We start from the raw sequence: 120,825 nt of genomic DNA, 5'->3' as shown, positions 1-120,825 counted from the left end.
TGCTCTTAACTGCTGAGCCATCTCTCCAGCCCCACCTCCCATTCAGCTTTTTATTAGACCAATCAGGTGCCTTAGGCAGGCAAGGTAAAACAAATGCAACACATCTTTATATTGTTAAACAAATGCATCACAAACAAATGTAACACACTTTTACATAGTTAAAGAAATATTTACTATTCCCAGAGACTTCAGCATAGAGACCACATAACCTCTACAGTGGGGAAGTACAAAACAGGTCAGCAGCCACTGAGAGAGAGAGAGAGAGAGAGAGAGAGAGAGAGAGAGAGAGAGAGAGAGAGAGAGAGAGAGAGAGGCAGAGACTACAGAGAGAGAGAGAGAGAGAGAGAGAGAGAGAGAGAGAGAGGCAGAGACTACAGAGAGAAATGGAGATCAAGAGAGGCAGAGAACGAGAACAAGAGAAGACAGACAGGGAAAGGCAGCAATCGATGGAGACAAGACAGGCAAACAGTGACAGAGATTCCAGAGCAAGCCAAGGGCTCTATGGACAACCCAGAAAGGGGCCTGCTCTCGTCCCTGACTATTGAAAGGGGGCAGGGGAGGGTTTTCACTTTGCGGTGCTGGGGCCTAAACCAGTGCTTCATGCATGCTGGGCAAGCACTCACCCGTGCTAACTGTTTTTATTTCAGCCTCGAGTCAAGTAGAAACCGTGTTTATCAGATCTACATATCATGAAAAAACCCAGAGATCTTGACAGAGTGGGAGGGAAACGAGCTAGGCCTGGGAATCCATCTGTAATCCCAGTCCACAAAGGGTTCAGTAGGAGGTCAAGAGGTCAAAACCATGGCTGGAGAGATGGCTCAGCAGTTAAGAGCATTGGCTACTCTTCCAGAGGACCCAGGTTCAGTTCCCAGAACCCAGTTGCAGAGGATCCAGCACCCTTTTCTGACCTCCAAGAGGACCAGACATGCACATGGTACATATACATAGATAGATAGACAGATAGATAGATAGATAGATAGATAGATAGATAGATAGATAGATATAGGCAAGGCACTTGTAAAATAAATACACCAACCACAGTAAAATCCCACACTTTTAACCAGGCATGGTGGTGCACTCAGACAGAGGCAGGTGTATCTCTCTGAATTTGAGGCCAACCTGGTCTATAAAACAAGTTCTACAACAGCCAGGGCTACACACAGAGAAACCCTGTCTCGAAAAACCATAAAAAGAAAATAATAATAATAATTCAAGGACAACCTGGGCTGCACAGTGACAGCCCAGAGCCATCCCAGGCCACTAGGGGGACAAGTCAATAAATAGCAATAGATGGTACTTAAACAAGTTCATATTACATTCTAATTTATCTTGTGGGTGTGTGTGCAGGTGTGCACACATGTGCTACACATGTGCATGTGGAGGTCAGAGGACAATTTGCAGGGTGGACCCTCCTCCCACCGTGTGGGTTCCAGAGCTTAAACTCAGGTCATCCAGCTTGGCAGCAGGCTCCTGTACTCAACTGAGCCGTCTTGCGGACTCCCCGGATGGTATTTAATTGAGACAAATGTAAAATTTTGCTTTAGTTTTTAAAAGTCAACAGCAAAAGAGAGGAAAAGCAAAGGGGAAGAGAGAGATGAGCAGCTCCAGGGAAGAGCTGGAGGCTGTAGGAGTCCACAAGCTTGATCCCATCTTACACAGGAAGAAAGAGAATACATTATATAAGATACCCACATAGAGATGCTGACATTCTGTTCACGCTGAGCATTGTTGTGGACACTGTAAGGAAGGGTCTGAATGGGTTGGTTTCATCCCAGATGAAGATGAGCCAGAGGGAACTTGGAATAATGCTTAATGACTCTGAATCCAGTGTGTCTCAGGGCTGTGGCTAAGCTCCAGACCTAATATAATGGCCCCAAGTACCATAGAGACGGTCTTGGTTACATTGTTTGTTTGTTCAGGGGTTTTGTTTGTTGTTTGGGTTTGGGTTGGTTAAACTGACACAAGCTAAGGGCCATTTTAGGATTGAGGAATTGCCTCCATTGGATTGGGTTGGCCTGTAGGCAAGTCTGTGGGGGCAATTTCTCTTCCTTGTTTTGTTTTTGAGACAGGATCTTGCTGTATAGCCTTGGTTGAGCTGGAACTCCTTATATAGACCAGGATTCAACTGCCTCTATCTCCCGCGTGCTAGGATTTAAAGTGTGTACCACCATGCCCAGTCCACATTTTCTTGGTTAATGGTTGATGTGGGAGGGGCCAGCCCACAGAGGGCAGTGCCACCCCCAGACAAAGGGACCATAGTAGTGGCGCTGGAGCCCAGAGTGACCGCTGGGTCTAAGACAGGCCAGCTATTGCTTTCCACACCTTCCCAGAGGGTGATGCCTCCTCCAAAGAGAGTAGGCAATCTCTGGGGCAGGCCTGTCTGGAGGACTCAAGGGCACAGGCTTGTTTCCCTGCCCCCCTGGGCCTCACCGAACAGGGAAGGCACCCCAGGAGAGAAGGCTGTGGAGCAGGGGCCACCCCAGGAGGACTGCAACCATCCCCTCTGCAGGAAAAAGGCGGGCGGGCGGGACAAGGAACCCAGCATCCACCCTGCTGTCTCTTCTTTCCCTGGGTCCAAGCCTTGGCTAGCAAATACAGAAGAACTTTCTCTTGTTTGTTTTATTTTTGAGACAAACTCACCATCCTCCTGCCTCAGCCTTCCTAGTGCTGGAATTACAAGTGTGCACACCACGCCTGGCTCTGAAAGTGCTTCTGCATGGGATTGGAGAGTGAGGCTGTTTGATCTTTGTGTTTGTAGCTCTAGGGCTGTCACATGCTAAACCACCCGACATTACTTTTCTGCATCCCGAAGTGTCCAGAAAGTTCTGAAATGTGCCAAGGATGGCATCATGGGACAGGAGAAAGCAAAACAGCCGAGCATTATTGCAGGCAGTGGGCAGAGAAGTCTGAACCCAGTATGAGTTTATCTTGTCCTCAGTGCTCCAACCTCTTTCTTCACCTCAAAACATAGGGCTGGGGTCCTGGAGAGGAGGCTGGCTGGTAGGAGCACTTATTGCTCTTGTGGACGACCTGAATTTGGTTTTCAGCACCCACATGGCAGCTCACAACCACCTGTAACTCCAGTTCCAGGGGACCTGACCCTTCTGTCTTCCTGGATGTCAGAAGAGGGTGTCAGAGCTCCTGGGAATTGAGTTGTAGATAATTGTGAGCCAGCCACCATATGGGGTGCTGGGAATAGAACCCAGGAAGAGCAGCTGGAGCTCTTAATTCTCCTACCCAGTTGGCCTTTTTTACTTTGTTAGTAAACAAATAGGTTCCATTGTGAGATTTGTGACACATGTATATTATTACACTTTGTTCTTATTTGTCACACACACACACACACACACACACACACACACACACACACACACAGCTCTCATCCCTCTTACCAGTCCTCTTCCTTAACTTCATTAGCTTGAGAGATGCCTGGGAGTTCACTAAAGCACTCTTCCAGGTGTGTCTGGGAGGAGGTGTCATACAAGAAAGAGGCTTGGGGCTATATGGGACAGAATGGGAGGGAGAAGGAAGCTGACTGAGCACGAAACTCCATCCTTCCTGTGTGGGTGGACCTATATCATTGTGTGTGTGTGTGTGTGTGTGTGTGTGTGTGTGTGTGTGTGTGTAATTTTTTTTATGTGTATGAGTGTTTTGCCTGCGTGTATGTCTGTGAACTGTAAGCATGCCTGGTGTCTGAAGAGGCCAGAAGAAGGCATTCGATGCCCTGGAACCGGAGTTACAGATGGTTCTGAGTCGCCATGTGGATGCTGAGAATCCAACCCAGGTCTTCTGGAAGAGCAGCAATTGCTCTTAACCAAGGAGGCAGGCGTTGATACAGCCCTCTCTGTTTGTTTGTTGTGGGTTTGTTGGTTTGTTTGCTGCTTGTATTTTGAGACAGGTTCTCTGTGAGTTCCAGGACAGCTAGGGCTACATCTAGCCCCCAGCTGTTTGGACGGCGCCTCCTCCCAGACACACCATGGAAGAGTGCTTTAGTGAACTCCCAGGCATCTCTCAAGCTAATGAAGTTAGACTGGTAAGAGGGAGGAGAGCAGAGGGGGTGGGGGACAAACACGAACAAAGCAGAACCATATATACGTGTCAGAATCTCACCGTGAAACCTACTTCTTTGTATACTATCAAATAAAAAAAAAAAAAAAATGGCTGTGCTTTAGAAAGCTGCCACCAGAGGGAGGGAGAAGTCTGTTTGGAGATCGGTTCAGGGAGCACGCAGCGGTCTCGCCAGGAGGCTGGAGATCCCCGATTCTCGGTCCTGCTCCCGCCCTGGGCAATGCTCAGAGCGAGCTTTAGACCCCAGCAAGAGTGGGAGCTGCGGAAAGACGCGGGCGATTAGCGGGGATGAGCCGAGGGCTCTGGGCCTGCAGCCCGGGCCCCGCCCACCCCGAGCCCGCTGGCTCACTCGGCCGGCCTGCAGCCGAGCTCAAGCAGCTAGGAGACCGGAGGGACGCTGGGTGCCGAGCAGCTGCGAGAGGGGGCGTTCTAGTTACCGCCCGAGCTAATGGCATTCGGAATGAGTGGGGCCCCGAGAAACCCAAACTCTCAACTTTCCAGGCCCGGGCGGGGCCAGCAGTGGGGACCGTGCCCTAAGCCTCCGGGGCTGCTGTGGGTCCCCACCGCGGGGTGGGAAGGAGGAGGGAAGACCAGAGGCGGCAGGAACAATGCTGGCTCCCTGCCAGGAGCAGTGAATTGAATGGGGGATTAAGTAAAGAGTAGGGCTGGGAAAGAGAAGACAAAGAGAAAAGGGGAAAGTGGTGGAGAAAATATCTGCCTGTCTGCACGCCTTTCTTCCCGGCCCTCTGGCGGCTCATCCCGCCGCCGAGGAGCGGAACCTTGGAGCTGAAGTTAGCCTTTAGGAAGGACTTTAACTTTTTTGGAAATTCCAAAAAAATTTGGAAGGCTGTGGGAAGTCCTAGGCATCGGCTGAGTTGGGGGACTTGTCCTTGCCCCCAAGATGGGCGCTGGGCCTGACTGGCCTCTCCATCTCTTTCCACAGTTCAGGGCTCGCTGAGCTCGGAGAGTCGGGGTCTGGGCTGACAAAGGTGACTGAGGGTCGGTCTCACTGAAAGATTTAGCCTCCATCCGCCGCTGGGAAGAAGGGGCAGAGCGGGAGTCAGGGAAGCAAGGCACCGGGAGCCCAGCAGAGGCTGGCAGAGTAGAGACGGGGGCTCTCCGTTCAACAGCACCACGGTGCAGGCCCCTGGGAGAGGGGGAGGCAGGAACTTGCGTGGATGCCCTTACCAGGCCCTCGGGAGCCATTGCTTCGCAGGAAGAGGGGAAAGTCGAGTCAGCAGATGTCCACTCTGCCCACAGAGCATCAAAGGCTAGTCTTCCCCAATGGTCCTTCCCAGGCAAGGTCAGGGAAAGGTGGTTTTTGCCTCACCAAATCCCTCCTGAATCATCAGCTTGATGATTCCCACTTGAGCTTGGAAGGACTATGAGGTATGGCATCCAGTCAGGGACTTGCTGAGAGTGGAAAGGACCTGGGGATGACCAACATGCCCTTCCACCCCCAAAAAGCCCTCCCTTTGTTGAAGGGGAAGAAGATGGGGGGGTCACTACCATCTTTGGAACCAGGCTGGTTTGTCCTGAACCATGTAATATCACCCACGTGACCCAGGCTCTCCCTGATATCTGAGTGACCCCACACACGGGCTGCGTTCTTGCTTTTGGTTTTCTCTCGCATAAAGGAAAGGCACTATCCTGGGACCCCTTTCCTCTGGGACTCTGTTCTCTGGTTCTGTGACCCCACTGCTGGGAACAGGATCAGCCCAGGGACGACAGCTCAGCTGTGGGCTGCTGGGGCCTGAGTCACCAGCTGGATTCCCAGCCTAGCCTGACACACTGGCTTACCTCAGGGGTGGAGATGGGACCAGGCTAGTCACTGCTCAACACCTACACCCCCAGATGCCTCCAGAGCAATTCCCTATCTGCTGCTCTAGCACACCGCCCCCCAACATGGCCAGACCCCTAAGGGAAGTAGGGAGAGGAACAAGGAGGGACCTGAGGTTTCAGGGTGTCCCTGACAAAGTCAAGGGTTGGGAAAATTGTGATGAGGAAGAAGAAACTAGGGTTGACCTTTCAGTCTTTTCCCTGAGGAGTGAGAGGCTGCTGTTCCAAAGGATAAGAAAGAGGCCAGGGTGTCCTGAGAAATGAATGATAGCTCAGAGGAGCCCAGGAGGGCTGGGGTTAAGTAAGGTCAACCTGTCAGCCCCCCCCCCCGTAACTGTGCGAGGGGCTCCCTGCTAAGGGGGGGGACACTTGATTAGAGCACCTATGGGGAGCTGGGGGAGGGACTAAGGGGTTCAGGCAGCTGAGGAACGGGGCTAGCCAGTGCCTGGCTTCTGGGCACTCAAGGAAAAGCCAAGGGAGGTCTCTGCCTTTTCCACCTGCTCTGAAGAGCAGATGGGTTCCAGGAAGAGACTGGGTAGACACCAGGAGGTACTTCCTTCCGGGGCATGGAGTTAGAAGCAGGGCACTAAGGGAAAGTGAAGTCGGAGAGGCCGCTGTGGCTAGCGGAAGTAGGTGGGACAGGACTTGGGTGGAGGTGTGGTGGGAGAGTCCTCACAGCTGTGGGTGCTGTCACAGGCGCTGTTGACCTGACAGGTCTCTGCAGTGGCCTGGAAAGAGCCTGCTAAGATCCTTATCCCGGCAGGAACAGAACTGGTTTCTCGACTAGCAGCGCCAACAGGGAACAGCAAGAGGAAGCCAAGAGGTCAGGAGGGTAGTGCCAGGCCCGAAGGAGGGCGAGAAGACCTGTCCAGGGCACCCTCGCTGGGCCCCGGGACAGCTTCAGTAGCCTCTGCAGGGGCCTCTCTCTCTCTGCCGTGTTTGCCCCTCCTCGCCTATAACTGGATCACTTTCTCTGTGGTCACACCCTCTACCCTGTCCCCTGTCCTGCTCAAGCAGGACAGATGGCCCAGCCTGGAGAAACACCTGGTTGGACTCAGCCCATTCCCCAATTCTCACCAACTCTGAAGCTCCTTTAGGGAAGGGAAGGGTCTGGGACACCCCCACCCCCACCCCACCCCTCCAAGGACCTCCTTAGAGCGGTCTCCTTTCTTCTCTACCACAAAGGCCCTGGCATCCAGGCCCATCCATCTTGGCCAGTAAGGGCCATAAGCTCTTTGTTAGGCCCTGGGGTCATAGGGCCTGGCCCTTGCTTCCCTTGCCTGCCCCTCTGGAGAATCTCAGCCCTCTGGGGTCCCTATCGCCTGCTTACCCTCAGCTTCCTGGCCAGTTTTCTCTCTTATTCTTTGTCTTTTTCTTCCTCTTTGTTTTCTGCCCCTCTTTCTAGGTTGTGTGCGTGCGTGCTCGTGCTGCGTGCTGGTTGTTTGTGTGTTTTTTTTTGTGTGATGTGTGTGTTGTGTGTGTGTGTTTTTTTTTTTTTTTTTTTTTTTTTTTGTGTGGTGTGCTGTGTGTGTGCATGTGTGTGTGTGTGTGTGTGTGTGTGTGTGTGTGTGTGTGTGTGTGTGTGTGTGTGTGCGCGCGTGCGGTGTTGTGCACTATTCTCCCCGGACTTCCTCCGCCCTGCCACTTTTTCCTTCTCGTGACTCCCTGACTCTGGCTCTCCTACCCGCAGGCTCCTCTCCCTTGGCCATCAACACCACACACGGTGGTATTGGTGTCTGGTGCTGTCCGGTGCTGGGACCTCAGAGGTCACTGAGCCCCGTTCTGGAGCTTCCCTGGTCTCTTCATCTGCGTCCACGCTCTCTACGTTTTGTCATTTCATGGGCCTTCCCCTAACTCCCAGCTCCTGTCTCTTGGAGGGCAGAGATGAGTAGGGTTGTCTCTACTTCTCACCTAAGGTATAGATAAAGACTCTGCCAGTGCCTGGCAGCATCCCTACCCCCTCTTCACACAGGGCCCCTTTGCCTGTCTCTGCTGTTTCTCCTTCTGGCTTCCTGGATGCCATTTTGTTTGAGGCACTCTGCTGTCTTGGAGGCTTGGGCCTCCTGTGGCTAAACTCTTGGAAATTTGGGTTCCAGAGAGAAAAGGCTTTATCTACTGAGATGGTGCAGAATCTCAGGGATGTGGGAGGTGGGGACCTTCGAGGCCCTTGCTCCCAGCAGCACTGTTGAGTGAGGAAGACTTACTCAGGTAAGGTGGGAAAAGAGGCCCTGCTGGGCTGCCCCAGCTGCTGCAGGGCGGGGAAGCTGGAGCGACTGTCTCACAGTTGAGTCAGGTGGGAACACCCTGCCCCCATCACCCTAACCAGGACTAGAACTTCCCTGTCACCCTGGCTGTGAACAGAGGGACAAACCTCAGCGCTCCCAGGAAGTCTGTGACTCTGAGGAGCTCAAATCCACTGAGCTCCAGCCCCCAGGACCAGGGGCAGGCAGAGTAGAGGCCACGTTGAAGGCTGGGGACAGACAAGGTAGAAAGAAAGAAAGAAACCAAGGCTTGGAGCTGAGTCGTGGACTCCAGCAAGAAACCAGTGGGAGAAAGATCCTATTTATTATTTGTTTGTTTGTTTATGTTTTTCAAGACAAGGTTTCTCTGTAAAGCTCTGGCTGTCCTGAAACTTGAGCTATAGACCAGGCTGGCCTTGAACTCACAGAGATCCCCCTGCCTCTGCCTCCTGAGTGCTGAGAAAGACCCTTTCTTCAGTCAGTCCTCAACAGAATTTTTTTCCATTTGTGAGAAAACCGAAGTCAGGTGTCCCAAGGCCCTCCTCAACACACCCCCTCCCAATTCCTCCCATCTGCAGAGAGAATCCACAGCTTCTGCCATACGTTTTCTAACTTGGATGCAGACCTTGTACCAGCCTCCTGCCGGCTCTTCAATTACTCCCCCATTTCTCTAACCCAGTTCCTCCTAGGAGCCCAATAAAACACCCCAAACCCCTTTGGTGACCTGGCCTCAAATCATCCTGCCCTTCTAGGAAAGTAATGGAGCATTCCAATGGCAACACTGACTGAGGAAAAGGCCCTTGCACTACCCAGAGCCAAGCTAGAGAGACTCACTGAGGGCTTACGGTAAAGATTGCAAGCCTTCTTGAAGGAGCTAAATGCAGAAAGGGTAGGGGCCACTTGAAGGTCATCTAATACCAGTTTATATTTCATTTTGGACATGAAGAGGTAGCTAAGGTCATTTTTGTTTTGTTTGTTTTTCTTTCTGTGCTGGTAATGGACACCTGGGCTTTGTACATGCTGAACATGAATGTCACTGGCCTACATCCATCCAACCGCTTGCTAATTTTTCACACAGAGGTACTGAAACAACAGGTTTGAAGATTTCTCTAGAACAGTGTAGTGAATGGGAGAAGTAGAAACCCCCAACTCAGCGGGGCGGGGGCGCACACCTTTAATCCCTGCACTCGGGAGGCAGAGGCAAGCGGATCTCTGTGAGTTTGAGGCCAGCGTGGTCTACAGAGTGAGATCCAGGATAGGCACCAACACTACACAGAGAAACCGTCTCGGAAAAAAAAGAAGAAAAAGAAACCCCCAACTCTTTTGGTGTTCTGAAAAATACGGTATGCTTCATTACAGTTTTGGCTATGTGTTGTCCAATTGAGCACTGTTTTTGGTTTATTTATTATTATGGCGTGTGATGTGTGAGTGAGGGTTTGTACATGCCATGGCACACACGTGAAGGTCAGAGGACGACATTCAGGAGTTGGTTCTTCCACTCCAGGTTCCAAGGACCAAACTCAGGCTGTCGGGTTTTCACAGCAATTGCTTTTTACCTGTTGAGCTATCTGTCTCTTTAGCCCTCTTTTGTTCTGGAAAGTTCTTTGTTGTTTTGAGAGGAGGCCTTTCTTTGTCCCTCTGGAACTCCCTATGTAGACTGCTGGCCTTGAACTCACAGAGGTCCGCCTGCCTCTGCCTCCCAAGCGTTGGGATTAAGAGGTGTAGACCAACATGCCTGGCTCCCCCCACCCCCAACCCCCACCTCGGTGCTTTTGAGTCAAGTTTCCCCGTGTAGAGCAGGGTGGCCTCGGTCTTGCAGTCATCCCTTCTGCCTTAGCTCTCCACATGCTGGGAACTCCGGTGTGCATCATTAAGCCCAGCGGAACTCATCATTTGTGGTTTAGTTTTGTCGAGGCAGAGTCTCATGCCGCCCAGGCTGGCTCCAAACTCCTGATCTTCCTGCCTCCCCCTCCAGCACCACATAGCCCAGCTCTAAACCATCATTTATTACTATTTTCTTTTTTTTTTGGGGAGGGGGGGAAGCTTCCTATTGCTAAGTGCTATGTGCATAATGAGATTTTCTTTAACTCTAACACCTTGAGAGGTTTATAAACACTGCTTTGTGGATTAGAAACTGGGATCATAGTGACCTTCTTCATTGAAAACACTTCCTTACCACCTTTGGGTTTCTGAGGAGTGAATGATCAGTGTCCGCCTGTTCTTTGGCCACGTGTGACTCAAGATCCAGCTTTGATCCATCACTAGACCCTGTGCCCTGTGGCTATCGACTAGTCCCAGGATGGTCCTGCAGTCTAATCAGAACCTCATCACGGTTTGGATGTGGAGAGGTGGGCCCAGAGAGAGCGTGTTTCCTGTCCGTGTGTCCCAGGCTGTGACTTTGTGAGTGCGGCTGCCTCGGAAGCTCATTTTGACGAGGGAAAAGTATCTGTGGGACAAAGTTGAGTGTGGACACTGCAAAAACTCAAGAGAGGAGCATGACAGAGGGACAAGGAGAGACAGTGACCATCTTTGGGACTTTGGACCCAGCTACACCTGAAGCTAGACCCAGGGAGAATTTACTAGTATGTAAGCCAAACATTGTGTGAGTTTGTGGGGTTGGTTTAGTTGTTTGTTTGTTTGTTTTTTGTGGTGGTGGGATGGAACTCCAGGCCTTGTACATATGAGATAAGTGGTCTGCCACTAAACTACAGTCCCAGCCCGAACTTTGTGATTATTTTACCCCAGTACTGGGGATTGAACCCGGGGCCTTGTACACACTAGGCAAGCACTCATAGCACTAGGCAAGCTATGTCCAGCCCTAAGCTGTTCTTGTCTTTGTTGATGGTGGTGGTGGTAGTGTGTGTGTGTGTGTGTGTGTGTGTGTGTGTGTGTGTGTGTGTGTAAGAAGATAGACACATACCGTGACACAAGTGGAGGTCAGAGGCCAGCCTCAGGTGTCAGGTCCTGCCTTCCACTTTGTTTGAAGCAGGTTCTCTTGTTGTTCATCACTCTGTCCACCAGACTAGCCCACGAGCCTCCAGGGACTCTTTGTCTCTGCCTCCTACCTCCCTGGAAGGCTATACCACATCCGCTATACCACAGTGTGAGTTCTAAGGATCCAAACCTGGGCACTCGATCTTGCATAGCAAACACTTATCCACTGAGCCATCTCCGAAGCCCTGTTATTGTAGTGGATATCTGTTCTACCTATGACCTTGAAGTACAGCCCGATTCTCCTGTTTAGTGAGTTTTCTTTCCTAATAAATTCCTTTTACCCTTTAAGCAGACTCCCATGGATTTCTCGTTATACCTGGCATCCAACATGGGGCTCGAACTCATGACCCTGAGGTTAAGAGTCTCATGGTCTACCAACTGAACTAGCCAGGCTCAGTCCTGTCTTTTGAGACAGGAGTCACACCGTAGTGAGGCTGGCTTTGAACTCACTGACTGCTTCAGCCTCCCACATGCTAGGATTAAAGGTATCAACCTCCATGCTTTAAAACAGTTTTGTGTTTTAAAAACAGAAAAGGCCCAAAGATGTTTGAGTAACTTGCCTGCGGTCACACCTTGGAACACCTGAGTGTGCCCTCTGTAGGCTCAGGAGGGACGCCTAAGGAGCTTGGGAGATGGTGAAGCCAGAGCAGAAAGGGCATGTGGGAGATCTGGAGGTGTGGAGGACGGACAATGGCAGATGTAGGTGCTGGCTGGCAGGAGAACGTTCTCTGAGAGGCCTAGGCAGGAGCAAGGTCAGCCTGCGGGTGTGACTGGGCTCATCTGGAACCATGTGGGAAGCCATGTCGACACAATGGAAAACAGGTGGGGAGAGTGGGAGTCAGCTCCCTAGAACCCAGCACTCTGATTAGGGGACCAGGGCTGGGGAAGAGCACAGAGGAGACACTCACGGCAACCAAAGGAGGTGCCCTGGACATGGCTGACCTGCGGGGACAGTACCGTCTCCCATTGCATTTCAGACCAGGCTAAACTTGTCTACCACTGCCCAGGGAGCCACAGGAGCTTACTTTTTTTTTTTTTTTTCAAACATTTTAATAAAATTAACAAATAAATATTCTAAACCATACAGACTACAAGGATAAAGAGTAGAGGTCAGAGAGACAGTCTCCTCCGAGAAGAAGGACTCTGGTATGGAGCTGAGACTGCTAGCCTGGGGAGGGGCACGCGATGGCGGGAGGGGTTCTGGGCTATTGTAGTCTGTTCCTCTCTGGCCTAGAGAAGGCAAAGAACAAGAGGCCCTGGAGGAAGCAGCGATCCTCGGGAATAAGGGGAGAGCTAGCTTGTAGACAGACAGGGGAGGGGGCTTAGGGGCTGTGGGGGAGGGGAAGGAGTCTGTGGCCGTTCTTGGACCCGCAGGCACTCACTCACTCTCGGACGTAGACCCTGGTGCACACGACGTCATCTGCTGTCATGGTCTAGAAGGATAGAAGTAGTCAGTTGGTGAGGCACCTGGCACCTTGGCCTTAAAAGGAGCGGTTGAGAGGTCGACTGCTTTACTTCTAAGCCCAAACAGGCAAGGGCAAATACAAGAATGCCTGGGCATCATTGCTAGGGGTCAAGCAGAAACCCACTTCCTCCTGGGGTCCAGAGGCAGTCAGGGATAGCCCGCTGGAAAATGGTGGGCTCCTCTGGGCACAACTTCGGTTGCACAAAAAGGGTTAACATTTCCAACAGCCCCATCAGGAGGCCGAGGAGAATGCCACAGCTGCTTTTGAACCCGCTGGAGCCTGGCAGAGAAGGCCGAAGGAGCAGGGGTCTTGCAGGGGACTGGCTGGGGCAGGGCTCACCAGGATCAGCTCTCCATCATTGGTCAGTTCTCTGGTCCAGGAGGTCTTGGGGCCCTCTCCCTTCAGAAGCCTCTGCTCACACACCATTTTGTTTTCACTCTCCCATTTTACCAAACTCTGCAAGAGACCAGAGGCCACATGAGTTGGGCGCACAGTAAGGGCCGATGCAAACGAAAGGGAGACGAGCTAGACCCCTTTCCAGCACCTTCCTAGGAACTCCTTCGCGAGAGTAGAGAGTCTAGGGAAACTGGACACAGAAGCATGGCAAGGAGGTGCTGTGACAGGAAGGGACCCTCCCTGTTCCTCACCTTACAGGGTCTCCCGTCCACAGTCTGCTCCTCAAATTCCTCCCCAATCTTGAAGTTAATCTCTGTGGTTCGAACAGTGGTGGAGGTTTTGATGTAGAAAGAGTCATCCTCCTGTTTGATCTCTACTGTTGGCTTGGATGCTGCAGCCACAGCGATCTTCCTCAGCATCACATTCACCCCTGCAGGGAGAGAGGATTGGCCCCGTCACACCCTGCCGAGAGACAGCTGGAGCAGCCTCGCCGGAGCCCAGTTGGTAGTGGTGGTGGTGGTGGGGTAGGTGATGGGGGGGGGTAGGTGATGGGGGTGGGGATGGTGATAAGGGTGGCAGTGGTGAAACAGACTATATATAGGTTGAGGGAGAAGAGACAGAGAGGGGGAGGGGCAGAGCATACTACCTGGGCTATGGCCAGTAGTGGACAGGACTCACCAAGTCCCAGCCCACTCCTAGCATCCTTAGAGGAAGCTTCCCCCATGGGCCGCCTGGCCAGCATTCAGTTTACCTCACTGTGGTCTTTCACCACTGGGCTCGAGACCTGCTGAGGTAGGCTTATCAGCTTCTCCCACTTGCAGGGGAGACCAGGTTACTGTCCTCTCTGACCCAGGTATCTACCCTGTTTGGCATGAGGTTAGGTCCTCATTTGCACAATCTCTGCCCTCTCCAAAGTGAGGAGCCGATGCTCAGCTGAGGAAGATTCTTCTCTCTACAGAAAGCCAGAGGATCGGGGAGGAAGTTTCAGAAGCTGGGATACTCCCGGCTCCAGGCTGAGTAGCCTGAGCAGAGAGCTGAACCTTTTCCAGCTTCCGAGTCCTCAAATGGAGAGAGTAGAGCTTCCTCAAAGCGTCCTATGGCTCCGTGTCTAAGAACTACTTAAGATACACAAGGTCAAGTACACTTTCATGTTTTCTGAAAACATTATCATAGATAAAAGCAAATCAAATGAAAAAGCCAAGACCAAGGCGTGATGGGGCACACCTTTGATCCCAGCACTTGGGAGGCAGAGGAAGGTGGAGCTCGGAGGTTTTTTTTTCCCCCCCGAGACAGGGTTTCTCTGTGTAGTTTTGGTGCCTATTCTGGATCTCTCTCTCTCTGTGTAGAGCAGGCTGGCCTCGAACTCACAGAGATCCGCCTGGCTCTGCCTCCCGAGTACTGGGATTAAAGGCCGCCGCTGCCGCCGCCACCGCCACCGCCACCGCCGCCGCCACCACCACCACCACCACCAGGCCTGATCTCGGATTTTGAAGCCAGCCTGGTCTCCAGAGCAAGAGGACGGCCAAGGCTATATAGAGAACCCTGTCTCAAGAAAAATGAGGAAGGAAAGAAGGAAGGAAGGAAGGAAGGAAGGAAGGAAGGAAGGAAGGAAGGAAGAGCAAGAACATAGTGAAGCCCATTATTTCATGCACATAACATATGCAAATGAAAAAGAAAAAGCCAAAACTAGGTTTGGACAAAGTTCCCTGCGCCACTGGGGCTCCTGTAATATCCCCAGGTCTCCTTCAGAGGAATTCTCTGCTGTCCTGAGAAGAGGAAAGGGGAAGAAAAGGGTACTGTCCCCTCCCTCGCTCTGATGTCTCAAGCCCCAAGATCCTCTAGGCCTTCCCACCTCACCTCTGTGTATTCAGAGTCTGTGTCCTCACACACTTTCCCTTCCCTGCCCCCAGCTACGAAGAGGCCCGTGTGGATGGAGGACACCCTTCTGCTGGCACAACCAGAAGGTAGGGGCACCAACATGAGGCCCTCCCCATACCGCTCCACGCCTGTTAGTGAAGGAGAACCAACCCTCTAAAGGCACACCAGGGGGCAAGACACTCAAACTGCCTTGCCCCCACCCCCACCTCCTGGGAAGGAAACTGACTCTACACTCAGGCCCAAGGCTGACTCACCCAGTCTCAACAAAAAGACCTGCTCTGTTGGCCCTGACTACCATGGTGAGCCTGGAGCCTCCTCCTCAACATGGACCCTTGAACAGGACTGAGAAGTCCGCAGAGGCTGGGTTCAGAAGACAACTCCCTCCACCTAGTCCTGGGTGCCTGCGGAGCTGGGGGCCTGGCCCAGATGACCTTGGCTGACACAGGGCAGTTTGTGTAACAGGTCTGTTTTCAATCTGCCCCCTAGAAAGTCGCGTGGCTCTAAGAGACCCTGCAGGGAAGACAAACATTCTGAGGACAGATAATAGGGTTGGGCCTTTCGCTCCAGCTGGAACCTGGGGGTGACGCCAGGCTCCCACATCCACCGGGGCAAGTGTCCAGAATTCAGAGCAAATGGGGAGGAAATGGCAATAGATTTTCAGAAAAGAAAATTTCTACCCTTTGATCTTTAATTTCAGCAAGGGAGGAGCGAGAAAAATGGGTATGACTCTAAGAATCATTGCGGTTTAGCTGACACAAAGAACTAAGAGCACGGAAAGATGAGAACCGAGGCTCTACTGCCCTCACTACATTCCTTTCCCTTCCAGACTCACTCTCGGGTAGTCCCCCGCTCTTCCGAGGGTATCCCCTGCTTCCCAGCCCAACCGAGGTTCCTCTCCAGTCCAGAAATGGAAGGCATGCTGACCCTTAGGTTCTGGAGCTGTTCCCATTCCCGGGGGGGGCTAGCTCCACCTCTCCTCAGCTGTCTCTCCTATACCCTTAGGCCAGCCCCACCCTGGAGGGCAGCAGAAGGTGGACAGGGAAGGTCCGCAGGGCCGTCTGGGTGGATTCTGGGTTCCCACCCTTGTGGCTAACAGCCCAGCTGGGCGGGCTGGGCGCAGCGGGTCCCTGACTAGGAGGGACTTTCGGAAATGGGGAATGGTGTTTCACACGAGGACATTTGTTGAAATCTAAGAAAGTGGTAATTGTCCAGAGCGATTTGAGGGCTTTGGAGCCGCTTGCTGTAGGAAAATATTTGTCTCACAGGCAGGGGTAGGGTGGGGAGAACAGAGTGGAAAGCGCAAGTGGGGGAGGGTCCGGGAGCTAAAGCGGTGGACCACCTGGTGGGCGGAGCCAAGTGTGGGGGGTTATGGACCTGTCGCAGGGATTGGGTTACTGTTAGGGTACGTGGAAAGAGCTCGGAATGTCTCCTAGGGCTCCCTGCTTGGATCCTGGATTCTCAGAGCTGAGCCAGGTGCCCTAGCTGGTCAGCAGGTCAAGGCGCCGAGGCTAGCCACCCCCCACCACCCCCAGACTAACCTTGTGCTTCTGGTTTCTACTTGATTCACAGGCTCTGAGTCACCGTTGAAGCTGGCACTGGTGGGCGCCCAGCCTCAGAAAGTAGGATTTAAGAGTCCCGGGCCTGATGCCCCAGGACCCAGGGAATCTGGCACGCCCCTCTTCTGGGATGCAGACTCCCAGGCACCTACCCCCTGATTCGGCCTCCTTTTCTTTATGGCCTTCACTCCCTCGCCTCCAAGGACTCCAGCGCTCTTCTTGCCCCCTCCCCAGCCCTCGAAAACCTCCTTACCCAGAGCTTTGAGCAATTCCTCAAAGTTTTCCGATCGGATGATCTTCCAGTTGCCAGAAAAGTTAGGCATGGTGGCAGCGAGGTGGCTTTCTCTTTAGATCCTCAGCTGGAGCCCTGGACGCTGCGCCCTTTGCAGAATTAATCCTTCCACCCGGGTCCGAGCCGCGTGGAGGACAATTGCAAAGCCGCTGGGCGCCGGCGCTCTTGGCTTTTATACCCAGCTGGTGCATGAGGCGGCCCCGCCCCCGCCCCGCCTTCTACCCCACCTGGGGGCCCTGCGCTGTGGCCACCTCACCCCCATCCATTCCGAATCCCGCCCGTTTCTACAACTGTGGGTGGGTCTAGGGTTCTCTAAGGGCCAAGATACCCTTCTCCCGCATCAGTAGGCGGACGGGGAAGCGTCAGGAGGCAAGCACAGGGTTTGTGCCTCTGGCAAGAACAGGGCACGCCTTGCCTGGTCATGGATGCTCCGGTCTCACGGCCTACAGAGCGAACACAGGTCCCGTCTCGCCAGTTCCTACTAGCCCGCTACCAAACTCGGTGCCCTGGACAGCTCGGCGCCAGACAGGCATCTGGAGACCCCACTCGAGCAGGATCTGGGGCCCGGCAACTGGCTGTCGAACTCGGACCCCACTGGACCCTTGGAATTCAGGCGTTCCTTTGGGTGACTGGGAGGTGCCGCTCTGTCCCCTAGCCCCTGACTCAGCTCTGGGTTCGAGCAGTACCTGGGGACGCCTTAAGTGAGCACAAGGCAACTCATTCATTCCTCCCCAAGCACTGGACGGACAACGAAGGGTTAAGCCGGAGCCCCCGAGCGCGAGGCTAGGAGGGCAGAGGTCACAGCCAATCACTTGACACGACTCTTTATTAAAGAGCTTTCTCTGTGGCTCCGCTTCCCAGGCCCCCTGGGCCACAAGGAGGCGGAGGCGGACGTGGAGCCCCCTGTGCGCCACGATGCCATTGGGGTTGGGGGAAGGCTGGCTGCGCGGGGAGGGGGTGGGTCTGGACGTGAGATACCCCCATCCTGAGCTGAAAATGAGGCGGGCCTGGCCCCTCTGAGGGTGGTTATTAAGTGGGTGAAGCCCTAGTGGAAGGACCTAGAAGAGATCAGGAAGCAGAAAGGGCATGCGGGGCCTGGAGGCACGCGGGGGGACCTGAGGCCAGAGACAACGCTGTTCGGTGCGGGAGCGGGAAGTGCTCACCCTTGCTTCGGAGTCCTCCACCAGCCTCCCGGGATCCTCCCCGTATCCCCCCCAGGATCTCAAACAAGGTCCCCGCCTGGCCCCTCCTGGTCAGCGTGGCCAAGGTTAGACCCGGCGGGTGAACCGGGACTGGCAGGCTTTGGTGGGAATCCAATTGTAGCTGTGGACAGGGCCTGGAGGATTAACCTCAGCGCCAGGCCAGTGTCATGCGAGTCGGGCCTAGGTCGAGGCAATCCCCGAATAATGGGGTGTGGAAAACTTGAGAGCTTGAGGGAGGGAGGTTGCCTCTCATAAGGGCCTCTGGACCGCCCCCACCCCCACCCCACCCCACCCCACCCCCGCGCATCCATCACTACCCGGAAGGGAGTGAAACTCTTGGGCCTGAGTCTAAGACTCCAGATTTTAAAAGGGAGAGCTCACTGGGGGTGGAGGGGACGACACAGGGGGTATAGGCTTCTGGAAGAAAGGGCACCAGTTTCACCGCAGACGGCTGCAGAGGTGGGGAGAAAAGGGGACCCTGGGTAGCGCTCTGAGTACAGGTTGGAGCGCCCCCACTCTCCACCCCAGCGACGCCTTGCTGTGGGTACAATGAGGGGATTTTAGGTTCTGACAGTGAAATCCAGCTTATAGCCCAAGAAATGAGGAAAGGCCTGAGGAGGGAACAAGACGCCAGCTGTCCTCCCTAGTGTCCCTGCCTCTTCTGCCGGCCATTGTGTCCATCTCCACGGCTCCAGACTCGGGTGGCATTCCCCCTCGTGCAAGAGAAAAGGGCAAGGCAAGCCCTCTTTCCAGGAGCCTTGGGGACCTCACAGCCGGTCACCAGGATGAAGACACCTAGCCTAGGAAGGAGGCCTGGGATGGCAGTTCCGAGGAACACAGGGCAGGTGGACAGTCCCACAGAGGCTAGAGTCTGGAAGGAGCCCCCCAACCCCCGGGTGGGAGTGGAGCCCTGGGCCTACTCCCTACTCTTCATCCCCACCACCCCCTCCCCTAGCAACTGGCTGGGATTTCCAGAGACAGAAGTAAGACAAAGGGAAGTGGGACTGGGCGGGGAATTCTTTCCAGATGTGTTTGTGGTTTGGCAGCTTAGGGCCAGAGCTCCAGGCACCCCGACTTTGCCGAAGGAGAGCGAGGGTGGTGACAATATACCGACGGACTCGGGCTGGGGGGTTCAGCCTGCAGCAGCCCTTTCTTCCAGGGGAATAGCCGGGGTGTTTAGGTGAGCAGCTGGGAAGAGGAGACAGAGGGACGGGGCCTGGAAAGCGCTAGGAGGGCTAACAGGCGTGGATGGGGGGATGCAACCCGCAAGGGGCAGGGGCTAGGGCCCCAGAGCTGAGGAGCTGCAGCCAATAAGCGTTCCATGCCCAACTACTGGCTTTAATTTCCCACTGGGATCAATAAGGAAAGGAATTTCCCGGTGCCTCTGGCCTTTCAATTAGAACCAAATCTGCTGCAGCTCTGCCCCGTGACCCCACTCCATGATCACACCCCTCCTGGGGCTCCCTGTCCCATCAGGAGTTTGGAGACACGACAGGGAAGCAGAGGCAAGCTGAGGGCGGAGTGGGGGAAGAAACAGACAAGCTCAGGAGAGCGGAGGAACATTCTGGTGCTTTGTTCTTCCATTGCGCTGCTAGAAGGAAGGTGGTCTCAGGCTTGGAGCAGAGGACAGGGATGGGCTGAGATGGTAGCGAACAAGTGTAGGTAGGGCAGACTGTGTGCTGGAGGGCTGCAGTATGGGACTTGGAAAAGGAGACACTTCTGCCCTCTACACCCCTTCCCGGAGGCTGTGGAAGATAAGGAACCACCCAGTCCATCATGGAAGAGGCCAGGGTTGACTGGGGGATAGGAAAGTCACTAAATGCCCACACTCACCCCCACCAGGACTAGGAAGACTCTGGGCCAAGGTCAGTCCTGGTGGAGGACTGCACTCAGGGCAGTGTTACTGCCTCTCCTGGGCCAGTGTTTGTCGACCTGGACTTCCCAAGGCAAAGTCAGCCAGGCTGGGCTGGACACTTGTCCAGAGGTGGTGGTGGGGTTCTGCGCCACAAGAGAAGCTGTGCTTGGTTAGCCTCGGGTCTCCTGAGCCCTTGCACCCTGGGTTCCATTAGAGTCCTCCATGCAGAGACGACTCTTGTGCCTTCTGTCTCCCTGGCTTAGGGACCCAGCCTGTCATTGTAGCAGAATGGAGGGCAGTAGAGCCTCAGAGCTGAAAGACGGTCAGGGACCTAGGAAGGAAGCAACTCATCTCCCAGAAACATTTGGGTGCTGGGGGGAACTCTGAGAACTAGGAAAGGAGGAGAGAGGACCCTGAGAAACCCCATGCTAAGGGGAGGCTCCACCCAAAGACAGAGGATGCAATGACCTGCAGGGCCAGCCTGGGGTCTGGCAAAGGGAGGCAAGGAGGGCCAGGGGGCCAGCATAGGAGCCCATGAGGAAACAACAGCAAGGGCCCAGGCAGAAGGAGGGGCTACCCCAAGCCAGAAGAGGGTCTGTGCAGCATCTAGGCGGGGCCTCTGTTGTTCTTGGCTCTGCCATGCTTTTCCCAGCTCCAGCTGCCAACGCTCTCCTCAGGGCTGGGCTGGGCTGGGCTGGCTGAGCCAGGAAGACAGGAGGGTGGGGTAGGGATGCACTGGCTGAGGACGTGTCCAGACTGAGTCTCAGTCCCTTGCATGGAGACTGACCTGCAGTTACACTTGGGTTGGCTCTATGGTCTGGTTCCTAGTACTGTATCCATCTGCCACTAACACTGTCCTGCAGCCAGGGTAGAAAGGATGGGGCTACAGCCACGGGCAAGTTCAACAGGCAGGGCAAGTGGGAAAGTGGCCTGTTCTGAAAAGGACACACAGCTCTGAACAGCCCAGCCTCCTCCAACTCTGCCACTTTGCCCAGGGCACTGGGCCTAGAGAATCCCAATCCAGTCACTTCCCTGGTACAGCCTTTGCTGCCCCGCAAAGTAGGAGACAGAAAAAGAGCTGGGATCTAGCCCCCCCATCCCCCCCATACCTCCGAGATAATCTTGTTCCTGTAGGAAGATGAGATGGAGGCAAGCAGCCCCGATGCTGGGCTCCACCTCCCACCCTTGTCCTCTTGAACCAGCAGATAAGCAGCTCACAGGGCTTTAGTCTGGGCATGGAGATGGTTCAGTGGGTAGAGCACTTGTCCTGTTCTTCCGGATGACCTGGATTTGATTCCTAGCACCCACCTGGTGGCTCATAATCCTTTCTAACTCTAGTTCCAGTGGATCTGATGCCCTCTTGTGGTCTTCCTGGGTACCAGGCATTTATGCACAATACACATGAAGTCAACACATAAATGAAAAAGATGTAAAAGTGGCAAGTTCTGATTTTCCTCCCTGTGAGTACCAGCTTTGGAAATGCCAGCTGTCAGTGAAAAACTACACTGCCCCAGAACCACCTCAAACCCCTACCTCATCTGGTCTGTCAGGGCCCCAGGCTGCCTCACTCCCAGAGGGCACTGGCCTGAGGCCTGTAAACTTGTTAGCCTAGCAGCTGTCCAAATGATATACCCAACTTTCTCCTGCCTGCCACTCCCCTACTAACCTGGGCCATCTAAGTGGGAGCTTTGGAACTTGGGGATTGGCAAGAACATGTCCCTGGGGAATCAAAGAGGCCAGTATTTCCTGGATTTCCTAGCTGCCAGTCTTCCCTGTTAACTGTCTCATGGCCTTGGTCTCACACCTCCCCAACCCTGGTAGCTTGCTTCCCAATGATCTGGGTTGTCAGCGGTGGGTCTTCCCACGACACCAGCAGCTGGCTCAGAGCCAGAGATGTCCTAGGTTCAGGGTTCACAGGGACACCTTGCTACCTACTCTGCCAGCTAGCCCGGTACAGGGCAGCCAGGCTGGATTCTCTGGGTGTGGGTTCCAGTTCCCTCCCCAGCAGCCAGATCACGGCACGCCTGCCTTCTGCCTCTTTTGAGTTACGATCTGGTGCCTCTATTTACAAATAAGTAACCAACTGTCCAGGCTAATTTTATGGCAACTTGACGCACGATGGAGTCATCCAAGAGGAGAGAGCCCAACTGAGAAAATGCCTCCATAAGACTGGGCTGTAGGCTAGCCCTTAGAGCGTTTTCTTAATTAGTGATGGAGAGGGGAGGGCCCGGCCCATTGATAGTGGGGCCATGCCTGGGCTGGTGGCCCTGGGTTCTATTAAAAAGCAGGCTGTGGCCAGGCAGTGGTGGCGAATGCCTTTGATCCAAGCACTTGGAAGGCAGAAGCAGGCAGATTTCCAAGTTCAAGGCCAGTCTAATCTACAGAGGGAGTTTCAGGACAGTCAGGGCTACAGAGAAATCCTGTCTCCAAAAACAGAACAAAACAAAATAAGCAGCCTGAGCAAGCCATGGAGAGCAAGCCAGTAAGCAGTACCCTCCATGGCTTCTGTATCAGCTCCTGCTTCCAGGTTCCTGCCCTGCTTGAGTTCCTGTCCTGACTTCCTTCAGCGATAGACTATGGACATAGAAGTGTGAGCCAAATAAACCCTTTCCTCCCCAATTTGCTTCTGGCCATGGTGTTCCATCATAGCAGTAATAAACTGAGACACCAACTGAGCAGAATTCTGTTGTGGAGTATTTGTTTAACTAGGCAAAGATGTGCTACATTTGTTTATGCTGCATTTGTTTAACTATGTAAAGATGTGCTGCATTGTGTTGATTAAATAAAATTAACCTGGGCTCGGAGAGGCAGGGTTAACTAGCTGACAGGAAGTAGCAGGGAGGAGCACAGGTGGGTTTATTAGTTGGAGTGGTTTCGAAGGAGAGGCTTCCGGGGACAGCAGCAAAGAGGCTACTCTAACGCTCTGAGCTCACAGGTTTACACCCTAGTCTTTGAATCTCGAGTTTTATTACAACCATACAGACTTAGTTAAAGCTACCACTGGCGGCAGCAACAGAGCCATTGTCTGGGGGAGCAGAATCCCTCTAGACTATGGCCTGAGCAGCGGGTCTGCGAGTAGTTTAAAGCGCATCGCTGAGATGAGGTAAAACAGCATTCTGGTGCTCCAATGTTGGCACAACCACACAGATGGAGGGGTCAACGCCAGCTGGCTCAGGCAGTTGCAGTCTGGGCAACTTCTGTAAGAGCATTCACAGCAGGTGGCTACCACTTGCCAGGACTCTTGGAGATATCAGCAGATTTGGTGAGATACCTGGGAAATCCTTTAGGACAGATCTTTCCCAAGTTAAGAATGGGGAACATCGCAATGCAGGGTGCTAGGACCCTGTATAATGCTACTACGGATGGTGTGACGGAAAGTGTGAACAAGGGGATAAATGACCTAGCTGGGGTTGATACAATGTCTACTGTAATTACTATCAGTTTGGTAATTAATATTTTCTCCTTAAAAAGGTAGTTTGATAACTGTCAAATATGATAATTTGATAAGAAACAAGCCTTAGGGCTGCAGAGGTAGCTCAGCAGCTAAGAGCACTGACTGTTCTTCCAGAGGTCCTGAGTTCAATTCCCAGCAACCACATGGTGGCTCACAACCATCTGTAATGAGATCTGGTGCCCTCTTCTGGCCTTCAAGCATACATGCAGGCAGAACACTGTATACATAATAAATAGATCTTTAAAAAAGATACAAGTCTTAGAAAGACCTACTAATGAAAACAAGAAAAATATTCACACACAGACAGAGGAATTTAGAGTAGAACCTACTGCAACATTACATTATGAAATTGAAGAGTAGTGGCCTAAGGTTATTAGAACACCAACCTTAATACATCAGTTATCATACAAGAACAACCACCAGATACTAGGAACCCTCAAGATTATGTAAAAGTTCATTGGAATCCTGTAGAAATGTTAGATTTGAGAAGATTTAAGGAGCAGTTGTTTCATATGGAATGCAAAATGAAATTCAGAAAATGTATTGCATTGGGGGAGAAGTTACATTTTTTTGTTTCCACAGGAAATGAAAGGCTGTCTTTCTTCAAGGTTAGAGATCAGGTCTGACTGATGGGGGAGACCTGAAAATCTTGGCTACAAACATAAATAAAGCAAGAAAAACTACAAGACAGATGGCGTATACTGATCCCTCTGCGTGGGAACAGCTCTGAGACTGGGTGGGGTTGACAATGTCTCTAATAAGATGGGATGTCATACACAGAAAGAAAAGAGAAAACCGGGAAGCCCCCAGCATGCTAAGTGACAGGAGGGTAAGAGGTGGGGGTTACTCTAAAACCCGTGCAGTTCTTCAGGCCTGGGTCACCGTGACAGTGAGTCTGGATCCGCAGCCCCCATGGAAATGCTCAGCTTTCCCTAGCAGTGACACTAGATTCACTTGCCCATTTACTCTCTGCCCTGATGACTGCCCAGAGTGTCTGTAGTCAGCCTCTAACCTTGACCATATCTGCTTGGGTCCACACTCTCTGGACAGAGGCACTCAGTGTTCATTGGCAGAACAGGAACAGGGGCCTGAAGAGGGTTGAAAAGCCAGAGATGTAAGCCTCGACTTAAACAGTTGCTCACCATCCATCACACTGAAGTTCAACACTTGCCTAAAGTTGAACTTACCCAAATCTGGCCACCTCAGCAACTCCTCTGCCATGGGACCAGATGTCTCTCCTAGGTTATAGCAAGATTCTACACTGGCTGTTCTCATCCTCTCCCTCACAGCAGCTACGGGTAATCCAACACTAATCTGTATCATTCCTCTGCTCTAGATGCTACCGTGGTTTCCCATTTGATGCGGTGTAAAACTTCAAATCCTCCTAAGGTACAGCAAGGCCCTGCCATCTGCTTATGACCTCCCGCCTTCTGACCACCTACCCTTTCCTTCCTAGCCGATTCTGCTCCAGGCATGCAAGTTCCCTAGACTGCTCCTTAAACGCACAAGCACTCATCTGCTCCAAGGCCTCCACACCTATCACTTACCTGGCAGTCTTCCTTTGGATCTATAGAACTGGCTTCCTCTTACCTTTCAGGTCTGCATAAATGCCACCATCTCCAAAAGCTCTTCCTATGACAAATGCATGTAGCACTGTGTGTAGTGCACACATCCATACTCTTTTCTTCATACCATTTATCCCCTTTGACTACAAGTACTTGAGGATCTTCTGACTCACAAACAGGATTCTCATGTGCTCACCTTGGCTGGAGTCTGGATTTCTCTTCCTCTCTCCTCTCTAGCTCATTCCCTGTAGCCAGGCAGACCTTGGAATAGTTGTGACTACAGGTCTGTGTTAAAACAGTACAGTTCAGCATCTGCCATTCTCAGTCTGAGTCCTAGAGTGCTCAGAACTGAGGTAACCAAACTGCTACAAATGACAGATGCTTCCCTGCCCCCATGCATTCACGTGTGCATCTGTATGTGTACATGCACGTGTGTGCAGGTGCTTAAAGAGGGTGCTGGATTCCCTGCACTAGTTACTGAAGGCTGTGGGCTGCCAGATATGGATGCTAGGAACCGAACTTGAATCCTTTATAAGAGCAGCAAGTACCTGTAACTGCCAAGTCATCTCACACGTGACCCCAAATCTATACACATACACATATGTTTTTAAAGATGGGGTCTATGTAACCCTGGGCTAGCCTGGAACTATGTAGACCACACTGGTCTTGAACTCACAAGGACCTGCCTGCATCTGCCTCCCAAGTGCTAAGATTTTATGTGCATGTGTATTATGTACATACAAGTTCTATAAAGATCCAAAGGAAGACTGCCAGATAGGTGGTCAGTACAGAGGCCTTGGAGCCGATGTGTTTGTTTTTAAGAAGCAAGGCATGTGCCGCCACACCTGGCTTTTTTGTTTGTTTGTTTGTTTTTGGGTTTGTTTTTTTTAGATTTCCTTTTGGGAGGTCAGGAGCCTTCAATCCCAGCAGAGGCATCCTCTTAAGAGTTTTAAGCCAGCTACGTCTACGTGAGTTCCAGTCAAGCCAGGACCACATAGAGACCTGTCTCAAAACCTCAAATCTTGTGATCTTCCCACCTCTGCCTCTTGAGTGCTGGGATTATAGACAGGAGCCACCGAAACAGTTCTGCAATGCTGGCTCAAAACTTCAGTGTTCAGCTGCGAGTCTCTAATCTGCTGAACTTGTCTGATCGAACCACCTGCCTATCTTTAGGCCGCTCAGGGAGCCAGGGAATGCGCACCTCATTTCCCTCAAGCCTACTTCCTCACACCCTCAACTGGTGGTGCATCTGTCCTCCTCCTGGCCCAGTCGCTGTCACCTACTGTGGCACTCACATGCTTCTCACTCCACAGACACTCACCTTCCCCAGTCCAGCTTCCATACAGCAGCCAGCATTGTCATCCAGAACCACACACCTTTCATAGATTACTAACCTGCATTAAATCTTGGCTCTGGACAGCAGATGTGTGATGCACTGAGATTTCCTGGCTCTTTTCAGCCAAAGACAATACCATTTCCAGTGTCTAGCACACTGCCTGGTACAGAACAGACCCTGGGCAAGGATCTGAGTGGTAGAACTTATGTCCTGCCAGATACCACTCAGATGCTAATGCAGGGCAGGGCCTTGAGGCCTATTCAGCAAATCTGGGTGCCAATGCTGCCAACCTTTAACACTTGGCCAAAGAAAGATTTCTTACCTTCTTGGTTAACCTCATTCTCCTCAACCGTTAGAATACCACCTTGAAGGGCTGGAGCAATGGCCCAGCAGTTAAGAGCACTGGCTGTTCTTGCAGAGGACCTGTGTTTGATTCCCAGCATCTACATGACAACTCACAACTATCTGTGAACCCAGTTCCAGAGGATCTGATACACTCTAATGGCCTCCATGGGCACCAGGCACACAAGTGGTACACAGACATACATGCAGGCAAAACACACATACACATAAACAACTAACCAAAAACCCCCATCCAGCTTAAGAGTGACATGGTGTGTCCATGGCACAGTGAAGCTCTCATTGAAAACTACAGTCTTACTGTATCTACAAATACCACCCCTTAAAAAAAAAAAAATCAAGATTAGAACTCAAGATTTGGGGCAAAAACTGTTAAAACTCTAAGAATCAAAGTAATTTCACTGCCACAAACAATTCAATGGTAAAATGAACTGACGGCTCTGAAGAGTGGGGACAGTACAGGACAGACCCACGACTCACCTTGTGGAGAAGAAGGTGTGTACCACTAAGAGCTGTCGCAGCTGCCAGGCTAGCGTCACCAAGCACCTTCCTCCCCAACTCTGTCCCTCCCTTATGCCCAGACTCACTCCACCTCACTCCCCTGGTCACACACCTTCTATCTGAGGGTGCCCGCATGGCTGAGGGTGTCACTTCAGATGTGATTGTTGAATTGTGAGGGAAAAGACAAAATGCTGTTTGTGTCACAAAGGCTTACCAAAGCTTCAGATCATCCAACAAATAATGTCTCCAGCGAGAGCCATCCAGAGAGCCTGGAAATCCTCTACAGCCCTTGTGTAGTTAACACCCTATGATGTTATTTAATATGAAGCCAAAAAGAATCCACCACATGAGCTGGAGAGATGGCCCTTTCCAGAGGATCCAAGCTTGATTTCCAGCACCCATTTTCCAGAAACTTACAATGCTTACAACTTCAGTTCAAGGGTCTGTTTGTTTTTGTTTTTGAGACAGGTCTCACTATGTAGCTCTGACACCCTCTCCCAGCCCCAGAAAGCACAAACATACATCTTGTGGAATAGAGTGTTTAGCTAAGTAAAGATGTGTTACATCTGTTTGTGTTGCAGAGTAATTATTTAACTATGTAAAGATGTGTTACATTTGTTTATGTTGCATTTGTTTAACTATGTAAAGATGTGTTGCTGTTTTACCTTGCCTGCCCAAGGCACCTGATTGGTCTAATAAAAAGCCGAATGGCCAATAGCTAGGCAGGAGAGGAAAGGCATGGCTGGTGGGCAGAGAGAGAAAGAGAGAATGAAGGAGAAAGAGGGTGACATCTGGGGCCAGCCAGTCAGGCAGCCACCAGCAAGCCAGACATGGAGGAAGCAGGACATACAGAATGAAAGGTTAAAATAAAGCCCCAAGGCACCAGGCAGTGGTGGCACATGCCTTTAATCCCAGAACTCAGGAGGCAGAGACAAGAGGATTTCTGTGAGTTCAAGGCCAGCCTGGTCCACAGAGTGAGATCCAGGACAGGCACCAAAACTACACAGAGAAACCCTGTCTCAGAAAACAAAAAAAACAAACAAACAAAAACAAAACAAAAAGGCTAAACAAAGATGAAGAGAAACAGGTTAAATTAAGTTATAAGAGCTACTGGGACAAGCATAAACTAAGGCTGACCATTGATAATCTAATAAGTCTCTGTGTCTTGATTTGGGAGCTGGTTGGCAGTCCAAGAAAGCCTGCAACACATACACATAAATACAATAAAAATAATCTTTATGGAAAAAAGAACACTAGTTTTCTATTATAAAAATTCATAAAAAGAATCATTTGAATTTTTAAAAGGCTTCATTTGCAAGGTGAAAGATTGAAAGACTATTAAAACAAGGTAAATTCTTTGTAAACTAAACAGAACGTAAATGAAGTAAACTCTTATTCTGTGCTATATAATGTGGCTATACAATTCAGCAACCAGCCACACAATCTGTCCCTTTTCTTTTCTACGTCTATGAGCCAGAGCCTCTCTATGTATTCAGACTGGCCTTGAACTTTTGATTTCCCTGCCCTGAACTCCAGAGTCCTGGATTTACAGATCACCATGCCCACCTCTAATCAGGACACTTCTGGAAATGAAAGGATACTATTAATTACTTTATAATAAAAAACATAAAATTCAAAGAACCAGGCACAGTGGTGAACACACACCGGTAGTCCCAGTTACTCATGGGGCTGAGGAAGGAGTCATTTGAGCACAAGTGTTTTGAGGCCAACCTTGGCAACACAACAAACAACTCCTTTACCCAAAGCCCCACCAAAGGGAGACACATCTATGTTATGTGTCCCACTGATAAGGTAATGTGGGAATCTGTATTCCCTGGTGTGCCTTGCTTCCTCGAAGTCCAGAAAGCTGACTGGCACAAGCACCCTGGGACACGTGGTTAGCACTATTAAAAAGTAAACAGTCTCTAATTCATGTTGTGTTCCATTCTTTCCATCCTCCCCCACCCCACTACTGGACACTGAACCTAGGGCTTTGTGCATGCTAGGAAGTGCTCTAGCACTGCGCTGTACTCCTGGCCCTCTTTTTATGTTAGGACAGGGTCTCACTGGCCTTGAATTAATTCTGTAGCCCAGGCCAACCTTAAGTTTGTAACCTGTCTCAACCTCCCAAGTCCCTGGGATTACAGACCTGGCCACCTGCCTGGCCTAGAGGTGGGGTTTAACATTACGGCTTTCTTCCCCTTCCATGGGACACTTAACCACACAGCGACCACAAGAGCTGGGATGAAAATTCAATGGGTATCGAGTCTCTGGTCAAGCCCCTCCCCAACAATGCCAGCCTCTACAGCTGTGCAGCTGGCAGAGTTGTGCAGTGGTCTACTGCACGTGTCTCCCCGGGACAGCTAATTTTCTGGAGGATTCTGGGCCAGGTGCTGTTCCCATTCAACTTCAACCAACTTGTACAGCTCCATGGTGGCCTGGGCATCTTCCACTGAGGAATGTCCACTTTGTCCAGCCTAAAGGGAAAAAGAACATGAAGAAAACAAGAACTATTTCTTCTTTTCCCAGCCAAGTCCGGAACCCCATGACTGCTAGCCACCCCATATTTTCTTCTATAGTTTGAGCTGTAGTCAGAACTCTGTTGGGCCCTACTGCTTATCACATCTGAGGTCCAACTCTCAGCCAGCCTGCTACTGTCCAATACACTCACTTCTTTCTTTTTTTTTCTGTTTTGTTGAGACAGGGTTTCTCTGTGTAACAGTCCTGGCTGTCCTGGAACTCGCTTTGTAGACTTTGAACAGAGATCCGCCTGCCTCTGCCTCCATAATGCTGGGATCAAAGATGTGCGCCACCACCACCACCACCACCCTGCTAATACACTCACTTCTGAGGCAATGTATATGTATCATATATTTCTTAAGTTTTGCAGAGGCAGGAATTTCAGGTCAAAGACAGGCCTTTTGAGTCTTGGTTCTTAAATGTTCTCTGTATGACATGTATTCTGTATTCTGTGGCCACTGTCCTTGACTGCTGAACATGTGAAAAGCTTGAGTGGTCTTCTTTTTCCACTGTGCCATCTGGTACAGTCTATGAAGTACACAGAATCATTACTTCTCCTTACAGACAGACTAGTGGGTCCTGAACTGTGTGTGTGGTGGGGGCACTTGGAGAGAAGTTACCTGGATGTCCCGACTCAGCAGCTTCTTGGTGAGATGCTTCAGTGACAGAGTGACATTCTCTGGGCAGCCAGCCTTCCGGTTGAGGAGCGGTATCTGGGAAGTGTCTCGGGTGAGAGACTTGGGATGAAAGTACTGCAGGGCTTTGTAGTCATTGTGGATGGCATGCCCTACCACTACCTTTCCTGAGAGGATCTTCAAGATCTGGAATGAGCAGAAGGGGGTGATGAGAGGGACGTTTAAAGGTGGAGTTCCTTATACCCTGAAGGTCCAATATGGCCATCATCAACATACCACCCCACCCCCACCCCCGCCCCATTCTTGAAATGCCCTCTTCCGCAAGTGTTCCCCCTTCAGAAATCCACCTCCTTTCCCCAGAGAACTGCTCTGTGTAATCATGTTTGGATCTACATCACCAGAGGTTCCTTACATGTTTATTAATTTCCATCCCAACAATGGTCTTTAGTATTCTCTCTCCCTCCCCAGAACCTGAGGCTTTGTATACGCCAGGCAAATGCTCTACCACTGACTTATATCCCTAGTTGCTTCCTTCAGTCTTCGATAGCACACACATTAAAGATGCTGTCATAGGCTGAAGAGATGACCAAGCAGGTAAGAGTGTGTACTGATCCAAAAGGACCAGTGTTTGGCTCCTATTACCCATGTAGGGTGACTCACAACTGCCTGTGATCCCAGTTTCAGAAGATTTGACACCCCCTCCTGGTTTCTGAAGGCACTGCACTCACATATAAAAACATATACACATAATTAAAAATAAAAAAATTAATCACTAAGCAAGGTTGCATAAACCTACAATCCCAACACACAGAAAGCTGAGGCAGGTGAACTACAAGTTACAAAGTTACAGCATAGCCTGAGCTATGTGAGATTCCTTCTCAAAAAAAGGGTTGGACCTGGGGATGTGGCTCAGAGCGCTTGCCTAGCATATGTGCAACTCTGGGTTGGAACCCCAGCACTACCATAACTGGGCATGTTGGCACAGGCCTGTAATTCCTATACTTGGAAGGTGAAGGTAAGAAGAACTGAAGCTTAAAGGTCATCCTCGGCTCTGTAGTGAGCTTGAGGCTAGCCTGGGATATACGAAGTTAGCCTGGGACATATGAGACCCTGCCTCAAGGGGGGAGAAAGGTCAATGAGATGGCTCAGAAGGTAAAGGTTCTTGTCACTGAGCTTGATGATCTGAGTTTGATCCCTGAAACTTATGTGGGAATGAGAACCCAACTTCCACAAGTTACCCTCTGACCCCTACATGCACGTCACAACACACCTCTATCTTCACAAAATAAATTAGAAAAAAAAGTTAAGAAAAAAACAGAACAATAACCACTTAAAGAGTAAAGCTGCAGATGGGGTTTTCTACATACCTGTCTTAAAATTAACTAATGTCTCAGCATAAAACCTTCAAGTATGTCTTTAATCCCAACACTCAGGGAGGCAGAGACTGGCAGATTTCTCTGAGTTTAAGGCTAGCCTGGTCTACAAAACAAGTTCCAGGACAGCCAAGGTTGTTATACAGAGAAATCCTGTCTCAAAAAACCCACAAAAACAAAGTAACAAAAAACCTGAAAAGTATGAGGGCATGGGTTCTGAAGGCCACACTCAGAATGAGATCTTGATAACAGCCATAGTCCTGCTGCGGTTTGCAAGGGGAACCCACTCAGTGATACATCTAGACTCATCTTGGATTCCTAACCCCAGCTTAGGCAAGTGAAATGCTTTATGATGAAAACCACATAGTATGTCTTCACCCTGGTGCTGTTTGTGACTATACCCACAGCCTACCACCCTTCATCCTGTCCACCCCTCACCTGCCCTTACTGAAACTGGGACCATTTGCAGTCAGACCCACCCAAACATCTCCCACATGTCTGCTCAGCTGAAACAGGATGTGTATCAGCTTTTCTTATTTTCTTTCATTTTTGAGAAAGGTTCTCAACTGTGTAGACCAGGCTGGCCTCAAGTTTAGAGATTTACCTGCCCTTGCCTTCTGAGTGCTGGGATTTGCCTGGCACTTCCTGCCTTTTTAAAAAACACCTAGCTACTTCATCTTTGATAAACCTCCTTCAATGCACTGCCTGGCACTATAAAGACTCACTGGAGGGTTCAGCTGGTAGAGTGCTTGCCTAGCATGTATACAGCCTTGGGTTCTACTCCACACTCTGTAAACCAGGGGTGGTAGCACGTGCCTATCATCATAGCACTCAAGAGGTAGACGCAGGAGGATCAGAAGATCAAGGTTATCCTTGACTATAAAGCCAGTTTGAGGCCAGTCTGGGCTACATGAAACCCTGTCCAAAAAAGAATCATTAGAACTGTGTCTAGAGAAAGGAAAGAGTAAAGCTTTCAAATTGCAAAGCGGATCACGAGTGCCCTCTGGTGGCCGCCCAGGACCAGCTGGCTCCTCTCACTTTCTCCATTTGCTTCCGACACCCTACCCTCCACTCCTGTTCATTATTAGTTGTGCTCTAGCTCAAGCTAGAGAGAGAGGTCTGCTAAGGGAGGGATGGGACCCTCTTACAAGTCTTTTATGTCTTTTACTGCAGGCCACCTGGATGCCCCTCAACCAATACAATTGTGCTCTAGTTCAGCTTTTAAAAAGTTGTTTTTGTTTTTAATTTGTATGTATGTGCATCATGTGTGTGCTTGACACCCAAGGAGGCCAGAAGAGCATCCCTGGAACTGGAGGTACACTTAAAGATGAATGGCCACAGAGGTACTGGAAATGGAACCCAGGTGCTCTGCAAGAGCAGCAAGTGCTCTGAGCTTCAGAGCCAGCTCTCCAGCCCACTTTTATTTTGTTTTTGTAAAAGTTCTGCTCCTGCTACCCACACTTTCAGCACTTGCTCCAAGCAACTCTCACACCTGCTGTCTGCCCACTTCTGTCACCCGGTGGCTCTTAATTCTTGGTCAGCTCCACCACACACTTACAGTGGATCTCAACTGGTAAAATGACTTCCACCACCTAGTTGTAACTTCCTGACTTCAGCATTCCTATGACGGTTGATCTAGACAAGATCTAGAATCATGGAGACACACACTTCTAGGCATGTATGTGAGGGAGGGGGTTTCTAGACTGAGTTAATGCAGCTAGAACCCACCCGAAAGGCAGTAGCTAGCTGCCTCACACTCCTCTGCCATTATGTACTGAACCTTCAAACTATTGGCCAGAATACACGCTCTCTTCCTTAAACTGATTATGTCACAGCACAAGTAACTACTCTAAAGAATCGCTGTGGGCTGTCTTTCCGGACACTGTGAATATATGTTGTTCCCAATGGTTAATAAATAAGCTGTTTGGTCTACGCAAGGAAGCTCAGAGGCAGGCAGGAAATCCGAGAGACAGGAAAAAGAAAGAAAGGTGGAGTCTGGTGAACTCTTCTGGCAAGTACTTCCCCAAGGTCCGCACACAGAAGCTGTGTTCCAGAGTGGGCCAAGGCTGTATCTCAAGTGGGCAGTCAAACCTGCTAACAAGAGTCACCCATGTGGTACTGCTTCTGAAGTCACGATGGGATCATGGAGAGGCACTGGCGAAGGTGCAGCTTGAGCTGCAGTACAAGGCCCAAGATTGAAGGGATCATGAGCAGAAGTTGTGGCCTGGCACCATATGGCAGGGTCACAGTCTCTGAAGAAAGCCCAGGAGAGGTTATTGGTGAAGGTGCTCAGTTGAAGTGGAGACTCCAGCATTTTGGAGATGCTACTACCATGGGATGACCACCAAGGAGAGCAGCAATGACGGGGTACCAGCCTGAGAAAAGCTGTGTGTGTGCCGTGGCAAGCCTTTTTGCTGTGAATTATGCTCATTGTTAAAAAAAAAAACAAACAAACAAACAGAAACAAAAACTGATTGGTCAATAGCAGGGCAGAAGAGATTGGGGGAGAGAGCCTGACACAGAATGATGGGAAGAAGGGTGGAGTCAGTAGAGTCAAAGAGATGCCAGCCAGCCAGCTGCACAGGAAGCAAGACAAGCTAGAGGACAGGTAAAGCCACAAGTCACATGGCAATACATAGGTTAACCGAAATGGGTTAGTTTTAATGTAACAGCTAGTAACAAACCTAAGGTGTCAGCCAAGCATTTATAATCTATATTCAGCCTCTGAGTCGGTTACTTGGGACCAGGTGGTCAGGACAGGCAACGTCCGTTTACACCTTTTGGAGCCTAGAAGACTGTGAGTCTCAGAATAGACACTTAAGCTTTATATCACTGGATTTCAGCTTTGTTTTCCTTTGATTGTGACTGTCATGGCTCTTTCCTCTTGAAATAAAGTAAACTTGTTTTTGATTTTTTAGGAACCCATAGTTATGAGACCTTAGAGAAACTCCGGAATTCTAAAGAGACTTTAAATATTTTAAAGAGACTGAAGTTTGTTTTTTTAGTTTTTTTGAGACAAGGTTTCTCTGTGTAGCTTTGCGCCTTTCCTGGATCTCACTCTGTAGACCAGGCTGGCCTCAAACTCAGAGAGATCCGCCTGCCTCTGCCTCCCAAGTGCTGGGATTAAAAGTGTGAGCCACCACCGCCCAGCAAGAGACTGAACTTTTTTTTTTTTCAACCCCACCCCCGAGACTGAACTTTTAAAGTTTGGGATATGTTTTATATTGTGACATTGATATTAATATGACATCTTGGGGACAACAATAAAGGAAAGGTTTTGATTTAACGATGATGTGCTTGTGTGTCAATCTGACAAGGTCGATTGTGCCAACTAGTTTGATGTCAACTTGTATCTGGGAAGAGGAAATCTTATTTGAGAAAATGCCTCCACAAGACATAGGCAAGTCTGTGGTGCATTTCCTTTATGGTGACTGCTGGGGGTGGTGCCACCACAGGCAGGTGACCCTGGGTGTTGTAAGAAGACAGGCTGAGCAAACCAGGAGAGAGGAAGCTAGTAAGTAGCATTCCTCTATGGAATCTGCTTCAGCTCCTGCCTTGAGTTCCAGCTCTAACTTTAAGATGAAATCTTCAAGTTCCTTTGGTCATGGTGTTTTATGACAAGAAACCCTGAGATGGGTAGGTTCTAGGAAATCTACACGCAGTCCTTATGCCTGTGCAGCAAGCACTATACACAATGAGCTGTCTCTCCAGCCCAAATTTGTTTTTGAGACAGGGTCTCACCATGTAACTAGCTGGTCTGGCGGAACATCCTAAGATCCACCTATCTCTGTCTCCTAAATGTTGGGAATAAAGGTGTGCTACGCCATGCTCAGCCTTTGTTTTTGGATGTGATGGGGCTCACAGTTAAGAGCCTGCCTAAGTTTCAGAGAGACTCTGTCCTTCTATTTTTGAATAGTGTTTGGACAGTTACAGACTATCTAGACTTTGAAGTTGACCTAAATCCATTTTGTATTATGAGATGGCTATGAGCCTGAGGCCCGAGGATGGGAGGTTATGGCTAATAAGGGTCATGTTTGGGCACCAAATTGACAAGGGGTGAACTCATGATACAACTGTCTACTTGAAAGGACCTAGAATTATCTAGAAGACAACTTTCTGAGTGTTGTCTGTGAGCTTTTAGGTTGGGTTAACTGACATGGGAAGACCCATAGTAAAGCAAAACAAAACAAAAATAACCTATTCATTCCATTTGCCAGAGTCCTAGGCTGACTAAAAAAAATCGGAGAACCAGCATTCATTTCTCCCTGCTTCCTGACTGCTCAGTAGCCACATCCCGCTCTTGCTGCCTCCATTTCTGTCCATGATGGAATGTATCCTTAAACTGGCAAACACATCTACCTGCTCAATTCCTCTGTCACAGCAACCAGAAGAACAATTCCTTACTCCAATAGGTACCCTTCTTACTCATGTGACATCATTCTCCCTCCCTTCACAATCCTGACACACCTCCCCAGAATACCCCTTGCTGAAAGTCCTCTCCCAACCCCTCTCCTGTCTGGGACCGCCCGCACTCCTCACCTGACTCCGCGCAATCTTAAAGGGTGTAGCGTTCACCATGTGGCTCTTTCGGATGCCACTCCATCTGGTCCGGTAGTCCACAATATGGCAGGGGGGGCGGACGTACTCATCGTAGAGCACGTCTCCATTGTAGTTCACAATGCTGCACCGAGCCAAGGAGCTAACACGCCCCTTGGGCCCTGTGCCCACCATTTCACAGTCCAGGGCCACCATCTTCCCCGGCAAGTTCTGGGAAACTTTAAGGCACTTATCCTCTGAACGCGCTTGGGTGGAGCTTTGTGCAGCATTTTTCTTCGAGGACTTCTTGGAGCCTTGATTCTCGGAATGAGCTTGAGTGGAGTCCTGCGCAGCACTCTTCTGTGGGGGCTTCTTGGAGTCCTTACTCTCAGAATGAGCCTGGGTGGAGTTCTCTGTAGCATTTTTCTTCAAGGGCTTCTTCTTCTTGGAGCTCTTCTGAGTGTGAGATGGGTGGTTCTTAATCTTTGGAAGGGCACTCTGAAACTCCCCTAGCAAATCTATTTTAGCCACGACAGAATCAGTCTTCTTTGAAGGAGCAGGGGTCAGCCAAGACAATGATGCTTTCTTGTCTGTGGACTGCTCTGACTCCCTCTTGGAGGCAGCTGCTTCCTTCTTCTTTGGGCATGGAAGGATCTTCAAAATGCCATCTACTCTTGAAGAAGTTTCCCCTTTCTGTGGAGGTTCTGAGTGCAACTTAGACACCTTGCTAGGAGGTTGGTTCTTTTTATTCAGAAATCCTCTCTGCTCTAAGAACCGTCGCTTCTTGACAAAACGTTGGTGCTTGGCATTTCCTCCAAATGCCTTTTTTGGAGGTTCCCCAAAATCCAAATTCAGGAGTATGGTGGACATGAGGACAGTGGATGGTGGGAGAGCAGCTGGGAAGACTGGCTTACTAATGGAAGAAGGATGAGAAGCTCATTCTCTGTGGAATCCCATAGTCCAACATGTGGAGGTCTGCAATTAGCCCTGGGGACAAAAGTAATCCTGATACCTGTACCATAGGCCTGGTGGGGGGTGGGGGGAGGGAATAAGATAAGACCAATTCTGGAAAGCTTAAGTTATATACTGCAAGCACAAAGCCCAGATACTAATGAAGCCCTACAATTCAACTTGGGGTAGATCTTAAGAGGGATATTTCCACTCTCCAGAGGCCCAGGGTTCAGTTCCCAGCACGCATGTGGTAGCTCACAACATCCGTAACTCCAGCTTCTGGGGGGATCAGATGCCTTCTGATCTATGCAGATCCCAGGCCCTTACATGGTATGTATGTATGTGTGTATATATACACACACACACACACACACACACACACACACACACACACGCGCAGGCAAAGCACTCACACAAATAATAAATCTAGTAACATAAAGTGAAGATGCTGAGGCTGGGGGTAAAAAGAGGTTGTGGAGGCCACGGAGTTCGAATTCTGCCAAGTCTATGAAGTCAAAACAAGGTGTTGCGAAAACAGCAGAGAAGTAAAACTCCTAAGTATGTTTGCCATCGGTGAGAGGATTACCCAGAGGCATCCTCCGAAATGAAGGATGGCACCAGAAACGAAGAGCAAATCCAGGCCCTGCTCTTCCTCGGCTCCACGTGGGGGCGATCTGCTCACGCACCTCATCTGTGTCGTCCCCTTTCCCCCCACTCCCCCGCAACCATAGCAAGGACCTGTGACACCACACATCACCACAGGACCTGAGTGGAGGAGACTCAAGAATCCAGGCGGACCACCTTGTCCCGCACACTCTGCCGGTGCAGGCCGTCCCCCGAACACCCTGCCCCACCCACCTACCTCCAGGTTGGGTCCCACTAAGATCGCAAGCGTCCGGAGCCGGATGCGGACGCCGGCGCGCGCCGACGTATACCGGGACGGCAGGAGCGCGGGTGGCAGCGCGAAGGCGGCCGGCGCACACGCGCCCGCAGCGCCCCCGCCTCAGGCAGCGAGGCCAGCGACTCGGAGTGCGTGAGCAGCGGCAGCGGCGGCGGCGGCGGCGGCGTGGGCGGGGGCGGGGGCGGGATGCGCTCCCCGGCCCCTCGGGCCCCGTGGAGGAACAACTCGAAGGTGGTGGGCCGCGGAGAGCGGAGCAGCGCGCGCCGGAACCGTGGCCCCACTTCCGGGAAGGAGGGCGGGACCTGCCGCTGGGCGCCCGGCGGAGAGCCGGTGCTGGGCGCGCCTCTGTGACGTCACCGGGGCCCCCTCGCGTCTCCCGCGCGAATGGCCTTGCCCCGTGGAGGCCGTGACATTTGACAAGTGAGCCTTAGGCTTTCAGCCTGGACGCGACTGCGGGGAAGAGGCGTTGTCGGGCGAGCTCGGAGGACTTGCTTCGCGTTGGGCCTGCCCGGTACAGCCCGGGTCTCCCGCCCTCGTGGTACCGACCGTGGACCTTCTCACCTCCTCCCTCCTTGCACCGCCAGTCGGCCCCCAGGATGCCCGGCGTTTCGGCCCGTGGCCTCTCGCATGAGGAGAGAAGGCAACTGGCAGTGAACCTCACCCGCGTCCTTGCGCTCTACCGTTCCATCCTGGACGCCTACATCATTGTGAGGCCACTGGGCTGAGGACCGGGTGCCTTCTGGTGGCGGGGGTGGTTAGAAGGCTACTACAGAGGAGATCTGGAGACAGCTTTCAGCTCTTGTGAATTTCAGCCTGTCCAGGAAAGCTGAAGACTAGATGATTCCTCCCCCAGCCTTCTAATAATCAAGTTGTTGGGCTGTGCTGCAATTGCGTGGACCTTAACGAGAAACATACGGGATGTTCCAGAGCATACATGTTCTGGCTTTGAGTACATTTCTGGTTTTGTGGTATAGCGAGCAGTTGAGCTTTGATATTAGACGGAATTGAACTAGAGTGTTGTCTCTACTGTTAAGATTGATTTTTTCTTTACCCTTTCATTCCTATCCTGGTTTTCTAGACTATAAAATTGATCTCTATCTGGAGGATCCTGTGGGGGGGAAATGAGATAACATGTCAATGTCACCATCTCCAGATTAGAATTTCTCAAGCCACCATTCATTCATTGATTCCTAGTCTTGCCTCTACCTTCCCAGTGCATCCGAAATTCATCCCCTTTTTCCTCCCTCTCTCTTATTTTGGAGACAGGGTTTCGCTCTATTTCAGGCTAGTCTGAACCCTTAGTGATCCTCCTGCTTCAGCCTCCTAACTACTGAGATTACAAAAATGAGGCACCACACCTAGCCAAAGATAGAACTTCTCATTGTGAAACCTGTTATTTTTGGGGGGTCGGGTGGAGTTTGGGATTTCTGTGTGTGTGTGTGTGTGTGTTTAATTTATTTAACTGTATTTTATGAGCATTGGTATGTGTATGTTTTTAATTTTGTTTGTTTCGAGACAGGGTTTCTCAGTGTAGCTTTGGTGTCTGTCCTGGATCTCACTCTGTAGACCAGGCTGGCCTCAAACTCACAGGGAATCGCCTGGCTTTGCCTCCCAAGTGCCAGGATTACAGGCGTGGGCCACCACTGCCTGGCGCTTTTAAAATATTTTTTAATTTTATTTTTATTGATGTGCACATATGTGTGGGTGCCCAGTGAGGCCAGAATGGGTGTTGGGTCTGGAGCTTGGGTTGTAAGCCCTGGTCCTCAGCAAGAGCAGCAAGTGCTCTTAATTCCTGAGCTATTCCTCCAGCCCCCCTTGCTTCTTGCGTGCTTTCATGGAACACTAATTCTTTAACTATTAGCTGCATGACCTAGTGTCTGCTGCCCTTCTGTCCTCATCAGCTCTTGTTGTCATGCCACTCTGATAACTCTGCAGTCACTGAGCTGTCTGGAATGTCCCTCCACTAAATGGCAATAAACAGTGTACTGGTGAAAGGAAGTGCTGGGCCAGATGTGGTACCCACTTGTAATCCTAGCACCTGAGAACTAGATTCAGGAGAATCAGGAGTCCAGGTTCACCTGGGCTACAAAACTGTTGTTCGGGCCGGGCGGTGGTGGCGCACGCCTTTAGTCCCAGCACTCAGGAGGCAGAGGCAGGCGGATCTCTGTGAGTTCGAGCCAGCTGGCTACCAAGTGAGTTCAAGGAAAGCGCAAAGCTACACAGAGAAACCCTGTCTCAAAAAAAACAAAACAAACAAACAAAAAACTGTTGTTCAAATCTTAGATGGTCTTTTAATAAAAAACCTAGAGCCAGATATCAGGGTGAAAGCTGAAAGATCAGGGAAGCAGAGCAGCCAGCCACTAGTTCTCACCTCTACAAAATCCTCAGCCTAAAGAGAGTGAGTTCCAGTTTCCTCACGCCTTATATACCTTTCTCTGCCCTGCCATATTACTTGCTGGGATTAAAGGCATGTGTGCTTCCCAAGCAAAGGCATGAGATCTCAAGTGCTGGCATTAAAGGTGTGTGCCACCACTGCCTGGCTCTGTTTCCTATAATGGATCAATCTCATGTAGCCCAGTGTGGCCTCGAACTCACAGAGATCCAGATGGAGCTTTGCCTCAGGAGTAATAGGATTAAAGGTGTGTGCCACCACTGCCTGACTTCTATGTCTAATCTAGTGGCTGGCTCTTTTTCCTCTGGCAAGTTTATTAGGGTACACAATATATCACCACACAAAACAAGTACCAGACCAGCTTGGACTAGACTATATTACTTTAAAAAAAAAAAAAAAGAAAGAAAGAAAAAGAAAAAGGCAGGCCAGGCCTTCGTAATGGTACCTGCCTGTAATCCTACCCCTCAAAAGACAGGCAGGTGAATTGCCTTGATTTGCAGCCAGCTGAAACTAGTGTTAAGACTCCTCTCATTCCGCCCCCCACATACGTACATACATTCATTCATACATACATACATACATACATACATACATACACACAGAGAGAGAGAGAAAAACACCTACAAGGCTTGTTGGTGGGGAGCTGTAACTTTAGAACAGTGGTTCTCAACCTTCCTAATGCTGCAACCCTTTCATACAGTTCCTCATGTTGTGGGGACCTCCAACCATAAAATTATTTTGTTGCCTCTTTATAACTAATTTTGCTACTGTTAGGAATCGTAATGTAAATACCTGATATGCAAGATATCTAATATGCCACCCCCAAAGAGGTCTCAAACCACAGGTTGAGAACTGCTGCTTTTGAGTAAATGCTTGTCTAGGGCTAGAGAAATGGCGATGTGGTTAAAAGCATGTACTGTGCTGATCTGCGAGCCTTTAATCCCAGCACTCAGGAGGCAGAGGCAAGTAGATCTCTGAGTTTGAGGTCAGCCTGGTCTACAAAGTGAGTTCCAGGACAGCCAAGACTGTTACACAAAGAAGCTCTGTCTTGAAACTCCCCACCCAAAAAAAAGAAAAAGAAAAAAAGACGTGTACTGCTTTTTCAGAGGACCAGTTCTGTACCCAGCACCCGCACAACTGGTGGCTCACAGCCACCTTAAACCCCACTTCCCGGGGATTTGATACCTCTGGTTTCCATGGACACCTGCATTGATCAATAAAAATTGAGAGTTAAATATTGGGGTGAGAACCTGAAAGATCAGAGACGCAAGAAGCGACTGCCAGTCCCTTCCTACCTCTTCCATCCAAGATCCTCTCGGCCCTGCCTTACCACTGTCTCCTGTCTGCAGTCCTCCAAACCTCTATGGTCAGCTAGTGGCTAGCTCTGCCCTCTTATTCCAAGCAAGCTTTATTAGTCAGAACACAATCAAAATATCACACAAAACACATAATTAATAATAAAAGTACTTTTGAAATTGAAGGGGTTGTGGTGGTGAACCACTTTGAGCCTCAGGATAGTGAGGGCTACGGAGTAAAACCTGTCTCAAAAATCCTCTGAACTAAACAAAGTAAATAAACGCTTAAGTGTTTTCAGAATAGTGAAAATATATGTGTGAGTGTTTACTTTTGCTTGTATTTTCTTTACTTGACAACTCTGAACTGAAGTGTTAGCGTACACATTTTTTTTTCCTCTATGGCGTTTACAGTAGTTGTCCATTCAGCTCTCTAACAAAGTTTACATGAATGTTTTGTCGAATGTAGTATTTATGCTAGCTGAAATCATTATTTGCATTAGTTTGCAATTCTGGAGATGGAACCCAAGATCCCGTGCATGCTTATCAAGCACTCTTTGTTGTTGTTTTGTTTATTTTTTGTTCGTTCATCCTTTCTCTTTTTTTTTTTGTTTGGTTTGGTTTTTCAAGACAGGGTTTCTCTCTTCAACAGCCCTAGCTATCCTGGAACTAACCTTGTAGATCAGGCTGGCCTGATCTGGCTGTCCCGGAACACTATATAGACCAGGCTGAGCTTGAGCTCACAGAGATCTTCCCACCTCTGCCTCCTGCTTGCTGGGAAAAGGTGTGTGCCATTATGCCAGGCTGCAGACCATTTTCTGGAGGCTGTTTGCCAGAAGACAGGGTAGGTGTTCTTGCCATCGGGTTGTGGAGAGCAGAGTCTGATTCACTGGCAGGTAACTTCTCTAACAACTAAGGCTTTTTAAATTGTTTTTTAATTAGTTGATTATTTCCAGAAGGAGTCTCACTATGTAGAACAGGATGACCTTAAACTCACAGAGGTATTCCTGCCTCCTCCACCTGAGTGCTGGGGTTCTTTGGTGTTCACCACCACGCCTGGTCCCCAAAGCCCCAGAGTTAAAAAGAACAAATGAATGAGTTAAAATACACAGCTGTCTGTATCATAAAATAGCAGGTTACTTAATGGTTATTTGTTAATGCTGTGTGTCAGTCACTGATCATGCTAGGAATACAGATGTGAAAAAAATTGGTTAAGCCAGGCATTTTGGTATATGCCTTGGGGCAGAGGCAGATCCTGGATTCTAGGCCAGCCTTCTACACAGTTCGGTTTCAGGACAGCCAGGGCTACATAGAAAGACCCTGTCTGAAAAAAAAAAAAAAAAAAAGTTAGGCATGGTGGCATACACCTTTAATCCCAAGGAGGCAGAGGCATAGGCCAACATGGTCTATAGAACAAGTTCCAGGACACCCATAGCTACACAGAGAAACCCTGTCTCAAAAAAAGAAACCAACAAACCAAAAAAGAAACTGAATGGAGAAAGCAGACCCAAGTAAATGGGGACATTAAGAGAATGAGAAGTGTGTTCAGAATGCAGTCTCTGTACCACCTGGGCACTAGTGGAGGCTGGGGGCAGACTTGAGCTGATGTAGATGAACAGGACAGACCTGGTGGCGTCTGGTTGTTTTGGGCACTAGTGCCAGAGAAAGAAGGTGATGAGGCGGAGAGTTGAGATGGGGCTGAGAAAATGTAAACAGTAGTAGAATTCTTCTGACTGCTTGGCTCCTTCTGCAGGAATTTTTCACCGACAGCCTGTGGAGCACACTCCCCAGCTCATGGCAAGAAGCACTGGATGGACTAAACCCACCACAGCTGGCCAGCCTGCTGCTGGGGATGCCCAGGGAAGGGGAAGAGATCAGGTATGTGCAAGCAGAGGAGCCTTGTGCTGGGGAAGGAGCGCACTGAGCCGTGTGTTGAGCCCTGTGTAGACAGTTTCATTGGATCTTCCTGGGCTGCCAGGTCATAAGCTTGTACACTCACAATGTGATTGTGGGCTATTCACCGGCAGCCTGGGCTGGACTATCTCAGGTACAGGTCCGTGTGGCCACTCACCCTGCTGGCCCTGAAGTCCACAGCCTGTGCCCTTGCCTTTACCCGGACACCTGGCTTTCAGACCCCATCAGAGTTCCTGGAGAACCCCAGCCAAAGCTCCCGACTAACCGCGCCTTTTCGGAAACATGTCAAGCCCAAGAAGCAGCATGAGATCCGGAGGCTGGGAGAGGTGAGGAGATTGCTAGAGGCTGGGCTGTCTGAGAACCTGTGGGTGAGGAAGGCATGTGGCCCTTGCTACATGTGCAGGAACCAGCGACTGCAGAAGTCTCCCTCCTTCCAGACACGCTAGGATCCCATCTTGTTGGTGCTGGGAGGCTTTCCTATCTGTTTTCTGGGTTGGCTGGCAGCTGTGGGGGTGACGGTTTTACCCCAATTCACTGCAGTCAGTTTTTGGTTTCACAGCCCACAGGGTTCTTGCTCTTGAGTCATTGACTTAAGGAGCAAGCAGACTAGGCTAGACACTTATCATCATTCTCAATTCTGGTTTGACATCTCGTGTCTGTGTGGCACCCTCAGTGTTTCCTTCTGTCACCTTGGCTCATCTACCATCCTTATGGATTCAGGAGTCAGTGCCAAGAAGAGACTTTTGTTTCCTTTTCTTTCAGTTGGTGAAGAAGCTGAGTGATCTCACTGGCTGCACCCAGGTTGTGGATGTGGGCTCAGGCCAGGTGAGCCAGACTCTCAACATATTATCTATTTGAGAAGGCAGATTAGCAGGCCGAATGCCCATGGAAGCAGGTGCTGAGAAGTGGGGGGGGGAAGGAAGCCTCTGCTGGGGCCTGGGACCCAGTTGTCTACACCACTGCTAGGGTGACAGTCAATGGGGCACTGAACAGTGCGGTTCTCCCTCGTGACTCCAGGGCCATCTCTCCCGTTTCATGTCTCTCGGGCTGGGGCTGATGGTTAAGAGCCTTGAAGGAAATCAGAGGCTGGTAGAGAGAGCCCAGCACCTAGACCAGGAGCTTCTGCAGACTCTAGACAAAATGGAGAAGAAGCACCCAAAGGTAAGCTGCCCTTCTTGCAGCCTGCACTGCAGGGGCCCTGTGCTTGGGGGAACTGCATATTAAAACTCACTTTCTACTTCCAAGTTTCTCAGTTTGAGATGGTCGTGATTTATTTCTGCTACTTTTTGTCCCTTCCCCAAAGCATCCCCATACTCCAAGGCATTTCTAGTTTGTATAAGTGATTTCCACACCAGTATGTTCTCATAGTAAACTATTGATGTGGCCAGATGGGTGTTATTAGTGGCTGTGCTAGGGACGAAACCCAGTGCCAGTAGCTATATCACTAACACGTAGGTGTGAGACTCATTACCAACAAGAAATAGAAGAGCTGGGATACAGCTCAGTGGTAGACAGTTGCCTAAGCATTCATCCCGCCCCGAGTTCCATTCTCAGCACCACCAAAAGAGAAAGGGAAACTGAGCTAGGTATGGTGGTACATGCCTGTAATCCCGGCACTGGAAGGCAGGGACAGGGTCCATGCAGATTTGCTGGCTTGTTCAACATAATGAGCTCCAGGTCAGAAAGAGCTGCAAAGACCTAGTGTCACCCCTACCCTACCCAAAAGAAAAAGAAAAATGACAGGCAACATGAAAAGTCTTCAGTCTGAAATGATGGTCTCGTGTGGTTCACAGTCTAACTCTCTAGTGCCCAGCTTCTCTCCCACATAACTCAGAAGACAGGGTCACTCTGGTGGCCTGAGGATAGCCACCCAACTTTGCATCTGCCTTTTTTTTTCTCTCCCCACAGGTGGTGCAAAGAGGCCCCCGCCACTCCCCCCGCCACGTGGTTCAGTGGGTCAGCTCCACAGCCCTGTGTGAGGAGCTTCTGCTTCCTCTGGAGACACCAGGCCAGGGTAGTACCCGCCTGCTCCTCACGGGCCTCCATGCTTGTGGGGATCTGAGTGTTGCCTTGCTGAGACACTTCTGCTGCTGTTCTGAAGTGGTGGCCCTGGCCTCAGTGGGCTGCTGCTACATGAAACTCAGTGACCCTGGCAGCTACCCGCTGAGTCAGTGGGTGGCTGGGCTGCCTGGCCACGAACTCCCCTACAGGCTCCGGGAGGGGGCCTGCCACGCCCTGGAGGACTACGCAGAGAGGCTACAGAAAGCAGGCCCTGGCCTGCAAACACACTGCTTCCGTGCGGCACTAGAGACAGTCATCCGACATGTCTGCCCTGAACTTCGGAGGCCTGGCGTGCAAGGAATCCCCAGGGCCCACGAACTCAAGATTGAAGAGTGAGGTCTGGGGAGGCTCCCCACTTATCCCCACTTGTTAGCACAGCCAAAGAAAATGTGTGAGCCCAGAGGAATGGCATGAACTTCTCTAACCAGGGGCACTGCTCCAAATTCCTCTGAAAGAAATTGTCCTCCTAGGGCTAGGAATGCAACTCAGTTGGTAGAATACTTGTCTAGCATGCATGAGCCTAGGTTCAATTCCCAGCACTGTATAAATTGAGGGTGATGATGACCACCTGTAACCCTAGACTGGGGACACGGCAGGAGAATCAGAAGGTCAAGGTTATCCCAAGTTCTTTTTTTTTTGTTTGGTTTTTTGAGACAGGGTTTCACTGTAACATCCTTGGCTATCCTGGAAACTAACTGTAGACCAGGCTGGCCTCGAACTCACAGAGGTCCACCTGCCTCTGTCTCCAGAGTGCTGGGATTAAAGGCGTGCACCACTGCCTGTTGCACAGTTCTTTTTTTTTTTTTTTAAGCTCTGGAAATCATCAAATCCAGGACTTTGTACATGCTAGGTAATCAAGTACTTCTATTACTAAGCTAACTATTACATCAGTCCAATAGTTTATAACTACTAAAAATATGGCTAACTTGTAAAAGACTAGATGAAAATAAATTTGGGGACTGTTTGCCATTGAACAGGTAACTCACAGCCTGAGAAACATTATTTAAGTGAGTATAGTGGTATATGTCTGTGACCACAGCACTCTGGCTCTCGAGTCAAGGATGAGGACTACTTCCATTTTATTTTGAAGACAACCTGGACTACAGAGTGAAACCATGTCTAAAAAACACAAAACAGGTAGGCATAGTAGCTCATGCCTTTAATTCTAGCACTTGGAAAGTAGAGGCAGGTGGATCTCTTGAATTTGAGGCCAGCCTGGTCTGCAGAGCAAGTTCCAGGACAGCTAGACTACACAGAGAAACCCTGTCTGGAAAAACCAAAAATAAAAATACATAAAATGCCTATTTAAGCAAATCAAAGTAGGAATCAGCTTTGAGACAAAAGTTTGAGTGGGGGATGGAAGTTTCTAGAGTTAACTGTATTATGGCTGGTCCCACAGATACGTGCAACAAGGGTTACAGCGAGTAGGTCTGGACCCTCAGCTGCCGCTGGATCTGGCTGCCCTTCAGGCCCAGCAGGCCCAAGAGAATCGTGTGGTGGCCTTCTTCAGCTTGGCCCTCCTGCTGGCCCCACTGGTGGAGACACTGATTCTACTAGACCGGCTGCTCTATCTCCAAGAGCAAGGTGAGTCCTTATCTAGTTTGCTGGGCCTGGACACCACCTAATGAGGGGGGCATTTGTTAACAAATGTGGATTCCTAGCAGCACCTTCCCCCTAGACTGGTTTTTGTTGTTTGAATCTTAGATTTTTTTTATTAAAAAAAACCCAGAGCCAGATATCAGGGTGAAAGCTGAAAGATCAGGGAAGCAGAACAGCCAGCCACTAGTTCTCACCTCTACAAAATCCTCAGCCTAAAGAGAGTGAGTTCCTGTTTCCTCCTGCCTGATATACCTTTCTCTGCCCTGCCATATTACTTCCTGGGATTAAAGGCATGTGTGCTTCCCAAGCAAAGGCATGAGATCTCAAGTGCTGGGATTAAAGGTGTGTGCCACCACTACATGGTTCTGTTTCTCTCCTATATTGGATGGATCAATCTCATGTAGCCCAGTGTGGCCTTGAACTCAGAGATCCAAATGGATTTCTTCCTTCCTGAATGATTGGATTAAGGTGTGTGCCACCACTGCCTGACTTCTATGTCTAATCTAGTGGCTGGCTCTTTTCCTCTGATCCTCAGGCAAGTTTATTAGGGTACACAATGTATCACCACAGGTTTTGGTTTTAAGATTTGTGTGTGTGTACACACACCTCATGCTTTGGGGTGTTTAATCCCCTGGACTGGAGTGGCAAGCAGTTGTGAGCCATCCAACGTGGGTATTAGGAAGCAACTTAAGTACAGTGGAAGAGCAGCACGCACTCGTAACCACTGAACCCTGTCCAGCACCAGTGTCCCAGGCATTGAGAAAGCACATGAGCTACCTCTCAAGCTCGTGTTCTCTTTGGAATAAGGAGCTGTGCTATTGGATAGGCAGGAAGGGCTGGGTTGACTTGTTTCCCTTCTAATTAACTCTCACTTTCTCCTAGGCTTCTATGCTGAGCTCTTGCCCATCTTCAGCCCTGAACTCTCGCCCAGAAATCTGGTTCTGGTGGCTACCAAGACACCCCTAGGTCAGGCCTTCTCTGTTCTTGAGACTGAAGACAGCTAGCTGCTAGTCCAGAACCACAGAGTGCCAATGTGGTCAGTACATCTTACTGTTTCGAGTGCCTGCGTCCTGCGGGATTCTGGCTGTCTGCAAACTTCAGGTTTATACCCTTTCTCCCTTCATATGTAATGTTCTGTGTAATTTTTATTTATTAAAACTTTTAAAGCCAGGCAGTGGTGGCATATGCCTTTAATTCCAGCACTTGGGAGGCAGAGACAGGCAGATCTCTGAGTTCAAGGCCAGCCTGGTCTACAGAGTGAATTCCAGGACAGCCAGGGCTGTTAATACAGAGAAACCTTGTCACGAAAAACCAAAACAAAAAAAAAAAAAAACTTTTAAGATTTAACTCCTGGTTCTGTAAATAGGGAAAAGGACAAGGGGTCTCCCTGTTTCTACCCCTAAACATTGCAGGACCTGTCCTGGGAAGGCTACCATCTACCCAGTCTGTCCTGACGAGAAGAAAAGCTGCACCATACCTGGGCTCCCCAAAATGCGAGCACTTGGGGAAGGAAGAGGGGCAGGCCAGCAGCTGCACTCAGGGCTCTTTATTGGTGTTGGAGGAGGAGGCCTGCCCACCCTCAAGGTGAAGACTGAGTAGGCAAAAGCAGCACTCTCAGGCTCAATACCAATAAACCTTCTTGTGTCTTCGAGTCTCCTGGATCCCCATTGCCTCCATCACCTCTTCTTCTAGTGTCTTTAGCCGGGGCACATAAGTTCTTTCTAGAGCATCTTCCACTGATGTGTCCTTGGGGCCATCTGTCGAGTCAGAAGAAAATGATGAGTTTGCCAACTGTTTATTTCCTGCAGTGTTGGGGATAGAACCCATGACCTTGCACACTGCTAGGCAAGCGCTCTACCACCAAGCTACATTCCTAGCCCCACCAACTTCCCTTTCCTGTCACACCTCACATCCCTGTCTTCTCCTGCCCATCCCCAGCTTACCAGTCCATGTTTCTGGGACAATGCCATCTGCTCTAGGAAATTCAGGTTTGGGGATAATTCTCCCAGATCTTGTGGAGACTCGAACCCGCTCTCCTTCCTCAGTAAATCTCCACTGGATCTCAGTGGGTTTCCTGGTAAATAGAAAAAATGAGTCTAACTTAGAGCCAGATCTCTGTCCACCCTCCAAGCCAAAACTGAAGGCAGTGGCTGAGAACACTGGATTACCACCTTTGTTTCTGTCAGGGTTACTGACAGAATTGTGTGCAAGAAACAGACCTCACTGAGCAGTGCTGGTGCATACTTTAATCCCAGCACTCAGGAGGCAGACAGATCTCTGAGTTCCAGGACAGCCTGATCTACAGAGTGAGTGCCAGGAAAGCCAGAGCTACATACACAGAGAAACCCTGCCTCAAAATCCCCACATACTGCCCCAAAAAGGAAACAGACCCCCTGAGCTCCGCATATCTAACACACCATTCTCATGTGATAAATGGGTCTGCCCAACACCTGTGTGGACTTGAGTTAGAAGCCCCTTGACCAGAGGCCTCTGTGCTTGCCTGTCCTCAGGGTCCACCAGCTTGACCTGGTTATGAAGCAGGGGAGCTTCACTGGGGATCATGGTCCCTCGGTGATCCTTGGTTCTGCCAATATAGCGGAAACGCTGTCCAAGAGAAGGCAGTATCAGAAAACGATGTGTGAGGAGGGAATTGACCTACTACTGCTAAGCACACTCAGCCCAAGCCCAGCTGTACAGTCTGCCCCTCAGCCAGTTTCATGTCTCTGCATGCTGCTCGTAGGGGGACAGATGGGGAAGACGTCTCAGTTCTCCATCATCCTTCCACTCACCGTGTTCAGCCCCTCCAGGACAACACAGTTCTGCTCTCGAATGACCTGAACCACTTTGCCCTGCTTCCCAGCGTCCTTGCCTTCTAAGATCTCCACCTGCAGGAAGACGAGAGGACAAGGGCAGGAAACTATGGCCCAGCCACCTTTCTGTTGCTCTGTCCTGAGGTTCTCACCATGTCTCCACAGAACAGGTGCCAGTCTTCCTCAGAGATGGGCTCTACCGCCATTGGGCGCCGCCTGCTCCACTGGGGATTCCTCTTGTCTGATAGGGAGCCTGGACGGTTCATCCCATAGCGGTGGTGGAGACTGGGAGTGGCTTTGGATGCCAAGGCCAGCAGGGCCGAAAGACGCATGGTTAGATGTAAGAAACCTCAGCAGTGAAAGACTCAAAAACTCCGTCAGCTATGAGTCAAGAGAAACAGAATGAAGATTCGAACTAAGGGAGAAACTTTTATTTTTTTTATTTATTTTTGTTTTATGTGCATTGGTGTTTTGACTGCATGTATGTCTGTGTGAAGATATCAGGTTCCGCCGGGCGGTGGTGGCGCACGCCTTTAATCCCAGCACTCGGGAGGCAGAGGCAGGCGGATCTCTGTGAGTTCAAGGCCAGCCTGGGCTACCAAGTGAGTTCCAGGAAAGGCGCAAAGCTACACAAGAGAAACCCTGTCTCGAAAACAAAACAAAACAAAAAAAAAGATATCAGGTTCCTTGGAACTGGAGTTACAGGCAGTTGTGAGTCACCACGTGGGTGCTGGGGAATAAACCCAGGTCCTCTGGAAGAGCAATCCATGCTCTTAACCACTCAGCCATCTCTCCAGTCCCTCGTTTGTTTTTTGGGAAAGGGTCTCACTAGGTAGCTCTGGCTGACCTAGAACTCACTATGTAGACCAGGCTGGTCTTGAACTCTCAAATCCATCTGCTTCTGTCTCCTTTCCTAGTACCAGGACTAAAAGTGTATACCACCACACACAACCCGGGAATGTTATTGAAGTATCGACTTTCTAGCGCAGTGGACTTCATCTCACTGACTCTTCTCACAAGTTATCTTTACAGATGAGAAAACAATGAGTTCATGTGTTATCCATGGTGATAGAGCTACTATGGGGTGGGGGTCTCTATTCAAACCCCATATATCTGACTTCACTGAGGCCACCAGGCAGTGATGGCACACGCCTTTAATCCCAGCACTGGGAAGGCAGAGGCAGGCAGATCTCTGAGTTTGAGGCCAGCCTGGTCTACAGAGTGAGTTCCAGGACAGCCAGGGCTACACAGAGAAACTTGTTTCAAAAAAACAAAAAAAAAAAAGAAAAAAAAAAATTCACTGAGGCCAAGGGCCACACTATCTAGCTCCTTGAATCGCTATCTCAGGAGAGCTTGGCACTTAAGATACTTAAGACAGTTATTAAATGAATGCATGAACAGCAGGGCAGGAGGGAAAACGGGCAACGGAGGAGAGCACCAGGACAGCACAAAGGCAAGCAGCCACGAGGCAAGGCCAACAGAGTGGTGGCAGGGATGAGAACAGCTTATAGTGGGCCTAAGTAACAGGCCCAGACCTTCACACAATTGACTCCATGATGGAAGTACCGTTCAGGCCATAAGACTCAGCACACAGACAGTACCACCAGCTGTCTGACATGAAAACCAAGACCTAATCTATCCGAGTCCATAGTTCTTGGAAAGTCTCTAAATGTACTAATCTTGTTTTTTGGTTTCGTAGTTCTGCTTTTGGCTAATTGTTATTGTTAACTGTGTAGCCATGTTAGTTAAGTCTTCTAGGTATACATAGATATATTTCAGATAGATAGGTAATCTTCAAACACTTCATAGACCTAGAGAATATGGCATTTAAATAACTTAAAATTCTGTTGACGTGAGACACAATTGCTCCTGGCTGCACCAATTTGATCCCGAGAGAATGTTGGGCTTCTAAGATATCTCCATTTGGAAGTTTGTCTTCTTGGCACAAAATGGCCTACTGGGCAAAGAACTGCCCTTACCTTGATGGCTGACAGTACAAATGCAATGCTGTCCTTTCTGGACAAGCGGGACACGAGGAAAGCGACCACTGTACTCTGCCAAGACAAGGTAAGATGGTCTTTCAGAATTCCTGCTTCTGAAAATGGTCTGTCAGATACTCTAGGCCTGTAGCCACTTTGAATGCACCAACAATGCTGAGAAACATTAGGTGACTGTCCAGGCTGCCAGCTGTCTTGGTCTACTCTTGCAAGATTCCCAAAAGTTGCTTACATCCATCTACCATTTCTCATGTACCATTATGTTCCTTCTCAGGTCTTTGATGTGGTTAAAGACTAGATAGTTGTAATTTCCTCAGTTATGATAAAAGATAAGTTAGATATAAAACCTTAAACTCACAAATATAAGATAAATAGGATATCTTCTTTAATATTGTAACTGCAATTCTTGCTCGGTAATTTTGTTATATGTAATTTTACCATGTTAAAGTTAAAACCTTCCTTTTTAAAAAAAGAAGCAAAAAGGGGTAAGTGCTGTGGATACGTGCGTTCTTAAAAAAAAAAAAAATATATAAATAAAGTACTGATGGCCAGTGACCAGGCAGGAAGTATAGGCGGGACAAGGAGAGAGGAGAATTGGGGAAACAGGAAGAAGGAGGAGAGACACTGCAGCCACCGCCAGGAGAAGCTGCATGTAAAGATGCCGGTAAGCCACCAGCCACGTGGCAAGGTATAGATTTATAGAAATGGGTTAATTTAAGATATAAGAACAGTTAGCAAGAAGCCTGCTACGGCCATACAATTTATAAGTAATATAAGCGTCTGAGTGATTATTTTGTACGTGGATTGTGGAACTACAGGTGTTGGTGGAACCTGGAGAGAAGCCCTCCAGCAACACCCGTTGAATAATTTGGTGAGACCCTGTCTCAAAAAGTAAAAAAGGGAGCTAAAGAGACGGCTCAGCATTTAAGAACACTTGTTCCTGCTGTGGAATAATCCTTCTGTACACTGTGAGTATGTATTGCTCTCATTGGTTAATAAAGAAGCTGATTGGCCTATAGCAAGACAGGATAAAGTTAGGACAATCAAACTGAGGTTGCTGGGATGAAGGGTGGAGTCAGAGGAGATGCCACTCAGCTGCCGAGGGAGCAGGACATGAAGAAAATGAGGTAACAAGCCATGAGCCACAAGACAAAGCATGGATAAGAAATATGGGTTAATTTAAATGTAAGAGTTAGCTAATAACACACCTGAGCTATCAGCCAAGCATTTATATTTTATATTAAGCCTCTGAGTGATTATCTGACAGCAGCTGTGGACAGGAAAATTCCACCTACATGTTCCTCTTCTAGAGGACCTGCATTTGATTCCCAGCAACCCACATGGTGTTTCATGACCACATGTGACCCTAGTTCCAGAGGATCCAATGCCCTCTTCAGGCCTTTATAGGCATCAGGCATGCATGTAATGCATATACATACATGTACCCAAAGCACTCATTTAAAAGAATGAATAAATCCAATTTTAAAAAAATGGTAAAATGAAGCCAGGCAGTGGTGGCGCATGCCTTTAATCCCAGCACTTGGGAGGCAGACTCAGGTGGATCTCTGTGAGTTCGAGGCCAGCCTGGTCCACAGAGCAAGATCCAGGACAGCCACCAAAACTACATGGAGAAACCCTGTCTCAAAAAAAAAAGGTAAAAAGAGCCAGATGTGGTAGTGCACACCTGTAATGGCAACACTTGGTAACTAAGAGCAAAAAGACCATAAGTTTGAGGCTTGAGGCTAGGCTGGGCTACATAGAAAAACCTTGACTTTTAAATATTTAAAAAAAAATTTTTTTAAAGATTTATTTTATGTATCTGAGTGCTCTATCTGCATGTACACCTTTATGCCAGAAGAGGGCATCAAATCCCACTATACATGGTTGTGAGCCACCCTGTGGTTGCTGGAAATTGAACTCAGGACCTCTGAAAGAGCAGCCAGTGCTCTTAACCTCTGAGCCATCTCTCTAGCTCCCAACTTTTAAATATTTTATTAGATGGGAGTGTTGTTGTTGTTTTTTTAACTCTTCTTTCTTCGGCTGTTTGGGGCCCCAACACACAGCTCTCAAATAAATCACACAGAGGCCTATTCTTTCTTAGGAATGCCCAGCCTCATCTTGGCTGATTTCTAGCCAGCTTTCCTTAATTTAAATTATCCCATCTACCTTTCGCCTCTGGGACTTTTCTTTCTCTTACTTCTGTGTGTCCTACTCCATGGCTGGCTGGGTGGCTGGCCCCTAGTGTTCTCCTCTCCTTCTCTTGCTCCTTCCATTCTCCCAGATTTCTTCTTTTATTCTCTACCTGCCAGCCCTGCCTATCCTTTCTCCTGCCTTGCTATTGGCTGTTCAGTTCTTTATCAGACCAATCAGGTGTTTCAGACAGACAAAGTAACATAGCTTCACAGAGTTAAACAAATGCAACATAAAAGAATGCAACATGCCAGGCAATGGTGGCACACTCCTTTAATCCCAGCACTCGGGAGGCAGAGGCAGGTGGACCTTCTGTGAGTTTGAGGCCAGCCTGGACTACAGCATGAGTTCCAGGACAGCCAAGGTTATACAAAGAAACCCTGTCTCGAAAAACCAAAAAATAAATTAGTTAAAAATAAAGAATCAACGAGTGCAGTAGGACATACCTTTTATCCCAGCACTTGGGTGGCAGATCTTAGTGAGTTCAAGGCCAACCTGGTCTATATAATGAGTTCTGGGCCAGCCAAGACTACATAGTGAGACTCTGTCTCAACAAACAAAAATAAAATAAAATGTTAAGTGTGATGACTCATGCCTCGGGAGTCAGAAGCATAAGGATTACTATGCGTTCAAGGCCAGCATGCCCTATACAGTACCTACAGACTAGTCTGAGCTACAAGGTGCGACCCATCTGAATCAAAACAACCAAGTAAAAAGGCTCAATGCAGAATGCTAACCTAGCATGCAGTGAACTTTATAAATAGCTGCTGCTGCTAGCCTGGTATCACGCTAAGCAGCATCTCACAGAAGCCTAAGGGCAGCGATGAAATTGCTCTTGAGCTCGTCACTGGGTTTCTGTTTTTGTGTGCTATGTGTGTGTGTGTGTGTGTGTGTGTGTGTGTGTGTGGTCATCAAACTTGGCGACTCACGTATGATGGACAAGTAATTTTTGTGTAAGTGGGCTACCCCTCCCTTCTTTATACATCTCAGGATAGGAGATGGGGGAAAGCCCAGTGTTATCCATGATGCTGGAGGAGCACAGGGCTTAAATACTTCTATTCAGATCCAACGCACTGAATCTAAGGACCTGGCAAGTCCAAAACTGACTGAGAATTTCAACGTATTTGGTCTTCACAAGTACTCAGGAAGTGATGTAAGTATCATTAAGATCCTGTTCACTAACACGAAAAACAAGGCTTCTTGCCTTGTCCTAGTTCACGCAGCTTCACCGGAGCGTGTGTGTCTCAAAAAATCCTTAAGGCTGGTTCAGTCACTCCAGGCCTGAGTGAGGCTCTGGGAGGAGAAAGCAGGCCCAGACACGCCCCCCTCCATATTTCCCTCGGTTCCCCACACCACCGGATGCTAGTGCCACTTCCGCGGGGGGAGCTTTCTTCTCCATGCAAGCACTCGGGGCAAGGCCTCAAGGACTTCCTCTGTCAGACTCACCCAGATCCAAGGATAGCTCCAACCTCCTAGTAAAGAGAAACCCAAGGAGGAGGACTGCGCCCCAATTTAAGGCTAGGAAAAGGGAAGTCCCTTCGAGTATCCGCCTCCTGGGGACCACCGGCGACCAGCGGGCTCACCTTTCCCAATCTTTCTTAGCACGTGGGTGCTGCTCTGGCAGTCTCCGCCCACTGGATTTCTGGGAGATGTAGTCTAATAGCAGAGCGGACGCTCAATAACGCAGCGAGCCTCTCAGCTTGCTGGGAACTGTATTCCGTCGCTACAAAATGACCTGAAAACAGGAAATTTGGCCAAAAGTAGGAAATCTCGAGGGTGAGAAGCATGTCGGGAGCTGAAGGCGAAAGATAGGCGGATTCGCTGGGTACTTTCCTGTAAGTGCTCTGCGTGGTGGCCACTGGGAGTTGTAGTTCACAAAGAACATGGCTCCATTTTCTAGGTGGTTAGGGGTTCTTAGTAAAAGCAAAGGGATCCATTTCTAGGTGGGATTACAGCCATTATGTCCTGGCTCTTCTCTGCTTGAGGGACCAGGGCAGATTAAAAAACTGCCCCACCTTTGTAGAGGAAAGGATAATCGTGGGCCCTTCGGATACTAGATGAGCGAATCACTCTAGTAGAGAATACTGGGAGGTTACCACCCTCCCACCGTGTCCACCTCCCACCTACCTGCCCTCCCACCATCAGTGAGTGGACTGGCAGGCATCCCTAGCAAAGCCTAGCACTGAGACCAGATGTCCTGATCAGCTGGCTCTTTGACCACTCACCTGCCTGCCCTGATCAGATCAAGTATGTTTTTCATTACTGTGAGTCTGATGGTGATTGATAGGGGGATAGCCCAGCTTTGGATGGGCTATCCCCTAATCTGTCCAGTTTGTAATGTCAGGAACCTTGTTAGTGAACTAATCAGTGACTAGAGGAGCCTGAAGAAATGGCCTTTGTTCTTAGGATGTGTATAACTAGGAAAGGATTCCCGAGGCCATCAGCATCAGATGTGTGTCATTAACCTCACACCTCATCTCTGAGAAGGCACCCCTACTGTTTGATCATTCTATGTCCGAGGCTTATAAAGGCAGGCTGGCCTGGCCTGTCTGTCCCTAAACCAGCCTCTCAGCAAGATGGAGTTGGAGTCTTGTCTTCTCAACTGTTGTTTGCTGAGATAGTGTCTATGTAGCCCCGGCTCACTTCAAACTTGCTAGTTTCTGCCCTCTCTTCCCAGCTGCTGGAGTTAGCATCAAGCCTGGTGTATATGGTACTCCAGACCGAATCCACTCCTAGGGCTTATTGCATGTTCAGTAAGTATTCTTATCAGCTACATCTCCACTCCCACTCCCCAGTTATTCTTTCTTCTAAATATTTATTGTTTTTTATGCGTGTGTGCCTTCATTTTAATTTATTTTTTGAGACGAGGTTTCTGTGTAGCCTTGGCTGTTCTGAACTCTATAGACTAGGCTGGTTTCAAACTCAGAAGCCCGCCAGGCGTTCCCCACCACCAAATGCCTTCATAATTTTATGTGTACCAAATGTGTGCTGGAGGGGCCTAAGAGGCCAGAAGATGAAGGTATTGGAAACCCTGGAACTGGAATTCCAGGTGGTTGTGAGCTGCCTGATGTGAGTGCTGGGAACCGAACCAGGATCCTCTGCATCTGCCAAGCCATCTGTAGACCTTCAAGTGAACTCTGAAATCAAGTCATGGGCTAGAGAACAGGCTCATCGGTTAAGAGCACTGGCTGCCCTTTCCAGGGTCCAGAGTTGAATTCCCAGCAACCACATGGTGGCTCACAACCATCTCTACTGAGATCTGATACCCTCTTCTGGCATAAAGTCAATGGAGCACTCATACACATAAAATAATTTTTTTAAAAAAGTCATAATTCTTGCCTTGTCTTATTATTTATTGAGACAGAGTCTTCCTATGTAGCTCTGGCTGTCCTGGGACTAAATACATACTGACATGTAGTACATGTAGGCTGGCCTTGAGCTCAGAGATCACATGTGCTCCAGTGCTCTGTACCACCATGCCTTGGCTAAAACAAGCTGACATGTGGCTAGCAACCTAACTAGCATTAAATGGTTCACTCCCCCCTAAACTTTGACTTGCTCTTGAAGGTCCAAGATATTTCTAGAACCACACCAAACACTCAGTTCTTCCCAGCACTAAATTTAGAGACTAAGGCAAAAGGACCATGAGTTTGAGACCAATAGGGAGAGCCTATATCAAAAGCAAAAACCAGGGATGGCTATGCAGACCTGAAATCTCAACACTTGGGAGATCAGTGTAAGGTCATCCTCAGCTGTATAGTTAGTATGTATCCTGTGTTACATGAGACTCTGTCTCAGACAAAAGTCACACACACCTTCCATGACCATTTGGGGAACGTCCTCACACTCCATCTTTCTCTTTTTTGAAGTACTGGGAAGGTATTGAACCTAGGTCCTCAAGCATCTGATATATGTGCTCTCGTGTATCATCATACCACAGGCTGGTCTAGAGCTTGCTGCACACCTGCAGGTGACTTTATTGGGTTGGTCAGATAGCTCAGTGGGTAGAGGCACCTACCTGCCTGATGATCTGGGCTGAATCCTGGGTCCCACATGATGGAAAGAAAAACTGATTACTGAAAATTGTCCTTTGATCTTCACAGAGGCACACAAAGTAAAATGTAATAAAAACTTAGATGTACTTTATGAATATTTTGCCCCCATGTATATGTACCACGTGTGCCTGGTACCCAGGGAGGTCAGCAAAGGGTATAGGATCTCTTGCAGCTGAAGGTATGGATGGTTCTGGGCCAGTGTAGGTGCTGGCAACTGAACCCAGGCCCTCTGCAAGAACAAGTGCTCTGTAACTGCTAAACCAGCTCTCCAATTACCATATACTGTGCTTTTGGGTTTTGTTGTTTTTTTTTTTTAAAGATTTATTTATTATGTATACAGTGTTCTACCTGCGTGCATGCCTGCACACCAGAAGAGGGCATCAGATCTCATTGCAGACAGTTGTGAGCCACCATGTGGTTGCTGGGAATTGAACTCAGGACCTCTGGAAGAGCAGTCGGTGCTCTTAACCTCTGGCCATCTCTCCAGCCCTAAAACCTATTTCTTGGGCCAGCTTTTTTCTGTGTGTAATGGCTAGCGGGGCCGCGGGCCGTCAGGCAGCCTTTTTCATAAAGCCCAGGCTGGCACTGAACGTGGGATCCTCCTGCCTTCTCACTGATGAGAATACAGGTTTGTGCTACCACACCTGGCTCAAAATGTGTTAGACCAGTTGCTGAAGAAAAGGCTCAACAAGCAGCTGCTGTTCTTGTTCTTGCCGAGGACTTGGGTTTGGTTGCCAGGACCCACATAGTGACTTACAACCACCCTTAACTCTAGTTCCAGAGACCCTCAGGTACCAGGCTTGCAGGTGGTACACACATATAAATGTGGGCAAAACACTCATAAAATATACCTAAAAAAATTAATGAAAATGTTTTAGACCCTCCCAGATGCTTGCAAGGGTAGACTGGATGGTGTGGTTTCTGTAGCCTTGTGTGGGAATGGAGATGAGGTCCCTCCTTTAACCTGAGGAGGAGGAAGAGGTCACTTATTTCCTTTCCCTCTTCAGTTATCCAGACACTCCAAAGAATCAGACGGAATCCAGGATAGTAATCAACGGCTTTATTTTCCTAGAACTCAAATTGTCTATGGTTCTCAGAGCTACACTTCCAAAGCTACAGTCAGCAATTTTTCTTCAGAGCCCAAGGGAGGGATAGGAGTAAAGACGAGAGAAGGAGGGGCATCAGAAAGCCCCGAAGAGGCTGGGAGAGCACTTTTCCCTGTATTCAGTGGGCTACAAACTGGACGTGTGACACCACCAGAGGACCAACTCTGGAAGAACAGCAAGCCCCAGCTCCAAGGAGCCATCAACTCCAACACAAGGGGACCCTCCCAGTGCACCTCAGAACCGGGTCAGTAGTGGGGGGCACACAAAGGGTGGGGATTAACAGTTTGGTTGGTTTTGGTTTTTTTTTTTCCTTTTTTGTAATTTTCTTTTATTAAAAACATTTCCTAAAAAATGTGTCCTTTCCTTTATGTCTGGGTGATCTATCTGACTAGAGGCTGGCCTTGAGCATTATGGGAAGCGGGAAGAAGGCAGCAGGGTCTCCCACGTTACCCATCCTCTGACCTGAGATCTAAAGAGAGACATTTACTCAATGCAAATGATGAGTCAACCCTTCAGATTATCAGCTCTCTCCAGGACCTTGGCCCTAACAACTTGGAAACTCCAAAGTCTTGATGTTAAACTACAATTCCTTGAACCCTGGGGTCAGGGGGAAAAATGCTCTCAAAATCACCAAGGATTTACGGACGGGAGCCTCTCTCCCACAGTGTCCCCTTTGCTTGAATTTAGGCAGATGGGAAAATAGGTGTGGGAGCATGAGACAGGACCTCAGGAGACGCCCCCCAGGAACCCACACTCAAGTTCATAGTCCATCAGCCCACTCCTGCCCCAACCCAGCCCAAAGGTCTAGAATGCCTGCAGGAGGGCAGAGGTGTCAAGAGGTGGAAATAGCAGCCCAGGCCCTGACACAACCCCGAGGAGACAAGTCTAAGGAGATAGAATGGCCCCATCTCATCCCAGGGCCCAGGGCCCAGACTCAGGTCCTAGGGTACAGGGACCTGGAGGGGAGGGCCAAGCCAATCTCCAAAGGTGGGCTTAAAAAAACGAGAAAGTGAGTGAAGGAGGAGAGTGGGGTGGGTGGGAAAAGTGTTCCCAGTTTGCAGGCCATGGCCAGTTTCCCCAGTAGCACCCAGACAGCAGCAGGAACGGGGCAGGGGCTCCTCTTGAAACATTGGTGGCTACAGGCTGCAGGGGAGGGTTGGAGGGAGAAGGGTTAATGGTGTGGCCTTGGCCTGGCCTTACCCCAGCCAGTGCAGGTCTTCAGGGAGAGCCCACCCAGCCTCCAGAAAGGCTGACTACTGCAGGCCCTTCTCTGCATCCTCCTCCTCCTCTCCATCAGCGGCTGAGCCCTCCCAGCCCACTGTCAAGGCAGCTCACTCACCTCTCATCATCTCTGACGCCCTGGGCTTCGGCCTCTTCCTTGGCAGCAGCCTCCTCCTCCTCCTCTTCCTCCTCCTCTTCCTCTGGAGGAGGTCCCCGGCCAGAGTCTGGCTCAGAGGGGGTGCTGTTCTTCTCCATCTCTACTGGTAGGGGCCTCTCACCCTCCAAGGTAGCCATCTCCTTATCCTCCTCTTCATGGTCTCCTGACTCCTTGGGACGTTTAGGGGAGTCCTGGGCAGATTATCAGAGGACATCAACTGAGGCTAGAAACAGGAGGTCAACAGCTAACCTCCCTGTGCCTACATGCCTCTTCCCAGGGTGATGCTGTCCTGCTACCCTCTGCTACCCAGAAGGCCTGTGTCCCATTCTCAGCTGGATTCCCAGAAACTGCGGGCTGGATTTATACCTCAGACTCGGGGCCCCAAGACAGAGCCACAGAGTGCCGCAGGGCACGTCCTGCTGGCAGTTACCTCGAGCATGTCCCCTGCCCTCCGCTTCAGCATCCCCTTCTCATTCTTCTCCTTGGTCGGCTCATCGATGACCAGTTTCCCCTCCTCGTCACTGCTACCCTCTGCATTGCCTTTCTTATCACCGTCACCCTCCGGGACTTCCGCCTCGGGCTCTTCCACACAACTCTTTTTCTGGGAGGACTGCGGCAGAGACATCAGAGGCTGAGTGGCACCAGAGACTAGTCCCCCCCAACCACCCCCTTAGACACTCACTCCTTCTTTTGCCCACCTCTCCCCCACCCCCACCCAGGTGCCCAGTCTCACAAGTGTTTTGAGACCCACCTCTGTTGGATTAGCCCTGGGGTTAACCCACAGGCCGGGCAGGCAGGGCTCTGTGCAGGAGGGGGGAGGGCTGGAGCAGGAGGCAAAACCTCGGGTCAACTTCTCCCAAAGGGATCTGGGACCCGTTCCCCACGACCCCCGCTCCCCCCGCCCTCCCGCCTTGTCCTGCCCGGCTCACGAGAACCTCCTCTTGGAAGGCTATGTCCTCTTCCTAATGATGGGCCCAACAAAGGCTTACCCTACTTACCGCCTCCATCCTATTCTTGCCCTCAAAGCCACTGACAGTGGCCCCTAACTCCCAGTCACCCCGCACCCCCCAGGTCCCCCTGGCAAGATGTCCCGGCTCCACCACCCCAAAGGCCCTGAGATTCTCAAGACTAGGCGTTGCCTGTGGGCAAGGCTCCTGGAGCCCACAACACACCTGCTTTCCAGGGCGTGGAGGGCAACTCGCTGCTCACCTGGTAGCCAGAGGCCTTGACGGTAGGGTTGTTCTCGATCTCCCACAGCCCCTCGCTGAACCCTTTCCTCTTGTTGGGCTTGCCAAACTTCTCCTTGGATTCCTCGTAAGGGAAGAGGTCTTTGGGGCCCAGGAATGCCCTGGTGAGAGATAGGAGACTGTGCTCTCAAGCCCCAAGCTGTTCCCAAGCTAAACGCCAGACACGGACAACTATCACCCCCCTTTCCCAAAATGAAGTTCCCACAGTGTTCCACCTGCCCCCACTGGCCCCTCACTCACGTCTCGTGGGTCCCAAAGAAAAAGACTTGGTATTTGTTGGCTGTTGATTTCACGGCAGCTTCAGGCATCTCATCAATCTAGGGCAAGGAAGGGAGAGAAAATGTGAACTGGAGTCCCAAGGCCTTCATTCCGGGGCAAGGTGACATTTGTATGAAGCCGGGCACAACCGGACTCCAGAGATTACCCAATTTGCAATACATTCTTAGTAGTATAACTTGTCCAAATGAAATTAGACTGGAAAGCCTAAGCCAGGACTGCTTCACTCCCCTTCACCAGAGAACATCTTCTCCAGTGTCCAATCCTGGCCCAAGCCCGATACTGTCACTTCTTATATTTTGACACAGTGCCTGGCTGTGTAGCCCAGGCTGGCCTCCAACTCCAGATCCTCCTACCTCGACTCCTAACATGCCAGCATACCCACCTCCAATTACGAAATGTCAGTCAAAGCATCTCAGCTCTCCCAATGCTTTCTCATGATCACAGCCCACCTCTTCTCAATGACAAAGTCAGAATCCCCCCCTTCCTCCAGGGCCGTTACATAACTGACTCTGTAGACCAAGCTGGCCTTGAAAGCCAGCTAAAATAAGTCTGAAAACTTTGAAAGCTAATAAAATAAGTCAAACCTTTTTCACAGATGGGGAGACTGAGTGCAGAAAAGAATGCCCTTCCCAAGAAAAACATGGCACATTAGAGTAAGGACCAGAATTCAAGCCCAAATACCTTCCTTTTTTTTGGTTTTGTTTTGTTTTTGAGACAGTTTCTTTGTGTAGCCACGGCTGTCCTGGAACTAGCTCTGTAGATCAGGTTGGCCTCGAACTAACAGAGATCCACCTGCCTCTGCCTCCAGAATGCTGGAATTAAAAATCTGTGCAACCACCATCCAGCTCTAGTTTTCTTTTAAAAAATCATTTATTGCCCAGCAGTGGTGGCACACGCCTTTAATGCCAGCACCTGGGAGATGGAGGCAGGGGGAACTCTGTGAGTTTGAGGCCAACCTGGTCTACAAAGCGAGTTCCAAGACAGAGAAACCCTGTCTCAAAAAAACCAAATTATATACGTGTGTGTGTGTGTGTGTGTGTGTGTGTGTGTGTGTCTTTGTGTATGTTTTCCCCAAATGTTATTTCTGTGTACCTCATGAATGCCTAAGGACGCCAGAAAAGGGTGTCAGATCCCCTGAGACTGAAGCACTGGTTTTTGTGAGCTGCCGTGTAGATGGGAATAGAAGGCCGGGTCCTTATGGAAGAGCAGCCAGTGCTCTTAATCAGCAAGACATCTTTTCAACCTTGGCCTAATTTCTTGAGGAGATCCCTTGCCCTATGATCCTGGTTGCATTCTGCAGTAAAGGCAGTAACTGCTGAGGTCTAAGGTCAAGTTTGAAATCAAGCGAGGACCGTTGGCCAGTCTCAGATTAAGTCTTGGAAGCCCAGGCCAAGCCAAGCTGTTGGGACAGGGGACTACAACTCCCAGCAATCCTTGCAACAACCCCAGATGCCCGCCCTCCTCCCAGAGGCCAGGTGGCCATGTTGACTGGGGTGCAGACCCAAATCCAAGAGACAGGACAGGGCAGTGATTAGAGAAGAGGGTGCAAGTGGGAGCACTAGGGAGACAGGGAGGCTGAGTGACTAGAAAGAGCTGAGTGGGCATGACTCGGAAGAGCGTCTTGCCCCAGACTTGGAAGTCTTTAGGCCGCTAGGCCCCTCCCCCTTGCCCCGTGGCCTCTGGGGACTTCGGCCCAGCCCCTCCCCCTAGGAAGGCACAACTCAAACTAGGCCCAGCCCAACAATCAGGAGATGCTGGGGTGTGGGAACCTGGTGGAAAGGCATGCAGTTCCCCCACAACCGTGATCCCCATCACTATGACAACTCAACCCCTCCCCCCCGAGGCCACTCAGCAACCAGGAATGTGACCACCCCTCCCCCCAGGCCTTCCATCCAGGATTGGGGAGGAGGGGATACTAAACACGCACCCCACCCCCCAGGCCCTGTAATCTGGCACGCAGGTTTTAGGCTGTATGTGAAACCAAACTAGGACTGGGGGTGGGGGGAGAGGCAGGGCGGGGCGCATGCTCTAAGGGGTGGGGACAGGGGAGGAGCTGGACAGGATACCTGTCTCTGGATATCAGTCCCCTCTTCTCAGAGGGGTTAACAACAACAACCAAAAAAAAGAGAGAGAAAGAGAGAGAGAGAGAGAGAGAGAGAGAGAGAGAGAGAGAGAGAGAGAGCGCCCCTCCAGGGCTTAAGAGATCCCAGGAGACTAGCAAAGGATGACGGTAGCAAAGGCTCTCTCAAAGGCCTGACACCTATGCCCGGAAGGGAGCCGAGGGGTGTGGGAGGGTGTTTCCAAGCTTTAGTGCTGGAGAAGTGCCCACACCCAAGCCAGGGCATTACTGTGCTTCCAGTCTGGTAACTCACGGTTAATGAAAGGGAAGAGGAGACTCTAAAGAAAGAGGGTGGAGGAAGGGTTAGGAGGCCCGAGGCTCTCCCCAAGAACGGACTGAAACTGGACACCCCAGCTTCCCAAGGAGAGCAAACAAGAGGCAGAATCTAAATCGTGGGGCAGGGGACCCAGGAAGCCTCTAGCTGCCCAGTCCCAGAAACAAGACTGGACGGAATGAGACATACCAACTCCACCAGTCCAGCCAACTCCCAGCTACATAAAGGCTGGGTGTGGAGGAATGAGAACACATGGGCCTCCTCCTTAAGAGCTCAGTCCCCAGCCTTAACCCTAACCATTTTATGTAGGTGTAACAGGTAGGGCTGGGGGATGGAGTGCTTTCTGCTCAACAGCATGTCCAGCCTCCTCCCCCACAAGAGAGGAGAAATCACCTCAGTGGCGGCACCCCCACCCCCACCCCCACAGCTACAAAGGAACTCTTTTCTGGAACTTGGATGTGAAGGGCGGTTCTTCCACAGTGAGGGAGGCTATTGAGTCTGTCCCGAATCTGTCTCCCAGGTGGTGACTTTATATCCACACTGTGACTAAAGTCAGTGAGTCAAAGGCAAGCCAGTCAGGGTGGGGCCAGACAGGCTGAGGACCCTACCACACTTCAGTCAGGGTGGGGCCAGACACGCTGAGGACCCTACCATACTTCCTCCTCCAGCCAACTGGAAGGATTCTGAAACTTCTTAACCGTTCCGGCCCACTCCTCTGCATTTGCCCGCCTCCATCAGACAGGCCCCAAGCATCAGAAATCCCACTCAGTCCAGGTCAGAGGCCTGTGAAGCCATTTGCAGGGTTCAGAGGAACAGGGAGAACAGAACACCATGCCCACGGCACTCAGAGCACAGGCAGGTCCAAGACCCTCGGGCATTTAGGAAGGCTGAGCATAGCTAACTAAGAACACACCAGCTGACCACCACACCCAGGGCCTGGCTGACTTGACCTAGGGGAACCAGAATGTCCAGGACAGCAGGCATCTCAGACAATTGGGCTGGGAAGTGTGGCAAGCCCAAAGGCAGAAAAGGGAAGAGACAGGAGAAACGGAGGGAGACTCTAGGCTACTCAGGAGCTTCTCCAGGACTGGGAGAGCAGAGAACGGCACCCAGGGTGAGGGTGGGGGATCAGGGCTAGGGTGGTTCCTGGTTAAGTGCCTGCAGATCCTCAGGAAGTTAGGCAGGAAGAAGGGAAGATGGGGTCATAACGCATTCTTCCAGCCAGGCCGCCCTGCTACCATGTGGCCCCTATGTCTTCAATCTCAAACTCTGGGCTCTTTCAGTCTTTTCTCAGTCACCCAGAAGTCCTCAGAAGCAGCAACTGAGGAAGCAAGGTGCACGTGGTGGCCTGCATCGTGACAGAAGATTCTGGTCACCCCCTGGAGCAGGCAGCCCTCAGGCTTTAGACTCCAACTCAGGAAGAGCTAAGACAGGTTCTAAGGAGTCGGGGGTGGGGAAGACAAAGACTCAGTTTTGTCCTTTGGGAGCCAAGGGGAATGTCTTGGAGAGGTGATAGGCCAAGCCAGGCCAAGTGTTGGGGTGCATATCTCTGAGTCACAACTGTATCTCAAAGATCCAGGCCTCAATAGAGAAAGAAAATGACTCTCTGTGCTCCCCTTCTGTCCTGGAAGTTCATAATGAAAAGAAATGGATGCCCTGCTCCAAGGTGTCTTCTATCCACAGGCCACCAGAAATCAGAGGGGCTCTCTCATGGGGCAATAGGTCTCAGGGAAAAAGATACCAGAAGATCCCAAAATCCCCGTTTCGTAACAATTTCTCCTTCTTCGGACATGGCTTACCACTGAACTTTGTCTCCTCCCCAGCAAGGAGAAGCAGTGGAGACCTGGGTTCAATGCTTGCCCTGACCATTAATGCCTCGGCATCTGGGCCAAGAACCCAGTGGATCCGAGGGTGCAGGGTAAAGTACATGAGCGTTCACATGACACACACACTGCCTAGCTTCAGTCAGGCCCTTGAGGCCCTTCTAAGGCTCTGGAGAGTCTGGCTTCTCTCTGTACTCCACTCCCAAGCCAGAGGCCAGGCCTCACTTGACCCAATTGAAAGCTTCAGAGAGCAAGGAGCTGGGGCAAGTGGGATTGGACACACTCCTTGGGAGGGGGAGAGAGTATGGAGGGCTACTTGGGTTTTCTCAATGATCCATTTGGCCCGAAACCCTGAATAGTAACCAAGAGAGCATGGAGGAACTTCCCAGGCTCAGAGTAGTACTGAGCCAGATGAACAGTCAGCCATACTGGAAAAGCCAAAGCCTTAAGGCAATCCTGCTCGGGGACCCCTCCTTCAGGTCTTTCTGCCCTAGATTTCACTTTACACAAGTCCCACACCCTAAGGGGCTGAGTCATGCCCTCACCCAGTACCAAGGGCCCCTCTACACTCACTTTGAAAAGTTGCCAGAAGCACCCACACACGCACTTAACCTTTTCCTTGGAGGAAAGATGATAAACACATCAGGCTTTCGGCCCCACCCTCCCACCTGGCCAGGTGCTGCAATGGGAAGGCCCTTCTGTTGGCGGGTTACAACCACCACATGGCTGACACCGGCCCTCTGGGCCGGAGACGCTCACGGGTGGGATGCCGAGGCCACTCCGTCTCGCAACAATCCCCCGCCTCACTAAGGTGATCTGTACTGCATGTCCCAAGCACACGGGGGGCCCTGCTGCCTGCCTACAGTTCCAAATATGAGCTGGTGGCATATGGAGGGATGTTCGCGTAGGGCTGAGGGCGAACGGGTTGTGGTAGAGAGTTACCCCAGCCAGGCAGACCATCTGAAGTCTCCCCCACTCCCTCCACGACCCTCCCGACTCCAGACTTCCTACAAAATACTCCAGGAAAGTTTGCTAGACGCCAGCTCTACTCTCCCCGCCCCCCCACTTAACCCTCTGTGGACTGAGACCCTTCACAACCGTTTGTCCAGCCAGAGGGACCTGAACTGGAGGCAACTATCAACGGAGACTCGGTGCTCCAACGGGGCTCCCGGAAGGGGTTGGGAGTCGCGGCCGAAGCAGCGACCCATCACCGGGCCGCTCCCCGACCATGCGCCCAAAGCCTCGGCCGGTAGGAGGGTTGCGGGCCGCCTGAGCACGCGGCGCCGCCCGCCGGGTGCCGGCCCCCGCCGCCTCCGTTATGTAAGCGGCGGTGGGCGCCGACCAGGCGAGCAGGCCCGATGCCCCTTGCCGCTGCGCCCGCTCGGCGCTCGGCGCCCGGCGCCCGTGCTCTCCCGAGCGTTATGCAACCGCACCAGGGCCCGCGATGGCCCCCACTGCTCACCCGGGCCGGCCAGTGTGGGTATCCCTTCATCTTCGCGAACACCAGGTCCCCGCATTTGTACTCCTTCTGCCGGTTGGATCGCGACATGGCGGGGCCGCGGGCGCCCCGGGCTCCGCGCCGAGCCGGGAAGCGCGAGCCCAAGTTTGCGCGTGCGGCGGTTGTGGCGCCGCTGCGCTCCGGCCCTCGCGCGGCCCCCGCCTCGAGGGTGGCCCCCGGCGCGAGCTCCGGAGCCGCCACGGCGTCTGCGCCCGCTCGCCGCTTCGGACGGGGCGGGCGCGGTGGGCAACGCTCGGCTCCGGGGCGCGCTCGTGCGGTTGTTTGTGTTTGAAATTCAATTGCTCCCTCCTCGGCGCGAGGCCGCTTCCTCCACCCCCCCCACCACCCCGCGGCCCACTCCTCCCCTTGCGCTCCCGCCCGCGGCGGTTCGATGCGCTCAGCCGCTCGACGCCTGCTTCCTGCCCGGGCCGGGCGCCCAACCTGGAAGCCGCGGGCGGAGCGCAGCGGCACAGGCCGGAGGAGCCGAGCGCCGAGCTCGCCAAGCGGGCTTTGTGTGCGGGTGGGTGGGTGGTGAGTGCCAGGCGGCGAGGAGCGGGCGCCTGCTGGACAGGCTGCACGTGCCCCTCCCCTGGCTCCGCGGGGTGCTTCCAGCCGGGGCCGGGCGGGGCCTACTGTAGCCCTAGTTGCGCAGTGTCGTCGTCCGTCCCCCCGCCCCCGACCCAGTGCCGTGTCCCAACCCACGTATCTGCTCAGCGCCCTTGGCTTCTAGACGGCCAAGACGAGAGGCGTGGGTACCTCTCAGCAGTGTAGGGTCCATCCTGGGCTTCCACGTGCTTCTGTTGGCGGGGTGTGTAAGAGTTCGAATCCTGCTAGGTCAGCCTACGCAGTAGAGGAGAGGTTTGAAATTTGGCAGTCCCATGGTGTGCAAGATATTGTGGCCATTTTCGGGGTGCAGTAAATGCTAATAATCAATGCGGCTGCCTAGTCAAAGATCTGGACTTCACCAGTTAAACTCACCAAAATGAGGAGGTCCTAAAGGGGACCTAAATACCACTAAATTCAGTTTGGAAATGTATAATTCTGGTAATCTGAGAGGGCTTTGCCAAAGCTGTGTCTTTGAGAATGAATATGACTTTGTCAAATTCTGGGATACTGTCCTGGATTATATTCTTTTGGGAGGGGAGCTGGGGGGAGGAACGCTCGAGGCAGGGTTTCTCCATGTAACCCTGGCCGTCCTGGAACTCACTCTGTAGACTAGGCTGGCCTTGAACTCAGACCCGCATGCCTAAAGGCCTGAGCCACCACTGCTTGGCCTGGGTTGTCTTCTTAGATTGTGATGGGAACGATGGGCCCAAAATGTGTTCTCAGATCTCAACCCAAACAAGATTTTTCTTGTAATTACATTTCTATTTGTGGAATGGCTTCTTTGTTGTTTGGTTTTGGTTTTTCTGAGACGGTCTTACTATGTAGCCCTGGTTTGCCTGGACTCACAGAGATCAGCTTTCCTCTGCTTCCTGAGTGCTGGAATTAAAGATATATATCCTACTGTCCATTTTAAAGAGATTTTAAGTTTTTATTTGTGTTTGTGAATGTACGCCACGTGTGCAGAAGAGGGCTTCGGATCTCCTGGAGCTGGAGTTGCAGGCTATTGTGATCCCATTAACAAGGGTGCTGGGAACTGAACTTGTATGTCCTGGAAGGGCAGCAAGCTTTCTTAGCCATCTATCTTGCCCTAATCACAAATTCTTAAAGAAGGTTCATGAGCCTGGCAATGGTGGTGCACACCTTTAATCCCAACACTCAGGAGGCAGAGGCAGGTGGATCTCTGTGAGTCCAAGGCCAGCCTGGGCTACAGAGTGAGTTCCAGGACAGGCACCAAAATTACACAGAGAAACCCTGAGTTGGAAAAAAAAAAAAATTTCATGAGTGAGTCCAGTGTCAACAGGTTTCTGTACCAGGCTTTATCTTTTGGGCCACCAACCAGCTCCCAAATCACAACACAGAGACTTATTACTATTTTTGAATGCTCGGCCTCGCTTAGGCACATTTCTGGCTAGCTCTTTTAACTTAAATTAACCCGTTTCTCTTTATCTACCTTTTGCATCAGGGCTTTTTACCTTTTCTTACTTTCTTGCCGTCTCTTTGTCTGGCTGGTTGATAGCTGCCTGACTTCTTGCCCTGGGCCTGTTCTTCTTTCTCCTCTTTCTCCTGTAGCCTAGATTTCTCTTCCTATTTATTCTCTGCCTAGCTATTGGCTGTTCAGCTTTTTATTAGCCCAAGCAGGCAAGGGGAAAAAGCAACACATCTCTACATTGTTAAACAAATGCAGCATAAACAAAAGTAACCCACCTTTACACAGGTAGGTAATATTCCACGGGGACTGGAGAGGTGACGCAGTGGTTAAGAGCACTGGCTGCTCTTCCAGAGGACCTGGGTTCAATTCCCAGCACCCACATGGCAGCTCGCTGCTGTCTGTAATCCTCTTGCAGGGGATCTGACACCCTCACACAGACAAATGTACACACACAAGTAAATAAATAAAATAAATAATATTCCACAGTTTCCTTCATGTCCTACTAGTATGAAGTTCTACATGTTTTTAAACTTTTCAAATCATGCACATTCCAACTGAGTTAAAACTCAGGGTCCTGCCCTTTTCTCCACTTTGTTGAAAGGTGTCAATAAAACTTCTAAATCCTTGGTGGGGTTGAGACTAGATAGAGTTCAGTGGTAGATCGAGAAAGAAGTCTTGGGCATGATCCTCAGCACCACACATGAAAACAAAGAAAAAATTGTCATGGCGTCAGCCCTTTGGCCTCTCCCTGGCGGAGACAGCAGGCCACAAGCAATGTCCCTTTGTTGCAGTAACCTTCCCTGCTTTGGCTGCAATTTAATATCCAAGTTCTTAGATCAACCCCTCCAGCTGCCCAACCTACCGCAAGCCGTGAACCTCAGGCTCGGTTACAACATGAGCAGAAGCCTGAACCCTTGGGGATTCAGGCTTTCTGTTGTTCTTTGAGACTGGGAATTTTCTTAAAGAGCAGATTTGAACTTGTCAGGTTTGGGATGTGTGCACATTTCTAACAAGCTCTAATAATACACAGCCGCACCTGCATTCTGCCACCATTGAAGCAGTGAGGACCTGAGACAAGGTATCCAGCCTTTTGGTTTCTCCGGCCTTCAGTTAAGACCTCATCTATAAATAAACAAACCTGTGACAAGGACCATCACAGGTTAGAAAAAAGTCCTCACATACTAATTCTAACTGTAGAGATCCTGTTTCCAGCCTCCTTAAAGTGACAGCATGTCCAAAGTTTATGGTCACTAATAAGGAAAATGAACATATCTAAGTAATAAAACTTCCGTTATTTCTTGGGTTTTTTTTGTCTTTTTTTTCCCCCAGAGCTGAGGACCGAACCCAGGGCCTTGCGCTTGCCAGGCAAGTACTCTACCACTGAGCTAAATCCCCAACCCTGGTTTTTGTTTTTTTTTTTTTTTTTTAATTCTTTAGTATAAAAGTAAAAGAGGGCTGGGCATGGTAGAGTGTGTGCATAGCATACCTGAGGTCCTGGGTTTGATCCCCCGAACCTCCTAAACCTGGAATGGTATAGAATACCCATGGTAGAGGTCAGAGGATCAGAAGTTCCAGGCCATCCATAAAGACTTTTGAGGCCAGCCTGAGAGGCATGAGACCCTGACTTGAAGAAACAAAAGGGGCTGGAAAAAACGGGTCAGCGATCAAAAACTGGTTTTGCTCTTGCCGAAGAGTTCAGTTCCCAGGACCTGTGCAATCTTCTGACTTCTGCAGGCGCGTGCGGCACGTACATGTGCACACACACGTACACAACCACATAAATAAAAAATAAATCCTAAAAACGGGGCTGGAGAGATGGCTCGGTGGTTAAGAGCACTGGCTGCTCTTCCGGAGGACCCGGGTTCAATTGCCAGCACCCACATGGTGGTTCACAACTGTCTGTGACTCAGGTTCCAGGGGACCTGACACCCTCACAAAAATGTACTTGCAGGCAAAATAAAATATGTGCAAAACGCACTCAAATAAAAATAAATGAATAAAATAAATAAAACCCCAAAAGCAAAACAAAAAAGGTATCAGAAAAAGATGGCAATATAGACCAGGGAGATGTTTGAGCTTTGGGAAACTAATGCATCAACATCTGCTTCAATGGAAGAAGCTGAACTTCTCAGTGAGTTCTCAGGAAGAGTCTAAGGTATTTTGTGTCTCTCAGAAGATAGACCCGCCAGGCGGTGGTGACGCATGCGTTTAATCCCAGCACTCAGGAGACAGAGCCAGGCAGACCTTTGTGAGTTCGAGGCCAGCCTGGTCTACAGAGTGAGATCCAGGACAGGCACCAAAACTACACAGAGAAACCCTGTCTTGAAAAACAGAAAAGAAGAGGAGGAGGAGGAGGGGAGGAGGAGGAGGAGGAGGAGGAGGAGGAGGAGGAGGAGGAGGAGGAGGAGGAGGAGGAGGAGAAGAAGAAGAAGAAGAAGAAGAAGAAGAAGAAGAAGAAGAAGAAGAAGAAGAAGAAGAAGAAGAAGAAGAAGAACCCTATAAAAGTCTAACAAAGGGCTGGAGAGATGTTTCAGTGGTTAAGAGCATTGTTGGCTCTTTCAGAGGACCTGAATTCAGTTCCCAACACCCACATGGCAGCTCATGACCATCTGTAACTCTAGTTCCAGGAAATCTGAAGCCCTCTTCTAGACTCCTGGAGCACTACATATATGTGGTGCACAAACAAAACACGTGTACACATTTTTAAAAAAAATCTTAGCCAGGAAGTGGTGGTATATGTCTTTAATCCCAGCACTTGGGAGGCAGAGGCAGGAGGATCTTTGTGAGTTCCAGGACATCCATGGCTACAGAGAGAAACCCTGTCTTGAAAAATAAAACAACAACAAAAAACAAATAACAACAAAAACAAACAACAATAAAATTTTTTTTAAATAACTAATAAAGAAATATGAGGCCAGGTGGTGGTGGCACATGCCTTTAATCTCAGCACTTGGGGGAGGCACAGGGAGGCAGATCTGTGAGTTCGAGGCCAGCATGGACTACAGAGTGAGTTCCAGGATAGGCTTCAACTACACAGAGAAACCTTGTCTCAAAAAACAAAAACAAAAAAATAAATAAAATAAATGATATCACCATAGTCAGCACCAATAATTTCAAGGGATCCTTGGATTAGGTGATGACTTCATTCTTGGCCCAAACCAGGCATGATGGTCATACCTTTAATCCCAGCACTGGAGCAGCAAAGGCAAGTGGATTTCTGTACATTTAATGCTATTCTGGTTTACAGAGCAAGTTCCAGGCCAGCCAGAGCTATACAGTGTAAGACCTTGTCTCAAAAAATAAAATCAAATAAAATAAAAGGCTTTGGTCATGGTAAAATCTACTGTCTTGATGTCAGTTTGTATGATGTTATCCATTCCTAATGTTATCCATTCATTTTTGTTGTTGTTTGTTTTTCAAGACAGGGTTTCTCTGTGTAGTTTTGGTGCCTGTCCTGGAACTCATTTTGTAGACCAGGCTGGCCTTGAACTAACAGAGATTCACCTGGCTCTGCCTCCCGAGTGCTGGGATTAAAGGCGTGCGCCACCACCGCCCAGCCCATTCATAACACTCTTGCACATACATTTCCGTGTGTGTGTGTGTGTGTGTGTGTGTGTGTTATACATGTATGTGCTTTACTGAGGACCTGAGATCAATCCCCAGAACCCACGTGGTGGCATATCCCTGTAATCCCAGGGCTAGGCAGGCAGATCCTAGGGCACACTGTCCAGCTGGTTTAGGCTACTTTGTAAACTCCAAACCAATGAGAGACCCTGCCTCAAGGGAGGTGGATGGTACTTCTGAAAATGATACTCCAAGTTCCATCTGAACTCTACATTGTGCACACACATGCACATCACCAGAACATGCACACAGAGAGAGACAGATTAAAAAACAACAATGCTTATTTGTCCTCTAATTAACATTACATGCTTCATGTTACTATGGTAGATTAAAACAGTATTGATATCCCTGACCCACCAAGTCACCACAAGCACCAATACTGCCCGATGGTGCCAGTTCAACCCTCTGCACTTTGCACATGGTAAGCAAGCATTCTACCAACTGAGCTATAACCACAGGCATGTGATACTCACTGATTCCAACATGTGTATCCTTTTGTGGTAACCTTGCTACTTAATTCTCAAGAAAATACATACATACATACATACATACATACATACATATATTCCTTTTTTATTTTGTTTTTTGTTTTTGTTTTTTCCGAGCAGGGTTTCTCTGTGTAGATTTGGAGCCTGTCCTGGATCTCACTCTGGAGACCAGACTGGCCTCAAACTCACAGAGATCCGCTTGCCTCTGCCTCCCGAGTGCTGGGATTAAAGGTGTGCAATACCACCACCAGCGTGTGTATGAGTGTGTGTGTGGGTGTGTGTGTTTCTTTTGCAAATTTGTTCTTGTGTTTTTTTGCTTTTGTTTTCGAGACAAGGTTTCTTTGTGTAGCTCTTGCCGTTCTGGAACTTACTCTGTAGACCAGGTTGGCCTCGAACTCTTTTGCACATTTTTTACTACAGCACATTCATTGCATTTCCTCTTTTCTTAGCAGTGCATAAGAGATTCCTTCCTGTGATGATATGAAGGCCATCTGTTCACTTAGTAGCAGTGGCTCACACCATGTCTCTGTTGTAGGTTATTCCCCAGCCCCACTGGACTGGGACTAAATGGTTTACTTCCTTTAGATAACATCAATTCTGTAGATGTGAATATTACCATCCATCTTCTCCCCCTCAGGAGTGAGACTTCCTGCCACTTTTCTTTCTACTTTGAAGCTAGGAAAGGTTTGAGGTCATTCCTATACGCAGGCAGAGAGAATAAATAGGAGGAGGAATCTAGGCTTTTGAGGAAAGAGATCTAGAAGAGCAGCGAGGGGGAAGGAGAGGGGGATAGATGCCTGTTGGTGGCCAGGCAGCCACCAACCAGCCAGACACTGAGTAGGACGTACAGAGTGAAAGAAAGGTAAAGCCCCGAGGCAGAATGTAGATGAAGAAAAACAAGTTAATTTAAGTTCTGAGAGCTAGTGGGACAAGCACAAGTTAAGGCTGAGCATTCCTAACTAGTAATAAGTCTCCATGTCACGACTTGGGAGCTGGTTGGTGGCCCAAAAGAAAGCCTGCTACGGCAAATGGATGGAACTAGAAAAAATCATCCTGAGTGAGGTAACCCAAGCCCAGAAAGACAGTCATGGTATGTACTCACTCATAAGTGGATTCTAGATATAAAATAAAGAACAATCAGACCACAACCCATAGAACCATGGAGGATATATATATATATATATATATATATATATATATATAGCATGGAGGTCCCTAGGACGACTGTGGCTTATAATAAATTTCGGTTTTACTCAATTATTGGAAAAAAAAAAAGTGAGGCACAATGTCCTTACAAAATTCATTCTAAATAAAACCTGAATTTTTTTCTAATTCTATTTTACAAAAAAAAGAAAGAAAAAAGAAAGAAAGAAAGAAAGAAAGAAAGAAAGAAAGAAAGAAAGAAAGAAAGAAAGAAAGAAGAAAGAAAAAAGAAAGAAAAAGCCTGCTACAGGGTGTTGCTGCAGAGATCCTGGGGACAGGAAGTGAGAGGCACAGGGACTGTATCTCCCCTTCTGAGTGATAATATTGAGCCCTGGTGGGTTCTCCTCCTCCCTCTCCAGGATGATAACCTCTTTGGACATCAGGCCAGAAGTCTGGTGCTGCTGCAGAAGGCTGATAAGTAGTCTCTGTTGAAGACAGGTGGCGTGGTGGGTATTGAAAGGCCATTTCTGTTACCACATTTTGCCCGTGGGCTCAAGGGCTTTATTCATTCACTTGGTCATTAATTCATTCCTCCCACAATTATTCTTGGCCTGCTGGATGGCAGGCCCTGGGTCAGTGCTGGAGCATGGTATCCCATGGAAGGGGACAGCAGGGTGTGGTAGCGCACACCTTTAACACCAGCACTTGAGAGGCAGAAGCAGGTAGATCTTCCTGAGTTCCAAGCCAGCCTGGTCTACAATGTGAGTTTCAGGCCAGCCAGCGCTTCATAGTGAGAACTTTGTCTCAAACAAACAAACAAAGGATGAAAGGGATAGTTGGCTTCCAGAACTATAAAGAGCACGAATAGAATGCTCTTCAGTTCCATTCTGCTAGTCACCTGGGTACACTCTGTCCTTACCCTGACCTCAGTGGGCCAGTTTGGAAGCTCCTGATTTTCTCCAAATATCATCTTTTACCCATGACGGTAGCTCAAATCCTAATTGGTGTCAATAAAAACCCAGAGACAGATATCAGGGTAAATGCTGAAAGATCAGAGAGACAAAGGAACAAGCCACAGACACCTCTCACCTCACCAACTCCTTAACCGAAAAGGACTGAGCTCCTGTCCCCTCCCGCCTTATATTCCTTTCTCCACCCAGCCATATCACTCCTGTCTCAACCTCCTAGTGCTGGGATCAAAGGTGTGTGCCTCCCAAGTACTGGGAGCAAAGGTATGAGATCCTAAGTACGGGGATTAAAGGTGTGTGCCACCACCACCTGGCCTCTATGGTTGACAAGTGGCTGGCTTTGCCCTCTAATCTTCAGGGAAGCTTTATTTGTTAGAGCATACATAAAATATGACCACACATGACAGCTACCTACACACACACACACACACACACACACACACACACACACACACTCACACACGTTATTTGTTTGTTTTTGTTTTTTGGAGACAGGGCTTCTTTGTGGAGCCTGTCCTGGAACTCACTCTGTAAACCAGGCTGGTCTCAAACTCACAGAGATCTGCCTGCCCCTGTTTCCCAAGTGTTGGGATTAAAGGCATGTGCCACCACTGCCTGGCATTTTTAAAAATTTATATTACTTGTTATTGCATTTATGTATGTATGTATGTATGTATGTATGTATGTATGTATGTATCACTAGAGATGAAACCAGGACCTTTAATTTAAAAAAGAAAGAAATAGGAAACTGGCAGTATACAAGGACAAAGAAGGTGGTTATAGACATGAAGATATTATTTATTTATTGCTTATTTTGAGACAGGGTTTCTCTGTGTAGCCTTGGCTAGCCTGGTCTTGAATTTATGATTCACCTGTCTCAGTCTCCTGAGTGCACAGCCATGCCTGGTCCTTTATAGACATTTTGTTTTTCCAGAGCCTTTTCTTCTCCTCTTGCTCTCTTTTCCAGGCTCTGATCCATTTCAATCCAGAAACACTTAGACAGACCAGATACCCCGCCTGCTTTGGTTCTTGCACCTATCTTTTCTGAAGCCACTGACCTATTCGAACCTACTTCAAACTGCGTTTGAAGTAGCTGTCCTCCGGCCTCCCTCCCCATTGCCCTGGGGATTCCCTTCGACTTCTTTATAACATGTTGTAGCAGGCTTTCTTGGACTGCCAGCCCCCAAATCATGACATGGAGACTTATTAGTTATGAATGTTCGGCCTTATCTTAGGCTTGTCCCACTAGCTCTTATAACTTAAATTAACCCGGTTCTCTTTATCTATGTTTTGCCTCAGGGCCTTTTACTTTTCTTTCATTCTGTATGTCCTACTCCTTGTCTGTCTGTCTGGCCCCAGGTGTCTGCCTCTTTTTCTCCCTCATCTTTTCTCTCTCTTCCTCAGTCTCTCCTCTTGAGCCTACTAGGTTCTTCCTTTTTATTCTCTCTGTCCACCAGCTCTGCCTATCCCTTTACTGCCTAGCTATAGGCTGTTCAGCTTTTTATTATCCCAATCAGGTGCTTTAGGCAGGCAAAGCAATACATCTTAACATTATTATTATTTTTTTGAGCTGAGGATCGAACCCAGGGCCTTGTGCTTGCTAGGCAAGCGCCCTACCACTGAGCTAAATCCCTAACCCACATCTTTACATTATTAAACAAATGCAGCATAAACAAATGTAATACATCTTTGCCCAGTTAATGTAATATTCCCCAAAAAGCATGTGGACTGTATTCTTTAAATTCTGGGTCTTTCTCTTTCATGGTTCAATTTTTTTTTGGGGGGGGGCTGGAACCCAGTATTTCCCATAGATTAGGTATTGTCTCTTTTTTTTTTTTTTTTTGTTTTTTTCGAGACAGGGTTTCCCTGTGTAGCTTTGTGCCTTTCCTGGAACTCACTCTGTAGACCAGGCTGGCCTCGAACTCACAGAGATCTGCCTGCCTCTGCCTCCCGAGTGCTGGGATTAAAGGCGTGTGCCACCACTGCCTGGTTTAGGTACTGTCTCTTATGCTAAGCTCCAGCCCAGCACTTAACCCTTTTCTAAGCATATCTGTTAGTTGCTTCTTTAAAAATGATGCTTGGTAGACCCTTTGCATAGGCAAGACAGTTGTGTAGTTTGATCTGCTTAAGAGGCCCCTGACAGTGGGAACAGGATCCATCCCTGGTGCATGATTGGGCTTTTTGGAGCCCACTACCTATGGTGGGACACCTTACATAGCCTTGGTGCAGGGGGAGAGGATTGGACCTGCCTCAACTGAGTGCATCAGGCTCTGCTGACTCTCCAAGGGAAGCCTTGCCTTGGAGAAGGTGGGAATGGGGGTGTATTGGGGAGAGAAGGCTAAGGAGTGGGAGGAGGGAGGGGAGGGGGGAATCTGTGAAAATATTAAATAAACAAAATCTATTTTCTGTTGGTATAACTGAATATTTCAGGCTGGGTAATTGATAAAGAATTTAAGGTATTTTTAGGTCATGGTCCTAAGCCATGGTCAAGGGGCATGGGCTGGTGAAGGCCTTCCTGGTGATTCCAAAGTTCTCAAGATAAGGCGTATCATCCTGCTAAAAACAAGTATTCAAGGCCAGGTGGTGAGGGCACATTGCCTTTAATCCTAGGATTCAGGAGGCAGAGGCAGGGGATCTCTGTGAGTTCAAGGCCAGCTTGGTCCACAGAGCAAACTCCAGGACATCCGGAGCTTTTACACAGAGAAACCTTGTCTTGAAAAAAAAAAAAAAAAAAAAAAAAAATTGCCAACACAGGTTCCTGTCCCGTCCGAAAGGATTTCCAGTCCCTAGGATCTGCATAGTAAATGTCCAGTGGTGAATGAGTCGAGAGAGCCTAGACATTATGTTTCCTTGTGTCTGTATAATCAGGTAGCAATTAGGAAGTTTGTGTCAAAAAAAAATAAAAAGAAAAAGAAAAGGAAAGAAAGAAAAGAAAAGAAAAAAGAAAAACCAAACCAACCAAACAAAAAACCCAAACAAGTATTCAAGAGTTAGTATTAAAATGGTGTGTGTGTGTGCCCACATGCACATACATGAGGGACAAAAGAGGACATCGGGTGACTTCATCTGTTGCTCTCTCCTTAGTTTGTTGTTGGCGGTGATAGTTTTCATTATTAGATTTATTCATTTTATTTTATATGTGAAGGTTTTGCCAGCATGAATGAGCAGCATATGCATGTTTGGGGCCCATGAAGGTCAGGAGAGGTTATCAGGCCCCCTAAAACTGAAATTACAGATGGTTGTGAACCATTATGTGGGTGCTGGGAATCTAACCCGGATCCTCTTGAAGAACAAGTGCTGTTACCCTCTGCGTCGTCTCTCTGGTCCCTTCCACCTTGGTTTGTTCTCGTTCACTTTTATTTTGAATGCTCTGTCTGTCCTGCGTGCATGCATGTGCCTGGATCTCCTGGAGGCAGAGTTAGAGACAAGGGGTGGTGGGAGCTGGACCCTCGCTCCAGGCCTTACCTTAAGTTTGAGAGACAGGGATTTACACTGGACCCGAAGCTTGCCATTTCCACTACCTAGGCTGGTTGGCTCTAGGAATCTTGGACCTGCCTGTCTGCACTCAGGACACTGAGGTAGCAGTAGCAGGCATCTGCAGCCATGCCTGGCTCTTTCTGTGGGTAGGGATGCAGGTTTCAGGTCCTCTTACTGCCACAGTGAGCACTTCCCCAGATGTCAAACTGGCTTTTATGACAAATTCACTCTCAAGATAACCCACTCATCAGTGTGTGAAGAAGAGGCAGTGCCCTTTCCCCAATCACATCTTAGAAGGTCTCACTTGGGCCTACCTACCACTCCACAATGGAGAAGTTAAACTGTAGAGACCTAATGTGGTATTTTAGGCTGGACTGTTGTTTTTCTTTTTTCCAACACAAGGATTTTCTGCATAGTCCTGCCCATCCTAGGACTCTCCTTGTAGACCAGGCTAGCCTGGAATTCAGAGATCCACCTGTCTCGGCCTCCCGAGTTCTGGGATTAAAGGCGTGCAGCACTATGCCAGCTCGGTTTTATTTTTAAAGCAGTGTGTCCTGTATCCCAAGCTGGCCTGGATTTCGTGCCAAGAAGAGGATGACCCTGCACTTCTGATCCTGTCTCCCCGCCTTCCTCCTGAGAGTTGGGATTACAGGTATACACCACCATGCTTGATTGGTTTGGTGCTGGGGGTGGAACCCAAGGTTTTGTGTATGTTAGTTAAGCACTCTTTCAAACTAGTGCATCCCTGCCCCTTAGGTTTATTTAATTTTTTGAGATAGGGTCTCATAGAGCCCAGGCTGGCCTGGAGCTCACTATGCAGCACCTAGGCTGGCCTCGAAGTTCTAGCAATCCTCCTGTCTCTCAGTCTCCTGAGGTGGGATGACTGGGATGATGTAGCATGAATTCTAATTGGTCTTATTATAAAAACCCAGAATCAGATACCAGGGTGAAAGCTGAAAGATCAGAGAAGCAGAGCAGCCAGTGACTCCAGAATCCTCAGCCTGAGAGATGAGCTCCTGTCTCCTCCCACTTATATTCCTCTCTCTACCCAGCCATATCACTTCCTGTCTCCACCTCCCTAGTGCTAACATTAAAGGCATGAGATCTCAAGTGCTGGGATCAAAGGTGTGTGCCACCACTGCCTGGCTTTGTTTCTCTTTTAGACTGGATCAATCTTGTGTAGTCCAGGGTGGCCTTGAACTCACAGAGATCTGTCTACCTAGAACTGGGATTAAAGATGTGTGCTACCACTGCCTGGCCTCTATGGCTAACTAGTGGTTTAGCTCCGCACTCTGATCTTCAGGCAAGCTTTATTTGTTAGATCACAAACAAAATATCACCATGGAATGAGCCTACTTGGACAACTGAAAAATTTATGTCAAGGTAATCTGGTTGGGAAGCTTCTAGGGGAATTCCGAGTGTCCAAGCTCTTTCTCTTAGGTTGACTAAACTTTCCAGAGATTTTCAAAATACTTTCTCTGGAGGATAAAGTCCTGGTAGTTTGTATTCTGGAAGAAATATGGGAGAAGGCTTCAGTATCTGTGTACTTATTGCTGTTTATTTAGGTTTTTTTTGTTGTTGTTGTTTTGTTTTGGGTTTTTTTGAGACATGGTAGTTTTGCGCCTTTCCTGGAACTCACTTTGTAGACCAGGCTGGCCTGGAACTCACAGAGATCTGACCACCTCTGCCTCCCGAGTGCTGGGATTAAAGGTGTGTGCCATCACCGCCCGGCTCAGTTAGTTTTTGATGCTGGGCCTGGTACCCTGGGCTGTCTGTATCTCAGGCAAGTACACTATCCCAGGGCTCCAGCCCAGCCCCTGAATGTTGCTTCACTTGCCTTGCTATCTATATGGCCCTGCTCTTGACGGTGCCTGGGTTTCCCTATTGAAGAAACATTCATTTTTGCCAATTTGGAGAAGAAATCGTCTACTGTATTTCTCCTGGGGTTAGAGTTTACTAGCATGTGACACTGGGACCTCACTCTTGCAGCGTTTCTGTTTTCTTTCTTTCTTCCTTCCTTTTTTTTTTTTTTTTTTTTTCCAAGACAGGGTTTCTCTGTGTAGCTTTGCACTTTCTGGAACTCGCTCTGTAGTCCAGGCTGGCCTCGAACTCACAGAGATCCGCCTGCCTCTGCCTCCCGAATGCTGGGATTAAAGGCGTGCGCCGCCTCCACCATCACTTTGTTCCTCTCTCTCCTTTTTAGAGCCGCTTGATGCACCAGTCCTGAACACATACGGCGTTTCTGCGTGTTGAGGGCTCGCTTCTTAGTATTCCTGCGACATGACTTTTTTTGTATCTCGTCCTTCACCATTCTGATTTCACTGCCACTCAGAGTGTCTCCTCTTCTAAAAGCCTCTTGCAGGTTTAATCTTTTCTTTCTTTTTTTTTTAGAGTTTGATTCTACAGACTTCTGAGCTGTTCATTTTAGTGTTACCTAGCTTTTTGATCTGCTTTTTGCTGCACATTTTTTTTTTTTTTTTTTTTTAACAATTTCTTGTGTACTTTGCGCTTTCTACTACTTGTACCACTGGCCTTGATCACAGAGATCCTTTTTTTTTTTTTTCCCGAATAGGTTTCTCTGTGTAGCTTTGCGCTTTCTGAATCTCGCTCTGTAGCCAGGCTGGCCTCGAACTCACAAGATCCGCCTGCTCTGCCTCCCGAGTGCTGGATTAAAGCGTGTGCCGCCGCCGCCGCCGCCGCCGCCGCCGCCGCCGCCGCCGCCACCCACCACCCAGCTAAAGTTTATTTCTTATTTTATGTGCATTGGTATTGTGCCATGGGCATTGGTACCCTGGAACTGGAGTTACAGAGAGTTGTGAGCTGCCATGTAGGTGATGGGAATTGAACCTGGGTCCTCTGGAAGACCGGTCAGTACTTTTACTACTGAGTCACCTGAGAGTTTCCTAAAGAGGACTCAAACTGAGATGTCTCTGAACTGAAAATTTGCATTGGCCTTGCCTCTGGGAAACATAAGTAAGAGGTTTTGGTCCACAGAGATTGACTTGTAAAGGTGGGAATTGTATAAATATAAGGCCCTTTGCAACGTGGCAGGGGCAAGTCCACCAGATGCTGGAAAAGGCTAAAAAAAAAACCATCCTTAGAGTGCCTCTGCCTTTTTCCAGGACCCCAGTAAACCCACACCGGATACAACATTAGAGGTTGCAGGGATGGCTCAGTAGTTGCGAGCACATACTGTTCTTGCAGAGGACCCAAGTTCAAGTCACAGCACACACATCAGGAAGCCTGCAACTGGCGGTCACTCCAGCTCCAGGGAATCGGAATGTAAATGGAAGTTCTCTTTTCCTGACTGCCCGGTCCCAAATACATACATGGAAGCTTATATTAATTATAGAATGTTTGGCTCAGGCTTATTACTAACTAGCTCTTACATTTAAATTAACCCATTTTTCTTTATCTATGTATTGCCACATGGCTCATGGCTTTACCAGCATCTTGTTTCTTGGGCAGTTTGCTGGCGTCTGCCTTGATTCTTCTTCCTCCAAGTCCTCAGTTTGATTGTCCAGCCTAACTTTATCCTGCCTTGCTAGCCAATCAGCTTTATTATTAACCAATGAGAGTAATACATATTTACAGTGTACAGAAGGATTAACCCACAGAATCTGACACCCCTCTGACTTCCTCATATAAACACACACACACACACACACACACACACACAAATATTAAAAAATAAAGTTGAAGGACAGGCCTTTAATCCCAGCACTCAGGAGGCAAAGGCAGGCAGATCTCTGTGAGTTCGAGCCAGCCTAGTCTACAGAGTGAGTTCTAGGACAGCCAGGGCACTTACACAGAGAAAACCTGACTCAAAAGTCTCAAAAAAAACCAAACTAAAACCAACAAAAAACAAACAAACAAACAACCCCCCCCAAAAAAAAAAAACTAACAAGCAAAAATAAAAACAAAGTTGAAGCCAGGCATGGTAGCACATGCCTTTAATCCTAACACTTGCCTTCTTTCTTCCCTCCCTCTCTCTCTCCCTCCCTTCCTCCCTCCTTCCCCTCTTTCTCTCTTCCTTTTTCTTTCTCTTCTTTTTTTTTCAAGACAGGGTCTCTGGGTAGCCCTGGCTGTCCTGGAACTCACTCTATAGACAGGCTGACCTTGAACTCACAGAGATGCCTCTGCCTCTTGAGTTTAAAGGTGTGGGCCACCATTGTCTGATGAGACCCTGTTTCAAACAAACAAACAAACAAACAAACAAACCACCACCACCACCAAAACAAAACCAAAGGAGGAAAATGAGAGAGGCTGAGAGAAGAAAAACATTGGTCCCAGGTCACCAGAGATGATCAGGCTGAGGAGCCTGGATCGCAAAGCAGGTCTTAGAAGGCAGCACTGGTGCACACCCCTAACCCCAGCACTCAGGAGGCAGAGCCAGGCGGATCTCTGCGAGTTCAAGGCCAGCCTGGTCTACAGATCGAGATCCAGGACAAGCACCAAAACTACACAGAGAAAACCTGTCTCGGAAAACAACAACAAAAACAAACAAACAAACAAACAAAAAACAGGCCAGCATTGTGTAATCCACATCAGCTGAGAGGTAGAACTTGATGGTCTAGTTTCTCAGTATAATCTTCTGAATACCTGCTTTGCAATCAACTGAGACATTTCTTGAAGAGCCAGACTTTGGGCTCCACCCCACATATCCTCAGCAGGAAGCTATTAGGTCAGAGTACAGTATTGACTTATTTTACATGCGTGTGCCATGGCGCCCGTGTGAGAAACAGAAGACAACTTGTGGACTTGTAGGAGTCAGTCTTTCCTTTTGCCATGTGGGGTCCAGCTCCGGAACTCAAGTCCTAAGGCTCGTCAGCACGCGCCTTTGCCTGTGACGTCACCTTGCCAGACAATGTGTCAATCACTCCATAATCCTGGAACCTAGTATGTAGCCCGGCAGGTCTCTAAATCAGGAATGATCCTCCTGCTCAGCCCCCCAGTGCTGGGATTACAAGCGTGAGCCACTCTAATCTGAAAGGATGAGAACTGGCGCTGGTGGCGGCACAGGTTACCGCGTGGAAAGGTCACGGTCACAGTCATGACAGAACCCAGTATCAGTATTCAGAACTTTATTAGGAGGAAAGAGGGGTGGGTGGAGAGGAGACCAGGCCTGGTGAGAGAGAAAGATGGTGAGGTTGGGGGAAGAGGGAAGCAGAGCAGAGAGCAGAGAGAGCGTGGGATCTGCATCCAGCTTTCAAGGCCCAGATTGTGGGACCACGCTGTCGGACATAAGCAGTCGCCAGCACCCCCTGGTGACTTAAGATGCAAGACCTCGAGCTGCAATGTGCAGGAGTGAGGGCAGGCCCCTAACATAATGTACTCTGTATTTGTGTGTGTGTGTGTGTGTGTGTGTGTGTGTGTGAGAGAGAGAGAGAGAGAGAGAGAGAGAGAGAGAGAGAGAGAGAGAAAGAGAGAGAGAGAGAGAGAGAGAGAGAGAGAGAAAGAGAGAGAGAGAGCTCCAGAATAATAACATGTAGAGGACAGAACTCAAGATTGGGTATTATCCTTAACAGCTATCATATCTTTTAATTTCCCCCCTCTTGTATAATATTAGAGGGACCAGCCTTAATATTATACATCCCAGGGGTTCAGGAGAGAGAACTACAAACGGTGAGGACTATTTTCGGGAAATAGAATCTCAGCACACTGAGCTCTTAGTCCAGTCATTTATTCTTCTAAATCTTCCTCTCCCTGCATGCCCTGGGAGTCCCGGTATATATACATTTACAAGCAATAATCCCTTGGCAGTGCAAAGCCAGGCTTCCAGGGTCAAACAGAGGGGTGATAAGAATCACAAAGAGGGGCAGTAATAGTTAATTATCATTTGCAACCCAAAAGGGAAGTGACTAATGGGGAAATGAATTAACTAAGGGCTAAATTTGGGGAATATCTAAGAAGAGGGATCTTATGTGCTCAACTGTAACCTTAAACGTGATTGGTAGAAAATGTTAAGAATCTATAAGTTGCTAGATCAATGGGAGAAAATAAAACTGCCTTCTTTTTTCCTGTGGCTCATATCTGTCCAAGCTATCTGCCATTTTTTCTGCAGGGTGGGGGAAAGTGTGCTCGGTCGCTAGGCAACCTGTGTACAGCTAGATGCCTCTGGTGATAGTTAGAAGGAAATCTGGGCCGGGCGGTGGTGGCGCACGCCTTAATCCAGCACTCGGGAGCAGAGCAGGCGGATCTCTGTGAGTTCGAGCCAGCCTGGCTACCAAGTGAGTCCAGAAAGGCGCAAAGCTACACAAGAGAAACCTGTCTCGAAAAAAAAAAAAAAAAAAAAAAGAAGAAGAAGGAAATCTGGAACTAGAGGTAAGATTTGGGAAAGGAGGAAGTAAAGCTTAATTGGCACATCCGCCAGGCCTTCTCAAACAGGTAGCCTGGATGCTTAAGTCTGTTCTTAGAGAGTACAGAGGTATCTCTGATAAGGTACCTAGCTCCATCTGGGGATGGACCTGGCCGGATGCTGCCAATGATGATAATTACAGGGAGGCTTGAACTGGGGTTCTGGCTGAGCATAGCTGTCAGCACAGAGGGTTATCTAAATATTCCTAGAAGTGGTTAGGTAAGGAGTTAGAGGTCTATAAAGTTAGTAAGGCTGTAAGAAAAGAGGGTCCGAGCTAAATTGTATAAAGCTATTCCTTAACATCCACCTGACCTAGGCAGTGTCTCCTTGTGGAATTTACCTTAAATCATGAGACTAGCATGTGGACTTTTATTACTGTTAGTCCTTGAAAGTGGCTAAGGGAGGTATCTGATTCCAGAGGAAGCCTTTCCTGAAGCTGTTCTCCAAATACCTTGAATGTGTATGTCCAGAGAATGATCAGTCCACACTGTTAGCCCTTCTTAGGGAAAAATCAATTGGGAAAAATATGAAGACACACATGATTTTCATAACAGAATACAACTGATATATAACAAGCCAAATTAACATCAAAAGCTCCTTGGAATTTGGCTTCCTCTGAAGGAATTCCTTGATCCATTCAGGTAGTGACTTTGCCATAACCAGCTGAGTTCTTATGATATATTCCTGCAGGAATTCCTCTGGGAAACCTCCCTTTCCCCGGAGACAGGGTTTCCAGGGTTTCTCTGTATAACAGCTCTGGCTGTTCTGGAATTTGCTTTGTAGACCATGCTGGCCTTAAATTCACAGAAATCTGCCTGCCTCTGCCTCTCTAGTGCTGGGATTATAGGTGTATGCCACCACCATCCAGCTACTATCCCACCTTTAAAAAAACAATTTTTAGCGGCAGAGATGCTCTGAGTTGACGATGCTCCAGGCCTGGTTCATTCAGCCAATGGTGCTACCAGTGAGATCTGCGTTCGCAAATAAGAAAACAAAAAAAATATACCAGTGGGGGTGCACACCTTTAAACCCAGCACTCAGTTGGCAGAGGCAGGTGGATCTCTGTGAGTTCAAGGACAGCCTGGTCTACAAAGTGAGTTCCAAGATGGGCTCCAAACTACACAGTGAAACTCTGCCTTGGGGGAAAAAAAAAACTTATATTTGTTTCATCTTTATGAGTCTTTGCCAACATACACGTATGTGCACCACATGTATGCCTGGTGCCTGAAAGGTTAGAAGGAGGGCTTTGGATTCTCTGCGAGTTGGGGGCAGAACCCAGGTCCTCTGCAAGAGTAGCAAGTGCTCTTAACAACTAACAGAGCCGTCTCTCCAGCCCTCAACCTTGACTTTCCAGACAGAGTCTCTCACTGGGACCTGGGCCTCACCAAGGCTGAGCTGTTTAGCCAGGAAACTCCTGGGGTCCTCGTCTCCCTGGTGCTGGGATTCCATGTACTGTGCTTGGCATGTTAACATAGGTGCTTGGGATGGACAGATTCCTATGCTCCATGTGCAAGCACATTACCAACCGAGTTCTCTCTAGCTCCTGTTTGTTTATTGAGACAGTTCTCAGGATGGCCTCAAATTTGCTATGTAGACAAGTCCTGATCCTGTCCCAACCTCCCAAAGGCTGGGCACAGGCATGGGCCACTATGTCCAGCAAGAATTTGTAGTTTTCAATTTTTTTTTCCTAGGGCACATTAACTTTTTTCCTTATGCATATTAAAATTTGTTTTGGGGCAGGCAGCAGTGGGGTATCAAATCCTGAATCTTGCACATGTTAGATAAGCAATTTGCTATTGAGCTGCCTAGACCCATAGTCTGGTTAAAACCCAGGTGCACACAAGTTACTCTGGGCAGATCTAAGCAGATGTCTAGAGAAGGTGGTATTATAAATTTGACTGTGAAGCCAGATGTTCAGACAGAGGGTGAGGATGATGATGAGGAAGAGTCACATCGGGCTTGTCTTTTAGCTGTCTTTACTATCATCATCCTCTCAAAGCACACTTTCTATCTTTTTTAGCCTCCTTGCCACACCTCAACAGCTCTTTCGTTGGCTGATGTCAATAGTTTTCTGCTCTTAGGAGCTGGGAGGGAGTACCCAGAGAGATGGATGTAGAGGATATCCACAGACAGGCTGACAAGTAGCGGGCACTCCGTTACAGGGTACCAGAATGTGACCCAGAATCACAGGTAGACGACAGGGAAGAACAGGTGCAAAACACATCCTCACAGGCAGACAGCACGTGAAGAAGCCTATCATAAACGTGGGTGGATATTCTGGCAGGACAGACAGCATGCCCAGCCATTAAAGGAATGCCAACCACACACGCGGAGTTGTTGTTAGGTTTGGGGGGGTGGCACAGGCGATTCCTCAGAACTGTGAAGTGTACCAGGCCATTGTGTGTCCCTTTACTGTGAAATGATGAGTCCTGGGTACTTCACCCTAGTTCCCCGCGCCTTGGCCACCTCTCTGTCTCACTGGTTGCTGCGGAAGGAGCCCAAGCTCCAGATCTTGATAGGCAGGCTTCACCGGGGGGGGGGGGGGGAGACGACGGACGGACGGACGACGTGTTCCTGGATGTGTACCAGCCTTAGCAAAGGAGATCACCTCCTTCCTTTTTCATGTCACATTTACTTCGGCTCTCAGATGCCCGCGGCCTCATTTTCTCTCTGGTTTTGCAGCTTATTTTCAGACACGTCCCTTGGGCTTGGGCTTTTCTTGGAGTGCTTTGTTCTGACTCCCAGGTAGACTTGGAAGCATCACCATTTATTTACAGGTAACTTTCCCTTTAAGCTAGCTGCTCGTCCACTTTCCCAGACGCCATCACTTTCCCGACAACACCTGCAGTTTCTAAGCGTACCACAGCTCCCATAAACCTTAAGTGCGCTGAGGAACTAACTGCAAGTACCGAAATGCTCTAAGTGTTTCCGTGACTACCGCGCTGATCCATGGGGCTTGTAGTAACCTAGGACTTTCAAGGCAACAACAAACAAATGAACAAACTACGAATCCCAGGAACCCCTGCGTCAGAGGAGGGTTTCCCTCAGTCTTTCAGCGCACCATTGACTCCACCTTCGGACTCCAACTCCCGCCATGCTTTGCACCGAGTTCCCTGAGGTGGAGAACGGGCTGTTGCAAAAGTGTTCCCTGGGAAGTATAGTTCTTATGTCTGTGAGGCGAGTAGTAGGCGGAGTGACTCGGCGGCCATTAGCTGTGTGTAGTTGCCTGGCGCTAGGAGCTTAAGTGAAGCGGGAATCCTTACTCGGTGTAAATCAGCCCTGGCCATGGGTGCCTGCCGAGGATAGCCCCAGAACACGGAGCAGGGGCCGCTTTTCGGTTCCCCGCCTTGCCCAGGGGTGGGGCCTACTAGGCCGCCGGGACATCCCGGGTCTCCAGTAGGCCTAGTCTGCGGGCAAGGGCGTCCCAAAGGCGGGAGGCGCCATGTCTCTGGTCGCTTACGCCAGCAGCGATGAGAGTGAGCCGGATGAGCCGGAGCCGGAGCCGGAGGAAGAGGATGTGGCGGCTCCTATGCCCGGGCCCACTTTGGGAGGCCTGTTCGCTTCCCTGCCCGCACCCAAGGGTCCGGCCTTGCTGCCCCCGCCCCCTCCGATGCTGGCTCCAGCCTTCCCCCCGCCGCTGTTGCTGCCCCCGCCCCCCGGAGACCCCAGGCTGCAGCCTCCTCCACCTTTGCCCTTCGGCTTGGGCGGCTTCCCGCCACCTGCGGGAGTGAGCCCCGCTGAAGCTGCGGGAGTTGGGGAGGGGCTGGGGCTGCCGTCGCCCCAAGGCCCTGGTCTCAGCCTGCCCCCCGCCGTGGGCAGTGTCGGACCCCCCTTGGGCCTTCCCAAGCCAAAGAAGAGGACCGAGCCGGTGAGGATCGCGGCGCCGGAGCTGCATAAGGGCGATGTGAGTATCGAGGGGCGCGGGGAGGGGGGCACTGCAAGCCCCATTGGGTTTAAGTTTGGGGGTAGGAGGGACTTGGGGCCGCTAGAATCCTCTTGGAAGGCGGTTAATTCAGATGCACTTACTTGTCAAGTTTGCGGAGTTAGGGTATCGGCCACGGGGCATTTTGGAACCCGGGGCTGGCTGGCAGAAAGGGTTAACATGGTATCTTTGGTACTGACAGGCCAGGGTCCATGCATAGGGACACTTCCTTCCCCTTTAGCATCTTCATCTCAGGTTGGCCTCTCCTCTTGCCAGATTGAGGTCAGGTCCAACGTGGGCATCTGAAGTGACAGCCGATAGGAGTTTAGTGCTCATGTTGAACATCCAGGACCAGTCTTATCCTCGGCCCCATCCCTAAAATAAGAAGGCTTGATAAAGGTGGTGAAGGACATGACTCTTGGACTTGTTTTTGAGGGGCGTTAGAGAAGAAATGGAATATTTATTTTTGAGTCGGTTTCACTGTGTAGCCCAGGCTCTCCTTGGATCACTATGTAGCCCAGGCTGGGCTCCAACTTATGATCTTGCTTCAGCCTCCTCGTGTTGGATTAAGAAGTAACTACGCTGTCCCTGACTTAAGACATTGAGAATGGACCCCCCCCCCCAATCTGGGAGTTGAACCTGTGGCCTCACACATGCTAGGTAAACACTCTTACACTGAGCTACAGCTACAGCCCTATTTCCAATTTTTATTTTGAGAAATGGTCTTTCTTGATTGTGTATAATGACCTTGCATTTTAGATTATTCTGCTTCATTCTCTCCTGTAGGTGGGATTACAGCCTACACAACCAGGTCTGGGTAGCTCAGGCTGGCTTCAGATTTACTATGTAGCTAAGGGTAGCCTAAAACAATTTTTTTTTTTTTAAATTGTGGTTTTTCCAGATATGGTTTATCTGAATAGCTTTGGAGCCTGCCCTGGATCTCGCTCTGTAGACCAGGCTGGCCTCGAACTCACAGAGACCCACCTGGCTCTGCCTTCCAAGTGCTGGGATTAAAGGTGTGTGTCACCACTGGCCAGCCAGGCAGGCACTCTTATCAACTGAACTACATCAGTAGTTCATGAATGAATCTGTATGAATTTCAGTTTCACCATCTAGGTTTTGTCAAGGTTAGATGAGTTTGGACATGAGGGTACACTTTCTAGAAGAGGCAGTCAAGCTTATGTAGCAAGTATCTTAACAGGTCTTATTAATAAAAACAAACCTGGAGTCAGGTATTGGAGTGAACGCTGAATGATCAGAGAAGCAGAACAAGCCATAGCTACCTCACCTTGCCAATTCCTCAGCTGATCCTGTTTCCTCAGACTGGAAGCTTCTGAGTCCTGTTCCAAATGGATCTCAGCTGAACTGCTGCTAAAAGCCTAAAGCCATAACCAGGCCAAAAGCTTAACCAGGTCTAATTCCTGGTCCTCATGCCTTAAATACCTTTCTGCTTCCTGCCATCACTTCCTGGGATTAAAGGCTCTTGTTACCACACTTGGCTGTTTCCAGTGTGGCCTTGAACTCACAGAGATCCAGATGGATCTCTGCCTCTGGAATGCTAGGATTAAAGGTCTCTATGCCACCATTTTTTGGCCTCTATATCTAGTGGCTGTTCTGTTCTCTGACTCCAGATAAGTTTATTAGGGTGCACAATATTTTGGGGACCACAATATCACCACAAAGCTTATGTTGTTTTTTTGTGTTTATTTGTCTGTTTTTTTAGACAGGATCTCTATGTAGTCCTGGCTGCCTTGGAATTCGCTCTGTAGACCAGGGTGGCCTTGGACTCACAGAGATCCTTCTGCTTCTGCCTCCCAAGTGCTGGGATTAAAGACATGTGCCACCATGCCTGACTTTATGTTGTGTTCAGATGTTTGAGCAGAAAAAGACAAGGCCTCTTGGAATGAAGGCTTCCTTTGATAAGAGAGACAGTAACCCTCAGGAAGAAAGTGTGTGAGAGCTCTTTGCTTTCTACCTTTGGTTACATGAATTGCTTTATCCTGGGCTCCCTTTGCTAGCTCTGCTTTTCTTTAGTGTTCTTTTCTGCATGGGCTGTCTCTGTTTTTGTTTCCCCCAGCAGGCGTCTCAGTGTTCCCCTTTCTCTGTCAGTCTTGGCTAAATGGCATGTTCTCAGGAGCATTGCTAGTCTACCTGCTTACGTGCGGTTGCCTCTCACATGCTTCTCCCTGGGTTTTTTTGATGCATGGTCCTACTATGTAGCCTTAGCCGGCCTGGAACTTGCTACATAGACCAGGCTTGGCCTTAAACTCAGAGATCCATCTGCCTCTCTATCTTCTGATTGCCTCTTCTAGAAAGTGTACCCTCATGTCCAAACTCATCTAACCTTGACAAAACTGAGATGGTGAAACTGAAATTCATACAGATTCATTCATGAACTACAGATGTAGTTCGGTGCTGGAGTCAAAGGTGTGCATTGCCTGGCCCTGCTTTGTTTTTCTCTGTAGCTTAACCACCATATTGTATACTATATACTTAGCTTTTCCCCCTCCTCTAGTGTACAGACTCCATGAAGACAGAGCAGAGGTTACTTCTTTTAATCCCATTATGTCCCTAGAACTAGCTCTGTAGACCAGGCTGGCCTCGAACTCACAGAGATCTGCCTGCCTCTGCCTCCTAAGTGCTGGGATTAAAGGCGTGTGTCACCACCCCTGTTCTTTTGGAGGTTATAATTATATTATTTTTCCCTTCCCTTCTCCCTCCAAATTCTTCCATGTATACCTCTTTGCTGCCTTTCAAATTCATGGCCTCTTTTTTCATTAATTGTTGTTACATGCATATATATGTTTATGCATATACATATATATTTCTAAATATGATCTGCTCAGACTGTATGGTCTTCTGTATATATGTTTTTAGGGTTGACCATTTGGTATTGGACAACGGATTGATTGGTATGTTCTTCCTTGGGGAGACTGTTTCTCTCACTCTCAGCATTCCTTGGTTGCCTCTAGTTCTTTGTGTAGGGTTGAGGCCTCCTGGGTTGCTGCTGTTGTCCTTTTCAGCTCCTAGCTAGGCAGTAGTCATGTTGGTGAGACTTGGTGGGTGTAGTTCTGATGTTACTAGAGACACACCCAGTCTCACAGCTGCCCGTCTTCTGCCACGTTCTCTGAGCCTTAGATGTGGGAGCTGTTTTGTAGATGTAGCCGTTGGGAATGAGTTTCACAACTCTGCATTTGGATTGGTTGGTGTGGTTTTCTGTAGTTGTCTCCATCTGTTGTAGAGAGAAATTTCCTTGGTGAGGGGGAGCACTCTAAGTTTATTCTCTGAATGAAGGAATCACAGGAGTTCTTTCTGGAAGGCTATTCTAGAATCTCCCATCTCCTTCAATCAGAACTTTCTTTCAGATCACTTGTCCTTTTATTCTCATCTGAGTTTGTCATTTCTTGGTCGAAGAGTTTACAAAAGCTTTCTGTTTTGCCATTGAAACTAACCTTGGTCTTGATTTAACTGGGGTTAAGAAAGCTCCGTCCATGAATGGAATAGAAACATGGTCTGGCTGCTGCCTTTCCACCCACCCACCCCCACTTTACCTCAGTTTAACTGTTATATTTGGGGAATGCATGAGGATGCTGTCACCTAAGCCAGTGTGTTTCTCTCCACATGACAGCTCTTTTCTTCATGAAGGTAGCATTAGAACAACTTGGTGGGACACCGTTAACCCCTGCACTCGAGAGGCTGGAGGCTGAGGCACAGAAAATGCCTGAGTTTGGGACCCCTTATCTACATAACCAACAGGGCTACATAGCAAGATCCTGCCTCAGATACCCAAAAAGAGAAAAAGATTTGTGGTGGAGGCTGTAGGCTCTTCCAGTTAAGCTGGTGAACGTAGCGGGCAGCAGAGGACCTGACTTGTGTGACCCACGCAGCTTCTGAAGTGTGGAGTGACGGTCCACTGGAATGCCAGCCCTAGCTGGTTATTTCCCAGTGTTCTGTTCAAGTTGCTAGTTTTGTTCTTTGAACATAACTCTTGGAGAAAGGCAGCCTAAGAATATTGAAGGTGCTCAGGTATATGTGACCTGGTCATTTTTTATTTATTTATTTTTTTTTGAGTTTTTCAAGATAGGGTTTCTCAGCTGGGTGGTGGTGGCTCATGCCTTTAATCCCAGTACTCAGGAGGCAGAGGCAGACTCCACCTTGAAGGGAGAAGGTCTTGGGAACCTGATATATTTCAGGGACTTTCTGAAATTTGTGAGCGCTTTATTTCCTGAGGGTTTTTGTTTGGTTTTGTTTTATCTTTCCAGACAGGGTTTCTCTGTGTAGTCCTGGCTCTTCTGAAACTCACTCTGTAGACGAGGCTGGCCTCAAACCCAGAGATCTGCCTGTCTCTGCCTTCCAAGTGCTGGGATTAAAGGTGTGCAATATACCACCTGGCTACCTGGCCTTGTAGCCTTATGTTGGTAGGTGTTTTGCCTGAGTGTGTCTGTATACCCATGCATGCAGTGTCCATGGAGACCAGAAGAGAGGACATGGAATCCCCAGAACTGGTTGTTAGTTCCATGTGAGTGCTGAGAATTGAACCCGGGTCCTCTGGAAGAGCAGCCAGTGCTCTTAACATCTGAGCCATCTCTCCACTCTGTCTGCATCCTGGTCTTTAAAGAGCTGTGCCCTGTCTGGTTCTAAGAGCTCTGATTCTGAACCCCATGTTGTGCATGGGCCCTTTATTAAGATCAATTCACGGGCTGGAGAGATGGCTCAGAGATTAAGAGCACTGACTGCTCTTCCAGAGGCCCTGAGTTCAATTCCCAGCAACCACATGGTGGCTCACAACCATCTGTAATGAGATCTGGTGCCCTCTTCTGGCCTTCAGTCATACATACTGTATACATAATAAATAAATAAATCTTAAAAAAAAAAAAAAAGATCAATTCACGTGAGTCTATTTGGTGGGTAATAGGGATTTATTAAGATATAAATTGAGGAAATACACTCACAAATACAGAACGGAGTAGACAGCTGAAGTCGTTCTCAAATTCACCTCGGAGGCAGGAGCAGAGAGAAGGGGCATGTGACCTTTCTTCTTTTCCTTTTAAGATGTCACATACAACAGCAGGAAGCACCACCTCCTTTGGGCTATAGGGTCATGGGTGGAACAAATTCCCCTACAGCCCTTAGTGCATGTTTGCAGGCCATCTTAGAGTTCTGTTGCTGTGGAGAGACACCGTGACCAAGGCAGCCCTTAGGAAGGAAAACATTGAATTGGGGCTGCTTACAGTTTCAGAGGTTTGGCCCATTATCGTCATGGCAGGGAGCATGGTGGCATGCAGGCAGATGTGGTGCTAGAGAGAGAGCTGAGAGTCCTACATCTGGATCAGCAGGCTGCAGGAAGAGACTGAGACTCACTAGGCCTGGCTTGAGCTTCTGAGACCTCAGAGCCTACTCCCTAGTGACACACTTCCTCCAACAAAGCCACACCTCCTCCAGCAAGGCAGCATCTCCTAATAGTGCCACTGCCTGTGAGCCTATGGGGGCCATTTTTTCCCTTCCTTTCTTCTCTTTCTTTCTTTTTTTTTTTTTTTTTTTGGTTTTTCGAGACAGAGTTTCTCTGTGTAGTTTTGGTCCTGTCCTGGATCTCGCTCTGTAAACCAGGCTGGCCTCGAACTCACAGAGATCCGCCTGGCTCTGCCTCCTGAGTGATGGGGTTAAAGGTATAAGCCACCACCGCCCGGCTGAGGCCATTTTCTTTCAAAACTACCATACAAGGATAAGCTCACTGTCTTAGAGAATTTTCTTAGAATTTGGTGCTTCTTATCTTTGCTGCAGGGGAAAGCCACCTACAGCGTCTTGATTTTTATTTCCTTCTTTTTATAGATCAGCTCAGAGTAAACTGTAGTCTAGCCCTCCTAGTTTCCAGGTTACCAGCTGTCTGTAATCACGGGGAGCGAGGGGAGAGGAGTGGCATGCAGGAGTGCAGTCCACAACCAACCTCGGTTATCTTTTCTCTTTGTCATCATCTGCTCCCCCCCCCCAGCCACTCCCCTTGTGTGTGTGTGTGGGGGGGGCGGGCAGGGCAGGGGTTGTACTGTGTGTGTGTGGCCCAGTTCCCAGTTCCCCTTGAATTCAAGATCCCTTTTGTCTTACCTTCTCTAGTCCTGGGATTGTAGGAATGTGCCCACAAGCTCAGCTTCTCTCACCTTTTGACTTAAGTAGGAAATGATCCATGGAGAGGTGATTGTCTGCTTTCTCCCCTTTCTTGCTCTTCTTGTTCTTACTGTGAGGTCATTGGTTGATTTCCTAGGCCCAGAGGATGAAGATACTGAAAATGACAGACTTAGGATAACAAGTCTTATGTGAGAGTTCTTTTCTCATATAATATATTCTGACACAGATTTTAGGTTGATTCTTTGGAGCATGGTGGCACACACTTTTACTTTTCAGCACTTAGAATGGAAAGGCAGGTGGGACTCAGTCTGGTCTACATAGTGAGACCCTGTTTCAAATAGCAACAACAATAAATTTCAGGGTTGGGGCCTGCTAATGTGTGTGGGAACCTGCTGAAGGTGTTGGCACAGCACTGAGCTCTTTTCTCTCCCCTTCAAAACAAGGTCTAGCCTAGGCTGCCAGCACCTCCCCTATGTAGTGGAGGATGATCTTCCACTTCTCTCCTGTCTTCACCTCCCAGGTGCTAGGGTTACTGGCATGCACATGCTCTGCCTCACCCATTGTGTGCTACGCTCCTAACTCCAGTTCACCTAGAAGGAAACAGGTTTAGACAACAAAGGCAAGTTGCCCCAAACCGCATAGTTTTGAAGTGGTGGCAGAGGTTATATTTGAACCTAGGTGTGCTTTGCTCTGTCTTGGTATTTACTGAGAAGGTGAGGAGAAGGCCCATAGGTAGGCAGAAATCAGAAAGGAAGATAAACAAGAAGTAAAATAGAGAAAACAAAATCCTAACCCAAGGGCAAATAAGAGACCAAAGAGTTCAAGAAGTTGATGAATCTCGCTAATGGGATAATAGTATAATTCACTTGGAGTCTGGAGAGGTGGGTGTCTGTTCTTAACCTTGATTTCCTCCTTGGCTGCTGGCCCTGATAGCTAGTGATTGCCTTTTGGAGAGTCTCTGAGAACCAGAGCCTGAGAAGATAAGAGGAGGCCTGCCATGGGGAGTGCGGCACTGAGAGATGAGCAGATCCCCCTGGACCTAGCCTAATGGAGTATGTCTGTTTCCGTTCTTGCTCAGCAGTCTCTGCGTGTGTAGAGTGTCACTCTTGGCAGCTGGAGAGGGCAGCGGTGGCCACTGAGCTTTAGTTTCCTGTGAGGCTAAAAAGAAATAATAATGTCACTCCCCACTGTGGTCTTACTCAGTAGTCCAGGCTGGCCTCCTGTTGTGTGGCATTATTCCTGGGGAGTTAGGAACAAACGTCTCCTTACCCCAGATAGGGAGCCTACAACAGAGCAAAATATACTACCAGAGTCTAACTCGGTACATCATTGAGGTTATTGGGGTTATAAGTATTCACAACTCAGAAGTAGGTGTGTCACTGAAAGTTCATTGTCGCATGCTCACAAAAGCTGACACTCCAGAGCTCTGCAGGACATGTAGGCGGCTCCACAGTACAGCCATCTGTACTGTCTATACTCTTTTTTTTAAGATTTTATTTATTTATTTATTTTATTTTATTTATTTATTTAATTTATTTATACAGTGAATGTTCAGCCTGCAGGACAGAAGAGGGCACCAGATCTCATCATAGGTAGATGGTTGTGAGCCACCATGTGGATGCTGGGAATTGAACTCAGGACTTCTGGAAGAGCAGTCGGTGCTCTTAACCTCTGAACCATCTCTCCAGCCCCTGTCTATGCTCTTTATAAATGGAGAAGGTCTTGGGAACTTGGTAAATTTCAGGGACTTCCTGAAACTTGTGAGCTCTTTATTTCCTGAGTTTTTTGGTGGTTGGTCCCCCCCCCCCTTTTTTTTTTTTTTTGGCCTTTTGAGACAGGATTTTTCTGGGTAGGCTGTCCTGGAACTGATCATCCTGGCTTGGAACTCAAAGTTCTGCCTGCCTTTGCCTCCCGAGTGCTGGGATAAAAGGCATTTACCATTACTGCCTGGCTAGTCTTTTTTAAAATGTACTTAAAAAAAAAAAGTTGAGGCCGGGCGGTGGTGGTGTACACCTTTAATCCTAGCACTCAGGAGGCAGAGCCAGGTGGATCTCTGTGAGTTCAAGGCCAGTCTGGTCTACAGAGTGAGATCCAAGACAGGCACCAAAACTACACAGAGAAACCCTGTCAAAAAAAAGTCAAAAGAGCTGGGCACGGAGGTACAAGCCTTTAATGCCAGCACTGGGAGGCAGAGGCAGGTGGATCTCTGAGAAGGCCAGCCTGGTCTACAGAGCAAGTTCCAGGAAAGTCAGGGATATGCAGAGAGATTCTGTTTAAAAAAAAAAGAAAGAAAAAAAAAAAAAAACCCTATTTTTTTTTTTTTTTTTTTTTTTTGAGACAGGGTTTCTCTGTGTAGCTTTGTGCCTTTCCTGGAACTCACTTGGTAGCCCAGGCTGGCCTCGAACTCACAGAGATCCGCCTGGCTCTGCCTCCGAGTGCTGGGATTAAAGGCGTGCACGCTGCCTATTTTTTTTTTTTTTTTTGTGTGTGTGTGTGTGTGTGTGTGTGTGTGTGTGTGTGTGTGTGTGAGAGAGAGAGAGAGGAGAAGAGAGAATTTATGCCCTTGTGTAGAGGTCAGAAGCAGGTGTCAGATCCTCTAAGAACTGGAGTTACAGGCAGTTGTGAGCCACCACTGTGTCTGTTTTTTCTTTTTTCTTTTTTAATCTAAGCTGTAGATCGTAAACTCAGGTCCTAATGCTTGTATGCAATTACCTACCAAGTCAGCTCCTGACCTGAATTGTGGTATTTTTTACTGTTTATATGAAGTTTTCTTCTCCTGTAGGAGCATATGATTTACTTATGAAAAACAAAGCTTTTGGTTTTTTGCTATCATTCCTTAGCACACAAGCATCAAATTAGCATGTCTTGGTATTGTGTGCAGAGATCGGGGAGCAGGGTCACATGTTATAAGTTGGCCTGATTTCTATCCCTGGAACCTACATGGTGAAAGAAGAAACCTGATTTCCACAGGTTGTCCTCTGACTTCTACTCATACACATGGTATACTCACACCCCTAAAATAAAAATGTTAAAAAAAAAAAAGACAGAAAAGAAAAAATTAAAATTACTCACTAGAATTTCATTAAAAATCATTAAATGAAGTCTAGCAAGATGGCTCAGCACTTACCATCAAGCCTGACAAGCCGAATTCAGTCCCCAGGACCCACAGGGAAAAAGGAAAGAATCACCTCTGAAAAGTTGTCCTCTGGCTGCCACACTAATGCCATGGCATGCACATACGCATGCGTGTCAGTCCGTCTGTCCATCGTGCGTGCGTGCGTGTGTGCGTGTGTGCGTGCGCGCACGCGCATATGAGTAGCCAGCAATCTCTAGATCCAGAAGTAGTGAGTGACATTAGAAATGGTCAGTCATACAGGGTTGTTTGTGTTTGTGTCTAACAGATAAACTCAGAGCCAGGCGATATTGGCACACTTTTAATCCCAGCCCTCTCAAAGGTAGTGTATTAGCCTTAGGACAGATTGTCTCCACTGTCACAGTGGCCACTGTGTTTCACAGGATCTGAGAAGTGAGGACATGCCTTTACAAGGCATGCTGTCGTGCCTGTAATCTGAGCACTTGGGAGGCGGAATCATGATTGCTGAGGGTTCAGTGTAGTTTGGGCTGCAGAGTGAAATGTTGTCTCCAAAAAACAATGAGAAACCCCACGGACACAAAGAATGATCATTGGTTGCCCCGGTGCTGCCAGTAGACCTGTTACAGCGGGTGCTTTAGTTTAGATGTTCCCAGGACTCCATGCTAACCCAGGGGGGCAGGTGCTGGGGCTTTACTTGGCTCTCCAGGATCAGAAGAAGTTGAGGTGGGGGGGGGGCGCTGTTGTGGGTAGGTGGGTAGGAAGAAATGGGGATTGAAGAGAGAAAGGTTGAACATGCCCAGATGCTGGGGTTCACACCTTTTTCTTGGTTGAGTAAGTCATTGTGGTGAGTCAGAGAATAATAAGCCCTGAGCTCTGCTGGGAACCTTCCTTAGTTATGTGCATTTTCATGAACAGTAGCCCATGCAGTCTCAGCACCACTGTGACAGGGATGAGTAGTATTCCAGCTAGCCTTGGGGGTGAGGACTGACAGAACCCCTGTGTTCTGATCTGTGCTATTCCCTGTGAGACCCCATGTAATTTAGTGTGGCCCTCAGGGTTGTACACCGTCAGTATGGTGTTCCTTTCCAAGCACAGAAGCCCAAACTGGCACAGGTTCTGTCGGCCTTGCCACTCTCTGGACTTCTGAGCTATGAAATTGAAATTATGTCACTGGGAGGAGGGCTGGGGAGGTGGCTCAGTTGCTTGAGTGTTTATGTAGCATGCAAATGAGGGCCTGGGTTTGATTCCCAGCACCACATACCTGTAAATCCAGCACTCGGGATGTAGAAGCAGGAGGATCAGGACTTCAAGGTCATCCTTGGCTATTTAGGGAGTTTAAGGGCAGCCTGGGCTACATGAGATCATGTTTCAAACAAATAAGATCAAAGCACTAATACTGGAGGGATCACTGTTGTGGGGTGGTGGTGGTGGTGGTGGTGGTGGTGGTGGTGGTGGTGGTGGTGGTGGTGGTGGTGGTGGCGGCGGTAGTGCACACCTTTGATCGCAGCACTTGGGAGGCAAAGGCAGGCGGATCTCTGGGAGTTCAAGGCCAGCCTGTTCTACACAATGAGTTCCAGGACAGCCAGGAATACACGCGCGCGCGCATGCACGCACACACACACACACACACCACACACACACACACACACACACACACACACTGACTTGAGAGATAGCTCAGCAGTTAAGAGCACTGGCTGTTCTTCCAGAGGTCCTGAGTTCAATTCCCAGCAACCACATGGTTGGTCACAACCATCTGTAATGAGATCTGGTGCCGCCTTCTGGCCTGCAGGCATACATGCAGGCAGAACATTGTATATAAAATAAATAGATAAATCTTAAAGAAAGAAAGGAAGGAAGGAAGGAAGGAAGGAAAGAAGAAAGAAAGAAAAAGAAAGAAAGAAAGTCACTATTAATATATAGCAGGCATTTGGTCAGTGGTCAGTGTCTCCTTTGCTGCCCTTTATTTTTCACATTTAGGGTTAAGACAGATTTCCCTTTAAGTGTGTTTTGTTTTTAATATTTTGGCAGCAGTTAGCAATGAAAATCACTGTGTCTCTGATTGCCAGGTGGTGGTGTTCCAGTGTGAGATACAGCCATTGTTGTCAGAATAAAGACAGAAAGATGTGTGAAATATGTCACATTTACACAGCAAGTGCTGGTGAGCAGTTGGTATGATGTCACTGCAGACAGATAAGTGACATGAGTGCAGAAGGCTTCTTGGGATCTTAGAGTCAGGAACAGGGTAACCATACCAAACACACTGAAAGGACACAGAGAGACACCGGTCATATGGGCACCAGGAGTCAGTGAGAACCGGAAGAGCTTAAAGTACAGTCAATTGACAGTTTATAATTAATTGTGTGTATTTTTTGGAGCGTAGGATGAAATCATAATTTATGAACAGTGTGGTATAATCAAGGTAATTAACATATTCGCTGGGCGGTGGTGGCGCACGCCTTTAATCCCAGCACTCGGGAGGCAGAGCCAGGCAGATCTCTGTGAGTTCGAGGCCAGCCTGGACTACCAAGTGAGTCCCAGGAAAGGCGCAAAGCTACCAAAAACATATTCATTGTGCCAAATATTTATTTTTGTGGTAAGAGCATGTGCAGTTCACTGTTTTAGTATTTCTGGAATGTAAATACTCTGTTTACAGCATCATCATGTCTCCATTCTTCCCATTTCACAACTTTACAATGGTCATTCTTTCTGCTTCTTTTCCCTTTACCCTGGCTAAGGACTGAACCAGTGTCTTGTATATGTCAAACAAACCCTCTCCCACTGAATTATATCACAAGCCTTCCTTAAAAATTTTAAAATTGCACTTACTTTGTGTATGGGTATAGGTGTGGGTGTGTGCATGGCATGGAGCATGTATAGAAGTCCCAAGAACGTCTTGTGGGAGTCAGTTCTTTCCTTCCATACTGTAGATCCCAGGGATTTGGGTTTGGGTCATCAGGCTTGGTGGCAAACACCCGTATTTGCTGAGCCATCTTGCCGTCCCCCAGCCCTGTGTTTTAAAGGCTGCTATTCATTGTTATGGATACTATATTTTCTTTATCCACTTAGCTGTTGATGGGCACTTAGGTTATTGTGGATGCTGCTGCTGTGAACATGGACGTGTTTTCCTCACTGCACAGCTTTCCAGTTTGGGGGTAGGTAGATACAGAGTAGATTGGTAATTCTCCTATTAGGGGTGTGGATTAACCCAGGGCCCTCCACATGCTGACCATGTGCTCCAGCACTGTTCCACCCACCTCCTGTGGTCTTAGTTATTAGAAGCCTCCGAAGCCAGATATGGTGGTGTGTTCCCTAAACCCAGCACTCAGAAAGCCGGAGCAGGAGGATCATTACAAGTTCAAGGTCACCAAGAGTTCCCTCAAAAAGCCCACATAAACTCCATACAATAAGGTGCTGTGGTTTTCCATAATGGCTGTACTCACCGAGGGACACTTGAACTACACCTGTTTTGTTTTTGTTTTTAAAGATTTATTTATTTATTGTGTATTCAGTGTTCTGCCTGCATGTCTTCCTGAAGGCCAGAAGAGGACATCAGATCTCATTGCAGATGGTTGTGAACCATCATTTGGTTGCTGGGAATTGAACTTAGAACCTCTGGAAGAACAGCCAGTGCTTTTAACCACTGAGCCATCTCTCCAGCCCCTTATTTTAAACTTTTTTTTTTAATAATTTTTATTTTGTGTGCATTGGTGTCAGTTCCCCTGGCACTAGTTACAGACAGTTATGAGCTGCCATGTGGGTGCTGGGAATTGAACCTGAGTCCTCTGGAAGAGCAGCCAGTGCTCTTCAGGGCTGAGCCATCTCTCCAGCCCTGAGCATCTAGTACTCTTGATACCTAGGCTTTACCATGACAGTTATTGGGAACTTGCTCTTTTTTTTGAAACAGGGTCATGCTGGCCTTAAACTCACAGAGCTCTTCGTCCCTCTGCCTCCTGAGTGCTGGGATTAAAGGTGTGCACTGCCATGCCAGCCTTACCTTTACTTTACAGATGCTAGACCAAGACCATGGAAAAATGAATTTGGGAAGTCATTTTTTTAAAAAAATAATTTATTTTTATTTTATGTGCCTTGGTGTTTTGCCTGCATGTCTGTGTGAGGGTGTCAGATCTTGGAGTTACAGACAGTGGTGAGCTGCCACGTGGGTGCTGGGAATTGAACCAGGGACCTCTGGAAGAGCAGTCAGTGCTCTTAACCTCTGAGCCATCTCTCCAGCCCCCGGGAAGCCATTTTTGATGTTATAGTTGTTGTTGTTGTTGTTGGTGATCGTGTTCTTACTCACTTGGGAAGTAGTTTTTAATTTTAAGCTTTATTTGTTTTAAAGATGTGTGGGTTTTGTTTGTTTGTTTGTTTTTGTTTTTTCAAGACAGGGTTTCTCTGTGTAATAGCTCTGACTGTCCTGGAACTCACTTTGTAGACCAGGCTGGCCTTGAACTCAGAGATCTGCCTCTGCCTCTGAAGAGTGCTAGGATTAAAGGTGTGTGTCACCACTGCCTGGCAAGATTTAAAAAAAAAAAAAAAAATTATTTATTTATTATGTATACAGTGTTTTCTGTCTGCATGTGTCCCTGCAGGCTAGAAAAGGCACCAGATCTCATTACAGATGGCTGTGAGCCACCATGTGGTTGCTGGGAATTGAACTCAGGACCTCTGGAAGAACAGCAGCCAGTGCTCTTAACCTCTGAGCCATCTCTCCAGCCCCAATCTGGCAAGATTTTAAAAATCTTAAAAAACAAGTAAAAGCCTTTGCTATTCTCATGCCTTTCATTTTTCCTCAATTTGAAGATGTTGAGAAACTGGTAGTGCGCTAATTAAAGCCCAAGGGTAGCTGGTGTAGCTACCTGGAGGCCAGCATGGTCTGCATAGTGAGTCTAGGACAGCCAGGGCTACACAGGGAGTCCCAATCTAAAAACAAAAACTGGAGTTTTTGTTTTGTTTTTGTTTTTGAGACAGGATTTCTCTGTGTAGCTCTGGCTGTCCTAGAACTCACTCTGTAGACCAGGCTGGCCTTGAATTCACAGAGATCCTCTTGCCTCTGGAATGCTGGGTTTAGAGACATTTGTCGTCACCACCCAGCAAGGGTTTTGATTTTTGTTTTGTTGTTCTTTTGTTTTGAGACAAGGTCTCACTAGGTAGCTTTGGCTCATCTGGAACTTGCTATTTACATCAGGCTGGCTAAGAGCTCACCTCTGCCTCCTGAGTGCTGATATTGAAGGCATACACCACAGTTGGCAAAAAGCTCCGGCAGGTCTTTTCAGTGTGATCCAGTCCTGTTGAGTCCAAAGGTTAACGTTAGTGGTCTCCTTTCTTAGCCCGGACCTTTCAGCCATCGTTTGCCTGCATTCCCAGCCAGGAATGATGGTGTCTGGCAGACAATAGATCATACTTGGAGAGGGAATGGATTTCTCCAACGATTTTGACCTTTAATGCCCTATAGAGAAGTAGTTAACACACCACTTAATCCCACTGGAGTGCCCGAGCTCTGTGGTCATGTAGTCTATGTAAGTGATTTTAAAAGTGAGGCTGAGATTGGGTAAGATTGTGGGCCAAATCCTATTCATCTTCTAGTGGATGCATTTATAAAAATAGGTGTAGCATTTCTTTGCACCAAGGACCAAATGGAGGAAATAGTCTCAGTTTAACAGAGTAGAAACCGAGGCGCTCAAGGCATACTCCTCCTCTGTAGCTGCTGCAGTGCCAGGGAGGACACTTGGCTAGGGCTAGCCTGGCTGCAGCTCTGCAGAAGTGGGCACACATGGTGGCCCTTGGTGTCCAGTCTTTATAGATGTTCGCTGAGTGGGTTTCTTCTACTGTTCTAAAACAGTTGTGCTTTATTCTGGTTCTTTTTGTCTCAGTCAGATTCTGAGGAAGATGAACCTGCAAAGAAGAAAACTGTCCTGCAGGTAAGCTCCTCCTCCTCTCCAGATTGTTTCTAGAGAGCTAGGACTTAAAGTGCCCAGGGTGTTCATTTGAGAACTAGCATGTTTCTCCTTTCTTCCTGGCCTTAGCACAATGGAGTTGACTTTTCTGGAAGGACAGGCAGCGTAGGAACAGGAACTGTAACCTAATTTAGTCCATTAGGTTTCAGGCAGAAGGATTGTAGGGCGGTGTAAGCACGCTGGTCAGATGATGATAAGGAGCATCTGTGTTGTAAAATTGCCTGTTCTTTCTGTTGTGTTAACCTGAAGTAGATATTCAAGTAGCACTTACTTCGTACTAGGTACCATTCTAAATGCTTTACCTGTGTCTAGCCGATTCCTTTTTCACCATAGGGCCTAAATCCTAGGTTGTGATCATCCTAGTTTACGTGAGAAAACTGAGGGACTGGCCCAGACTTAGACAGCTAACGTAGGTGGAGCTGGGATTGCACTGGTGTCTGGTGTGCTGACTCAGTCCAGCCGGCCCTGGAGAGTCCAAGAAACTGTTGTCCTTGGCTGCTTCTCTGTGGTCCAGACCAGCTGAGTGACCTCCCTGCTGCTGGCTGGCTACCTTTCATCTCAGCACCTGGACTCTGGTTCAGAGTGTCTTCCAGTTGCCTCTGCACTGTCTGCTTTCATGTTGCTCTTAGATCCTGGGGAAAAGTGGCCGTCTTGGAATTCACATAAGTCATATTGATGCTGTCCCTTCTCCACTTTGTTAAGGCGTCACTTCTAGTTTGGGCAGGTCTTAGGACAGAGTCATGTGGAAGTCAAAAGACTATTGGTGAGGGTGATGTGGGGTGTGTGTTGAGAGTGACCGCAGAAGGAAGAGGCACTGAAGAGTGGGGCCAGTGATTCCCTCGTCAGGTGGTTTCCTGGAGAAGAAGGCAGACTTACTTGAAAGGCATTCCGTAAATGGTGGCAAAAAAAGATGAGCACAAAGCGATGACCTGTGAAAGCAGAGTGGGAATCTGGCCCTGCAGAGGGATGTAGCCATGATTCCAGATGGTGCTGAGAGTGGAACGCTTGTAAGATGGCCTAGACAGTGCTCTCACCTGCCACCCCAGCACCTCCTTCGATACTGTAAACTGTACTGAGAACACTGAGAAGGGCCCTTCTCCAGCCGAACACCTCTCCTGCCTGGCCTCTTTGCCTCAGAAGTCTTGTTTAAGAAGACACCCTAGTGCTCCAGGACAGTGACCTTAGTCCACTCTCTTTTTCCCATTGACACCTCCCTACACTTAGGACAGACTGGCCCTTCAGCAGACAGAAAACAGAACCCAAGCAATTGATAGGAGTAAGAGGAACTCTGGATGGGTGGGGCAATTAGTGTACAAGGTGATATACTAAGTGCTTGACGCTGTAGAGGGCTTTCCTAGGGTGGTTTGGCAGACAGAACTTTTAGCAACAGGTGTGAATGTTGTTTGAGCAGAATCTGCACTTGAGGGCTGGAGCGACTGCTCAGAGGTTAAGAACATGGAGGTGACAAAGCCTGGAGGGCTGTGAGGCTCTCAGGAGAAGCACAGACCTGTGATCTTGTTTGTCATTGTTGCTGGTGCATAACGTAAAGTCTCACTTGTCTCTCTTCCCTCTCATTCCAAACCTGGGCTCACTAGGGATCCGGCGAGGGGACTGGTTTGTCTGCCTTGCTCCCCCAACCTAAAAACCTGACTGTGAAAGAGACTAACAGGTTGCTCCTGCCCCATGCCTTCTCCCGGAAACCCTCAGATGTCTCCTCAGATGCTAAGTCCTCTAGACTGGCTTCTAAGACCAAGCCCGCCTCACTTGCTCCTGTTTTGGGCACCACAACCACCACTCCGTCACCCTCTGCCATCAAGGCTGCTGCCAAGAGTGCTGCCCTGCAGGTGACGAAGCAGATCACACAGGAGGATGACGACAGTGATGAGGAAGTTGCTCCTGAGAACTTTTTCTCCCTCCCTGACAAGGCTGAGCCACCTGGAGTTGAGCCATACTCTTACCCTGTCCCCACTGTCCCTGAAGAGCTGCCTCCAGGCACGGAACCAGAGCCAGCTTTCCAGGACGATGCGGCCAATGCCCCCCTTGAGTTTAAGATGGCAGCAGGGTCCAGTGGGGCCCCCTGGATGCCGAAGCCTGGGGATGACTACAGCTACAGTCAGTTTTCCACATACGGCGACGCCAATGCCGCTGGTGCTTACTATCAGGTGGGTAAGGACGGAGCTAGAGGAGAATTTGAACCAGGGATAGGGCCTGGGGCCACTTTGCTTGATTTTTTTCTTAGACCCACTAGTGTTGCTGGAGGGCTTCTCTCCAGGTTCCACCAAACCCCCCAGTCCCACAATCCACATATAAAATAATCACTCAGACGCTTATAATACTTATAAACTGTATGGCTGTGGCAGGCTTCTTGCTAACTGTTCTTATATCTTTTTTTTTTTTTTTTTTTTTTTCGAGACAGGGTTTCTCTGCGTAGTTTTGCGCCTTTCCTGGAGCTCACTTGGTAGCCCAGGCTGGCCTCGAACTCACAGCGATCCGCCTGGCTCTGCCTCCCGAGTGCTGGGATTAAAGGCGTGCGCCACCACCGCCCGGCTCCTGTTCTTATATCTTAAATTAACCCATTTTTATAAATCTATACCTTGCCATGTGGCTGGTGGCTTACCGGCATCTTCACATGCCGCTTGTCCTGGCGGTGGCTGCAGTGTCTCTCCCTCCTTCTTCCTGTTTCCCCAATTCTCTCTCCTTGTCCAGCCTATACTTCCTGTCTGGTCACTGGCCATCAGTGTTTTATTTATATAGAGCGATATCCACAGCACACTAGGTCTTAAAACACACCACCATTGTTCTGAACCTTATGGATCTAAATTGCCCAAGTATTTGGGAGGCTGATATGGTGACTCCCCGGTCAGACTTTGATCCTTTCATTGTGCACGTCAGCTTTCTGTCACTGTGATGGAATCCTGAGGTGTCTGTTAGAGAAGTGTAGTTTATTTGGGCTCGGGTTCTCAGGCTCTGGTCCGTGGTTGCTTTGCTCTGTTTCTTTTGGGCCTCTGGGCGTACATCTGCTACATTACTTTTGGGCAGTGTATCATGAGACTGCCTCAGAAGAAGCTAAGAGAAAAGGGGCTAGGATCCCAGTATTCCCAACAGTTTTACACCACTGATCTTCCTTCCTTCCAATAAGCTGCACCTCTTAAAGGTCCACCACTTCCCAGCAGTACCGCAGGCGGGTGACTAAACGGTGTTTTGTTTTTTCCGAGAGGAATGGTCTATAATCTTAGAACTAAGAAATGCCTCTGTGAATGTGGATATTGAGGAACAGCCAAGTTTGGTGGAAGCTTCTGAGTAGCAGTTATTTTCACATAAAGGATCACACAAACAAAACAGGTCCCCAACAGTCCACCTAGCTAGCCAGCACACAATGCCAAGATGGCCTCTTGTCTTTTATCCTTAACTCAGGTGGTGACTTGTATCTTATCTCATTGGTAGACAGACGCTCAATTCACAATCTGATTGGCTAAGGGAAAGGGGGTGGTTCAGGGATTATGGACTCTTGTGGGACTAACTACCATTGATAGGAAAAAATAAATTTTTTCACAGTGGATGCTTTCCTCTTCCTCCTTTTTTCTTCGTTCTTTCTCTCCTTTCCCGTCCTTTTCAACCTCCCCAGTGCTGTGATTACAGGTGTACACTACCACACCCAGCTGTGCTTTGGATTTTTATGTTCTGCCTTTCTGTGTGATGAATATGAAACATGCTTTCCATTTAGTTCATTATAAGATGAATGTTCTTGGCTGGGCGGTGGTGGCCCATACCTTTAATCCCAGCACTCTGGAGGCAGAGGCAGGCGGATCTCTGAGTTTGAGGCCAGCCTGGGCTACAGAACAAGTTGTAGGACAGGCTCCAAAGCTATGCAGAGAAACCCTGTTTCGAAAGACAAAAACAAAACAAAAAAAAAACCCAAAACACAAAGAATGCATGCTCTTAGGGGCCTTTCAGGCAAAGGACAGTACACACAACTTGAGTGTGTTGGTGTACTTGAGTGTGCTGGTGTACTTGAGTGTGCTGGTGTACTTGAGTGTGCTGGTGTACTTGAGTGTGTTGGTGTACTTGAGTGTGCTGGTGTACTTGAGTGTGTTGGTGTACTTGAGTGTGTTGGTGTACGTGAATGTGTTGGTGTACGTGAGTGTGTTGGTGTACGTGAGTGTGTTGGTGTACTTGAGTGTGCTGGTGTACTTGAGTGTGTTGGTGTAGTTGAGTGTGCTGGTGTACTTGAGTGTGCGGGTGTACTTGAGTGTGTTGGTGTAGTTGAGTGTGCTGGTGTACTTGAGTGTGCTGGTGTACTTGAGTGTGCGGGTGTACTTGAGTGTGTTGGTGTAGTTGAGTGTGTTGGTGTACTTGAGTGTGCTGGTGTACTTGAGTGTGCTGGTGTACTTGAGTGTGTTGGTGTACTTGAGTGTGCTGGTGTGCTTGAGTGTGCTGGTGTGCTTGAGTGTGTTGGTGTGCTTGAGTGTGTTGGTGTACTTGAGTGTGTTGGTGTACTTGAGTGTGTTGGTGTACTTGAGTGTGTTGGTGTACTTGAGTTGTGTTTTGGTGTTTTACTTGAGTGTGTTGGTGTACTTGAGTGTGTTGGTGTACGTGAGTGTGTTGGTGTACGTGAGTGTGTTGGTGTACTTGAGTGTGCTGGTGTACTTGAGTGTGTTGGTGTACTTGAGTGTGTTGGTGTACTTGAGTGTGTTGGTGTACTTGAGTGTGTTGGTGTACGTGAGTGTGTTGGTGTACGTGAGTGTGTTGGTGTACTTGAGTGTGCTGGTGTACTTGAGTGTGTTGGTGTACTTGAGTGTGTTGGTGTACTTGAGTGTGTTGGTGTACGTGAGTGTGTTGGTGTACTTGAGTGTGCTGGTGTACTTGAGTGTGTTGGTGTACTTGAGTGTGTTGGTGTACTGAGGCAGAGACGGGGAGTTAGGGCTACATAATGAGATGCTATCTCCAAAGACAAGTAGTGGCATCAAGGGAGAGCAGTTGCTAGCCACAGGGACCAGGCTTGCCCTTGCCTTCACTTTGTCTTCCTCTAGACTCTGCATCCATGTCCCATCAAGTACACACTCTTACAGTTTTTATTTTTGAGACAGGGTCTCCCTGTGGAATTCTGGTTGTCCTGGAACTTACTACATAGACCAGACTGGCCTTGAACTCAGAGATCTGCCTGCCTCTGCCTCCTGAGTTCTTGGATTAAAGGTGTGCGCTACCGTGTCCAGCAACAAGTAGCTCATGGTACATGTTTGTACCTTTTCTGACTGTAGGATCACACCAGATAGCCAGTCAGTGAAACTGTCCAGTGTGGGCAGGAGGGGGCTGGAATGGCCTGATCTGATACCACTGCCTTTTCCTGCCTGCTCATGGCAGAGCTTGTTGGATCTCAGGAACAGGTCAGGCCTGGCTAAGGCACTGGAGAGGTGAGGTGTGGGCTATCTTGGGAAGGAGCTAAGGGAACAGGGCACAGCAGGAGAGAATGTGCATTCTTTGCCACCCTTCCCTAAACAAGCGCCCCCTGCCTGGACAGTGTAGATGAGGGAGCTGCAGGGACTGGTGGTGAGCCCGAGGTCCTCGGGAGACTTTGGTGTGGGCATCTCTCCTGCATTTTCCATGCAGTTTGCCTTGTTTTGTCTCCATTGTGCCTTCAGTTGTATGTTTTCTGTTTTGACTCTAGGATTATTACAGTGGTGGCTACTATCCTGCACCAGACCCGGCTCTGGTCCCTCCCCAGGAAATCGCCCCAGATGCCTCCTTCATTGATGACGAAGCAGTGAGTTAACAAAATGTATTAGTTACTTTTCTGTTGCTATGAGAAAATACCACAACTAAAAGCAACCTATAGAGGGTTACATATAGATGGGAGCCTATCATGCTGGAGGGGCGTAGAGCCAAGCAGCAGACGAGGCAGTAGGGACAGGCAGGACGGTGAGAGCTCACATCTCCATTCACACACAGGAAGCAGAGAACAGAGAAAGCTAATTGGAAGTCGGCAAGGCTGTAAACTCTCACAACCCACCACCAGTGTTCCAGCAAGCCTGGCCCATCTCCGCAATGAATACTACCAACTAGGGACCCTGGTCAAAAGCTGAGCCTATGGGAGACACAGCCAAAATGACTTTCTATTTTCTGTGCTAGGGATCAAACACAAGGCCTTGTGTATGCTAGACAGCAGTGGATTACTGAGCCCACAAGTGGCTTTTTTTTAACTTAAGATTTATTTTATTTTCAGTTTTATATATGTGTGTGTGTGTGTGTGTTTGTGAATCTGTGTCAGGGTATATGTACATCAGTGCAGGTAGCTACAGAGACAGAGGAGTCAGCCCCCCTGGAGCTGAGTATAGGCAGTTGTGAGCTGATGTGGGTGCTGGGAATTAAATTCAGGTACTCTCAAGAGCAGTACTCACTTTTAGCAGAGACGTCTCTCTAGCCCCACAAATGACCATTGTTGACACCAGATTTCAAATCTGAAGCTAAAGGAAAACTTTCATTGTTCAGGTTTTGTTTTTGTTTTATTCATTTATTTATTTGTTTGAGACAGGGGTGTTACTATGTAGCCAGCCTGATTTTGAACTTGCAGGCTTCTTCTCAGTCTTCTGACTGCTGAGATTATAGGGAGTTTATTGTTACTATTTTATGTATGTATGTAAGTATGTATGTATGTATGTATGTATGTATGTTTTGAGACAGAGTTTCTCTGTGTAGCCTTGGTTGTCCTAGAACTAGCTCTGGGGCTGGAGAGATGGCTAAGCTGTTAAGAATACTGGTTGTACTTGCAGAGGTCCTGAGATCAATTCCCAGCAACCACATGGTGGCTCACAAACATTTGTAGTGGGATCTGAGACCCTCTTCTGGCATAAAGTTGTACATGCAGATAGAGCACTCATGTACATTAAATAAATAAATAAATCTTCAAACAAACAAACAAACAAACAAAAAACTAGCTCTGTAGACCAGGCTGGCCTTGAACTCACAGAGATCCACCTGCCTCTGCCTCTCGAGTGTTGGGATAAAGGGCATGCATGCATTGCTATGACCAGTGAGAATCATGTCTGTTCCCGTCGTGTGTCCCCCCCCCCCACCAAGGGTTTCTCTGTGTAGCTCTGCGCCTTTCCTGGATCTCTCTATAGACCAGGCTGGCCTCGAACTCACAGAGATCCATTTGCCTCTGCCTCCCGAGTGCTGGGATTAAAGGCATGCGCCACCACAGCCCAGTGAGAGTTTATTTTTAATTAAGAATTTTATTGCTTCTAAATTTTTGTTGTTGTACATATCCATGTGTAGGCATGTTGTCTTAGTGTTTCTGTTGTTACACTAGAACACCGTGACAAAAGGAAAGACTTGGGAAGGAAAGGGTTTATTTCATCTTTCTGGATTGTAGTCTGCTGTCTAGGGAAGATAGGGCAGGAACTCAAGGCAGGAGGAGCCTGAAGACTGGAACTGATACAGTGGTCATAGAAAAGCACTGCTTACTGGCTTGTTCCTTGAGGCTTGCTTAGCCTGTCTTCTTATAGCACCCAGGACCACCAGCCCATAGGTGGCACGACCCACCGTGAGCTGGCCTTTCACATCAGTCATCAAGAAAGTGCACTCCAGGCTTGCCTGCAGACCAGTCTGCTGGGGATATTGTCTCCATTGAGGTTTCTTTTCCCAAAATGGCTCTGGCTCATCTTAAGTTGACATAAACTAGCCAGCATACACATGCATGTCACAGCTGTCAGAGGATAACCTGCAGGAGCTGATTTTCTCCTTCTACCATGTGGCTTCCAGGGATTGAACACAGGTTGGGCCAGCTTGCTGCCCCAGGAAATTTATTTTTAGCTTTATCAATTATGATTATGTTTGGTGACATGTGAGTGAGAAATTAAGTAAGAAAAGTTTGAGGCTGGGTGGTGGTGGCGGTGGCAGCGGTAGTGGTAGTGCACACCTTTAATCCCAGCACTTGGGAGGCAGAGGCAGGCGGATCTCTGTGAGTTCAAGGCCAGCCTGGTCTGCAGAGCTAGTTCCAGGACAGCCAGGAATACACATGAAACCCTGCCTCAAAACAAAGAACAACAACAACAAAAAAAAAAAAAAAGAAAGAAAGAAAGAAAGAAAGAAAGAAAGAAAGAAAGAAAGAAAGAAAAAAAACAATAATAGCAGTAATAGTTTGTGTAATGGGAATTAGGTTTTTCCTTATGAAAGAAGGTTTGGGGTAGGCAGGCCAGGGCTGGAGTCGCAGCTCCACAAAGAAGGTGGTTAGAGATCTGGTTTCTTCTGAACTGCGCTGCTGTCTCCAGACGGGGGCTTTGATTGTCACAGTAGCAGCTGGAATGCCTGCCATCACATCTGCATGGCGGCCAGCAGGCTGGAGAAAGAAAAGGAAGGACGGCTCCTTTTTCTTTCAAGGACTTCTAGAACCCCCTAGGGTACTTGCCCTTAGGACTTATGACTAGGTAAGGGTCTGTTCTCATGGCCAGATCTAGTTCCAGTTGGGCCCATGAAATAAAGTTTTAGTTGAGTGATAATCGGCTGAATTATTGGTTCATTGACACCAAAGAAGGGGAGAATGGATTTCGAGAGACACCCGGCAGCTGTGATCAGTAACTCTGGGTTCAACTTGACTGACAGACAAAATGAAGCCTGTCCTGTGTGTGGCCTTCAGCCTAAGATGGAGATCTGTCCCATTTCAGGGGAGGTGCTGCTTATTACAAGAGGTGGAGGTTCTTAGGAAAAATAACGCTGTTCACTTTCCCCAGAAAGGTGTCTGTCTGTCCTTTGCTAAGCTTTGTTCTGATTGGTCGTCTGTGTATTCACTCCCTTGAGTATTGCCTTCTAGGCAAGTTCAGTGATTGAGTCCTTCAGTTTCTCATCTTTGGAAGCTGCTAACATGCACTCAGTAGCCACGCTCAGTTTCTTGTAGTTAACGTGAGCAGGTCCTGAGGCTTGCCAGGATTTACTTCTGTTGCAGGTGGTCTGGTTCTTCCCTCCTTCCTCTCTTTCTTCCTCTTCCCCTCCTTCCCTGTCCCCTTCCCCACACACATTGGGGTTCTGATTTCAAAGTCATGGCAATCCTCCTGCCTTGTTGGTATTATAGGTATGGACTAGTGTCCATGTGGTTGTCCTGCCCTGCCCTGCTGTGCCCCTCCCCTCCCTCCCCTCCCCTCCTCCCCTCCCTCCCTCCCTCCCCTCCCCTCGGTAATCTTTGTTAACCTTTCGCTCTTTCCCTTTCTTCTTCCCTCCCTCTCTTCCAGAGGACAAAAGAACAGGAGTATTAAAGAGAGTTCTTTGGCCTTTTGAGGTTCTATCACTCTCCATCCCACATTCTCTTTGTCCGTGGATTTTTGGGGTGGAATCTGATGATGGATGACACCAATTCAGTGAGAAGGAAAGTGTGGGAAGAGAACTTGTCTGCTTTTGTTTATAGCAGCTGACCTTGAACTTCCTGTGTAGCCAAGGATCATCTTGATTCTCCCGCCCACCTCCAGAATGCTGGGCTTGCACACGTGTGCCATTCGAGCCCATTTATGCAGTGCTGGGAGATGGAACCAGGGCTCAGTGCACACTGTGTATGCACTCTAGTGAAGCACTCCCACAGGCCTGAGGATTGATTTTCAGAGGAGACATCTTGCAGATTGTTATTTTTGATTCAGGGTCTTGCTAGGAGTCTTTGAACCCCTGGACTCAGGGCTGATGAGATGGATGACCTAGTGGCCCAAGGGACCTGCCACCAAGCCGCAGGCTTGGGTTTACTCACGCGGAGGGCGAAGGGGAGCGATTCCCACAGTTGTCCTGACTTCACACGCATGCCTTGATCTGAATGTCAGGCAGGCAACAACAAAATGAAAATAGAAGAAAATAACCCCTGCCTCTGCCTCCCAGTAGATGGGACTACGGATGTCTGTCATCACACTCAGTTTACCCTCAGTTCCTTAAACAGCAGCGCGCGCGTGCGCGTTTTGCCTGCACGTATGTCTGTGTACCAAGTACATACAGATGTAGTACACATAGAGGCCAGAAGAGGGCTCAGTCATCTGGAACTGGAGTTAGAGACAGTTGTAAGCCACCACATGCGTGCTAGTGATTGACCCTAGGTCCTCTGCAAGAGCAGTCAGTGTTCTTAACTGCCGAGCCATGTCTCTAGCCTCTTACTCTCAGTTCTTTTTTTGTTTTAGTTTTTGAGACAGGTTCCTGGCTGTCATGGAACTAGCTCTGTAGACCAGGCTGGGCTCGAACTCTCATGGAGATCCACCTGCCTCTGCCTCCCAAGTGCTGGGATAAAAGGGGTATGCCACCACAGCCTGGCCTACCCTCAATTCTTTTTTTTTTTTTTCCGAGACAGGGTTTCTCTGTGTAGCTTTGCGCCTTTCCTGGAACTCACTTGGTAGCCCAAGCTGGCCTCGAACTCACAAAGATCCGCCTGCCTCTGCCTCCCGAGTGCTGGGATTAAAGGTGTGCGCTACCAACCACTGCTCCGGCGATACCCTCAATTCTTAATTTAAAAATTGTTGTCCTAGTCCTTGGTAGGCTGAGGCAAGAGGATTTTGATTTTGAGGCCATCATGGTTGTGTCCAAAACAGAAAGGAAGAAAGCTGTGGTAGACTTTTCAGGCAGGTATAGTGATCTGGTTTGTATTCCTGGATCTCTACAAATACTCTTGACCACCTGGCTCTGACTCCAAGAGCCCTCCTGGGAAGCCCATGTCCCCTGGCACTGTAGACGTTTAGTAGATGGCAGGGACAAGGAAGTATTCACAGGGAGAAACCGAGGGCACAGTGTGTCTGGGGTCCCAGTGTTGCTCCAGAGCTGCGCTTCTCAGCCTCCTATAGTCTCTCATGTGGTGATCCTCAACTATAAAGTTACTTTGTTGCTATCTCATAAGTGTATTTTGCTGCTGTTATGAATTGTAATGTAACTATCTGATACTCAGGATATGTGATATGTGAGCCCAAAGGGTCTGGACCCACAAATTGAGAACCGATGCTCTGGAGACTCTGGATCCTTAGCAGTGTCTCCTGCTGTCCTCACCCACATTCCAGACCTCTGCAATTCTGCTTTTGTTTATTTACTTGCAGTTTAAGCGGCTGCAGGGCAAGAGGAATCGAGGGAGGGAGGAAATCAACTTTGTGGAGATCAAAGGTGATGACCAGCTCAGTGGGGCTCAGCAGTGGATGACCAAGTCGTTGACGGAAGAGAAGACCATGAAGTCCTTCAGCAAAGTAAGTGTGGGGACCGCTGGGGTGGCCTGCGCCCCAGCTGACCTGTTGTTACATGACACACCTCTAGCAGGTACTGTTGCCCAAGGTAGTGGAGTATACAAGCTTCATGGGAAAACTGCCTTTCAGAACTTGATAGAATTTTCACAGCTTCCGTGAAGGTCTCTGGTGTGTGGTTCTCCCCACTGGTCAGAATCTACAGCTGCTCTCCCTGTAATCACATCAGTCTCCAGCTCTGACTTGAGAGCTGGCTCAGCCTTTGGGGAGCGCTCACAGCAGATCTTCAGAGGCTCTAGGCCCTGGGTGCCAGGCAATACTGCTCTTCTCTTGCCACTGTCTCCATAGTTCATTGTAGCCAGCTGCTCTCTCTGAATGCTTTTCTTCCTGTTTCCCACCCCACTGGCCTCCCTGTGCTTATTTTCTTTAGTCAGTATGGTGAATGTGTCTTCACTTAGCAACTAGGCACAGTGAGTGTGGACACTTAGGAGCTGGCCATCGGTGGGGGTGGCTGAATATGAGCTTCGTGCCAGCAACACCAAGGTCAAGGATTTTTACACCCCCCCCTTGATTTTTCTTTGTTCTATGGTCACAGATGGCCATCCAGGCCCCCATCATTTATTTTAACTGAATGTTGGCGGTCATACAGGATAGAGCAAAGGATTGTGGTTAGAGCAGCTTAGATCTATCACTGTTTACTGGAAAAACCACTTAGGAGAAAGGGCTCTGCTAACTTGGGCTTGAGAGGCCCCGTCACACAAGTAGCTGCTGGAATGAGTGCTCACTGTGGAATGGAGAGAATGTTTTATGTATATCTTCTTTAATTGTAACATTTAATGACATTCAGTAGCAACAAGCAATTAGCATCTGGTCTTTTCCCAGCTCCAGCTTTTTGTCTCATTTCATTTTGTTGAGCTTGCTTTTCAGAAGAGAAGAACAGATACAGTCCCCTATCCCCAAGAAGTTGACAGCATGGTTGGGAAGAGATTTAAGGACACTTGAGTGTAAATGATTACAGTGCAAATTGATTACATAAGTGCTGAGGAGACTCTGGGGAGGAGTTTTTGAGAGTTGGGTGGGGCTGGCGAGGAAGCTTCCAGCCCGAGACAGCTCTGGCAGAGGACAGAGAAACCACACAGTGAAAGCTCAGACCAGTATAGATTTTGACAGTAAATCGTTTGCATCAAAGTGTGGTTTGGAGTTAGATGTAGTTACTGGTGGAGGCTGGAAGATGAATTGAGGAAGAGTGAGATTGTGAACTTTGTAATCCCAGGGAAGTGGTGGACATGTCCTAGGACAGGACAGTAGAGTTTCAGCCAAAGGTGATGGATGGGAGGGCTTGGTAAGTGGTAGGTGGGGTTCAGACTAGACATCTGGCCAGAGTGGGGAGAAGGGCGCCGAAATGAAGTGGGCATAAGGGGCAGATGGATGGAGGGATAGTAAGGAGGTCAGCAGATCACATACCCATGGCTTGAAAGCTGTCCTAGACTTACTACAGGCCAGTGTCCACAGGCAGAGCCTGGGGCTTGGGCTAGAGATAGAGCAGGGCTTATCAAGGAGATAAAGTAATCCCAGTCCTGACCTCTAAGTGTAGCCAGTCAGTTGGGGAAGTAACAGGCTATTTCTAGCAAGTATTCCCAGCTTAGATTTGTTTCTGATGATGGCGCTAATAAAATGTCTGCTTTGTAAAGTGTGTAGACACAGAAATAGCTCCAAGTTGACTTTTCTCAGATTTAGGCTGTATGTTTAGCGTCTCAGTTTACCAGCCTTACACTGTCCTGGCACATGAGAAATTTGTGTCTTTCTATCTGTGGATTAAGGACTGTGTTCTTGGCTTGTTTTTGTTTTCCCTTGTAGAAGAAAGGTGAGCAGCCGACTGGCCAGCAGCGGAGGAAACACCAGATTACATATCTGATTCATCAGGTGAGGATGCTCAGGGCTCCACTCACAGGATCCAGTTAAACCTGGGGATGAGAAGTGGAGCTAGTAAGCAGGCCCAGTATCAGGCTCCCTTTTGGTAGGTCCCTTTTGTTCTCCATGTGGCCACTAGGGGGAGGCTGGGTCCTTGGTATCATTCCCCTCTGTCTCTGCTACAGGTGATAAGAGAAACCATGTTATGTAAGAGGGAAGTGACATGGTTTATTATAGGAATCTTTTGGGTGTTTGAGACAGAGTTTCAAGCATCCCAGGCTATAGCCCAGGACGACTTAGAACTTCTGAATTCTCTTGGGTCTAGCTCCCGAGTGCCAAGATTGACGGGCATGTGGTTCCCTGCCTGGTTTGTAAGATGCAGGGGATAGCACCCAGTGCTTGATGCAAGAACTCCATCAACCGAGCTTCATCCCTGTGTGTGTGTGTGTGTGTGTGTGTGTGTGTGTGTGTGTGTGTGTGTGTGTGTACACGTGTACGTGTGTACTCACATGTGTGCCACAATGTAAGTTATAGGAAGTCAAGACAAATGTCCGTTTTTCTCTAGCCACTCTGCAGGTCCCAGGGATTGACTCAGTCATCCAACTTGGTGGCAGCCACTATACCCAGAGCCATCTTGTTAGCCCTCCCCTCCCAGCAGGCTTTTCCAATAGCAACTTTATCTGTTTTTTGTTTGGTTGTGTGGTTGGTTGGTTGGTTTGGTTTGGCTTTTCAAGATGGAATTTCTCTGTGTAGCTTTGGAGTCTGTCTTGGCTCTCGCTCTGTAGCCCAGGCTGGCCTCAAACTCACAGAGAGAGAGAGATCCGCCTGCCTCTGCCTGAGTGCTGGGATTAAAGGCGTGTGCCACCCCCACACCCCCGGCTATCAGTTTTATTTAAAATAATAAATAAGTGGAAGGCTGGGTCTGGGACGTACAGTGGTACAGTGTGAACCTAGCGTGAACAAAGGCTGTGATTCCTAGTCAGTCTCCAGTGAATCAGCTGCTCACGAGACTCCCCACCCGCTTCTTTCGTGTTCCAGGCTAAGGAGCGGGAGCTGGAGCTGAAGAACACCTGGTCAGAAAACAAGCTCAGTCGCCGGCAGACCCAAGCCAAATACGGATTCTAGGGCTCAGGGACTGATGGCCCAGGATCTTCTGTCGGCCCTGCTGGCCCGGCCCCAGGCTCACCTCCAGGACCCCAGCTGCTCTAAGTCCAGGACCTCCACCTTGAGGACCCAGCCCTTACCTCTGGGAGAAGGGACATATTTGATAGCTTTTTCTTAACAGTTAGAAAATTCAGCTCCTTTCTGCGCTGGGGCTGGAGAGACTGCTGCCCCAGAGGCCGGCCCCGAGTTCTTGGTTGGGAGTTTGGCTCCCTGTCGGTGTGACGAGACGTTGAACTCTCCCACGGTCTTTTTTTTTTTTTTTTTTTTTTTTTTTTTAAACCAGGGATGTCTGTTGAAATAAAACATTGAGTGTGACAGATGCGCCCGCACTGTGTCTGGATCACAGAGTCGAGCTTGTGCAGAGTGCCCTGCCAGCACCCTGAGCTGCCTTATCATTGCTCGCTTTTTCACCCTATCTGCCCCACTTACACGCGGCTTTGAGGCCGTGACCATCCCAGTCGTTGGTAGTTTTACCTGGGGCGGGATGATAATCCGAGGCCTGGGATCCAAATACGAAGAGTAGTGCTGATCTCAGGGTCTCGAGATGGACCAGAAGGGGCCCTATGGCACGAAGCCCCGTTAAACTGGGTGTGTCGCCGCACATCTGTAATCTCAGCACTCAGGAGGCGGAGGTAGGATAAAGAGTTCAAGTTCAGTCTGAGCTGCAGTATAAAGACCCTACCATTTAAAAAAGAAAAAACATCTGTGATAGATACCAAGTGACACTTTGTTCCCAAAGTGAATCAGATTTACACCGAGGTTTGTGGCATGGACTGGTCCGGAGAGTTGTGTTCACCACTGTACCACCGGTACAGATGGTGAGCGGATTTGGAAGCCAGCCATGGAAGGTGGGGGCAGATACATCTCCGTGGAGACTTGAGAATCTCCGGCGGTTTGGGGGAAGGATCTGGAAGAGGATACAGACTTAGGAGCCGTAGGGCACTGTGTGCACACCAGCAGCAGTGCACTGTGTAGTGTCTTCCTTTCAGGTCGAGTAGGATGATCACAAAGACAGCCCTTCAGACCGCAAGTCAGCTGTCAGGCACTGAGAGTTACCTGTGTGCAGAATGGAGCACCAAAGAAACTCCAGAGCCTGTGGGTGCCAGGTAGCAGAGCTGTAGACAGACAGGTGCTTCAGTCCACTGCTGATGGCGTTGTCCTGGATAGGCGAGGCCATGGCCGGAGGAAGAGTTTGAATAGGGTGTGGTGGGAACTAGGGCCCAGCAGATGAGACATCTCACTTTCTGGTTCTGTGTGCTGAGGTAAGTCGAGGAGTCTGTTTCTCATTAAGTACATTGTAGGGTTTCATCACTTACAGGAAAACTACCCGCTTATCTGAAATCTGACCTACTTCGGATTGGAGCCAGACAGGGCTCCCGAGTCCCACAGGGATTGTAGTTGTTCAGATCTGCACATCCAGCCCGTCTCAGTA

General features: G+C 48.9%; 7 protein-coding genes and 1 long non-coding RNA gene across 11 annotated transcripts; 4 read left to right on the top strand and 4 right to left on the bottom strand.

Annotated features, from left to right (window-relative positions):
• Nucleotides 1-12,194: 12,194 nt before the first annotated feature.
• On the bottom strand, nt 12,195-16,889 carry Crabp2 (cellular retinoic acid binding protein 2). Its single transcript, XM_028857647.2, has 4 exons — nt 16,691-16,889; nt 13,255-13,433; nt 12,947-13,063; nt 12,195-12,574 (listed from the first exon to the last, which is right to left on the bottom strand). Exons 1-4 carry the CDS (start codon nt 16,758-16,760, stop codon nt 12,524-12,526), a joined length of 417 nt encoding a protein of 138 aa, XP_028713480.1. The 5' UTR covers nt 16,761-16,889; the 3' UTR covers nt 12,195-12,523.
• An 11,332-nt stretch (nt 16,890-28,221) lies between these two features.
• On the bottom strand, nt 28,222-37,047 carry Isg20l2 (interferon stimulated exonuclease gene 20 like 2). The gene is made up of 3 exons (XM_028857626.2): nt 36,070-37,047; nt 30,143-30,343; nt 28,222-29,479 (listed from the first exon to the last, which is right to left on the bottom strand). Exons 1-3 carry the CDS (start codon nt 36,934-36,936, stop codon nt 29,366-29,368), a joined length of 1,182 nt encoding a protein of 393 aa, XP_028713459.1. The 5' UTR covers nt 36,937-37,047; the 3' UTR covers nt 28,222-29,365.
• On the top strand, nt 36,970-38,341 carry LOC119088185 (voltage-dependent P/Q-type calcium channel subunit alpha-1A-like). Its single transcript, XM_037206760.1, has 2 exons — nt 36,970-37,052; nt 37,879-38,341. Exons 1-2 carry the CDS (start codon nt 37,032-37,034, stop codon nt 38,326-38,328), a joined length of 471 nt encoding a protein of 156 aa, XP_037062655.1. The 5' UTR covers nt 36,970-37,031; the 3' UTR covers nt 38,329-38,341.
• Rrnad1 (ribosomal RNA adenine dimethylase domain containing 1) lies at nt 38,252-48,346 on the top strand. 3 transcript variants are annotated; one of them, XM_028857623.2, is made up of 8 exons: nt 38,252-38,625; nt 43,356-43,480; nt 43,650-43,842; nt 44,279-44,341; nt 44,534-44,677; nt 45,425-45,909; nt 46,977-47,161; nt 48,059-48,346. In XM_028857623.2, the coding sequence occupies exons 1-8, from the start codon at nt 38,515-38,517 to the stop codon at nt 48,178-48,180; spliced, it is 1,428 nt and encodes a 475-aa protein (XP_028713456.1). In that variant the 5' UTR covers nt 38,252-38,514; the 3' UTR covers nt 48,181-48,346. The 3 variants fall into 3 exon arrangements, with proteins under 3 accessions (XP_028713456.1, XP_028713458.1, XP_028713457.1); XM_028857625.2 differs by having other exon boundaries at nt 38,538-38,625; nt 43,735-43,842; XM_028857624.2 differs by having other exon boundaries at nt 38,538-38,625; nt 43,630-43,842.
• Nucleotides 48,347-48,707: 361 nt separating this feature from the next.
• On the bottom strand, nt 48,708-55,916 carry Mrpl24 (mitochondrial ribosomal protein L24). Of its 2 annotated transcripts, none has more exons than XM_028857621.2 (6): nt 55,620-55,894; nt 50,139-50,367; nt 49,966-50,061; nt 49,677-49,780; nt 49,120-49,250; nt 48,708-48,933 (listed from the first exon to the last, which is right to left on the bottom strand). In XM_028857621.2, exons 2-6 carry the CDS (start codon nt 50,316-50,318, stop codon nt 48,797-48,799), a joined length of 648 nt encoding a protein of 215 aa, XP_028713454.1. In that variant the 5' UTR covers nt 50,319-50,367; nt 55,620-55,894; the 3' UTR covers nt 48,708-48,796. The 2 variants fall into 2 exon arrangements, with proteins under 2 accessions (XP_028713454.1, XP_028713455.1); XM_028857622.2 differs by having other exon boundaries at nt 48,709-48,933; nt 55,757-55,916.
• A 10-nt stretch (nt 55,917-55,926) lies between these two features.
• LOC119088184 lies at nt 55,927-59,957 on the top strand. Its single transcript, XR_005091781.1, has 3 exons — nt 55,927-56,008; nt 56,851-56,926; nt 59,236-59,957. It is a non-coding gene; the product is annotated as an uncharacterized LOC119088184 (long non-coding RNA).
• Hdgf (heparin binding growth factor) lies at nt 59,274-68,238 on the bottom strand. Its single transcript, XM_028857620.2, has 6 exons — nt 67,917-68,238; nt 62,200-62,276; nt 61,922-62,060; nt 61,143-61,322; nt 60,674-60,903; nt 59,274-60,477 (listed from the first exon to the last, which is right to left on the bottom strand). Exons 1-6 carry the CDS (start codon nt 68,001-68,003, stop codon nt 60,471-60,473), a joined length of 720 nt encoding a protein of 239 aa, XP_028713453.1. The 5' UTR covers nt 68,004-68,238; the 3' UTR covers nt 59,274-60,470.
• Nucleotides 68,239-89,174: 20,936 nt separating this feature from the next.
• On the top strand, nt 89,175-119,733 carry Prcc (proline rich mitotic checkpoint control factor). The gene is made up of 7 exons (XM_028857619.2): nt 89,175-89,949; nt 105,055-105,102; nt 106,734-107,300; nt 110,804-110,899; nt 116,181-116,324; nt 118,176-118,241; nt 119,268-119,733. The coding sequence occupies exons 1-7, from the start codon at nt 89,488-89,490 to the stop codon at nt 119,352-119,354; spliced, it is 1,470 nt and encodes a 489-aa protein (XP_028713452.1). The 5' UTR covers nt 89,175-89,487; the 3' UTR covers nt 119,355-119,733.
• Nucleotides 119,734-120,825: the final 1,092 nt, after the last annotated feature.

The sequence above is a fragment of the Peromyscus leucopus genome, chromosome 6 (genome assembly GCF_004664715.2).
Source record: "Peromyscus leucopus breed LL Stock chromosome 6, UCI_PerLeu_2.1, whole genome shotgun sequence".
Classification (NCBI taxonomy): Eukaryota; Metazoa; Chordata; class Mammalia; order Rodentia; family Cricetidae; genus Peromyscus; species Peromyscus leucopus.
Note: the sequence above shows the minus strand (reverse complement) of the source record. Positions and strands in the feature narration are given on the sequence as shown.

Bases quoted from the DNA above. Each gene is read 5' to 3' on its own strand.
- Crabp2 (XM_028857647.2), bottom strand. From the start codon at position 16,760: ATGCCTAACTTTTCTGGCAACTGGAAGATCATCCGATCGGAAAACTTT. The intron at 13,434-16,690 runs GTAAGGAGGTTT...CTCTCCCTGCAG, and splicing joins GGAATTGCTCAAAGCTCTGG to GGGTGAATGTGATGCTGAGG. The intron at 12,575-12,946 runs GTGAGCCCTGCC...CTATCCTTCTAG, and splicing joins ATGATGGAGAGCTGATCCTG to ACCATGACAGCAGATGACGT.
- Isg20l2 (XM_028857626.2), bottom strand. From the start codon at position 36,936: ATGTCCACCATACTCCTGAATTTGGATTTTGGGGAACCTCCAAAAAAG. The intron at 30,344-36,069 runs GTGAGGAGTGCG...TGCTCATTCCAG, and splicing joins TTAAGATTGCGCGGAGTCAG to ATCTTGAAGATCCTCTCAGG. The intron at 29,480-30,142 runs GTAACTTCTCTC...TTTTCCCTTTAG, and splicing joins TGCTGAGTCGGGACATCCAG to GCTGGACAAAGTGGACATTC.
- LOC119088185 (XM_037206760.1), top strand. From the start codon at position 37,032: ATGTGGAGGTCTGCAATTAGC. The intron at 37,053-37,878 runs CCTGGGGACAAA...CCCACCCACCTA, and splicing joins TGTGGAGGTCTGCAATTAGC to CCTCCAGGTTGGGTCCCACT.
- Rrnad1 (XM_028857623.2), top strand. From the start codon at position 38,515: ATGCCCGGCGTTTCGGCCCGTGGCCTCTCGCATGAGGAGAGAAGGCAA. The intron at 44,342-44,533 runs GTGAGCCAGACT...TCGTGACTCCAG, and splicing joins TGGATGTGGGCTCAGGCCAG to GGCCATCTCTCCCGTTTCAT. The intron at 44,678-45,424 runs GTAAGCTGCCCT...CTCTCCCCACAG, and splicing joins TGGAGAAGAAGCACCCAAAG to GTGGTGCAAAGAGGCCCCCG.
- Mrpl24 (XM_028857622.2), bottom strand. From the start codon at position 50,318: ATGCGTCTTTCGGCCCTGCTGGCCTTGGCATCCAAAGCCACTCCCAGT. The intron at 49,781-49,965 runs GTGAGTGGAAGG...TCTCTTGGACAG, and splicing joins TCCTGGAGGGGCTGAACACG to CGTTTCCGCTATATTGGCAG. The intron at 49,251-49,676 runs GCAAGCACAGAG...TCTATTTACCAG, and splicing joins CTGGTGGACCCTGAGGACAG to GAAACCCACTGAGATCCAGT.
- Hdgf (XM_028857620.2), bottom strand. From the start codon at position 68,003: ATGTCGCGATCCAACCGGCAGAAGGAGTACAAATGCGGGGACCTGGTG. The intron at 62,277-67,916 runs GTGAGCAGTGGG...TCCTTGCCCTAG, and splicing joins ACCCACACTGGCCGGCCCGG to ATTGATGAGATGCCTGAAGC. The intron at 61,323-61,921 runs GTGAGCAGCGAG...TCTCTGCCGCAG, and splicing joins TCAAGGCCTCTGGCTACCAG to TCCTCCCAGAAAAAGAGTTG.
- Prcc (XM_028857619.2), top strand. From the start codon at position 89,488: ATGTCTCTGGTCGCTTACGCCAGCAGCGATGAGAGTGAGCCGGATGAG. The intron at 107,301-110,803 runs GTGGGTAAGGAC...TTTTGACTCTAG, and splicing joins CCGCTGGTGCTTACTATCAG to GATTATTACAGTGGTGGCTA. The intron at 118,242-119,267 runs GTGAGGATGCTC...TTCGTGTTCCAG, and splicing joins TTACATATCTGATTCATCAG to GCTAAGGAGCGGGAGCTGGA.